The 121,770-nt window shown below is 50.3% G+C and overlaps 2 protein-coding genes across 2 annotated transcripts; one reads left to right on the forward strand and one right to left on the reverse strand.

The window, feature by feature from the left end:
• Window positions 1-2,590: 2,590 nt before the first annotated feature.
• Window positions 2,591-117,099, forward strand: CACNA2D4 (calcium voltage-gated channel auxiliary subunit alpha2delta 4; the record flags this gene model as incomplete). Its single annotated transcript, XM_081083634.1, has 38 exons — window positions 2,591-2,703; window positions 5,290-5,371; window positions 7,156-7,272; window positions 9,717-9,776; window positions 11,342-11,504; window positions 11,843-11,974; window positions 16,981-17,041; window positions 17,658-17,808; window positions 19,262-19,336; window positions 21,073-21,162; window positions 21,268-21,381; window positions 21,776-21,854; window positions 23,345-23,478; window positions 25,084-25,161; window positions 25,907-25,987; window positions 26,748-26,822; window positions 35,610-35,696; window positions 36,235-36,306; window positions 47,533-47,594; window positions 48,659-48,726; window positions 50,898-50,943; window positions 51,044-51,141; window positions 52,624-52,717; window positions 65,349-65,444; window positions 67,495-67,622; window positions 71,271-71,351; window positions 100,330-100,391; window positions 101,515-101,559; window positions 101,795-101,857; window positions 109,838-109,908; window positions 110,288-110,363; window positions 110,828-110,880; window positions 111,153-111,208; window positions 111,521-111,541; window positions 113,971-114,088; window positions 115,773-115,915; window positions 116,170-116,264; window positions 116,995-117,099. 38 exons carry the CDS (start codon window positions 2,591-2,593, stop codon window positions 117,097-117,099), a joined length of 3,345 nt encoding a protein of 1,114 aa, XP_080939760.1.
• LRTM2 (leucine rich repeats and transmembrane domains 2) lies at window positions 74,788-83,738 on the reverse strand. The gene is made up of 4 exons (XM_081083644.1): window positions 83,552-83,738; window positions 82,925-83,062; window positions 79,871-80,461; window positions 74,788-77,140 (listed from the first exon to the last, which is right to left on the reverse strand). The coding sequence occupies exons 2-4, from the start codon at window positions 82,989-82,991 to the stop codon at window positions 76,686-76,688; spliced, it is 1,113 nt and encodes a 370-aa protein (XP_080939770.1). The 5' UTR covers window positions 82,992-83,062; window positions 83,552-83,738; the 3' UTR covers window positions 74,788-76,685.
• Window positions 117,100-121,770: the final 4,671 nt, after the last annotated feature.

Raw genomic sequence — 121,770 nt, forward strand, 5'->3', positions numbered from 1 at the left:
ACAATGAGCATGTAGAGCTTCCTAGGCAGCTCCTGTGCTCAACACATTAGGGTAAGTCAGTGACTTCGACGAGCAGGCGCTACAACGAGGCACAGGGGCCAGATTCTGTAGGGTCGGGAGCTTGCATTATTTGGAGGCAATCATCTATAAAAGAAAAAGAATACAAGTTACAAATACAAAAATAGATATAAATGAGAATGTTTAGAATGAAAAAAATCACTCTAAAATACAAATTTTAAGAAGATAAATACCACAAAAATCACAAAACCTAGAAAATTACATATTCTTATTAATTGCCTCGCACAGCTCTACAATACTTTTTCTAAATTTGGTATGACTTGTAATTCTGAAAAATATACAAAATCCATCTGAAATGGAGGCCATCGTAGGAAGACTTCAAACAGACTTGAAACCCCCGCCACGTGTACTGGGCCACCTACTAGTAACTGTGTGACAAGGTGCCTCTAGCGCGACAACATGGGCCTCCCCCTGAGTGTGTAGTTCTGTCACCAGCACACTCGCTCCTTCAGACAGCTCTCTGTGTCGGTGGCAACTGTGCGTGCCACTCTGCTGGAACCAGCAGATTTTGCCGGGACCCGAGGCCCCCGACAGACTAAGAAGCACTCTGTCACGTGGGATGCTTTACTGTGACATCACCTACAGTGCTCGTGTGGTACTGGTACCAATTTGGACCCACAAACACAAGAATTTTTATCAAAGTCCAGCTTGTGTAATTCCCACTGGGAGAGAAGACAATGTTTGTCATGTTCATAACTACACACATTCACTATCAGCTGCTTTCCTCACAGGAGAGAGCTGTTTTGCCAGCCTTGAGAGAACCAAGTCCTCTCCTGGCAATTTTATATATTTTCACTCTTCTGTTTTTTTAATTTATAGACTTGAGAGAGAGGAGGGAGAATGTGAGAGAAAGAAACATTGATGTATTGCTCCACTTATTTATGCATTCATCGGTTGGTTCTTGTATGTGCCCTGACCGGGGATCAAACCAGCAACCTTGGCATCTCAGACAACGCTCCAACCAACTTAGCTACCCAGCCAGGACCTGGCAATGTTACTTGTTTGATCTTTGGAAGGCTCTTCCTGACTAGCTTCTGGCTCAGTGTATTTCAAACCTTATTTTTCCTCCTCTCCCACGTGCTTCCAGCAGGGGGCACTGTAAGACATTCACACCTGATGAACTCATGCTGCACTTGTGTGTCCTGTTGCAGGGCCAGTCAGCACTGTGGGGGAGAACAGTGTTCCTATCCAGTATGACAGGAGGTTACTTGTCTATGCAAGGAAGTAACTGTGAGCTACATAAGTAAATCCCACTAAGTCCAAATTAAATGCTTCCCCAACTCATCTTCCTCTTAGCTGGATCCCCAAAATGCACACAGCCACCCAACTGAGGGGAAATCAGACAGAGAAGCGCTGGGATGGAAAGAGACAGAGGTCTTAACCAGCTGTGGTCAATGTTCCTTTTGCGTAGACCAGTGGTTCTCAACCTTGGCTGCACATGAGAATCACCTGGGAATTTTTTTAAATACTGATTTCTGGGCCTCATCCTCCGGAAATTCTGTTTCTTTGTTACTAATGTTGTGGCCCCACCCCATAACAAAGAAACAGAATTTCCGGAGGATGAGGCCCAGAAATCAGGATTTTAAAAAGATTCCCAGGTGATTCTCATGTGCAGCCAAGGTTGAGAACCACTGGCGTAGACTACGAATATGTTGCTGCGCAGGGAGGGGCCCTGACGCTTCATCAGCTTCTTGGCAAATATGCCCCTAGACCGGAACCAGGAGCAGGTGCCTGCAATGTGTGTGGGGGGGGTTGGGGGGGAAGGGGGTAGAAGGGGCATAGGATGCTGGCATTGCCTCTGAACCAGCCAAAGGCAGCAGGCCTGGAGCCATGAGCCAGAGTTAGACTCAACCCTGTGCCCACGCCTCCTTGACCTCACAGCACTGAAAACAGGGTGGGGGGTGACACCGACCTGCCAGGACCGCTCTGCAGTTTAAAGGGAGGATGGGACAGCTCTTTAAATCAGAGCTCTGGGCAAACGCCAGCTGTTGCCCTGGGCCAGTGTCACAGTGCCCCCCTCCCCTTGGGTCCAGAAGGACGGCCTTTTTAACACAGGAGTATGGGCTCTGACCTCTCATGGAATGGGCAAGTGCTGTCTTCTGAAATCAGAGTAATCCTGCCGAGGTCACTCCGGCCAATACCCCCTCTCCTGCCCCGCCCCCCTACCCCGCTGTCAGCCGGGGGATTAGAGGAGAGGCCAGAGGATTAAGGGGTTCATCTGTCACAGCCTCCCTGCCACAGTCAGCCCCTCTCCTGGAAGCCTGCTGGTCAGGCAAGGCGAGGCTCCTCTGTAGCTGTTCTCTGCGGGACAGAGAGAAGCCCCTCTCCCACGAGCATTGCAGACAAGACCAGACTGAAAGCTGGGAACCCCAGGCTTGCCAGGACCCAAAAAAGCAGAAGGCTTGGGGCGTCCCAAGGATCTGGCCAACAGGCAGAGCCCATCCTGTCCACAGCAGGAGCACAGCCGGGACCTCCCAGGCCCCACCCAGGCCCCCGCCCCACCGGCAGCAGGATGCCCCACTGCCTGCGGCCCTCGCTGCAGAAGCCTGCAGTCATCCTGTGTCTGCTGCTGTCCAGCACCTCTCTGTCCCCCACGCGGGGGCAGGCCATGATTCCTCTGGAAACGTAAGCATCCAATTCAGCCCCTCCTCCATAAAACCCTTTTCTCTTCCTCCTTTCCTACCCCCACCCCCCCTCCCCGGGCAGACCTCAATCCTCTGTGCCTCCCACCTCCAGTCTCCCTCCGGCTCACCCCTGGGGGCACGCCCCCTTTCTGGCTGTGAAGACCTTTTCTCCACCCTCCTCTCTTCCATTTGGGAGTCCTGCCTGCCCCTCCCCAACCACCTGCCCCTTGTAAGCTGACCTGATGGCCAGGCTCACACTCGTGGGGTGACAATCCGAGTAGGGAGCACCTGCAGGCGCGCTCCTTCCAGGATAATGGCTGCCATTAGGGGCCTGGGAGTGGGAGCTGTGCTGATTTACATTATTGCCGCTCCCCAAGGATTTGTCAGGAAGTTGTTTTAACTTTCTGGAAGGGTAAGCAGTTCTAAATCAACCAAATGGCTCGTGCAACCAGGAACCAGGTCAAATTGGACTTTGGTGGTCTCGGTCTTCCCTTCCTAGCCTTTCTGCCTCCCTCCAGGCCCCGGCTCTACACCCTGTCATGAAGACCTGGTGTCAGTCATTTACACTTTGGTATACATTTAAATTACTATGCAACCCCTCTGGGAGTGTGTATGTTTAGTCCTTGGCTCTGGTGTACCTATTAAATACATTTTCAATAAATGAGGGGGAGCAAGGTGCTCTCTACACTGCACCTGCCCACTCCCTTGGCGCCTGGTCTCCACCCAGGACCTTGACCCCCTCTTCTTTCCCACCCCAAAGCCCCTCTCTCTCCTATGAAGCCACACCATCCCTCCACTCAGCCCTCAGCCTCCAAAGCTTGCCCCTGCTTCTCGTGCCCTCCCAAATCTGTTCTCACCCAAGTCATCAAAGACCCTCACTGCCCAATGCAGTAGACATTTCTGGACTTCTCTCTTTGGACTCCGGACACTGGCTTCCCCCTCTTCCTTGAATCTCCATGCCTCAGCTTTCCTAACGCTGTGCACACCTGGGCCTCCTTGGGCATCTGTTACCTCCGTCTTTCCCAGGTGCTCCTGCCCCTGAGATTGGTGCTGGTATTCCCCAGGGTTTGTCAGCCACTCAGATCTTTTCATGCTAAACACTCTCTCCTTGAGAGAGCCCATCTACGCTCAGAAGTTCAACCCCCATTCATGTACTAATGACTCTTAGCCCTGCCTCTATCTGTTAGGCTCATGTATCCATTGCCTGCGGGCAGCTTTTCCTGGACATCATGTGAGGTTTTAAATTCAAGTTTGTGTCTTTCAAGATACAAAGTGATTGGTACTTTCTGGAGCTGGACAATGCACAACCTGCCCAACATCACTCTGCAACATAGCTCTGCAGCAGAAACCTCCCATTCTGCGTACCCCAGGCTACATTCATCACCTTCCACCCTCCCCGACTTGCTTCCATGATCCTTCTGATACTCATTTTATTTAATAACACCTCATCAGCTCAACCGCCCAAGCTAGAAACCTAGAAGTCACTTTTGTCTCCCCAAAGCTCTTCTGTACTCTAATCCCAAATTCTCCCCAGCTTCTAACACTGAATTCAGATCCCACCTCCCCCAGGAAGCCATCCCTGACCACCTCGGCCCCTCCCCAAGTCTCACTGGTGTCCCTTCAAACAAGTAGTATGCTACCTGTATATGAAGGGGCAGCCCTCTAATGGAAGGTCTTACAAAGGTGAAGACTGTAATGTGGCTCCAGGACTCTGCACAATGCCCGGGACGCAGGACATGAGTAGATACTGGTTGAGTGGCTGAATACATGCTGATCTCGAAATGAGCATGTGGCCAACTCCATTTGCTCCATCTGGAGAGGCTCAGACTCAGCCTGTGCCTGCCCCCAAGCCCCTCTAGCCTGTGCAGATGGTGAGATCTCCATATCCTTCTGGGGACGGACAAAAGGTCAGGGTTTCTCCAGAGGCTGCCTGCATCAGGGTCAGGTGTGGCCTCTCCTGCCCTCACTGCCTGGCCCACCCTCTGCAGAAGCAGCTGGGAGCCTTTTCCTCTGCCCCTGCACGGCACGCTCCCTCTGAAGTTTCAGCAGGATGCAGCAGCCTGCAGCGACCTTGAGCAGGGGACACTGGAGGGGAGTGACTCACTGAGAAGCTGCAGCTGTGCCCAGGCAGTTCCTGTGTCTTTCCTCAGGGTCCTCCCTGCCTTTTCCGGACCTGTCCACAGCCTCTTCCCCTCCTCTGTTCTCCATTCCCACCCACAAACCACAGCCCCTGGGGGCCTGAGGTCAGGCTTCAGTTCTGCCTCATTTGCCCCTGCCCCTCATCCTTCAGACAAGGGCATTCAGCCCGCTCTGGGCCCCTGTGGGTCCTCAGTCTCCTGCCCTGCCATATGTGTCCTTCTGGGTGTGTGTCATTGTGTATGTGTTTGTGTGTACATGTGTGTTAGTGTGCAAGTCTCTGTGTATCATGTGTGTCTATGTATTTGTGCATGTGTGCATCAGTGGTGTCTATGCATGTAGACACTTGTTTTGTCTATGCATGTGTGTGTGCATATGCATCTATGTGTGTGTCTCTGTGTGTGTGTGTGTGTGTGTGTGTGTATACACATGTACTTTCATGGCCCGGCAGAGTGAAGCTGTGGGCAGACACCTTTGGCAGGAACCTGTATGACACTGTGACCACATACTCAGGCTCTTTCTTGCTGCAGAAGGTGAGTAACACCTCCCAGGAAGCTCACAGGGCCTGCGGGCGGTCAGCCAGGGAGCCCTGCCAGGGAGCAGAGACCCAGAATCCCTGCATGTTCGGGCTGTGAGGGGCCTTAGCGATCATCTAATACAATCCCCTCGTCTTCAGACATGGAAGCTGAGACCCGAGTCACTGAGCAGGTCAGTGGGGTGGCCAGGAGCACAGTGTCAGCTCAGATCCCTGGGAAGCAGAGGTCAAGGTGGATCCTGACAGAGGAGAGGGATTTACTGAGGGAGGAGCTGTGAGGAACAGAGGGGTGCGGGGGCAGAAACAGCAGGCTGGGGGCCAGGCCTGGCTCCTGTGAAAGGGGCGGGGCAGAAGGAGGAGGGGTGAGTCCTGCAGGCACTGCTTGGGCAGCATGAGCGGGCCTGTGGCCTCTGGCTCGGCGAGCTCCAGCACCTCAGGTTCTCAGGGGTCCCGCCATGTCTGGGGGCTGCAGAGCCACAGGGGCCCCAGCACAGGTCTGGGCCGCGCCTGGCTCCTGGGCAGGACGCAGGGGCCGATGAAGAGGACGGGGCACCAGCAAGCCCCACTCCCTTGGTTAATTGCTTTGTGTGCAGATTGACAACTCGCCTGTCCTCTTATGAGATTATAAACAACTTCATTTCCCTCTGATATTTATAACTCCCAGAGCAGTTTTAATAATAGCTTGCCGTTCTCTATTATTACCATTTGCTGAGAGCTTTATATTCAGGGTCTAACTTCACTACAATTCATGAGGTGACTATGACATTTGCCATTTTCTAAATGATGTTAAAAGCAGCTCTCAGGCTTTTATGCCAGCATGTAGCATGTGACCACCATGCAGCTCCTTCCTGTCTCCCCTTCCCACAGCCCACAGGAGGGAGCAGGCAGAGCCAGGGTGCCCCGCCCCCATTCAGGGACCCCCACAGGCCACTATAACAACGACAGCTCAATCCCACTTCCCACTCACTGCCCTACCACACTCCTACTCTGCAAAGCACCATTTCATTCCGTGTTCTCACTTGTGCCCTCTAACCCTGGTGAGAAACATAGAGCAATCCTATGTGACTGGGGTAAAAACATTCCCTAAGTCTATGCATTCTAGAACATTCTCTAAACCATGCTAATGTCACATCTTGCAGATGAGGAAACTGACTGAGTAACTTGCCTCAGGTCACGTGGTTAATAGGTTGCTGACCTGAGCCTTTAGACATTGCTGACACACACACACACACACACACACACACACACACACACACACTCATGAAAAGATGGTCTCCTTTGGGCCCAGAGAGTGAATTTGAATCCAGCTCTCTGAACAGTTTGTCAGGCAGCGTCAATACCCATCACTGCTGAGCTTGGTCTGGACAGGATGCACATCATGGGCATTGGGAGGGGGGGTGGGGGGGCTGGGAGAGAAGAACTGATGCTCAGGGCAGCCGCAGTCCACGTGAGCCGCCCCAGGGAGGTGGCAGGCATGGCTGTACAGAAGTCTCAGAGACCTGGCTATGTGACCTTGGTCAAGTTCATTGACCCCTCTGAGCCCCAGTCTCCTCCCTCTTAAGGACATTAACTGAATGTGCCCAGAGCCCCTGGAACAGAGAGGACATGTGATAAGAGGCAACCATTGTCGGTCGTGGGGAGGTTATGTGAGGAGGAGGGGGCCTGTCCTGCCTCCAGCTGAGTAAGCAGAGCCTCACGGTGAATGCGCTGGCCGAGGGGACGGAGGTACCAAACCGCCTGGTGCCGATGCAGGTGTCATCTCTCCCATGTTCTCCTCCACAGAAATACAAGGATGTGGAGCCCAATCTGAGGATCCAGGAGGTGGATGGCTTGGAGCTGGTGAAGAAGTTCTCAGAGGACATGGAGACCATGCTACGCAGGAAAGTGGAGGCTGTGAAGGTGCTCAGGCCCTGTGATCTGGGGGGAGGGGGACTCTGTCCAGCCCGTCACACTGAAATGACCCTCAAAATGATGCCATGGCCCTGCACCCTCTCACCCATATCATCCTTTTCCTACCTCACGAGCATCGGCCCAGCATCCCCAGGAGCCTGAAGGTCCTTGTAAAGGAGGGAACAATGGAAAGCAAAGGGAGAGGGAGGGCTGGGATTGGAGCTCTGCCTTAGAGAGCAGCGTCCAGTGCAATAGGACCAACCTGCAGTGTTGGGGGACTCTGCATCATGACGTTATATTCAGTGACTGGTGCAGAGCAGAAGCAAAATGAGGGCTGAGGAGCCACTGGCTGGCTGGCTGGATGGATGGATGGGTGGGTGGATGGGTGGTAATTGGGTGGAGGATGGATGGATGGATGGATGGATGGATGTGTGGGTGGGTGGGTGGTAATTGGGTGGAGGATGGATGGATGGGTGGTGATAATTCGGCGGAGGATGGATGGGAGCATAGAGGGATGGAGAGCATACAAAGTAAAGTTCCCTGCCTCCCTTTTCTCCTTCACTGCACTGCCCCTCATCCTTTCCACTCCTGCCATACAGACCCACCCTTCGTGGGTCCCAAGTGCTCTGAGGGCTGCCCAGACAGCATAGTTAGGGCCTCTGCTCAGGTGATTCCACTATGGCGTATCCAGCATGCGCCACATCCTCTATCCGAAGGACCATCTGGGAGGCATCCTGTGTAAAACCGCTGGGGCCTTCTCTCCCACATTACAAGTTGCAGCCTCTTTTCTCCAGGCTTAGGGGCAGGCATCTCAGCATCAGGAACCACTGAGAAGACACGTGGGGCCTGGAGATCCCGTCCTGGTGGAAGCAGGGGGCACTGACCCACACAACCAGCACAGCAGGACCACCCACTGCCTTCAGTGCTGGGATGCAGGAGCGCACCACTGCGGGGCTGGTCCCCCTGGGCTCCCTGCGGCTCCAGATGTGCTGTGTCCTTCTCCCAGCTTCAGCCTCGGAAAACCAATCAAACCAGTGCTTGCTCTACAGACCTTCTCCAAGCACCAGGCGCTGCTCCCTGCTGGGGGTCCCGTGGGGAGAACTCAGCCACGGGCCCTTCTATGGGAGTGTCCATGGGGACACTTGCTGCAAAGCAGCGCTACAGTAACCTTGGCCCTGTGGAATTTCTTCATCACATCCTAGGATTTGGGGGTTGGGAGTAGGGAAGTTGGAGACTCTTCTACCTGATTTACAGTTCTATGGAGACCAGAGAGGCCTAGTGCCTGGCCTCGACAAAGCCAGAATAGGAGCTCAGCTCTTCTCCTCTTTCCCCCCACATTTATTGAGGTTTACTTGACAAAAGCAAAACAAAACAAAACAAAAAACCTGTGTATATTTATATTCAGCAGCTGAAAGGTGTAAAAACCCAAATGTCCATCAACTGATAAATGGATAAACAAAATAAGAGATATCCATACAATGGAATGTTGTTCAGCCATGAAGAGGGATGACTTTCTGATATGTGTTAAAACACAGATGAATCTTAAAAACATCTCTGTGGAAGACTCAAGATATAAAGGCCACACACTGTGATTCCATTCGTGTGAAATATGCAGAATAGGAAAACCCATTGGCGGAAAGCAGATTGTGGTTGCCAGGAGCCAGGAAAAGGGGAAGGAGTGACTGCTTGGTGGTCACAGGGTTTCCATTTGGGGGTGATGAGAAGTTCCGCAACTAGACAGTGGTGGTTGCACAATATTAGGAATGTACCTAATGCCACTGAATTGCACACTTTAACATGACTAAATGGTAAATACATACATATATACACACACATTTAAACAGGCTATTTAGAGCAGTTTTAGGTTCATAGCAAATTTGTAAAGAAAGTACAGAGAATTCTTATATAACCTCTGCACCCACCAACATACAGACACCCCAACTATCAGCAGCCCCCACCAGAGTGGCACATTGGTTGCAATAGATGAACCTACATGGCACATCATAATCACGCAAAGTCCATAGTTTACATTAGGGTTCACTCCTGGTGTTGTACATTCTGTGGGTTTTGACAAATGCACAGTGACATGTATCTACCATTATAGACCATGCAGAATAGGCACACGGCCCTAAAACCCTCTGTTTTACACCTATTCATCCCTCCCCCCATCACCAACCCCTGATGACCACTGACCTTTCTACTGTCTCCATTTTTGCCTTTTCCAGATGTCACTGGTTGGACTCATGCAGTAGGTAGTCTTTTCAGACTGGCTTCTTTCACTTGGAAATGCGCACTTATCTTGTGGCTATTGTGCTGCTGTGAACATTCACACACCAGCTGTTGTTTGAGTCCCTGCTTTCAGTTCTCTTTGAGTATATTCTCGGGAGTGGAACTGAGGCCTCACTGGTCTCCTTTTGCCCATTCATTCTCCCCTCTGTGTTCCCATCCCTCAGAATCTGGTAGAGGCGGCTGAGGAAGCTGACCTGGACCATGAATTCAATGAATCGCTGGTGGTGAGTCCTCCTGCTCCTGGAGCTGCTGCTGAGAGGGTATTATGGCCAGTCTCCCGCTCCAGGATGGACAGTGTCCCCTGAGTGCAGGATGGGGAGGAGTGGGGGGAGCCGGGGGTCCCGCACTACCTTTTAATGTGCTCAGGATTTGTATGATCCTATAATGAGATTCTGAAATGCTCTGGAGTCTTTTGAGAAGGGATTTGTGGGCCAGGTAGGAGAGACAGCTACCAAAACCTGGGGTGGGGGTGCAAAATGGCAATCACTCTTCCACAGACTTTACCACCCAGTGCTGTGTGCTAGCCTCTGCCCAAATGAACTCAAGAAGTCCACAGACCTTGCCCTGGCCGGTTTGGCACACTGGATAGAGTGTCGGCCTGGGGACTGAGGGGTCCCAGGTTCGATTCCGGTCAGGGGCATGTACCTTGGTTGCGGGCACATCCCCAGTGGGGGGTGTGCAAGAGGCAGCTGGTCGATGCTTCTCTCTCATCGATGTTTCTAACTCTCTATCCCTCTCCCTTCCTCTCTGTAAAAAATCAATAAAATATATATATATAAAAAGAAGTCCACAGACCAAAAATCTGTAGCATACGGCCCACAGTCTGCTCATGCACCTGGTACCATGTTCCCACAGCGCAGAAGGGAAGGGGTTCAGAAAGCCCCCAGACAGAGCATCCTCAGCACCAGCCCAGGCTGAGGGGGATTTGAGCAGCTGAGGGCATGATGAGGCTGTTTCCAAGCTGAGGGAAAAGAAGTAAAAATACACAAGATTGAGAAAATTGCCAGTGGTCAGCTCTGTATGTCCAGGGGACAGTGAAGCAGAAAGTGACCATGGTAAATGTAGGACTCTGGCCTTTATTCAGCCCACAAGGCACATATTAAAGTCTTTGACCTGGGGAGGGCTGCAGCGGATTTGTGGCAGCACCGCTGTGGCATGGGCAGGATATGGGCAGGACATGGGCAGGACAGGGGCAGGACATGAGGATGCTCTTCAGGTCTGAACCACGTGGTGTGGAGACAGTGGGGAAGAGGGTCTGGTTATGGCTGCAAGGTGGTAATCCAAGTGGATCCAGCGCTGTGTGTAAGAGCACAGAGCAGACTGCTGGCTCCCTGGGGTCATGGGGACACAGGCTGCAGGCTGTTAAAGAGAGAACCCCCACCTCTTGGGGCCCTGCCTGGGCCCTCAGGAGTGTCCGGCACTGAAGAAGCTGGTGGTGCTGACAAGGCTGCCTTTACCTCTCCTGGAATCTGTCTGCTTGTCTCTGTCACCATCTCTGGCTGTGTCCACACATGATAAATAAAGTGGAGAACTGAGCAATAATCCAGAAAATCTATGTCAAGCCCTACTTGAATCAACCACCTGCTCCAATTATCTGGATATGTATTTGCCCCAAATCCGAATCCTGTGGGTCATTGCCTGCATCCCCCAGTTGGAGCTTGTGTGGACGCGGTCAGTCCGCCTGAGGTCTCTCACATCTGAGTCCTCTGATTGCACTGTTTCTCTTTCTCTCGCACTCGGCGGGTCTTTGTCCACCGGCTCCTGTCTGGCCCATTCTCCTCTGCCCTAGTTTGACTATTACAACTCAGTCCTGATCAACGAGAGGGATGCGAGTGGTGAGTACGTGGAGCTGGGGGCTGAGTTTGTCCTGGAGCCCAACGCGCACTTCAGCAACCTGAGGGTGAACACGTCCCTCAGCAGTGTGCAGCTGCCCACCAACGTGTACAACAAAGGTAGTTCCCGCCCCATGGCCCCGCACGGTTGTTGGGGTGGTACTGGTGGAGGTTAATGATTTGGCCCCATTTTCCCGAGAAGCCCTTCTCCAACCTCCCTGACTCAGCGTGGGGAAGCATTTCACAGGAGCCTGGACTGGAGAAAGCTCGGGGCTCCTGGCTTAGAGGGTGTGTGGCTCTCCCAGTGAGATGTAGAGGGAAGTGTGAACTGCATCACTGCCGTGTGTGTGTGTGTGTGTGTGTGTGTGTGTGTGTGTGTGTGTTCCCAGGTGAAGAATTGGTCACTGTTGCTCCTGATTGAGTGTCCCTGCAGTTTCTTCTACAATCTCGCCCTTTAGACCCAGATATTTTAAATGGAGTCTACATGTCCGAAGCCTTGAACCCTGTTTTTGTGGAGAACTTCCAGAGAGACCCGACACTGACCTGGCAATATTTTGGCAGCTCAACTGGATTCTTTAGGATCTACCCAGGTGAGGACATGGGAGGCATCGCCCAGATCCTCTCAGCGTCTTCTCTGGGAATAAGACCACAAGGGTGTTGCGGATGGACGCTGGCACTCAGACCCCTGGTGAATGGGGTTGGCCCTGGCATCCAAAGGGACCTCCAACCCACATTTTGACACTCTTCGCGCCATAATATGCACATTTCCAACAAAGAGCTGTTGGATTAATTAATTAAATACTATGGTAACCAGCCAGTCCATGCCCGCATTGAACGCTTTGCATCTCCCTGTGGAAGATGCAAAGGGGGATAAGACAATTCTTGACCTTAAGGTGTTCACATCTCAATTGGAGAAATGGGGCTTACCCACTTAACATGTTCAACCGCAATGTAGAGACGTCTTGGGTCACTATGTAATCAGTGGCCGACCTAACAGACAATGGGGAAAGCTCCCTTGTCTACCACTAGAAATAGAAAACAAAATCTACCATAACATTTGCAAGAGTTCTGTTTTTTAACTTCCTATTTATAAAAAAAGTCACCTCCGAATTTTACTCCAACCTACTTTTATGTTTTAGCACACTGTTCAAAGTCTTAACGTTGCCCTGTGTTCCTGAGACAGATCCTTCAAATGCTCAAAGACAACTCACAGATCTCTCAAGTCTTCTCCAGGATAGAATTCCTGTAAATATTCTTGCTACATCAGGTCTTCCCGATAAGTCAATTTGTGTGCAAACAACACAATCCAGTGGCTTCTTTGTAAGCCATCGGTCTTAGCAGAGAGGGTGTTTCTCACACCCTCACCCACATTTATAGGTGCATATCAGCCCTCAAGTGGACAATATGGGGTTGGTTATAATCCTTGATCACAGTACACTATCCCCATGGGTCCTTGTAGGCCCATGTTATCTATTTTAAATTTTATTTATAACATAATAATGCTTGTATATACATCGCCAACACAAAAATTAAATTACCAATAATTTCTATTTACATATTTGCTCCTCTATTTTGCCCCCTCTCCCCTCCACTTACCCACCATTACCCCCCAAGAAATAGCTATCCTGAATTATGAGCCTATCATTTTATTTGGATTTTTGGCATTCTGTTTGTTTAGTTATTTAGTTTTATCTTATGTTTATACACACACATCTGCTTAAGCAATATATTGTTTTGTTTTGTTTTGCTTGTTTTCGATTTCAGTCAAGGGCACGTACCTCAATTCCCTGCCCCCAGGAAGCAACCAGTTGATGTGTCTCTCTCAATGGATGTTTCTCTCTCTCCTCCCCTCCCTGCCCCGCCCCCCCCACCCCCCCTGCTGCCCCACTCTCTCTAAAAATTAATGAGGAAAAAAAATCCTTGGGTGAGGATTAACAACAATAATTTCTTAAAAAAACAAAGATATAGGGACTTTATCTTTTTATTATAAATTTCTAATTGAATTACTTTGTAGACAGAGAACATGATATATGTGGTACTGATTTTGTGAAATTAGTTGAGGTTTCATTTAATAGCCTAGTATGTCATCAAGTTTTATAAATATTCCATGTGTGTTTGAGAAGAATATGTGTGCTCTAATTGTGGCATGAAAAGCTCTGAATATGTCATTAGCTCAAACTTGTTAATTGTATTATTTACATTTTCTGTATCTTTGCTGGTTTTATGTCTACTTGACCTTGGTTAGCCTTTACTACACTTTTTTTTTAGGTCTATTTTGTCTGGTATTCATAAGAAATACCAATATGCCCTTCATTACTCTGACATATATTTTGTCATCATTTCCTCCAATCTTGTTCTAGTCATATCCCTTGAAAATAGTCTATAGCTTCTAAACTTTTATCCAAACTGGCAACCTCTTTTACTAGTTGGCAAGTTCAGCACATTTACATTTATTGTATTGATATATTTAAACATGCTTATCTTATTTTTTAAATTATTTTATTTTTAAATGTTCTATTTGTCCCTTCATTTTTTGTTTCCCTTTCTCCTCTTATAACCTTTTTAAATAAGTAACTTTAAAAAAGTCCCCTGTTATTTCTCTTTTTATTTCAGTTTAGAGTTTTTTTCAGTTCCTCTGTTTTTATTCTTTCAATAATTACCCCTTACCAGTCATATTTAATAAGATATTAAAATTAAATAATATTTTTACCTTTTCTCAAGTCTAAAAAACCTTTAGAGCTTCTCCACTTACATATCCTTCTCCCACCTTGATTTCCATTCCCTTGTCATCTAATATATTCTTTTTTATCCCAAGTTAGATACTATTTTGCTATTTGATGCAAACATTGCTTGTTTGGTAAGAGCTACTTGTTTACCTTTTTTTTTGCCCTCCACTCCTTCACGCACCTCAGGCTGTTCCTCCTTCTTCAGGTGAATCCTCCACAAGTTCCCTTATCATGCGCTCCTCTCCGTGGTAAGCTGTTTCAGCTTGTGTTCATCTACACATGCTTTATTTTCTTCTCATTCTTTTTATTTTATTTTAAATTCATTCTTTTTTATTTTTGCAAGTTACACAAATCATTTCCTGTTGTCATCCTATTTCCGCAGAAAAGACCAAATCCTATTTCCCTTTCACATCCTGAGAAATCGCGCCCAGTAAAGAACAACAGCTCCGGGGAACTCAGTCCCCAGGTGGAATTCCAAAAGCAACACCACAGCCTTCTATGCTCACGCTTGAGTGACAGTTCTGCTGGATGCACTTCCGAGTTAGCAATTACTCTCTCTCAGCACCTTCCAACTCTTCCCGCTGCCTTCTGGCTTCCACTGCTGTTGAGAAACTCTGCTGTTGGCTTAACTGCTGTTCCTTTGAAAGTGAATGTTCTCATTTCCTGGCTGCTTTAAGGCCTTTATTTATTTACTTGCCTTTGGAGCTCTGCAATTTCACTACAATGTGTCTAGAAAGGAATGTCTTTTCATTTATCCCTCTGGGATATACCATGCTTCCTGGATCTCTGGACTCGCATTTTTCTCAGTCCTGGAACATTGGCATCATTGTCTTTGCATCATGGTGTTTCCTTTGCCCTCCTTTTTCTCCTTCTGCGTCTCCAGTCAGACATAGTTAGGGTGCCCCCCAAAAATGTATACACACACTTTGAATAATTATAAAGGCAGTGATAAAAAATGCATTTCATTTTCAAAGTTGAGCTTTCAGCTGTTAAAGTGCATACATTTTTTGAGACACCCGGTATTAGACCTTCTTATTCTGGCTTCCACAGGATTCTGGAAAAATCCTTCAAATGCCTGAATTTTCTCTTTACCTGTGAATGATCCACATGCTGCTTTTTTTTTTTTTTAACTTAAACATCTTTTTTCAGTTACAAAAGCCCATACTTTGAAGGCTGTTTGTTTGTTCCTAACCATTTTCTTGTTGTGTATTCTTCCTTGTGATTCCTCCAACATAGCTATCCTGTCATTTGTATTTGGCAGTTCCAACACCTGTAAGCCTTGGGAGGATACACCTGGTGGTTCTTGCTTCTGCTGCCTCTCACTCCTGGGGCCGTTTCCCGTGTATTTGGTAATCTTTGATTGTGGGGCCATGCCCCTTGTAATCTGTGGGAATCCTGCAGGCCTGACTGGGAAAAGCTTCCCTTCAAGAGGATCACTTCTGCTTCTGCTTGGAGTTGAGGGTACCCCCACCCAAGACCACCAAAACCCTGGTGCAGAACCAAGAACACCCCGTTACTATTATAAGGTCAAACTCCCCACAACCATGCTGCTCTAGGAATATGGCCTTCATTTCCCCACTGCTCACTGCCGCTGCAGGTCCACATCAGAGCCATGCTACCCAGGCTCCCATGACACCAGCTCGGCCCGTGGTTCTGTCCTGCTTCCCTCCAGGCCGTGGCTCCTGACTGTTCTGGCCCCTGCCCCCACCCTTGGAACTCTGCTCCCATTTGTTTGCTTTTGGGAGTAAGATCCCTGAAAACCTCTTCTCCTTTTGATGGACCAGCAATGCCTCAAGTATGTATCTCATCTGAAGTCTAACTGCTGTGGAACAGGAGTCCCTTATTGCTTCTAGACAGTCATGATACGGCCATGATATTTTTCTAGCCCAAAACAACATCATACAATTGCACCGCTTATTTTTAATTTCCATACTGTGAGCCCACTCTTTCCAATCTTTACAGTATTTTCAAATAGAGATACCATCGTGGAGCATGCCAATGTTATCTTTGCTTTGTGTGCATTCATCCAAGTTTTTGATTCAATGAATAGGACAAAATCCACCCCAGCACCCTGCTGGTGGGTTAAGGCAAGATCTTTCATACTCATTCATTTGTTCTTTCATCCATATGACAAACATTTATTGAGCATCCAGCCTGAGAGGTGCTATGTCAAACACTGTCAGGTACAGGCAGTCCTGTACCACTCCACCAAAACAAAGCGAGCTTCTCAATAAAGCCAGTCCTAATCTTTTTGCTGGTGGAGGGCCTTGCCTTCAATTTGAAAACAAAACAAACAAAACCCACAGCATCTTTGAAGTACCATAAAGCCACGAGCAATAAAATGGGGTGTGCCTGTACTTGGATTCCCTGACCTCAAGGAGCTTATAGTCCTGTAGCCAATCATTTCTCCCAGCCAGCTAACAGGCAGGACCATGGCACTACAGGCAACCTGACTAGAGGCAGAGGGGCTAGAAGTCAGAGCACCTGGCTCTCCCTCACTCTGTCCATGCTTTTGCTGGATGGTGATGGATGTTAAAAGTCATGCCTTCTGGAAGCTTCCCCTTCCACAAATTGATGTGAGGTTTAGCTCACAAGTGAGTTCCACACACAACATATAGGGGTCCTACTGTGAAACTCACCTCAACTCTGGGTCTGGGCAGTGTGGGTGGTGAGTGTCCCTCCATCGAGCTGGCCTCCCTCCCTGCCTGGTGCCTCCGTTTGCAGGGTGCTCTAGTGGCCCCTCACCCTGTTGTCCAGGTCCATGGCTGGCCCTTCCCTGGGGATCATGGCATTCTTGGATGTCAGCACCCAGCTGGGGCTCGGGAGCAGCCTCACTGAGCCAGTGAACGAGCCAGCCTTTGTTTCCCCAGGCATCAAATGGACACCTGACGAGAATGGAGTCATCACCTTTGACTGCCGAAACCGTGGCTGGTGAGCGCTCCCAGGGGAAAGGTGTCTGTGCTGGCTCCCTCTTCTAACCTTTGGGTTTTCCCTAGTTCTTCTCCAGCCCCTGCCTCCAGGCCAGGGTCTCAGGTGGGACACAAGAGTAGGAAGAAACCTCCCTTCTCACCACGGCTGCCCTTGCTGCAGGGCCGATCACATTTGTCTTTCCTGCCCCCAGCCCCTTGCAGGACAGTGAGCTGCTCCAAACCTACCCTCTGCCAGGCTCTCCTTCCCCCAACTCCCCTCCCCGCCGTGGCAGATTTGTAACAGAATCTGAGGGTGGAATCCAGTTCATCCTGCTGCCCATCCCTCAGGGACCCTGGCAGGTCTAAAACAAAGAAGACACGGTTACCACAAGAACTTGACCTTTCTCCCACCTGATAGGCTCGTTAGATGGGCACATGCCCAGCTGTCGCCCCCTAAATGGCTTCAGAACTATGCGAAGTGGTCATGGAACATGATACAACCTAGTCTCAATGGGGCAACTATCTGAACTTTGGATAAACTTGAGCCAGAATCCAAACAGAAATAATGACACTAGGTTGGGTGGTTGCTCTGGCTTTGATTTTCCCATCGTTGACCTGTCCTTTTCTTTCTGCTAAAGGTACATACAAGCCGCTACTTCTCCCAAGGACGTTGTGATTGTGGTGGACACAAGCGGCAGCATGAAGGGGCTGCGGATGGCTATCGCCAAGCACACCATCTCCACCATCCTGGACACACTGGGAGAGAATGACTTTGTTAACATCATTGCTGTAAGTGTCCTTCCTGCCTAGAATAGTTCTCCCTTATCTAGAGAAACTTTCCTCTGCCTGCACTGGAATGACCTATACCTACAACACACGAAGCTTCAGAGTGATCGCTCTGAAGCTGGGCCTAACCCAGGTCCAAGGACGGACTGCAAGAGGTCCGCAGAGTCTTTGAAGTTATGTGTATGTCCATTTTTCTGAGTCCACAGAGTTTATTAATTCAGACGAGTCTGGGATAGAACAAAGATGAGAAGCTCCGACCCTGAGTAGATGCCTAACTTATCCCACCACGTGCTCTTGACTGGCGCCCATCGCTGAGCAGCCTCTCCCTTCTGCAATAGGAAGAGTGATCCCTGGGCACCTGCTCTCCAACAATCCCAGTTCTCCCAGGCCCTTCACCCCAAATCCAGATGTATTGGGAGAAAGGAGAAAGTACATGGGGGGCGCCTAGACAGGGACCAACAAACCCTGGTCCTGCTTTCAGAACAGCTCTTCCCGAGGCTGGCCCTGCCCGCCCCAGGAAGGTGATGGTGGGAGAGGTGCAGCAGGAAGAAAGGGGACTGGTCAGGAGAATGCTTTCAATGAAAGAGTGGGCCAGCGCAGCCCGCCGCAGAGGCAGAGCTGACAGCCACCGGGGTGCCATTTTGAAGGCTACCTGATCTAAAACTTCCCTCCACTAGCCGCCACATTGCTGAAAAAGCGTATCTTTAGTGCAATTTACTTCTCTGTTAAAGAAACACCATAGCAAATGGCCTAACTGCAAACCAGTCCTCCTGGGATTCTGCAAATGGCGCCTCCTCCCTGAGCTGCTCTCAAGGCCCACATCACTTACCCACCCACATCTCCTGGGCCCCATGCTCCCACCTCTCCACCTCCCCATCCCTGCCGCTGACCTGCAGCAGAGACAGGACAGCTGGAGAGCAGTTCCCACCACTTCACAAAAATGGGGTGTGTTCCTGCTCCTCTCGCAGAGCCTGTTAGCAGCTGAAAGACTCTCTTCCTCAATGCAGGGCAGGGACAAAAAGAGCAAAGTTTTTCATCCTGGACCCAGGCACTGGGGGGGGTGGGGGGGGGGAGGGAGCGGGGGGGTCTGCACTTGGAGGCTGTGGGATTCCCATGGAAGGCACTTCATCTGGTCTTGGCGGCAGAGACCAGAAGGATTCTCTCAGTAACCTGCAGTTCCCTGTGTGCCCCAGGAGATGGGCAGGACTCTGCTACCCAAGAAAATGAGTCAAGACCAGAATTTGAGGGAGAGTGAAGGCCCTGCTGTTCTCTGTACTCCCTCCTCTCCACTCATAAAAATTGCCAAAAGCATAGGGTACCCAAGATAATGTGCACAGGTGCCCTGGTGACCCCAGCCTGGACCACTCTGTGAGTTGCCTGAGCTTCATCACTGGGCCCAGACTTTCCGAATGGACCTTGTCTGTTCTCTCCTCCCCTCCTCCCTCTGCAACTGCAGTACAATGACTACATCCATTACATCGAGCCTTGTTTCAAAGGGATCCTTGTTCAGGCGGATCGAGACAACCGCGAGGTGAGTGTCCACGTCAGGCAAGGGCCGGATGCCTCTTAGCCCCTGTTCTGCCTAGAAGGGTGGGAGCCATCTGTGCAGCTGCCTGGCAGCCCTTTTACTCCTCCCATGGCATTTGGAAAGGGGCAAAGCAGGTCTGCAGTTACCCACACAAATACACCCAGGAAATTGCCCCCATGAATCCGCTGCCTGTCTATCTCAGCAGTGAACAAAGAGACCTCCCATGTGAGGAAAATCTCACTTCTTCAGGCCTGGTTTCTTATTCTGTGGACTAGGGGCCCGGTGCATGAAATTCGTGCACTGGGTGTGGGGCGGGGTGGGGGGGGGAGAGTGTCCCTCAGCCCAGCCTGCCCCCTCTCACATACTGGGAGCTCTCAGGCGTTGACCCCCATCACCCTCCAATTGCAGGATCGGCCCCTTGCCCAGGCCTGATGCCTCGGCCAGAGGAGTTGACCCTCATCACCCTCCGATCACCAATCACCGGATCAGCCCCTTGACCAGGCCTGAGGCCTCTGGCAGGGGCATTAGGCCTGGGCAGGGGACCCCCAGCTCCCCGCGGTTGCAGGCTCTGCCCCTGCCCAGGCCTAACGCCTCTGGCCAAGGCATTAGGCCTGGGCAGGGGACTCCCAGCTCCCCGCGATCTCCCGCTCTGCCCCTGCCCAGGCCTAACGCCTCTGGCCTAGGCGTCCGGTCCGGGAAGCGGGGACCCGCAGTGGCAGCGGCCCCGCGATCGTGGGCTCCGCTTTAGGCCCAGGCAAGGGACCCCTAGCTCCCGGAACTGCCAGCTTCCACCGTGCCCAGCTCCCATCGCTGGCTCCACCCCTACTTCCAGCTATCACTGGCCAGGGCGGCAAAGGCGCCTGATTCTCCGATCATGGCTGGGGGGCAGGGCAAAGGCGGCCCCAGGGCCGCCTTTGCCCTGCCCCCCAGCTCTTAGCTCCCCCCTGGGTTTCAGATCACTGTCAGTGGCAGGGGGCTTCTTCCTGCTTTCCCTTTCGCCTCCCTGCATTGTGCCTACATATGCAAATTAGCCGCCATCTTTGTTGGCAGTTAACTGCCATCTCAGTTGACAGTTAATTTGCATATAGCCCTGATTAGCCAATGAAAAGGGTAGCGCCGTATGCCAATTACCATTTTTCTCTTTTATTAGTGTCGATTATCCAGGACTCGGTTTTTCCCCTTTGCCTCCCCCTCGGCCTTTCCACTATGTCAGTTTTCATGAGGAGCTTCCCAAAAGGAGGGAAAATTCATATCCATTGTGTTGAGTCCTTTCTGAAGGCCTAGGAGGAAAGGATGTGGAAACTTTGTTTAAAGGGAGTCTAGTGTCACAGACCCTTCCCTCTGTGGCTGGGGAACTTGGGGTTGGCTTCCTCTTGAATCCCAGCCTTGAGTTGGAGCCCCAGGCAGCCTCCATGGTTTCTCCTGTGAAATGTTCACCGTTGGGCTAAGAGCCGGGATGCTGAGCACCTGGGAGCCTGGGCATTGGCCTGGCCTGGCCTTGCTGGGGTTGAATTTACACTGGCATCTCCTTCCAGCAGGGGGGAAAGATTTGCACCCAGCCACTCACAAATCTCTCAGTTTATCTTGGGGGCATTGGAGAAACATCTGCTGTGGGGGTCAGCTAGACCCTGGAGAGATGGGCAAATAGCTGTAAACAGCCTCTGAAATTAAGACCAAAGATGAAGGTTCCCTGGCCCACTCCATCCACTGACACTCCTCTGGTTTCTTATCCACTACAGCATTTCAAACAGCTGGTGAGCGAGCTGGTGGTTAAAGGTGTGGGGGTCGTGGACCAAGCCCTGAGGGAAGCCTTCCAGATCCTGAAGCGGGTATTGCACCTGGGGAAGCTGAGGGGGCGTGGAGGGGTGGGAGACAGGCTGAGGCGGGGGAAGGCAGTTCCCCGCTGCAGTTATGGAGCCCCCTCCCCTGCACAGTTCCAAGAGGCCAGGCAAGGAAGCCTCTGCAACCAGGCCATCATGCTGCTCACCGACGGGGCCGTGGAGGACTATGAGCCAGTGTTTGAGAAGTACAACCAGCTGGACCACAAGGTTACTCCCTGGTGGTGGTCAAGGGGTGAAGGGAGGGGTGCCAAGGGGCGTGGTCTCCTACTGCCATGATGGCCCAGAAAAGCCAGGCCTGCCCTGAGTTCAAATAGTCTACCCATTAGCCCATCAGTAAACTCAAATGCTCCAAAGCTGTGGTGACTCTAGGCACAGAGGACTCGTGCAAGAGGGGTCAGGTGAGAGACGGTGGGGGTGAGATGTGAAAAATGTCCTGGCAAGTCCCGGTGCTGCCTGGGCCTGGGGCCCTTTCTGACTCAAAGGAGCGGCACCGGAGAAGTCGGCAAAGTGCTTGACAGACATCGAAGGCTCGCATGCATTATGTTAGCATTGCTCCGGCCAGGAGTTCGGCTGCTGAGTCCATCTGTGTCTTGTGGATTAGGTTCGAGTTTTCACTTACCTGATTGGGAGAGAAGTCACTTTTGCTGACCGCATGAAGTGGATCGCGTGCAACAACAAAGGTAGGTGGCAGGCGGGCGGAGTGCAGGTGGAACAGCATTGCCCCGTCACCGGGGTGCTGAGCGGTGGCTCCTGCATGGGGCCTTGCAGAGGAGCGGTGTCTTGTGGAGATGACAGCATCTGCCCCTCCTTCTCACTTGGAGAAAGCAAGACAAAAAGCAAATTGCTCCATACAGCCTTGATTACTCCTGCAGGGACTCTAAGTCGTAAAGCCACTTGAAATGAAACTTAGAGGTCATCTATCCAATGTTTGCAGGAGAGAGAGAGAGAGCTGTCTTGCCTCATGGAAACCACAATATAGACAGTGAGGCAGAGGCAGGACTGACGTTATAATGTAAGTTCTCTCTTGGGTCCAGCCTCCATTCTTCTTGCTGCAAATTAAGCCCATTTACACTGATTCTACCCCCAAACAAAAAGCAGGTGGTCATCATTTTTGTGAGCAAACAGTCCTCATCTATCTCTGGCCAGAACCTAAGACCTGGGCCTCAGGTTTGGACCTGGGTTTGGTTCAACCACAATTTATTGAGCCCATACTGTGTACCTGGCAAACTTTCCAAATTGTGGTCAGTTTGGACTCAGTCTTGCTCTTGCAACTATCCAGCTGGGGAGAGAAAGCAGTGAACCATCAATGATAGCATCGTCTTGAATGCCCTGTGAGGACGGAGGGGCACAGGTTGTGCTGGGAGCTGGGGGACAGCAGCAGAGGCACTTCCCCCATGTGGAGGTGACAGGAAGGCTGTCACATAAAGAACTGGTAGGAGTTGGCTAGACCTAGAGAGCAGGGAAGGGGGGCCCAGACAGAGAGAATAGCATGTTCAAAGGGTGAGACAAGAGGCATGTTGGGATCTGAGAGCTGCTCCACTTTACCGGAGTGTGGAGTGAATGTTTTGTGGGCGGTGACAAGCAATGAGACCAGAGAGGTAAATACATGCTAAATCATTCATGGCCTTGTAAGCCATTTGCTCTTTTAATATCACTGTGGCTACCGGGAAGAGGCTATGGCTCCCTCTCCATAGCTGAGGAGGGACAGTAGTCAGAGAAGGGAGGAGGCGGGTTGTGACAGCTGTCATAACCTGGGGTCTCTGAAAGCAGGCCCTGGGACAGAGCTGTGTGTGTGTGTGGGGGGGGGGGGAGTTTGGGGGAGTGGAGGGGGGTGCTGTAAGAAGTGAGGAGGGCAGCCCTGCAAGAGGGAGAAGCAGACCCTGCTGAGGCCCTGCTGCTTCTGTGGCAGCGCTAGAGCTGGGGCGGGGGTGGGGGGACATGCTCCCAGTTCCCCAAGTGGAGACAGGGCTGGGCCCAAGAGTTCCCATCATCAGCACTGGCCCCCACCACCCCCTGGAAGAGGTACAGCCTTGGGAAAAGCAGTTCCCTGTGGCCCAGAGCAGCTCCCAGTGAGGGGCCAGCCAGCAGCCGGGGAGGGTGTGGGCGCTGCAGAGGGGTTCCACGTGGAGCAGCCAGCCTCCCACACCACATGGCCCCTCCTCTCCTCCAGGCTACTACACGCAGATCTCCACCCTGGCAGACGCCCAGGAGAATGTGATGGAGTACCTGCACGTGCTCAGCCGCCCCATGGTCATCAACCACGACCACGACATCATCTGGACCGAAGCTTACATGGACAGCAAGGTGGGCCCTGACCCCACCCCAGAGTGAGGGACCCCAGGGCATGTACGGTGACTTCTTGGATGAGAAATGGGCGGGGGGGGGGGGGTGGCGGGCCGGGGCAGATCGCATCCTTGGGAAACATGAAGGGAGTGAGCGCTTCACCCACTAGCAGACCTTCACCTGTATGCTGCCCCAGAGGCCCAGAAACCCAGGGAGGAGGCCTGTCCAGGGTTGCCCTTCATGGACAGAGCTCCTCTGCTCCAAACTTCTTCCTCCCTCCTTCCTGTTGTCCTCACCTCCTTCACCATCCTTTCTCCCTCCTGTTACAGGAAAAAGGAGTCCAACCAGTAATTCAAGATCTTATAGCTTCATCAGTGTCCCCTTCCCAGCCCTGCACTCACAAAGAGGCTGCCTGTGGGCAGCAATGACTTACAGGAAGGAAGGTCAATGTCAGATGAGATGTTGGGGGAATAAGGACTTTCTGGCACCTCTCAAATCACATCACAAGACACCTGCTTCAATGTTGATGCACCAGGCTAGGATTAAGAGGGACCTGAAAATAGTTGCTTAAATAAAAGTGTATTTCTCCCTCATGTAAAGTAAAAGACGTCTAGAGGTGGCTGGCCCAGAGCCTATGAGGAACTCCCTGGTCACCAGGGACCCAGACCCCTTCCTGCTCTTGTCCCCTTGGTCTTCCCTACGGACCCCTCATTCTCAGTGGATCGTGCAACTCCAGTCAACAGAGACACTCACTTTTAGGAAATCTTACTTCCAAACTCTAAACTGAAAAATCAGAGGAGGAAGGGGTGGAGGGCTTGATGGTTCAAAGTTCTTCATTCCCCAAGGTCTACTGTGGACCTCCATGGCCAGGCAGTCTCCTTTAATTGGCCCTGAGGAAGGTCAGGCTTATCAGACACGCCTGCACACACCACTCCCCAGGGCCTGTCTTTGACGTAAAGTGGGGCACCCGTGGGGAGCCCCTTCTGAGGGAACTGGAGGAGCCAGCACAGAAGATGAGGAGGCGGGCAGGAGGGCCATCTCAGAGGCTGGGAATGATGTGGTCCTGAGTGGAGAAGAGGCTGTGGGTTCATCCCGTGTGTGTGTGCGTGGGGGGGGGGGGTGGTGACAGGAGGCTACTAAACCCACACCATGGCCTGCTCTCGCACTGTGGCCCTTGTGTTTGCCTGTGGCTCTGTGCCAGTGTCCCTCTCCCTCTTAACTGGCCTGGGCTGTAGTTTGTGCCAACCTTGGGTCTATAGCAGAGATTTTTGGGAGAGTTCCTGCTGTGCTGAACCTCGTTGTTTCTGGATGTGCCTGGGATGGGCCTGTTCCTTGGACCCACGCTCATCCGAGACAAGGGGGCCTAGTGAGCCTGCTTGGGAGCTGGGCCGTGGGCTCTGGGCTTCTGTGTAACTCGCCCTGGCTAAGTGACGTCCGCCTGGTCCTTCTCCCCAGCCCACCGCTCTCCCTCCAGCGTTTCTGCCAGCTCTCCCTTTGCAGAGAAGGGAAACCTCATCTGGGATTGCTTCCTCCGTTGGAAGGTGACACGACAGTTGACGCTGGTGGCGGTGGGTCCTCGCACTGTGGACTCTGAGCCCTCTGTCTTCTGCTCTTTCCTCCCTGCAGCTCTTCGCCTCGCAGGCACAGAGCCTGGTGCTCCTCACCACCGTGGCCATGCCAGTCTTCAGCAGAAAGAATGAAACGGTGAGTGGCCGCTGCCTGAGGAGTGGCTGCATCTTTAGACCAATGGTTCTCGGCGTGGCGGCAGCAGGGCCCCGTGGGAGAGCTGTGAATGCAGATTCCAGGCCTGTGCCCACTGAGCTACATCAGAGCCTCTTGGTCGGGAGGGGCGGGTGAGGGCTGGGGTTTGGTCCGACTTCCTAAAACTCCTTGGTGATTCTGCCCAGCCAACCTGGGGCTGTCCCACTGCTCTGCCCTTGGGACCACTGCTTGAGGGATGTAGGACTAATGGGGTCGCCTGCCAGCAAAACCACACTTAACCTACCAGTTTGGGCAGACTGTAACTTGTTTGTAAAGGCCTCTGGTGAGAACATTTCTAGAGCCTTCCACCCTCCGCCTGGTCAGGAAATGTGTCCTTACAGGCACTGTGTGTTTCAGACCACTCGTACATTAGGATCCCTGAGATCTGGACCCTTCAGCTTCTGCTATGAAGGTGAACATTTCATTCAACTTTATTTCATTTAAATATTACAACTTAAATATTAATGTTGGACATTAATCTTCCCAGCGGCTGAGATTACTCCTTGGACCTCTCTACTAGGTTCTTGGTTTTATTCCAGGGAGCTCAGCCTAAACTCTAACTGCAGAGGAAGGACCGCATCAGGCCCAAGTGGCTTCCTCTCCCGGGCTCTGGGAAGACTGGGGTCCAGTTTGGCCCTGGGTTCGGGGAAGCCAGATCTCCCGCTGACCCCGGTGTGTTTCCTTCCAGCGGTCCCACGGCATTCTGCTGGGGGTGGCGGGCTCTGATGTGGCCCTGAGAGAGCTGATGAAGCTGGCGCCCCGGTACAAGGTGAGCCTGGGCAGGTCCCTGAGTGGGGGTCCCAGGCTCCCCAGGAGCTGTCCCACCAGGCTCAGGAGCCTCTCTGCTGACAGGACAGCCAAGCCTAGAGCTGGGATGGGGCCCTGCCTACGGCCCCCAGAGAAGTGCAGGCATTGAGCGAGGGAACAGTGGCTTAGACTCCTGGGACCCTGTGTTACCACCAGATCGGACTTGCTCTGTGGCCTTTAGCAAGTGCGTTCCCTTGCTGGTGCCTCAGTTTCTCAATCTGCTCCTCCATGTTATCCAGTCCTGTTTGGGGAACGAATGAGAGTATCATCAAAGCACCTAGAGCAGGGGTGGGGAACCTTTTTTCTGCCAAGGGCCATTTGAATCTTTATAACATCATTCCCAGGCCCTACAAAATTATCAGCTTAAAAATTAGCCTGCTATATTTGGTCAAACATTTAATTAATTCATCCCTAATGCCTTGGTAGGGCCAGAACCAATGATTTCATGGACCAGACATTTCCCACCCCTGATCTAGAGCATATGGTGAGAAAGAGGCCAGGTAATGATATACATTATTATAGATGCTAAAAACCATAGAATTGGGGGGGGGGGTGTTAATATTAATGGCTGGAAGCATAGCACTGGCTCAGTTATATTCCCATCTGAAAACCTCACTGCTGTACACTGCCATCTTTAGCATCCTGTAGCCCTGAACCCCTTCTCAGCTGCAGTGCTCCAACCCCAACAACAGCTCTGATGTCCCTCGACCCTGTCTTTGTAGCTCGGAGTACATGGATATGCCTTTTTGAACACTAACAACGGCTACATCCTCTCACATCCTGACCTCCGACCCCTGGTAGGTACAGTTCTTATTTATCTTAGGATCTTAGCCCTGTGGGATTTGGGTGCTTCATAAAACAGTTAAAACAATGAGCACATGCTGGGCTCCATCCAGGAACTGAATGGGTAACATGTGGGGGAAAAAATATTAAGTCATGGTCCTGTTTCGAACTGTTCATAATCTATTTTAGCAGAAGAGACAGGCAAAGATACATATCTAATCGATGAAGAGTCCAGTGAGCATGTGATGAAGTGTGCAGCTGTCCCTGCAGGACACGGCCAGCCATGCTCCTGTCACTGCCGCAGTAGCTCCATGCTCCCTCTTGGAGTCCGACAGTGGTATCAGTAGATCTTAAGGGGTGTGAATGTTGAGTTAACAATAAAAATGTCAGAGGAGCTGACTTCTGAGAGTGGGGAGCAGGAGAGCCGAGGCTCCCAGAGTTTGTCTTGGGATGTGTTCCTGAGTGCTCCTGCCTGTTTCCTAGCTCCCTCCATCCTGATACAGGGACTGGGGGTATTTTCACCTGCATTCAACTGAACAACAGGTGGCCAAGAGAGGAACTTCCATAATTTCATGTAAAACTTCTGCCTTCAGGGCCAGGGGCTCCCTACTGCTCTACTTCTGGTCATGGCACTTGGCCACTGTCCATGGCAATAATGGCCACATCTCTCAGTGTGATTGTTGAGGGCATTGAGGGGAAGAGTGTTAAAGTCCTAGAGGAATCTTAACCCTTTCTCCTCTGCCAGTCTTACGCTGAAGTGGGGTGACAGCTAAGGACAGGAACTAGCAGAACACCTTCCTGAGAACTTACCCAGGTGCCATTTGCAGAGATCAGTCTAAGGCACATTCCATTCCATTTGGTTCAGATAGTTACTGAGTATCCATAAGGCAACTGACTGAGTTATTTAAGGCAAACTCTAGGGGTTCAGAGTAGAAAGAGATCAGGGCACACTGAAACCCCCTATGTCTTCCCATTTCAGACTCTGTTTGGCAAGCATATGAATCCATTATGGGCCACTAAGAGGCAGCCCCAGTGCTAATAAATAACTCACTAGGGAAATAATAAATGTGTTGATCCTGGAGCTAACGTGTAGAATGAAGGGCACTGGTCAGAAATCCATCTGTTATCACCTGTGTAATCTAGATAAATATAATACTTCAAACAATCAATTCATATAGTAGACCTATTGTGTGCCTAATCTGATAATACTCTGAGAAGGCTTTAAACAGACATTTATAGTCTAATTAAAAGAATAGACTATACACAAACAGACTTACACAAATGAAACAATTAGAGAACAACACCAGGTAGAACATCATTGCATAACAAAAAATATGGTAAAGCCAACTTCATGAGATCCCTAACGAAGGCACTATGGATTTATGATAGGTATTAAGGAAAGCAGTAATTTGGTTTTTTTAAAGAAAAATAATAGAGAGTATGCTTAGTAATACATCGAAAGAGGGTCAAGAGCCCAATGTATGGTTAATTAACAAAGTGAAATTCTGGTCCTAATCTGAGGAGCTAAAGATGCTCTCTCAGGTATCATCAGGAATTAGGAAGTGGCAATGAATGAAGAATGTTGCAGCTTACTCAAAAGAAGCAGATCCAGTGTTGAAGGTGGCAGGACAGTGGTGTTTGTCATGAGTGTAGACATCCATAGGCCAAGAATGGAACATCATCCACGCAGGGACAAGGAGGAAAAGAGGAGAATAAAAAGGAGATGCTGTTGTGCCCGTTTTACTAAAGATCTCCTGCACAGGCAAGAAATAAAGATGAGGCTTTCTTGGGGGGAAAAACTGGCAGAAGCAACATGCACAGTGATAGGGGATTTCAACATTTAAGCATCTGCAGGGGGGTCTCATTCTGCTAAAAGTAAACCCTCTTGCCCTGGCTGAGGGGCTAAGTTGGTTGGAGCATCATCCCATATACCAAAAAGGCTGTGGATTCGATTTCTAGTCAAAGCACATACCTAGGTTGTGGGTTTGATCTCTGGTTGTGGTGTGTATGGGGGGCAGTCAATTGATGTTGATGTTTTTGGCTCTCTCTCTCTCCCTCCCTCCCTCCCTCTCTCTAAAGTCAATAAACATATCCTCAGATGAGGATAAATATATATATATGTGTAAACCTCTGATTAATTCTTAACTTATCCTAATGAGAAAATTTTCCCCTTTCTTTTTATTTTTAATTTAAATCATTTTTAAAATTTTTAATTACCGTTGACATACAATATTACATTAGTTTCAGGTGTATACCCCAGTGATTAGACATTTTATAACTTAGAAGTGATCATCCTGATAAATCTCACACCCATCTGACACCAAGCATAGTTATTAGAATACTAGAGGCCAGGTGCATAAAAATTTGTGCACTCGGGGGGGGGATGGGGTGGTCCCTCAGCCTGGCCTGTGCCCTTTCGCAGTCTGGGACCCCTCAGGGGATGACCACCTGCTGGCTTAGGCCTGCTCCCCGGGGGATTGGGCCTAAGATGGCAATCAGACATCCCTCTGGAAGCCCAGCAGCCCTCGGGGGATGTCCACTTGCCAGCGGGGAGCAGACCTAAGCTGCAGTTGGACATTCTTAGCACTGCTGAGGAGGCAGGAGAGGCTCCCACCATCACCACTGTACTGGCAGCCATCAGCCTGGCTTGTGGCTAAGCAGAGCTCCCTCATGTAGAAGCACACTGACAACCAGAGGCCAGCTCCTGCATTGAGCGTCTTCCCCCTGGTGGTCAGTGTGTGTCATAGTGACCAGTCATTCCCAGTCCTTCTGCTGTTAGGGTCAGTTTGCATATTACCCTTTTACTATATAGGATAGAAGCCTGGTGCACGGGTGGGGGCAGGCTGGTTTGCCTTGAAGGGTGATCCAGATCAGGGTGGGGGTCCCGCTTGGGTGCCTGGCCAGCCTGGGTGAGGGACTGATGGCTGTCTGCAGCTGGTCACACCCCCTTCAGGGTGGGGGTCCCAAATGGGGTGCCTGGCCAGCCTGGATGAGGGGCTGATGGCTGTTTTCAGGCTGGCCACACACCCCTCAGGGTGGGGGTCCCCACTGTGGTGCCTGACCAGTCTGGGTGAGGGGCTGAGGGCCGTTTTCAGGCTGGCCAGGACTGAAGCTCCCAGCCTCTCCTTTTTTTCTTTTCTTTTTTTTTCTGGGATTTATTTAGCTTCTATAATTGAAACATTGTTGCTTTCGGGCTCAGAGCCAGGCCATGGCAGGCGGGGAACCTTGGCTTCCTCCATCACTGGAGCAAGCAAGCCTCCTGCTCGCTTCAGCTGTGTGGCTGCCGGCCACCATCTTTGTTGGCAGTTAATTTGCATGTCGCCCTCATTAGCCAATGGGAAGCATAGCGGAGGTACGGTTAATTACCCCTTTTTGTCTTTTATTAGATAGGATTATTGACTATTCCCTAAGCTATACTTTATACCCCCTTCATGATTCTGTAAACACCAATCTTCTTAATCCCTTCATCTTTTCACCCATCCCTAAAACCCCCACCCATCTGGCAACTGTCAAAATGTTCTCTGTATCTATGAGTCTATTTTTTTCTGCTTCATTTATTTTGTTTTTTTAGATTAATTTGTTGATAGATATGTATATATTGCTATTTTATTGTTCATATTTTTTAATCTTTTTTTCTTCCTTCCTAAAGAAGACCCTTTAACATTTCATGTAATACTGCTTTGATGGTGATGAACTCCTTTAGCTTTTTCTTTCTTTTTTTAATATATTTTTTTTTATTTCAGAGAGGAAGGGAGAGAGAGATAGAAACATCCATGATGATTGGATCAGCTGCCTCCTGCACGCTCCCTACTGGGGATTGAGCCCGTAACCCGGGCATGTGCCCTGAAAGGGAATCTAACCATGACCTCCTGGTTTATAGGTCGATGCTCAACCACTGAGCCATGCCAGCTGGACAGTGATGAACTCCTTTAGCTTTTTCTTTTCTGGGAAGCTCTTTATATGTCCTTCAATGCTAAATGATAGCTTTGCTGGCTAGAGTAATCTTGGTTGTAGGTCATTGCTTTTCATCACTTTTTTTATTGTTTTATTGCTTAAAGTATTAAAAAGAGTATTATATATGTCTCCTTTTTTTTTTCTCCCCTTGACCTTCCCCTAGCCTCCCATACCCCCCAGTGTCTTGTGTCCATTGGTTATGCTTATATGCATGTATACAAGTCCTTCGGTTGATCTCTTACCCATCCCCGCAACCCTCCCTGGCCTTCCCGCTGTAGTTTGACAGTCTGTTCGATGTTGCTCTGCCTCTGTATCTATTTTTGCTCATCAGTTTATAATGGTCTTTATTATCCATAAATGAGTGAGATCATGTGGTATTTTTCTTTCATTGACTGGCTTATTTCACTTAGCATAATGCTCTCCAGTTCCATCCATGCTGTTGCAAATGGTAAGAATTCCTTCTTTTTTACAGCAGCATAGTATTCCATTGTGTAGACGTACCACAGTTTGCTAATCCACTCATCTGTTGATGGGTACTTAGGCTGTTTCCAAATCTTACCTATTGCAAATTGTGCTGCTATGAACATAGGAGTGCATATATCCTTTCTGATTGGTGTTTCTGTTTTCTTGGGATATATTCCTAGCAGTGGGATCACTGGGTCAAATGAGAGTTCCATTTTTAACTTTTTGAGGAAACTCCATACTGTCTTCCATAGTGGCTACACCAGTCTGCATTCCCACCAGCAGTGCACAAGTGTTCCTTTTTCTCCGCATCCTCACCAGCACTTGTCGTTTGTTGATTTGTTGATGATAGCCATTCTGACAGGTGTGAGATGGTACCTCATTGTTGTTCTGATTTGCATTTCTCGGATGATTAGTGACTTTGAGCATGTTTTCATATGTCTCTTGGCTTTCTGATTGTCCTCTTTTGAAAAGTGTCTATTTAGGTCCTTTACCCATTTTTTGATTGGATTGTTTATCTTCCTTTTGTTAAGTTGTATGAGTTCCCTATAAATGTTGGAGATTAAACCCTTATCGGTGATAACATTGGAAAATATGTTCTTCCATGCAGTGGTTGTTTTGTTGATGGTTTCTTTTGCTTTGCAGAAGCTTTTTATTTTGATCTAGTCCCATTTGTTTATTTTCTTTTTAGTTTCTAATTCCCTAGGAGATGTATCAGTGAAGAAATTGATTTGGCATATGTCTGAGATTTTGTTGCCTTTGGATTCCTCTAGTATTTTTATGGTTTCCCATCTTACATTTAAGTCCTTTATCCATTTTGAGTTTATTTTTGTGTATGGTGTAAGTTGGTGGTCCAGTTTCATTTTTTTGCGTGTATCTGTCCAATTTTCCCAACACCATTTATTGAAGAGACTGTTTTGACTCCATTGTATGTTCTTGTCTCCTTTGTCAAATATTAATTGAGCATCTTTTCATCACTTTGAGTATTTCTTGCCAATTCCTTCTGGCCTGCAAAGTTTCTCTTGAGAAGTCAGCTGACAGTCTTATGGGAACTCTCTTGTAGGTAACTAAGTAACTACCTTTCTCTTGCTGCTTTTAAGGTTCTCTCTTTGTCTTTAACCTTTTGCATTTTAATCTGATGTGTCTTGGTGTGGGCTTCTTTGGGTTCATCTTGTTTGGGACTCTCTGCACTTCCTGAACTCGTATGTTTATTTCCTTCATCAAGTTAGTGAAGTTTTCTGTTATTATTTTTTTCAAATAGATTTTCAATTTCTTGCTCTCTCTCATCTCCTCCCAGCACTCCCATGATGCAAATGTTGGTGTACTTAAACTTGTTCCAAAGATTCCTTGCACTGTCTTCATTTCTAAAAATTTGTAGGAGGATGAGGGCATGTGCTGGGGGGTGTAAATGACCGGGGAGAGGTCAGTGGGAGAAAAAGGAGACATATGTAATACTTTAAACAATACAAAATTTAAAAAAATAAATAAATGACCTTAAAAAGAAAGAAAGAAGTTCAGGTCATAAAATAAGGAAAGAAAAAAATTCTTTTTCTTTTTGCTGTTCTGATTGGGTGTTTTTTGCTTCCTTATATTCAAAATTGCTGATTTGATTCTTAGCTTCATCTACTCTACTATTGGTTCCCTATAAATTATTCTTCATTTCAAGTAGTATATCCATTTCTGACTGGTTCTTTTTTATGGTTTCCATGTTCTGTTTAAGGCTTCCCTGTCCTTTTTTATTCTGTTGAAGTTTTCTCTAAGTTCAACTACTCTTACCCTAAGTTCATTGAGCATTCTTATAATAGTGTTTGAACTCTGCATCTAGTAAATTGCTTATCTCCATTTTGTTTAGTTCTTTTTCTGTAGTTTTATACTGTTCTTTCATTGAGGATATGTTTCTTTGTCTCCTCCTTTTGACTCCTTCCTTGTGTTAGTTTCTATGTATTAGGTAGAGCTGCTATATTTCCCCAGCTTGGTAGAGTGGCCTTATGCAGTAGGTGTTCTGTAGGGTCTAGTGGCACAACTTTCCCAATCACTGAAGCTGGGCACCCCCAACATCTCATATGGGCTATGTGCACCCTCCTGTTGTAGTTGAGCCTTGATTGCTGTTGGCATGTCATTGGGAGGGATTTACCCTCAGCCTAATCGGCTGCAAGGACTGGCTGAGACCATTGTCCACCGTGGAGGATCAGCTGTGCAGGGACCCACCCCACAGAGTAGGACTTACTTCATCAGGGTTCTGGTGCCCACTGAGTCCATCTCTCAAGTGTGTCATGCTTCAACATGATCTAGAGCTGTCCACTGGGTACACTGACTCTGGGGCCTCCCTGGAGGTGCAGGCCAACTCCTCCTGCCTGTGTTCTGCCTGGGGCAACCCAGCATGAGCTACAAAGTAATCTGCAGGTGGCTGCTATTTGTGCTGGGCTTGAGGTAATTAGGAGAGGCCAAGCTTTGAACCAAGGCTGGCTACTGCTAGTGCCAAGCCTGAGGCCACTTAGCAAGAGGTACAGGGCACACTAAGGACAGATGCTGCTTGTTTGAGAGATTTTAGGAAAGTCTAAAGCAGACCATTTGTATGAAAAAGTCACTGGAAGCAACTTGGATGGACCTGCAAGTTTGGTGGGGCAGGGTCTCAGAAAATCACCAGAGCAGGATGAACAGTGATAACCAGTTTGATGGAGACTCAGATATGGTACCCACCTGCTGGCTTTGTGAGGGGAGGGCTCATCAAAGGAACAATGGCCTCTGTCAGCAATTCTGTCTTAGAGAAAACTGCCCCAATGCTCTCACCTTGATGCCAGACTATTCAGTTCCTCCCTGGTGCCTTTTGAGCTGCTATCCCAGCTAAGGAGCTCAGATGGAATAAGTCAGTAAGTCTGTGTGCGCACCCCCCCCCCCACCCCCCGCCCCTTTATGAGGAATGCCTGGGACTCCAGCAGCCCTCAGCCTCAATTCCAGCTTGTTTTTACAGTCAGAAGTTATGGGGACTTCTCTTCCCAGCACTGAAACCCTGGGTTTGGGTTCCTGGTGTGGGACTGGGACCCCTTGCTCCTCAGGGGGTACCTCCTGATTTTTATCTGTCACATGTGGGTGTGGGGACCAGCCAATTCTGTGTCTCTGCCCCTCCTATCAGTCTCGATGTGGTTTCTCCTTTAGTTACCTAGTTGTAGGACTTCCATTCAGGTGGTTCTGAATGATGATTATTCTGTAGTTTAGTGGTAATTTTGATGTGGTTGTGGGAGGATGGGAGTATTGCAATTACTTATGCTGCCATCTTGACTGGAAGTGTATTCTCTTCCTTTATTTGACCTATTACTAAACTAAACATGGGAAGTAGTACACACCTAATAGCATATAATTTCTTGGGGAGAGAGAGAAAGAGAGAGAAGAGTCATGGCCAGAAAATAATAATAACATTCAAAGAGTGTTGATTAATGGCTCTGTGTGTCAAGCTGGAAAGAGGTCTTTATTGAACACTGCAGAATCTGTCTGTCCTTGGCTCTGACCACTCAAAAATTATATCAACAAAAGAGAACACAGAAAGATTCCACAAATTCTGGATGGTATGGCTAATACATTAAGCGAGAAAATTAGTATTCAGAAAGTATTTTACTAAAACAATGGGCTGAAACTAACAAAAAGAAATATATTAGGGATGCCTGGAAATACTGCAAATACTCAATGCTCAAGTGTAAGATTGTAAAGATGTAATTTAACAGTGTGTCTCATGAGGAAGGCCCAGGGGATTTAATGGAGTGAAAACTCTATTTGTGCTGTCAGGCTCTCATGGCTGTCCTGGAAGTCCAGCAGAAGCAGAGGCATCAGTCAGAGCAGTGTGATATTTGGGCCACACACCACACTGGTCTGACCCACCTGAAATACTGACTTTTGTTCTAGGCACTCCATTCTGGGAGTGACACTGACATAGTAGAACATATTTAGAGGGAGTTGAGGCATTTGAAAATTAGGAATGTGTGGCCTGGAGAAATGAAGTCTTAGGATGACAAGCATCTTCAGAAATCTCAAAGGTTGTCAAAGGGAAGAGAGTCTGTGTAGCTCCAGGGAAAGAACTAAGACCAGTGGGTAAAAGTTACAGAGAGGCAGATTTCAGCTCTGTGTGAGAGCTGTCCACAACCATGACAAGCTGACTCAAAAAGAGGGAGCTCCTCCCATGGGAAATATGCACTCAGAGGCCATGAGACCATCTATCACAAATGTTGACAGGGAAGCTCTGCATTGGGTTACAAGTTGGCCCAGATAACCTTAAGGAATCACTGAGATTCTTTGATCTTATAAATATAACCATAAGGCTTTGTTGAAGAGATGAAACTTGAGCAGGGCCTTAGGTTAACCTCATGTTTTTCTTTCTGACTTGCCCATTCTAGTACAGCGAGGGGAAGAAACTAAAACCCAAACCTAACTACAACAGCGTGGATCTCTCTGAAGTGGAATGGGAGGACCGAGCTGAAATCGTGAGTGGGGAAAGTGGGAAAAGGAGAAGTTGGTTGGGCTCTATGGCCAATACATGAGCCAACTGCATGGCTGGAAGCTCTGAGGCCACTATACTTCTTGATGGAGCCTTTTCAAGCCCAAACCAGAAATCATTACTATAATGGGCAATTCTTTAAACAACTATAAAAATATCTTTCTGAATCACAAGGATTACTAAGGCTGAATAAGCTCATGTCTACAAGCTACAGAGTTGGAGTTGGAGTGATGTTTTAGTCTGGCTTTGGTATCAGTAGCTCACCCTAGAGGAAATTATGTCTCAGTAATATGACACTATGTTCCTGCATATACCAGTCCACTTTGGAACATTAACTTAGTGAATTTCCAGAATTATAAGATAAATGGTACCTAGAAGCTAGTCTCTAGTCCCCCTCAGTATTCTGCTCAGAGGAAAAGGGGAAGAACCAAAAGTGTTCCTAAGGATCACCTCCAATCTGGTCAGTAAAGCTCCACATTGCAGGGTGAGTCAAGGAACTAATTCCACTATCTTTCCTCTTAAAGCTGAGAACAGCCATGATCAATGGGGAAACAGGTTCTCTCTCTATGGATGTGAAGATTCCACTGGACAAAGGGGTAAGGTGCTAGAGAGAAAGAGCCAGGCTCTGGTCCCAAGAGGCAGCATTGCCATTAATTGAGGTTTGGGATGGTGACAAGGAACTTAGACTTAGATAAATTAGAGCTTAAGACTTGAGAGCTTGCTGTACCTAGAGGACTTGATTAGCAAGCATATCCAAGGCATTGGCCCCAGAGAAGCATCTGGCCAAGGAACTGTCACTCACATCAAGGCTGGACTCTTAGGTGACTACTGAGCAAGGCAGTTGGTAGCCCAAATTTTTACAACTCTTCTTTCTTCCTTATGCTGCCTGTTACTTAGCCCTTTTGCTGTTTGTGATGGAAAGAAGAAAAGTGACAGTTAATTTTGCAAATTGTTAGCAGCTCCTGTAAAACATGTTATATGGGAAGAGGTTAAAAATAATTGCTATTCTCCATAGCTGATTTTTATCCACTGTAACCACAGATGCTCCAGCATCGGTACCCTCCCTGACACTGTTACTGTCTTCACAGACCCGCACATCATTTATAAAAAGATCATTTCACCTTCTCACTTAAAAGGTTCCAATGCATTTTCAGTGAATTTTCATTGTCCCTTGACATATTTACAAATGTCACCTCCTCCCTCACAACCACTCCCACCTCCTCCTCCTGTTGCCCATCTGTCTCAGCTAAAAGAACACAGGCATTTGTCTGCAACAATTAGACCCAAGTTCTTCTACAAACACAGACCTCCATGGAAGCCAAATAAGAAAGCACTGGGAAGGAAAAGCAATTCATTGTATTCCTTTGAGATGCACAGACTAACTCTCACTGGGACCAATATCTGACTTCCGTGGCAGCTGCCTTTTTCATAGGTTCTGGGCAGGCAAGGGCCTCCTTTCGGCAGACTGGGCAGCACCAGTGGTGTGCTACCATCAATTGCAGCAGCTGCGTCTTCTGATCCAAAAAAAAACAGATGTTTCTTCAATGAGCCTCCACCTTGATCCCAACCATACTCCCACTCACATGCAGAAGGGCACAAGGGCGCTCTCACCGGCCCAACCCTGCCAGGGCATTAAGTAGGACTTGTTTTTATGCTACAGTGAAAACGTTAACATGCCCATGGTACACGGCAGCTTTAGGACAGATCTGAGTGTGACTATACTATGTGGAATATAGACCAGCTTATGAAATGGGTGTGGTTTATCCACTGTCCTTTCTTTCTCAAGCTGTCTTCCCACTTCTCAAATCCACCAAGGGAGAGTCCTAACCAGATGCAGGCAGCCTGAGTTTCTCCAAAACCCCATGCCCTCCCTTTGAAATGTGTCCATTGCTGCTAATAAATCATCCAAGTGACATTTGCAACTTAACAAAGTATTCTTGACATAAAGAAGTAGGGTGATGATGATCATGGTCACAACTATGATGGAGATTTCGTAACATGGATGAGTTTGTGCCTTACTGCTACTATTATTATTAACCAGAGGCCCGGTGCACAAAAATTTGTGTACTCGGGGGCAGGGGGTCCCTCAGCCTGGCCTGTGCCCTCTCGCAGTCTGGGACCCCTTGAGGGTGACCACTTTCTGGCTTAGGCCTGCTCCTCAGGGGATTGGGCCTAAACTGGCAATCAGACATCCCTCAGGCAGCCCAGCAGCCCTCGGGGGATGCCCACTTGCCAGCAGGGAGCAGACCTAAGCTGCAGTTGGGCATCGTTAGCGCTGCTGAGGAGGCAGGAGAGGCTCCCACCACCACTGCTGTACTGGCAGCCATCAGCCTGGCTTGTGGCTGAGCAGAGCTCCCCACTGTGAGAGCACACTGACCACCAGAGGGCAGCTCCTGCATTGAGCATCTGCCCCCTGGTGGTCAGTGTGTGTCATAGTGACCGGTCATTCCCAGTCTTTCTGCTGTTAGGGTCAGTTTGCATATTACCCTTTTACTATATAGGATTGAGGCCTGGTGCACGGGTGGGGGACGGCTGGTTTGCCCTGAAGGGTGTCCCAGATCAGGGTGGAAGTCCTGCTTGGCTGCCTGGCCAGCCTGGATGAGGGGCTGATGGCTGTTTGCAGCTGGTCACACCCCCTTCAGGGTGGGGTCCCCACTGCGGTGCCTGGCCAGTCTGGGTGAGGGGCTGAGGGCCATTTTCAGGCTGGCATGAGACTGAAGCTCCCAGCTTCCTTTTTTTTTATTCTGGGATTTATTTACCTTCTATGGCTGTCACTGGAGCTGAGAGCTGGCTCCAGCTCTGAGGCTGTGGCTGGCTGAAAGCAGGTATCTGGGTTTGTTTAGCTTCTATAATTGAAACTCTGTTGCCATCACTGGCGCTCTAAGCTCTGAGCCTGCTGGCGGCTGAAAGCAGGCTTCTGGTTTTGTTTAGCTTTTATAATTGCAACATTGTTGCATCTGGAGCTCAGAGCTGGGCTGCGGCAGGTGGGGAACCTTGGCTTCCTTCCTCACTGGAGTAAGCAAGCCTCCTGTTCGCTTCAGCTGTGTGGCTGCCAGCCACCATCTTGGCTGGCAGTTAATTTGCATATCTCGCTGATTAGCCAATGGGAAGGGTAGCAAAGTTACGGTTAATTACCATGTTTCTCTATTATTAGATAGGATAATAAAATAATAGTAATAATGGCAGCTAACATTTATTAGAAACTGTACTAAGCACTTAATGTGTTCACTCAGTACTCACAACCTTATGAGAACAGAACCTCATAAGGTACTATCCTATCCCCATGTTACAGTTGAGGAGATTCAGAGGTTAAAGACTTGCCCAGGGTCCAATTCTAGACACCACACTCTGGAGCACTACTGTATAAAGCCTTACTGTAGGACTGGCCCTGAATTCTCAGCTCACTCTCCCACCTTAAAGATTTCTCAAGACTCTCTTTAGAATAGCATTGCTATTCTACCTTTACAATTCATTATCTTCTCCTCTCCCTCTACCTCATCATAGCAAAACTCTCCTCTTTAATCTTTCCTTTCTCTACGCTCATGCCAGAAGCTACTGCACCTGCACTGTGTGTGTGTGGGGGGGGGGGGGGGGGGCGGGGAGGGAGGGCGCATTTTGCTGGTATAAGGCCACCATGGTGGAGTCCAGCCTCTCACTGCTCTGGTTTACAATGATGCCATGCTTCCCAGTGGTGCTCCACTTGGTTCACTACCAACGGCTCTGTCTCTCCTGCATGTCCTCTCTTAGTCAGAGTCACAGGCAGTTGCATTGTTTTCTTGCCTGCCAGTCAGTCTATCCCAGTCCTCTCTCAGCTCAGGGGCGCATCTCACCTGGCAAGCATGATCCTCAGTAGCAGCACTCCTCAGGTCTAGTCCAAGGGAAACTTTCTTAAAACACGTGGGGACATCTCTTTTCACTCAAGCCATCCTCCTGGCAGGTGATACCTTGTTTTGCCATTTTCCCAGGGGATTTTTCATGCATCCTATTTCCCACAGATTCTTCAGACCTTTCTAAATCTCCCCTAAACTTCAGTCAGGTGACCATGGTGACATGACCAAGGACAATAGTAGCAACCCAGCATGGTTTAGAGCAGGATTCACAAACCCAAAAACCTATGGGGCCAGATAGGTCATGTTCAGAAATGTGAGTGAGAGAAGCAACAAGCCTCAATCCTGGGGGTGCTGGGAACTACGGAAAGCTGGAGGGTACATGTGACACACACACACACACACACACACACACACACACACACACACACTTTAATTTCCCAGCAAAGAGAGGCAATCTATTGAAAGAAGAGATTGCTATGACATCTCTTTACTTTCATCCTCCAAACCTCTCCAGCTCTCTCTTTCTGTTAAGAGGATTCAGGAATACCCCACCTCCTCCTTCTCTTTTCCTTTAGCTTTAGTCTTAAAAGATAACTTCAAAGTTCTGATTTTGGTCATGAGGGAGTAGCTTGCATTTAGACTAACCTTCCAGCAGAGGACAATTATAAATCTGGAAAATATATTAAAAAATAAACATGCAAAGGCACATGGAAGTGACTAAAAGCAGGCAGAAACTAAGGCTGAAGAGGATTCCAGCTGTCGCCTATGGGAGTGGGGACAATTTGGAGTCAGAGTCACACTGAGGTGAAGAAGCTTAGCAACCACCACAGGATTTCCTTTACGAGCACAGAAGAGCTACACTTTAGGAGTGAAGACCATGTGTCAAGACCCAGGGATTCACCCTAAACCTAAAGACAAAGTTGAAACACACCCACCCTAAAATAAATGTAAATCCAAGCCTCCACAAGCGCAAGGAGACTTGCCAATGATTTATCTACTGATAAAATAAAAACCAACACGCTTCAGAGGAAGACAATGTGCCTACAACCTATTTTTTACAACAGCAAGTATACAATAAAAATCATTACACATGTGAAGAAACAGGAAAATGTGACACATAGTTAAGAGGAAAAAAAGCAGTCTTAAAACTGACCCAGAGATGACCCAGCTGTTAGAATTAGAAGAACTTTAAAGCAGATATGATAAATTTGCACAAGGAATTTTAAAACGATGGTCATAATGAGTGAATAGTTAGAGAATCTCAGCAGAGAAATGATAGAATTTGATTAAAGAGCAGAACCAGCCGAAACCGGTTTGGCTCAGTGGATAGAGCGTCGGCCTGCGGACTGAAAGGTCCCAGGTTCAATTCTGGTCAAGGGCATGTACCTGGGTTGCGGGCATAACCCCAGTAGGAGATGTGCAGGAGGCAGCTGATCGATGTTTCTCTCTCATCAATGTTTCTAACTCTCTATCTCTCTCCCTTCCTCTCTGTAAAAAATCAATAAAATATATTTTTTTTAAAAAAAAGAGCAGAACCACTATAACTGAAATGGTGTTAAACCTTATGAAATTGTGGGAGCTGGTGAAGAAGTCTACAGAAGGCTGTCGTGCGACCTTAAAGTCATCATAGGACAGCAGGGACCACAGTTTGGAAGGAAAACTGGAAGCTATATGGGAAAAGCAAGAACAAACTGGAACCCATGAAGAGAAACAGGAACTTAGGAGGAAAAACTAAAATCCACCCACAGTGAAGTCAGTGACCTGCAGAAGGAGCTAGTGCCCTTCACATGGGGCTACACACTCACAGGGCTCAGGTCTCAGAGAAACAGAAGGAGATCCAGTGGCAGCTGAGGAAGCTTGGCTGCTTACCCAGGCCAAGAAGGTAAGCCAACAGCTCAGAGCAAGCTACAAGTGCCTGATACTTTCCTTTAGTGTGTAAACTGGTTGCTGCTTCATGTCTGCCCAAAAATCTCTTGCAAACTTCTCTTTTGGCCAACTCAAACTTGGAATCATATAGGGAAGTGAATTTGGAAATGTAGTTCCAGCTTCATTAATTTGACACAGCATGAAACGACCACAAGAACCAAATACAGTTTTTAGAACCAAATAGTACAGTATCTGAAATGAAATTTTTACTGGATAGGAATTCTGGTCAAGATGGTAGAGTAGATAAATGCTGTGCTCACCTCCCTCTATGACCACTTCAGAGTTACAACTACTTACAGAGCAACCGTCATTGAGAACTACCTAAAGGCTAGCTGAACAGAGTCCTACAACCAAGGATATAAAGAAAAGGCCATGTTGAGACTGGTAGGAGGGGTGGAGACACAGAAGAGGCTGTTCCCACATCCATGTGTGGTGGTACAGAATCAGGAAGGATATCTCAGTGCAGAGGTGCCCCATGAGGAGCCAGGGGTCCCATCTCCACACTGGACTCCCCAGCCCATGATTCTAGTACTGGGAATAGAAGTCACCACAATTCCTGGCTATAAAAAACAGTGGTGATTGCAACTGGGTGAGACAAGGGCTGCTGGAGTCCAGGCACTGCAGGTCTTAAAGGGCCCATGCTCGGATTTACTCAAACTCACCCGCTGGGGCAGCAGCTCAAAAAACAACAGGGACAAAGGGGAGGACCTGAATTGTCTGGCTTCAGGGTTAGGACTCAAAGGCAGCTGGTAGGTGCCATTATTCCTTTGCTGAGCCTTCCCTCAACATAACCTGCAGGGACAGGCAGACATCAAGCCTGAGTCTCCAACAACCTGTTTAATACTGTACTTCCATGCTGGTGATTCTGAGATCCTGTGATACCCAACCTGCAGGACCACTCAAGCCTCTCTGAGCAGCTTTTCCATACAAACAGCCTGTCTCGGCTCATGCTGTGGGTTTTCCTAAAATCTCTAAGGCCCACAAACTACAAATAAGCAGCATTTGACCTTGGCAGGCCCCATACCTGCTGCTGAACAGTCCAAGCCTGGCACCAGTGACAGCCTCTCCCAGGCACCTCTAAGCCCAGTGCAAGCAGCAACAATTTGCAGATCACTTTATAACTCATACCAACAGGCCCTGGGCTGGGCATAGGTAGCAGCTGACCTTGGCTTGCACCAGATCTCTTCCCAAGAGGCCCCAAAACCAACACACCTGGTGGTGTGCTTAAGAACACAACAGAGCACCACCCAGACCCTCCACAAATGACATACCAAAGGGTGGACTCAGCAGGCACCAGAGCCCTAATAAAGTGAATCCTGTTCAGTGGGGTCAGCCCCTACACAATAGCTTTTCAGCTATAATCACAGCCATTCCTCACAGCCAATCAGCCTGAGAGTCAATCCCTCCCACTGATGTGCCAATAGCAATAAAGGCCCAACTACAACAGGAGGGCACACACAACACACACAAGGGACAGGCCTGGGACACCCAGCTCAGGTGGCCAGGAGACTGCACCATAGGGACCCACAGGACACCTTCTACATAAATTACTCTGCCAAGACCAGGAGACATAGCAGATCTACCCAATACAGAGAAACAAACATGAGTCAATCAAAACGAGAAGACAAAGAAACATGTCCCAAATGAAAGAACAGAACAAAACTCCAGCAAAAGAACTAAACAACAGGAGACAAGTAATTTACCAAATGCAGAGTTCAAAACACTGGTTATAAGGATGTGCAATTAACTTAGGGGAAGAGTAGATGAACTTGGTGAGACCTTGAACAAAGAGATAGGAAACATAAAAAAGAACCAGTCAGAAATGAAATGTACAGTAACTAAAATGAAGGATACTCTAGAGGGAATCAATAGTAAATTAGATGAATCAGTGGATCAAATCAACAATTTTGAAGACGAGGTAATGGAAAACACCCAATCAAAACAGAAAAAAGAAACCACAAAATAAGGATAGTTTAAAGAGCCTCAGGGGTAAAATCAAGTATACCAACATTCACATCAAAGTGATACCAGAAGGAGAAGAGTGAGAGCAAAGGACTGAAAACCTATTTGAAGAAATTATGATGGGAAACTTTCCTAACCTGGCAAAGGGAATAGACATACAAGTCCAGGAAGTGCAGAGAGTCCTAAATAAAATGGGACCCAGATAAGAAGGGAGCTCTCATAGGTTTGTCAGCTAATTTCTCAACAGAAACTTTGCAGGCCAGAAAGGAATGGCACAAAATATTCAAAGTGGTGAAAAACAAGAACCTACAACCAAGATCACTTTACCCAGCAAGGCTATCATTAGAATAGAAAGACAGCTAAAAAGCTTCCCAGACCAAAAAAAAAAAAAGCTAAACCAGTATTATAAGAAATGTTAAAGGGACTTCATTAAAAAGAAAAGATCAAATATATGAATAATAAAGTGGCAATAATTACATATCTATCAATAATTATTTTAAATGAAAATGGATTAAATGCTCCAATCAAAAGACATAGGATGGCTGAATGGCTAAGAAAACAAGAACCATACATAATGCTGTCTACAAGAGACTCACTTCAGATTGAAAGACACACAGACTAAAAGTGAAGGGCTGGAAAAGATATTTCATGCAAATGAAAATGAAACAAAAGCTGTGTTAGCAATACTTACATCAGACAAAGTAGACTTTAAAATAAAGGCTGTAACAAGAGACAAAGAAAAACCCAGCAATTCCACTTCTGGGTATTTACTGAAGAAGTCCAAAACACTAATTTGAAAAGATATATGCATCCCTATGCTCATTGCAGAATTATTTACAACTAGTAGCCTGGTGCACAAAATTTCTGCACATTAAAAGGGAATTAATTAGAGGAAATATTTTAATATTGCTTTTTGCCCTTTCTCTATAATAGAAGTGTGAGAGATAAAAGGAAATTAGTAAAATGTATATGGAAATAATATATACATTTATTAATAAATAAACAGTAACAAAATGATATAACAACAACAGAGGCATGATATAAAAACAACAAAAACATGATATGAAAACAAAAAAAGCATGATGTAAAAACAACAGTGATGCAAACAATGACTGATAAAGTGATTAAACTTATTCTAATATCTCCCTGTACACCACATTAAGAGTGAAAACACTTTCAGAGTGCTTCACTAATTTCTCTTGTGATGAAGTATTTAGAACTTCAACTTGAACGTCACATGCTCTTTGAACTTGAGAGAAAGCAACATATAACTGACCATGTGTGAAAACGGGTTCAGGTAGGAATATGCCTACTCTGTCTAGAGTTTGTCCTTGTGATTTATTAATGTCATCACAAATGCTGGCATCACGGGAAACTGTCATTGAATCGATTTAAATGGGAGGCCAGTGTCAGATGGGGACAAACCAATTCTTGGAATCAGAACAACCTCTCCCTCTGCAGATCCTGTTAATACTTCAGCTTTGATAATGTTAGGTTGTAATCTTTTGATAATAAATCTGGTACCATTACAAAGACCCCATTTACTATTAAGATTTCTCAATAACATGATGATTGCAACCACTTTCCATTTTAATTTATGACACGGCATTCCCGAAGGAGTAATACTATTAAGAAATTCAATGGGAAAATTTTCCTTTTCAGCATCATCTGTGGAATCATCACTCAAATATGTGTGAAAATCTCCATCGAGTATATCCGAAATTTCTTCATTTAATTTTTGAACGTGCTCATTTTTTGGACAAAGAATTGCACATTTAGATATATTTTTAATATTATCTAAAGATATAGTATTTCTAAAGGTAGCTTCAATAATAGATCCATTACAAATCATTTCACAGGAGATTTCAATAATAACCATTCCTAAATGAAATCTGCTATCAAGTTTGCCATCTCCAAGTTTTACTAACCATTCACTATAAGCAGAATCCTCTGATCTCATATTTGTTGTAAGAGACAACTTTCTGAAACATCCCCAAACATTGCAGTACTTTAAACTTGTTTGTACTATAGCCAATCGCATAGCATGCGGTACAATACTGAGACATTGTAGAAAATCCCCTCCAAGAAGGAGAACTTTCCCACCAAATACAACGTTCAAATTTCTCTTAGTAATCTGTCTATGGCATTTATAGCATGACTGGATGCCATGGTGCATTCATCAATAATGAGAAATTGGGCCTTTTTAATAGTTTTAGCAACTTCACTCTTTATATCCAGTCTAGAAATTGAAGTTTCATTTAGTGGAATGGGTAATTTATATTGGGAATGAAAGGTGCTCCCCCTGAAAAGTAAATTTGCAGCAATTCCTGTAAATGCTGTGGGTAAAACAGTGCTACCACGACCTCTAATATAACGTATTAAAACTTTATAAAGATATGCCTCCATTCTCTGAGGGCCGGTTCCTGCCTCAAACCTCGCTCTCCCGGGAAACAGCTCGGGGAGGGCACAGCCCTTGGACCCAGGACTCAGTGCATCCACGCTCCAAGGGCGAGGGCGGGTTCCTGCCTGAAACCTGGCCACCCTCGAGGGAAACAGCTCAAGGAGGGTGCAGCTGTTTCCAAGACAACCCCTGCAGGACTGACTTCCTTCTGGTTGGTCGAGCCTCAGTTGTGATGTTACACCCAGGGTTTTTATATAAATAGATAGCCAATATGTGGAAGTAGCTTAAGTGTCCATCAAGTGGATACATATATACAATGGAATATTACTCATCCATAAAAAATAATTAAATAACATTTGTGACAACATGAACAGACCTAGAGGGTACTATGCTAAATGAAATAAGTCAGACAGAGAAAGACGAATATTGTATGATTTCACTTACATGTGAAACCTAAAAAAAAAAAAAAAAAAAAAATGAGCGAACAAACAAAACAGAAATAAACTCATAAATACAGAAAACAAATTGATGGTTGCCAGGTCGGAGGGGCATAGGGAGAAAGAGAGAGAAACATCAATGTGAGAGAGACACATCAATTGGTTGCCTCCCCTACCCATCCCAACTGGGGCCTAGGATCAGACCTGCAACCCCAGTATGTGCCCTTAACAGGTAATCAAGCCCGTGACTCTTTGGTGCTCCAGCCAATGCTCTAACCACAACAGAGCTCCCTTCCAACATCTTGCTCCAGTTTCCAAGGTACAAGAAAAGCCAGAAAGAAGTGAGAGAAATAACAGTTCCTGAGCCAACTGGAACATGTGGCTTTCCCAAAGACAGAAACTTGAGTCTGTGGACCAGACACTCCATGGAACTTCAGAGCCCAGCACAAGCCCTGCTGTTCCCTGGACCGACTCCCATCTATTAAAAACATACAACCTCAGAGCAACCATAGGCAAGAGAAGCTATTGTTAACCCCTATTTACAAATGTGAATTCTGATGCTTAGAAAAATGAAGTACTTTACCTCAGAGCACACAACTTAAATCCAGATCTGTCTGATTCATAGCCTCTGTATACACTACCTCATGCTCTAATTTATGCAAATGCAAGTGAAACCTGAGAGAAGCAGCTTTGAAAGGATAAAGGAGTTGTAAAGAGTGACATGGGCTGGGAGAGGTTTAGTGGAGAGAATGGTGACCCCACTCCCGAGGCTGTATTCAAGAAAGGGAAGGGTTGTGGGTAGGTGGACAGAAGCTTTTAGCACCACCTAGATTTCCTCCCACTGTATAAATATTCCACTCTGGTCCCATATGAAGCCTAGAATCAGTCTACACCCACACTGTCCAATACAATAGTCACTACCACATTGGTGATCTCAATTTAAATTTTCCTTAACTGAAGTTTGAAGATTCATTTCCTTATTTGCACATACCAAGGTTCAGTAGCATTCATTCCATGGCCACTTTATGGGACAGCACAGGCCTAGCCCTTGGTCCTTCAGTCAGGCCACCCCCAAAGGCTGCTGGGCCTGCGATGATGAGTCTGCCTGTGGTGTCCAGAGATGAGGCATGCTGGTGCTGGTTAGGGAAGAGGTAAGAAGTGAGAGAAATGGCACAGAGCTGGTGAAACCCCAAGGGCTTTAGGTAAGGAGGTGGGTGGCATGGCCAGCCACTCCTCTCCAGCAAACATCTTTGTTTTCTCTTTCAGAAGAGAGTTCTTTTCCTGACCAATGACTACTTCTTCACAGACATCAGTGACACACCTTTCAGGTGAGGACGCATGTTTTGTTTGTGGAGTGGAAGGATGAATAGAACATGAATATCAACAACACAGGGAAGAACTTTCAGGGAGGGGGATGTATTTACTCATAGTTGGCAGTTTTGTGGCAACAGAAAAAGACCCAGGTCTATATCCAGGAAACTTAAGAGATCTAGTCCTGCTTTTCCGGTGTAGCCTCTTGTGCAGAGTCTGGAACCAAACTGCCTGAGTTTAAATCCCAGCTTTATCGCTTACAGGCTGTGTGTCCTTTGTCAAGTTACTTTACCTCTCTGTGCTTTAGATTCCTCATCTGTAAAATGAGGGTTGTAATACTAGGTACTTCTTGGCGGTATTGTGAACATTGAATGGCATAATCTACTTAAAGATATAATGCATGCAGTTGTAAGAAATTGTTAGATAAAAGATCAAATTTAAAGAACTCCTAGGTTTCCTCCAGCAGTATAAATATTTAACTCCAGGTAATATACAAATTAGGAAACAAATAGCCTTTATCTCTGAATTATCTCATTTCTCAATAAAGCATGGCTCCCAGCCCTGACTGCTCATTAGAATTCCTGAGGAATTTTATAAAATTGCCAATGTCCAGGCCCCAACCAAACCAATTTACTCAGAATTCCTAGGATGGGGCCCAGACGCTAGTGTCTTTTGAAGCTCTCTCGGTGATTCAGATATTTGGCCAAGGTTCAAAAGCAATGTTCTGCCAGGAGAGAGAGGAAGGCATCGTGGGATCCACCAGTTAGGAAAGGACTCTTCTATGTGGGGAGCCCTGTGAGACCTAGAGACTTTTCCACATTTCAGCGGGTTCCTGAGAGGCTCAGGGTGTAACTTGATTAAAATGGGCGCTGAGGAGAATCTTTGGCCTGTAGGATTTCCTGGTCCTTTTCAGGAAGAAAGGCTGATGTAAAAATAGAAGTGCTGCCTCAGTCCTGAGGGAAGCAAGGGGCTTGGATGTGGACAGTTCATACACTTAGAGCTGGTGAAGGGCAGGACATGGACCGGACGTTGACTTGTACTTGCTGTTGATGAGGACGCGGGTTCTCTGCTCTCCCCACAGCCTGGGAGTGGTGCTGTCCCAGGGCCACGGAGAACACATCCTCCTGGGGAACACATCTGTGGAAGAAGGTGGGTCGGCGCCACGTACAGATGACAGTTTGGAGGGAAAGTGGATGCTCCTGGGATACTGAGCAGGACCAACGGGAGCCAGAGCTGGCCTGACAGGCTCCAGGTCCTGGTCTTGAGGGCAGACTATCAGAGCCGGGCTACAGGGAGGACAGCCTGCATGTCTGGGCACCCTGGGTGTGCAGCATCTGCCAGTCAGCCATCAAAACCGACAGAGCCTCAGGTGTGCCAACTTCGCACTGCCAGGTCCTGGCAGGCGTTGCTGGGCCGGAGGGCCGGGCCTCCAGGGGATGTGTTTCTCTGAACAAAGCCCAATTTAACCTGTCGGAAGACTGCGGAAGGCATGAGAAAGGAGGCTGGGGAGAGTGAGGAAGCAAATCTGTAGCCATTTGCTTGGGCTGCTGTACAAAGTGCCACAAACTGGGTGGCCCTGACAACAGAAAGTGTTCCCTCACAGTTCTGCCGGCCAGGCTGCCTCCAACGCCCCTTCCAGCTCCTGCTGGCCCCCATGTCCTTGGCTTGCACTGCAGCTCTCCCATGTCCCCTTCATCGTCACATGGCTTCTCCCCTGGTGTGTCTCTGTTTTCCCTTCCTATGAGGACACCAGGCACCTCATTGTAACTTGAATACATCTGCCAAGACCTATTGCCATATCAGATCACCTTCACAGGTATTGGGGGTTAAGACCTCAACATATCATTTTGAAGGACACAATGCAACCCATAAAGGGAGCTCATGGGAAGTGAGCCTGAGAAGGATGGCGGGAAATGGCGGGGAGGATGGCAGAGAAAGGCCCACCCTCTCTGACGCAACCTGCTCATGACTGGCAGCTGCCTGGGCACCTTGAGAGAACAAAACCCACATCCAGGGCTCAGGGCGTCCTTGAGAGATGTGGTCACAACCCTATTCAAAGCCCGTATTCTGTCCATTCCCCTTTACCATCCCTTGAATGTACCGGTCTTTCCTCTCTGCCACGGCCACTGTCCCCTCTCTCCCAGGTAGCCATAGCCGCCTTCAGCGGGTCTCCTACCTCTTCCTTTCTTTGAACTTCTTTCTGCCAGAGGGAACTTTCTAGAAATGGATTGTGTTGCTGGTAAAGGACCTTCACCGGCCTTCTGCTTTTTCTCATTTCCCCACACACTAGGCTTCAAGTCTTCCCATCACTGCACTCTCCCCGGAAATGCTCTCCTCTCCAGCCCCGCCCTCTGACCCCAGCTAACTCGGACCCTCTCCTCAGGCCCAGTGTACACCTCGCTTTCCCAGGAGCCCCCCAGGACCCCTGTCCACACCCAGGCTGGGTTATGTGCCCAGCTGTGTGCCCCCACGTCCCCTGAATTCACCCTTTCACAGCCTGTGAACACTCCTTCCTTTTTCCGCCGGCCCCAAAACAAACTTCCCTGCCCGCAGTGTCTTCCTCCTCCCTGTGCTCTTCTTCCTCTCCCAGATATCCCCTCTCATTGCTGCAGGGATGGGTGCCCGCCGTCACCCACTGCCGTGGGTAGGACCAGCCAGTGATCCAGGGGCTTAAAATCAACTGGGCTTCCTGTGGGGACAGGAGTGTCACCCTTGGACTGTTTGCCTGCGTCTATGTCAGCCTAGAACCTCTTTTAGTGAAGCCGCGCATGCCCCCTTGGCGTTGCCATCATCCTTGCATTCAATTTGCCGAACCTCAATTTGAGCACCTATTTATTTTTGAGCACTGAGGGTGCTCAGTAGGGTGCTTTTCATCCATTCATTCATTCATTCATTCAATCAACAAATGTATGGAGCCCATGTCAGTGTAGGTGCTGTGCTGGGCTGGGCACAAGGCTACAGAGATTACACAGAACAGACATGGCCCACCTCTGGGATCACCTTTTGACTGGCCATTTAGCTCAGTCGGGTACAATGAAGATGAAATCACTGGTTTCAAAGTTTTAGCCCCTTCAAGGGAGAACTAATAGTTAGGATTTGGACATGAGGTAATGGGGAGAAAGAACATTTCAGGGAGTGGGGAGCAACATGGACAAAGGCATGGTCTGTGTAAACCCAGCCCAGCCCTACTCTGAGCTGAGAAAAGGAAGAGTAAACCCAGCCCTTCCCTGAAGAAGCTTCCCAGCAGTTGATTCTAAACAGTTCTGGTGCACGCCCTCACATGGGGCGAGCGTCCTACTGAGTGTGAGTTCTGGTTGCAGGCCTGCACGACCTGCTGCACCCAGACCTGACCCTGGCCAGCGACTGGTAAGTGGGGAAGGCAGTGCACTTGAGGAGGAGAAGGCGGGAGGGAGGGAGGAAGAGGGGCAGGATTTTCTGAGGTAACTTTGACTCCTCTGGATTCCAGGATCTACTGTATCACGGATATTGACCCCGACCACCGGAAGCTCAGCCAGCGGGAGGCTATGGTCCGCTTTCTGACAGGGGAGGACCCAGACCTGGAGTGTGCGTGTTGCCCGCCCATGAGGGCTTCCCTCTGGGACCCTGCAGCTCAGGACTTTGCAGGAAGGGAGGCCTGGGGCTAGGGGAGGGCTGCCAGGTAGCTCTATCCGGGGAACTCACTGATGGCCTAGGAGGACAGGGAGACTTCCCAAGACAAAGCAGAGACAGCCTGATGATGAAGTGCTCCTGGAACGGGGCACATGAGCACATCCCCATGTCAGGGATTGGGATCTCTGCAAACCTCCTTCACCTGAGCACTGTAAGGCTCCGAAGGGACACTCCCACAGTATAAAGGCATCCGCCTAGCCCTCAGATCTGTCTCCCTACCACCTAGCAGTGGGCCTGGGCCAGCAGCTGACACTCCGTCCTCGTCTCTGCAGAGGAGAGCATTTGATCAGACAGCCTCTCACAGCCTGTGTCTGTGAGTGTTTTCTAACACCTGGTTCTCAGGCTAACCTTAAGTTCCCCTCCACTAACCCAACTGTGAAAGTACACACCCTCAACATGGTACTTCTTCTTTCTCTTTGGAAGAAGGAGCAGGTCATTTTGTCACATGTCACCAGCAAGAAAAGACTCCACTTTCTATGAGTCCTAGCATTCATTCCATGAACAATCTGTACTGAGCATGTCCTCTGTGCCAGGCCTGGAGCAGGCGCTGAAGCTAGAGATGCCCGAACCAGGCGAGGCCCTTGCTCTCAGGGAGCTCATACTCTTATGGGGAAACCACGCTATGAAGAAGCAAGCCTGTGTGTGTAGGTGTAGGTTGTTACAGATTGTGCTGTACAGGAAAAGATGGGGACTGCTGCCAACAAGGGGTCAGGGAGGGCCACCTCTGTCAGCCAGTGTCACTTACCACCCAAGTGGTTCATGGGTACAGGGTGATGGTGGTGATGAAAATGTTGTGGAGTTAGATGTGATGACTGCACATCGTTGTGAGTGTACAACGTGCCACTGAATTGCATGCTTTAAATTGGTTGAGTTTGTGTGCATGAATTTCGCCACCATAAAAGGAAATACCCTAAAGAGAGTGAGGGAAAAGAAAGCCCCCACGAAAGAGCATCCTGGCCAAGGGAAGAGCCTACGTGGAGGCTCTCAGCAAATCCAAATTCACAGAACTGCCAAGGCCAGCAAGTGTGAGGGCGATGGCCAAGAAGCAGAGGGATGGGGGTTGAGATGGAGGGCGGGCTGCGCACCAACAAAGTCTGATGTCGCTGAGGGATTCTATAATTTCACAGAACATTAGAACTGGAAGGAGCCTTAGTGGTCATTCGATTCTACTCACATGTTGCCTGGGGTTGAGGAAATGAAGGCTGGGAGAGGTGCAGCGTCTTCCTCAAATCCACGTAGGTAATTTACACGCTCCGGACGCATGTTTCTGAGGCACATCTTGTTCCGTGAAGGCCAGGGTTTTCAAAAGGGCAGGTGAGCTGTGCTTATAATCATGGGGGAAATAAGCACATTGGTCTCCTTTGATTTTGCGTCCAGGTGACGAGGAGCTGGTGCGGGAGGTACTGTTTGATGCCGTGGTGACAGCCCCCATGGAAGCCTACTGGACAGCGCTGGCTCTCAATGCCTCTGAGTATGTACAGGCTGGGGCTGAGGGCTCCCAGGAGGGAAAGAGGTCCTGGCCCCTGCGTTGCCTTGGCTGAGTCAGGGTGCCCCACCCCTCCACCCCCCACGAGCTGGCTGGCAGCTTAGGAGATCATCCAAGTCCTTTGGCCTACGATGAACTGTGATGAGGGTGGGAAGACAGGGAGACAGGGAGAGTGAGAGCAACATTCACACAGTCCCAGGTTATGTGGGGGCTTTACAGAGCTTCCGCACACCGCACACCCCTCGGGAGAAACACACTGAACAGGTCCCCGGTCACAGAACCAACCCCCCAGCCCACACTGCAGAAGCCCCATTCTGAGAACCCCTGTCTCAGGGTTGGGCTCTCACTGTGAAAACCCACCACCAAAGTGCCCTGAGGGAGCAGGTCAGCAGATCAGTGCCTCATCTCCAGAAGCTGAGGTCAAGACACCATGAAGTACAAATTTCACCTCCGTGTGTCCCAGCGCCTTAGATTTCCTCACTCTCTCTGCTGACTTTTACCTGGTGCTATTGTGCTTAGCAGACAGATAGAAAGAAGAGATGAACAGTTTGAGTGTGTGTTTGGGGGGGGTGGGGTGGTATGTGTATGTGCATTTGCACGCACATATGTGTTCACGTGTATGTAAGAGCACGTGAGTGTTGGGAGGGGGTAAGATAAGAGGTTAAAAATAGAGTGGGGCCCTGGCAGGGTGGCTCAGTTAGTTGGAACAATGACCTGTAAACCAAAAGGTTGCAGGTTTGATTACCTGTCAGGGCACCTACCTAGGTTGTGGGGTTCGATCCCCTGGTCCAGGGCATAAGGGAGGCAGCCAATCAATGTATCTCTCATACATCCATGTTTCACTCTCTCTATCTCTTTCTCTCTCTCTCTCTCTCCCTCCTGCCTCTCTCTCTAAAAAGCAATGAAAACATATCCTCGGGTGGGCCATACCTTGTTCCTGAATAGGAATGAAAATGTCCAATCTCCCTGGACTCTCGATAAATTAATACTACCCTAATGTAAACACTAACATAATTTTATAGGAACAATCACTTACTTAGAAAAGCAAGATGCATTTTTTACATACCAATAACAAACTATTGAAAAGATAAATTAAGAGACAATCCCATTTATAGTTGCATCAAAAAGAACAAAATACTTAGGAACAAATTTAACCAAAGAGGTAAAAGGCCTGCACTCAGAAAACTAAATAGTGCTCATGGATTGGAAGAACTAATATCTTTAAACTGTCCATATTACCCAAAACAACCTACAGATTCAATGCAGTTCCTATCAGAATACCAATGATATTTTTCACGAAACTAGAACAAATAACACTAAAGTTTATTATGGAACCACAAAAGACCCTGAATAGATTGAGCAATACTGAGAAAGAAGAACAAAGTTGGAGGTATCACACTACCCAATATCAAACTATACTACAAGGTTATAGTAATCAAAACATCATGGTACTGGCATAAAAACAGACTCGTAAATTAATGGAACAGAATAGAGAGTCTAGAAATAAATTCACACATATATAGTTAATTAGTCTATGATAAAGGAAGCATGAATATACTAGTACAATGGTATAAAGACAGTCTCTTCAATAAATGATGTTGGGAAATCAGGACAGATACATTACAAAAAAATTAAACGAGGCCACTTTCTTACACCATATAAAAAAAATAAGCTCAAAGTGGATTAAATACTTAAATGTAAGACTTGAAATCATAAAACTCCTAGAAGAAAACATAGGCAATATTCTGACATGACTCTTAGTAATATTTTTTAATATGTTTCCTAGGCCAAAGACAAAACAAAAATAAATGAATGGGACTTACATTAAACTAAAAGGCTTTTGCAGTACAAAGGAAAACACTAAAAAAAGAGACAGCCTACTGAATGAAAGCAGATATTTGCAAATGAAATATCTAATAAGGAGTTGATATCCAAAATGTATAACAAACTCATACAGCTCAACATAAAAAAAAATAAAGACCCAAACAATCCAATTAAAACATAGGCAAAGGCCCTAACCGGTTTGGCTCAGTGAATAGAGCATCGGCCTGTGGGCTGCAAGATCCCAGGTTCAATTCTGGTCAAGGGCATGTACCTCAGTTGCGGGCACATCCCCAGTAGGAGGTGTGCAGGAGGCAGCTGAAACAAACATCGATGTTTCTAACTCTCTATCCCTCTCCCTTCCTCTCTGTAAAAAATCAACAAAATATATTTTTAAAAAACCACACATAGTCAAAAGACATGAATTTCTCCAAAGAGGACATACAGATGGCCAACTGCACATGAAAAGATGCTCAACATCACTAATCATCAGAGAAATGCAAATCAAAACTATAATGAATACTACCGCACACCTGTCAAAATGGCTGTTATCAATAAATCAACAAACAACAAGTGTTGTCAAGGATATGGATAAAAGGGAACCCTGGTGCACTATTGGCAAGATTGCAAACTGGTGCAGCAATCAATATGGAACTTCCTCAAAAAATTAAAAATAGAACTATCATATGATCCAACAATTCCACTTCTGGATATTTATCCAAAGAAATTGAAAACACTAATTCTAAAAGATGTATACATCCATATATTTATTGCAGCATTTTTTAAAACAATCTGAATGATATTTTATCTTGCATGATTATACAGTATGAATAATTAGCTCACAATCCAAGATAGCTTTATAAGTTTTGTTCTTCAAAATGGTGTTAGTGTTATAGGGCAAAAAAAAATTACATTTAATTTAACAAGATCAAGAATGATATATTTGACTTGGAGAGTGGGACCCTGCAGATAACACAGTGGCTCCAAGCAAGCCTTTCCTCCACCTCTCCCAGCAAAGGAAATCAAGAGCTAAAAATACCCAGAACACTCAAATGGCACCTAACACACTTTTATGTAAAGGTCAAGCTTGTAAATTATTCATCCATGATGCTCAAAAGTGAAAGAACTGAATAGAAAGCTAAAATCTGGAGAATCCTCATTTCCTCCTCTTTGTGGAATACAGTTTTTCTTCAAGTGGGACTGGTACAATCCCTTCACACTCCTTTACTTCCTGGGACAGGGGTGTTTTACAATATTAAGTCTGATTACATCAATGTCTTGAGACAAGTGCTCCATCATGCTTTCAACAGTTGTTGTTGGTGCATAAAAATCCACCAAGAAATACCCTCCTCTGTTGTGCCACTGGCTGTGGACAGAGATCCGACAGGGAAGTGCCCACTCCCCCAGATTCTCCAAGTTCCTCACTATCATCCCCCGTCCATCAGGGCTTCTATCGTCCACTTCAACGCAGCAGCAGTCTCGGGCCACTATTGCAGCATTATTTATAACTAGAGGCCCATTGCATGAAATTCATGCACTGGTAGGGTCCCTAGCAGTTGGTGGCTGCTCCCTCCCTTCCCCCTGCCGGCCCCACCCCCTGGTTGAACTCCCAGATGAACTCCCAATTGAGGGGACAATTTGCATACTACACTTTTATTATATAGGATAGTCGAGATATGGAAGCAATCTAAGTGTCCATTTATAGACTAATGGATAAAAAGGATGTGGTACATATATACAATGGAATATTATTCAGCCATAAAAAAGAATGAAAACTTGCCATTTGTGACAACATAGATGGACCTAGAAGATATTATCAAGTGAAATAAGTCAGACAGAAAAAAAACAAATATCATATGATTTCACTTATATGTAGGCCCTAAAAAATAAACAAAATGAAAATAAACTAATAGATACAGAGAACAAACTGATGGTTGGCAGATAGGAGGGCAAATAGAGGGATGGGCAAAAGAAGTCAAAGGAATTAAGTACAAATTGCCAGTTATGAAAATAGTCATGGGGATGTAAAGCACAGCATAGAAAATATAGTCAGTAGCATTGTTAATAACTATACATGGTGCCAGATGAGTACTAGACTTATATGATTCATGTGGTATGTGAATGCCAAATCACCATGTTGTATACCTGAAGCTAACATAGTATACCAAATATACTTGAAAAATAAATTTAAAATAATCATTTGAGCGAGGAAAATGAGAAATATTTCTATATACTCTTATGGAATGATCTTAGCAATGGAGAAAAGCCTGTATAATACCCCCACTGTTTACCTAAAACAGGGAAATGCAAATATATTTTCATAGTTATATACATTTATATACATATTTGTATGTATGCACATATATATTTTTTTAATTGAACAAAAAACAAGTCAAGAAAAAATATTACTTATAGGAAAAGTGAAAGGACAGGGGGATAGAGACAGAGACAGACTGTTCTGAATATGCCTTATTTTTCATATTTGACTTTGGAACTGTGTGAATGCTTTATATCATTATAAAACAAAATTAAATTTTAAAATATAAGCTATAAAAATTGAAAGCAACGAAAATAAATTTAACTGTGAATCAAATTCCTGAAATGCCGGGTGTCAGCCACTGTGGGATTGTGGAGCAGGTGAATCAGGATGCCAGACCAAGGCAGGGCGCCAGTCGCTGTCATCGGGGCTAGCCTCTGGTGGTTACTGAAAATTCTTTGTTCACGCGTGCCACAGTCCCACCCACTGCTCACACCCTGTGCTGGTGCCAGATGCCGGCTCAGATTGCTTGGTGTCATCAGCGAGTGCGAGCAGCAGCTACTGGCCCCAATCACCTCTCTGGCTTCTCCACCTTCCCCTGCTCCTGAGGGGTGATCAGGGCAGGCAGCTTCTCTCTCACCCACTGCTGGCAACAGCCCCACTCACTTGCATCTGCTGTCAGCGGGGCCAGTGCCATCAGCGCGTAGGAGTGGTGGCAGCAGGAGCAGGGCTGCTGGCAGACAGGGGACAGGGACCACAGTTTGAGGGGTTAGGTGGGGGCGCTGAAGATGGGCAGAGATCCACCCCTGTGCCCACTGCAGCCTCTCAGCCCACAGTTCCTTTCAAGGTGCATGAATTTGTGCACTGGGCCCCTAGTATTACATATATTGTGGAAGAAGCAGCAAAGGATTCACAGCATGGAAAAGGAGATGTATTAAGTGATTCAGGACCAGGGTCTATACCAGTGGTTCTCAACCTGTGGGTCACGACCCCTTTGGGGGTTGAACTACCCTTTCACAGGAGTCGCCTAAATATATCCTGCATATCAGATATTTACATTATGATTCATAACAGTAGCAAAATTACAGTTATGAAGTAGCAACAAAAATAATTTTATGGTTGGGGGTTCACCACAACATGAGGAACTGTATTAAAGGGTCGCGGCATTAGGAAGGTTGAGAACCACTGGTCTATACTATATGTATAAAATAAAAGTCTATTAAATTATATATGTTATATTTAACTATTATCATTACATACAATAGAACTTATATCCTCAAATGTATGTCTTTAAAAAAATTCCTGAAATACCCATACATAGGTGAGTTCTTTCGAGGGACTTGAAAACATAGAGCTGTAAACACTAAATAAATAAAATCTTAAACTGTGTTCAAACACCATATTGCTAGAAACAATATTGACACTGTTAGTCACAAACTATATTAATTGATAAAGCAATATATAATGTTAATGTAATTAGGAACCAATATTTTCAGCAAAAGAGGAAAGACACACACCTTTTTTAAATCAAGGAAGTTAATGTGTTCATGTTGACCAATGTCACCCCAATAAAATTTAATAAAATAAAAGAAGTTAAGTTTAGAAGTGATGCTAAATATGAACTGAAAATGTCAGTGGGCTCATGATGTATTTTCTCTGAAAGAAACAAAAGGAGTATCCTAGCTCTGTCCACTGAAAGGACCAACCTCAGTGAACTATTCAGATCTACAGTATATTGTGACCTTTCAATGTCCACATTAAAACATCCTCATTAAAATTAGTGCCTGGTCCTTGGAGCAAAGTCAGGGCAGGAGCGGGAAATGTACAGAGTTAGCCAGGAGCACCTCCCCCTACCAGGAAGCAAGAAGTTACTGGAGGCTAATGAGGCTGTGCCAGTGGACCCAGCACCACCCTGAAGAGGCTGTCACTGGCCAAAGCGGGGACAATTTGAGCAGCAAAAGTCATAACAATGCAATGGATTAAAACACATTAAATATGTTTAAATTCCTGTGCTCATAATTAAACTAATTGGTCATCACTGGAAAATGTAAGGAAACCAACTCATTATTCTAAAAACTGGTAAATAAATAAGGACTCAATTATTTATCCTGCCTTTCCTGTACAAATTATACCTCAGGATAATCAAATACTGAGGAGGAATATCCCTATTTTACAACCTCTAGTCAATCAGATAGCGTCTGTCTTGATGAAGAATACACCACCTGCCAAAACTTAAACCAGAATCCAATCAGGCCCCAAGGTCCAATTGCTAGCTTATAAGAAATACAAGGAGCCGAGGCCGGTTTGGCTCAGTGCATAGAGCGTCGGCCTGCGGACTGAAGGGTCCCAGGTTCGATTCCGGTCAAGGGCATGTACCTGGGTTGCGGGCACGTCCCCAGTGGGAGATGTGCGGGAGGCGGCTGATCGATGTTTCTCTCTCATCGATGTTTCTAACTCTCTATCTCTCTCCCTTCCTCTCTGTAAAAAATCAATAGAATATATTTTTTTTAAAAAATAAGTGTATTTAAAAAAAAAGAAAGAAAGAAATACAAGGAATAAGGAAGCATGCTAAATAACACTGCAGATCACAATCAGCCAAATCCAGAATGCAAAGAATGCTACTGGACAAATGACCTAGTCCAGCAAATTCATTGCAAGGAAAAGGAAAGAGGAAGAGAGAAGAGAGAAGAGGAAACGTTTAGAGCAGTGGTTCTCACCCTTCCTAATGCCGCGACCCTTTAATACAGCTCCTCGTGTTGTGGTGGCCCCCAACCATAAAATTATGTTCGTTGCTACTTCATAACTGTAATTCTGCTACTGTTATGAATCGTAATATAAATATCTGATATGCAGGATGTATTTTCATTGTTACAAATTGAACATAATTAAAGTATAGTGATTAATCACAAAAACAATATGTAATTATATATGTGTTTTCCGATGGTCTTAGGTGACCCCTGTGAAAGGGTCTTTCGGCCCCCAAAGGGGTCGCAGCCCACAGGTTGGCAACCCACAGGTTGAGAACCACTGGTTTAAAGAAACTAAAAAGGACTGCTTATAGGTACGGGGTTTCTCTAGGGGTGATGAAAATGTTCTAAAATTGACTGTGATGAGGGTTCCACAAATCTGAATGCTAAAGAATATTCAAGTTTACACTTTAAATGGATGAATTGTATGGTGTGTGAATTATAGTTTAATAAATAACTAAATATTTATATTGAGAGAGAGGGGGAGAGAGATGGAGAGAGAGAGGAGACATAACAACCATGGACCCTAGTCACATTCTGACTTAAACAATTTCTTAAAGATGCATGAGGCTATTGGATTGTAATTAATGGCATTAAAGAATTATGAGGAGCCTTGACCAGTTTGGCTCAGTGGATAGAGCGTCGGCCTGCGGACTGAAGGGTCCCAGGTTCGGTTCCGGTTAAGGGCATGTGCCTTGGTAGCAGGAACATCCCCAGTCGGGGGTGTGCAGGAGGCAGCTGATCGATGTTTCTCTCTCATCGATGTTTCTGACTCTTTGTCCCTCTCCCTTCCTCTCTGTGAAAAATCAATGAAATATATTTTTTTAAAAAAAGAATTATGAGGAGGTTTTAGGTGTAATAATGGCATTGAGGATTTTTATTCCTTATATTTTAATGATAGAAATTATTTACCAATGAAATTATTTCTTGGATTTGCTTCAAAATGATCTAGTTGAGGGGCTTGGGAGGCTGTACAAGAAACAAGACTGACACGGTTTGGTAGTCGTTGAAGCTGAGTTATGGTGCAGAAGTCTCATCAGACTGTTCTCTCTACTTTTGAATAGACAAATGCATTGAGAAGCTTTTTAAAGATATTCAGGTGCTTAGGCCTCACACCCAGAGATTCCAGTCTCAACAATACTGGAGGGGATAGGGCACATGTGCACCTCCAGACCCTTTCCTCAGAGTTTTTCCCGTGGAGACCAAGTGTTTTAATCCAGCACCAGGTATTATCAGGTGACAGTGTACGGTGCAGTCTTCATCAAAGGATTCCATTAGGGAAACCCCAACAGCCACACAGCTGAGCTTTGATTAAAAAAAAAAAAAATGCTTCCCCTTGTCAATGCTTTAGGTATTGTCTACCTGATACACTCACCAAAAACACTAACCCAGGCACAGAGAGAAGTTGGGTAATAGTCTGCAATAAATTGGGCTAGGAGCAAAAATATTAATAAAGTTAGAAGTTATTAAATAAAGCCACATATGACATGCCCACAGCTAATAGCATATTTAAAGGTAAAAAAGGTTAAAACTTAAAAGCTTTTCTTCTAAGATCAGACACAAGACAAAGATACTCACTCTCCCCACTTTCATTCGACATAGTAGTGGCAGTCCTACCAAACAATTAGGCAAGAAAAAGAAAAGAAAAGGCATTCAAATTGGAAAGGAGGAAGTAAAACTTACTCCATTTGCAGATGACATGATATTATATTTAGAAAGCCCTAAAGACTCCACACACAAAAACTGATAGAACTAATAACAAAAATTCAGTAAAGTTTCAGGATATAATATCAACATACAAAACTCAAATTTTTGGTACACTAATAAACTATGAGAAAGAGAAGTTCAGAAAACAATTTCTGCCTGGATGTGGTGGCTCAGTGGATTGAGCATCGTCCCCTGGACCAAAAGGTTCCCAGTTCGATTCCCGGTCAGGTTATATGCCTGGGTTGCAGGCTCGATCCCCAGTCGGGGGCATTTAAGAGGCAGCCCATCAATGATTCTCTCTCATCACTGATGTTCTATTTCTCTCTCCCTCTCCCTTCCTCTCTGAAATCAATAAAAATATACTTTTTAAAAAAGAAAACAATTCCATTCATAACTGCATCAAAAAATAAAATACTTAAGAAAAAAATTAACCAGGGAAAGACCTGTACACTGAAAACTATAAAATATTAAAGAAAGAAATTAAAGACACAAATAAATGGAAAGATATTCCTTGCCCACAGATTGGAAGAATTTATATTGTTAAAATGTCCATACCAGTCAGAGCAATCTAATGATTCCATGCAATATCTATCAAAATTCCAAGGGCATTTTTCACAGAAATGCATAGAATAAACAATCCTAAAATTTATATGAAACAACAAAAGACCTCAAATAGCCAAAGCAATCTTAAGAAAGAACAAAGCCAGAGACATCCCACTTCCTGATTTCAAATTATATTACAAAGCTATAGTAATCAAAACAGTATGATATTGGCATATAAACAAACACACAAATCAATGGAACAGAATAGAGAGCCCAGAAATGAGCCCATGCATATACGGTCAATTAATTTATGACAAAGGAGCCAAGAATATATAATGGGAAAGGATGGTCTGTCTTTCAGCAAATGGTGTTGGGAAAACTAGACAGCCACATGCAAAAGAATGAAATCCATTCACTATTTTACATCAATCACAAAAATCAACTCACAATGTATTAAACAGCTGTGGCCAGTGTGGCTTAGTTGGTTGAGTGCAGAGAGGTCACAAGTACAGGAGGCAGCAAATAGATGTTTCTCTCTCTCCCTCTCCTTTCCTCTCTCTTATTCAAATCAATAAAAGCACATTGCTTTAAAAACGCATTAAATATTTTGAACATAATATTTGAAACTGCAAAGCTCCTAGAGGAAAGGATAGGGGGTAAATTCCTTGACATCAAGCAAAGGAAACAAAAGCAAAAATAAACAAGTGGAACTACATGCAACTAAAAAGCTTCTGCACAGCAAAGGAAACATCACAAAATAAAAAGGTAACCCACTAAATGGAAGAACAAATCATCTAATCTAATAAAAGAAAAACATGCAAATTGACCATACCTCTGCTACGCCCACAAGCCACACCCACAAGCCAATCAGGAGCGAATATGCAAATTAACCCAACTAAGATGGCGGCGGCCACAGAGGTGGAGCAAGCAGGAGGCTTGGGTTGCCCCCGGCAATGGAGGAAGCCAAGCTTTCCGCTTGCCCTGCCGGCCCTGAGCTCCGCTCAAGGCTACAAAGTTTCAATTATAGAAGATAAATAAATCCCAGATACCTGCTTCTAGCCCGCAGCCGTGGCCAGCCTAAAAACGGCCATCAGCCCCTCACCCAGGCTGGCCAAACCCCCATGGGGTAAGGGTCCCCACTGGGGGGGCTTAACCAGCCTGCAAACAGCCATTAGGCCCTCACCCAGGCTGGCCAGGCACCCCAGTGGGGACCCCCACCCTGAAAGGGGTGTGGCCAGCCTGAAAACGGCCCTCAGTCCCTCACCCAGGCTGGCCAGGCACCCAAGCGGGACTTCCACCCTGATCCGGGACACCCTTCAGGGCAAACCAGCTGGCTCCCACCCATGCACCAGGCCTCTATCCTATATAGTAAAAGGGTAATATGCAAATTGACCCTAACAGCAGAATGACTGCAAATGACTGGTCACTATGACACACACTGACCACCAGGGGGCAGACGCTCAATGCAGGAGCTGCCCTCTGATGGTCAGTGCGCTCCCACAGGGGGACCTCTGCTCAGCCACAAGCCAGGCTGATGGCTGCCAGTACAGCGGTGGTGGTGGGAGCCTCTCCTGCCTCCTCAGCAGCGCTAAGAATGTCCAACTGAAGCTTAGGTCTGCTCCCTGCTGGCAAGTGGACATCCCCTGAGGGCTGCCGGGCTGCCAGAGGGATGTCTGATTGCCAGTTTAGGCCTAATCCCCTGGGGAGCAGGCCTAAGCCAGCAAGTGGTCACCCCCGAGGGGTCCCAGACTGCGAGAGGGCACAGGCCAGGCTGAGGGGCACCCCGGCCCGAGTGCACAAATTTTTGTGCACTGGGCCTCTAGTATATCTGATAAAGGATTAATATGCAAAATAAAGAACTCACACACAACTAAATAGCAAAAAAAATAAATTTTTTTTTGCTCTTTTTAAAAGGGCAGAAGATCTGAATAGACATCTTTCCAAAGTTGTACAAATGGCCAGTAGGTACATGAAAGATGCTCAACATCACTATTCATCAAGGAGAAGTCAACCAAAACCACATGAGATATCACCTGTTAGAATGTCACCAAAAAGACAAAAGACAACAACAAAGGCATTGTTGATGGTGTAGACCCTGAGAAAAGATACCTACAAGAAGGGCTCGTGGTGGTTAACTGGGCTCAAATTTTTAAAAAAACACCAGACTAGCAGCTAAGTGAAATACGCCAGATACGTGCAATCTTTTGGAAAAAGGGGGGGGGGGGCGCGGGGAGGGACTAAAACAGAGCAGAAAAGTGGTTGCTGAGCAGTGGGGAAACAGGGAGAGGCTGGTAAAGTATACCGATTTTCAGTTTTCAGGTGAACAATGTCTGAGGATCTGGTGTGATCCATGGTGACTACAGTGGTGACACTGTGTTGTATAACTGAAATTTGCTAAGAGGGTAGAATTGAATGCTCTCACACACACAGAATAGATAAATGTGTGAGGTGATGGATGTGTTAGTTAACTGAGTGGGAGGGTCCTTTCACAATGCAGACATACAGCAAACCCAGACAATGTATGCTTAAAATGCCTTACAATTTTATGTCAATTATACCTCAGTAAGCTGAAATTAAATGAAGAAAGAGGTGATGACTGCCCCCTGGTGCATCGTCATAACGATATGGCTTTTGAGACGATGAAAAAAATTAGTTCCACTCCAGCTGGCTAACGGATTTTTTTCCAATCTGTTGGCAAGGTCATGAAGTCCAGCAGGATCACTTAGGTGAGGTAGTCAGAGTCCACTCCTCCTCCTTTTACATTTCATAATAAGGTGACTATGTGGAAAGGGCTTTGGAACTGTCAGGTGCTGTGTCTGCGTTGGTCAGGAGAAGTTACTATCCCTTTGGTCCCAGGACAAAAATCCCTCTTCCTGAGCTCCCTCTGGCCTCCAGAGCCAACTCCCCCAAAGGCTGAGTGGATGAATCAGGGGCTAGATCTGAAGAAGCAGAGGACAAGGGGACCCCATTATTAAAGGGGATGCAGGCCCTGGCTGGTGTCGCTCGGTGGTTAGAGTGTCAGCCCACACATGGAAGGGTCAGGCATTCGATTCTAAGTCAAGAGAATGTACCCGTGTTGTAGCTTCAACCCTGCCCTGGTTGGGGTGCCAATCAATGTGTCTCTCTCACATTGATCTCTCTCTCTCTCTCTCTCTCTCTCTCTCTCTCTCTCTCTCTCTCTCTTTCTCTCTTTCTCCCCCTCCCCACCCCCCACCCTTCCACTATTTCTAAAAATCAATAGAAAAAAATCCTCAGGTGAGGATTTTTTAAAATTTTATAAATAAATAAATAAATAAATAAATAAATAAATAAATAAAGGGGCTGCTGCCCAGGGGAGCCCCATCCCCAGCCAGAAGGGCCAGGGGCTGCTGCCTTACCCTTTCCAATGGCCTGTCAGAGACCCATCTGAGCAATACCTCAGATGGACTGGACTGATAGGAACTGTGGGTTCACCCTGAGGCCTCGTCCTTGCTCCCCGTGCCCTCCTCCTGGACCTGCCATCGTGCTGCGTGTGGTGCCACCTGCTCTGTCTGCCTCACAGGGAGTCGGAGCGCGTGGCGGACATGGCCTTCCTGGGCACCCGGGCCGGCCTCCTCAGAAGCAGCTTGTTCGTGGGCTCTGAGAAGGTCTCCAACAAGTGAGTGTGCCGGGGCGGGAGTGGGGTCCCTGTAGGGTGCTCCTGGGCGTGTGTGCTGGCAGGGCATGTGTGAACCCCTGAAGTGCGAGGAGGGTGGAAGGTTGGGGCTTACGGAGTGAGAAGTCAGAAAAGTAACCCTTCCCCGCAGGCTCAGACTCATCCTGAAAGTGCCCCCGGAGAGAAGGGAGGCCAGGCCAGTTGGGCAAGAGAGCCCCTGAGACTGTGAAGTCGGGAGGGTTAGCCAGAGGTTCACTTCCGCAGAAGGAAACCCAGAAATTGTTTTCCCCCTGGGGCAGGTCTCCGTGTGACAAGCTAACTCTTCTGGCTGCATCCCCTTCTTTCTTGACACTTTCCCCATCGCCTAAGCCAGCAGGTCTGAACTGCAGGCAATTTGCACCCGCCCGACCCCAGGGCCATTGGGTAATGTCTAGAGACCTTTGGGTTGCAGTAGCTGGAGGAGTGTTGTCACTGGCATCTAGTGGTGGAGGCCAGGGATTCTGCTAACCCTCCTGCAGAGCGCAGGGAAGCCCTGCTCCAAGCAAAGCCCAGCTTTGCTGCCAGGGACCAGCCAGCCCACTGTCCTCCCTGTCGAGTGCTGCAAAGGGGGAGTGGGAGCCCAGGGAGGGGTCTGGAAGGGAGGGGGCTGAGCAGAGCCACCTGAGCTCTGCAAACCACCAGGCTCAAGCAGGAAGGGGGGCCTCCAGGCATCCGGAGGAGAAGAACCCAGGGGCTCCTGAGCAGACTTGACCCTGTCCTCACCTCCCACCCACTGGCTGTTCCTCTCGCTAAACCCAAGCGCACTCAGCTATGGCGCGCCATCTTGAGCCTCCTCCCACACTCTGTGTCAGGTCCATGCTTGCTGGAAAGCTGAGGCTTTCTAGGAAAACAAATGAAGTTGCTCTCCCCTCTCCCTACCTCCCCTTACTCCCTCAGAAGTGGAGACAGAGGGAAGCATGCTGCTTCTACCCTTTCCCATGGCTGTCAGAGACGTAGCAGATAACTCAGATGAAGGACTGATAGGTAAACTGTGGGCTCACTCTGAGGCCTCAAACAGCGTGGGAAGCTTTCCTCCCCAAGCTTACTCCCCTCTCACACTTCCTCATCCCTTAAACTTTACCCCAATCGAAAATCACACGGGTCTTTGGCCAAGGTTGGACAAGTGAACCCTGTCGATAGTGTGAAGGGAGGAAGCATCCTGGCACTCCCTGCGCCTCCCTCTAGTCTCCCGGGAACGGGAACGGCAGGGGGAGACCTCACACAGAGAGGCCTTCCTGAGTGAGGAGCCAGCCACCATGACCGGCCTCACGTGCACTGCACAACCCCAGGGGCTCCCCGCACCCACGCCGTGATGTGACTGGCAGCTAGGAATTGGGCAACAAGGCAGGTCTGCTTCTGGAACATCTGAGCCAGGCAGTCTTAAGGTCCACCTCAGCTCTCCACCTCACGGGTTAGCCACAGTGACGTTTTTACGCCCCACGGCTTCTCCCTGCCTCCCACTCTGCTTCTGGACCAATGCTCCCTTCTGCTGGCTGGTGTGTGCTCAGGGAATGCTAAGCCATAATTAGCAAGATAAAGCTGCTCAAAAAGAGAAACCTCATAATGCATTCTAAAACCTAGAGGCAAGAGCTTTTGAAGTAACCATTTGGGGGGAATTTATGCTCCCGTATTAGCTCAGCGATGAGGTGACTATACAATTTCCATTCAGAAACGCTAATTAGTCAGACAAAAAGAAATTAGACTATATCCGAAAGAAATAAACCCTGCAGGCAAAGCAGTTAAAATAAAAAAATGGAAAGTATTCTTTCAAAATACAGGCGTCATACCTCTTCTAGCTCCTAATGTGCCATCAGATACAGCACATTTGACTCTGGAAGAGGCAAGAATTGCTGAGGACATCTTCTGGGACGCCACCAGTTAGGAGCTCATATTTTCTACCATGAAAACACAGGGGAGCTGCTCTCTTGGCCCAGCCAAGATAACTGTGTGTGAAAGGAAAGGGATAAACATGTTCCCAGGTATGAAGGCAGGAACCAAATCTCTCTCCTTGCAGGAAGTTCCTGACCCCTGAGGACAAGGCCAGCGTGTTCACCATGGACCACTTCCCCCTGTGGTACCGCCAGGCCGCTGAGCAGCCTGCTGGCAGCTTTGTCTTCAATCTCCGTACCCCAGAGGAGCCAGGTAATCCACACCCCATGCTCCCGGGCCGGGGGGACCAGGGCATCCCTCTCCCTCCTCTGATATAAAGCAGAATGCCCAGACTACCGGGTTCCTTCTTGTTTTCCTCCTGGTGCACAGTAGCGACTTGAGGAAGCTCGCTGGGCCTTGCCACACAGCTGGTCCCTGCGCTGTGTACAGGACGGGTCGTCACATTCTCTGGCCAGCAGTCAAAGATGGCGGTTAAAAATCTAGCATGGAACAGAGGAAAGAGGTTTGACCAAAAATCTAGAGGAGATGAATTTTAGCCCAAATTCCAAATAGAAGGGTATTGGATGAGTTTCTCTCTAAGATTCTTCTGTTTTACTAAACATCTGAGTATCTTTGAAAATTCCTTAAACCTCCAGGTGAAAGTAGCACTTTACTTGCTGACGCCACTGCCCCCCAAGGCTCTTCCCAAACAGGGAAAGCAGCCTGGGCTCCGCTCCCTGGGGTCTCCCATGGCATCAACACTGAGCTCCTGGCCGGCTCCTCAGAGACACCCCATAAAAAGGGGCGCCTTTCCCTGGTAGGTCACTGGGGGCTTGAAGGGTCGGAGCCAGGACAGCCAAGGTTGGGCCCCATGGGCCAAGCCAGCAACCCCCGCTAGTCCAAGGACCAGGAAGGAGCTCAGAGCTGCAGGCACCCAACTCCACCCAGCCCCACTCTGAAAAATGGCTGCAAAAGGAAAAATGAAGTGACTTTAACAGAGCACCAAGAAAATAGTAGGATGTTTCAACAGAAAGGGACCTTGGAAGGCGCACAGCCTCACACTCTTGGTTTCCACGTGAAGAGACTGTGGCCTACAGAGGCAGAAGGATTGGCCCCGGGCTCCAAGAGTGTGGGCAGAGCTAGCGCTCCACTGGGCCACCTCTGGGGCAGCCTAAGCCCAGCGGTGGAGCAAGAGGGCCTAGGAAGATCCACCCCCACCCCCCCCCACCCGCACCCCCAACCCCGGGGGCCAGAGTGAGCCCATGAGGAGGGGGAACAGAAGGAGGAAGAGGGCAGAGATCGGAGACATCTGAAAGGAAGGGGCGGGCTGGCAGTCAGTTGAATGAAGACTTGCATTTCCGCTTCAAGATGTCCCCCACCAAACCTTCCAGCCACCACTTCCATTTCTGGCGGAGAAATGCTGAGGAGGCCCAGGTGCCCTCAGGCTTCCCTGGGGCTGTGCCCTCTGGGCGGCATCTTCACCTTGTGCTTCAGCCCACCCTCCGTCCTATGCCTGCTCCTCCCACCTGATGCATCACTGCTGTGCTTTACAAACTGCTTCTCCACATGGAGCACTCTTATCTGTACAGCCCTCTGCGGTGAATGCTGTTAGCTCCTCCTGCCCAGGCCCCTCCCCCACACACACCCCTCCGCTCACACAGGGAGAAGCTGAGGCTCAGAAAGGTTCTGTGTCTTGCCGGGATCACACAGCGAGGGAGCCACAGAGCCAAAACCAAGGTCTGCCCCGAATTCAGGGCCTCGCACTGAGTGGAAGGCAGGAAGGGAAGCGTCAGGGAGTGCGGTCACTCCTGGTGAAAGCTCAGAGGGAGGTGCTCAAAGCCGAGGTGAAGTCCCTCCTCACACTGTCCGCTCAGAGCCGGAGTGAGCAGCTCTTCCTCTCTGGCACCAGCTCCAGCAGCGCCGAGGGCTCCCAAGGAGGGGCTCCCACCCGAGGAGGTTCTCTGGCCCTGCCCCCAGCCCAGGATGATGCTCCCTCCTGCCCGCATTGTCACTGGGACTTGCCTGCTGGTTGCTGGGGAGCTTTTTGTGGCGGGGAGGTAGGAGGTGGGTGGGTGGGAACTGAGCTGAAAGAAGAGAGGGAAGCTGGCAACCCAAAAAGAGGGAAGGCTGAGTTGGGAGGCAGGAACTCACTCCTTTTTCACACCCTCGCTCATGCATATGCTTAGAGACACATAGACACCTCTGCACACTCCCATTCTCCCCGAAGACAACAACAACAAATTTATTTTAAGGGGAAGGGGGAGTCTCAAGGAGGCAAAGGAGTCAGCCGCGGTGAGTGGAGGCTTCCCTCTGCCTCTCTGGGCTGACTCCCTTGCCCTTGGCCTGGGCCTAGGGGGCTGAGCTCTGCCCACAGCTCTGTCTTTTGTCAGCGCCCCGAGAAACCCACCAGCACAGAGCAGTCTCCCCGGTGCCCAGGCAGCTCTAGCCCGTTACTGGTCCTTCCACAGCCCACCTCTTCCTGGGCCAGCCCCAGGCCTGGCCCCCCCTGCTCAGTCACCCCAGGTGCTAGGTGACCCAGGAGCTGAAATTCCTGATGTCCCCAATGACTGTGTTATTAGGGCCCCCACACCTTCACTTGGGTGTTTCCCATAAGCCTATGGAGCACACGTACAGGAGAAGGTCTGTCTGGGAAAGCAGCCTGTGGGCCCAGAGAACCACAGGGGGTCAGCCACAGCAGCGCCTTCCAGACATTCCTAGAAGCAAGGTGAGGAAGCCAACTTCTCTATGTGGCCCCTGTGGCTTTATCATGGCAAATTCCTACAAACAAGGACAACCTCACCATTGTAAGCTCCTAGAATCTGAGTAATTTTACATTTCTGTGGGTTATTTGATTACAGCAAGGTGGGATGGGTAATCTTAGCTAAATAGCAGGTGAGACAATCCAGTGTTCATTTAAGTACCATTTCAACTGTAATAACAATCACCACACAACAAGGTCCTCATGGCCCGTTTGTTTCAACATGTCTCACAATGACGCTCTAATTAGAGAGCACGTGGTAAAATTTCCCCTTCCTTGGGATGTTTAATAATGGAACTTGACCCATAGATAAGAGCACTTTTGAAAGCTAAGCCAGGTCCATGGACGGATGAAAAATAAGAAGCCCAAGGTCATGCACCAGCCTGCACCTGCTCAGAGCCAGACAGCTCTGTTTTAGTGGAGAGCTGAAGCTGCCACCTGCATTCTGCACCTCTGGGGGCCTGGCTCCTAAAAGAGGTGGGAGAGCAACTCAAGAAAAGCCCTTGCCCTGCAGGAGCCTGGCAGAGTCCTAGAAGTGCAGTGGCCGGCCGCACAGCCAGTGAAGGGCATGGCTGATGATGGTGTGGTGGTGGGCAGGCCACCACGGCCAGGATTTATGGAGTGCCTTGGACCTCAGCCTCAGCCAGCCTTCTGTGCCCAATGCAGCCCTGGTGTCTGGCTTCCTGGAAGGTCTGTCAAGGTCACTCTGACTCGTGTGACGGACGAAGGACAATTTCAGGATCTGCAACCACCAAGTCCTGGAATGCATCCTTCCTTCTGCTAGATAGAGTCATTTGATGCAACACAACTCTTCTGGGTGGAACGCGTGTCAAGAGGACGGTTGCAACAGGCTCCCTGAGTTCAAATGAGACTGCTCCTTAGTGACACTGACAGCACTGCATTGTCTCCGCGGCCAGGCCCACGACGTATGACCTGGCAGGTTCAGGTCTGCACAGAAAGGGGGCAGCGTCTGGGCCTCAGGAGGCGCTCTGCCCTGGCCAGTGGTTGGTGGTAACAGCCTTCACAGCAACAGCTTTCTCAAATACCCCCTCAGCTTTTCAAGGAATGTCCTCGCCTGCTATTTATACTTGTCTTCTTGGTCTCCCCAACCCCTGCTCTTCCCCGGCTGCTGAGAAAGTGACTTGCCATTTTTGTTTCCCCAGAAGGTCCGGGTGAGCCTGGAGCCGTGACAGTGAGCACAGCTGTAACCGTGACAGTGGACGAGAAGACAGCCATTGCTGCAGGTAGGCGCTGCCCTTTGTGCCGCCGAGGCCGGGAAGGTGTGAGTCGATGTCACGGATAAGGCACACGGTAGTAGCAGGAGGACCCCTGCCTATCGGCTGTGAGTTTCCCCGGTGACATGTGGAACTGAGGGTAGTGGAGTCTTCCCAGGCCATTTTACTTATCAAACAGTACCACCTGGAATCTTAAAGAATTTATGAAGTGAGTAAAATGAAGCCCAGAGAGGTTAAGAGATCTGCTGAAGGTCACACAGGACGGAGACTGCAACCCAGACCTACTTCCCACCCCTCGGCATGCTGCTTCCCTCTTCTACCACCTCAGGTCTAGTGTCCCTCTGAAGAGAAACGGGGCTGTGACTCAAATCCTAAAGTAAGATCTCGCTGTGTGCTCGGCATGTGCCCAGCCCCTGGGAATCTGCTTCCCATGCGCACTCCCGTTCAGCCCTCAGGGTATCCGGTGAAGCCAGACTTTGGGCTCCATTTTACAGATCAGGAAACTGAGACACAGAAAAGTTATTTGCCCAAAGTCTCACAGCGAATAAATAATGAAGCTAGAATTTGAACTCAGATCACCTCTCTTTAAGGCCCAGGTTCACTATCCTGTGTTGCAATTTGCCTCAAATGTGATGAATGGCTCTCCCAAGCGCCCTTGACTTCGCAGTTTCTTGGTGCCTAAAAAAGCCCCGAGTACCTGTCTCGTTATCCGACAACCACCATGTCCTGGAACGCAGCCTGTGTTCAGCTTCCACGTCTTACCTTCAGCTGGGTTCTGAAAAATTGCATGATCAATGGCCACTCGAGCATCAGCCATCATGCCTCCTTGAATCAGGCACCTGTCCTGCTTCCCCGGGGACCCCTTAGCCACGAGAAAGCACTCAGCAGCTGCAGTGGGGTGAGGCAGGCAGGACCTGTGCCCCTTCTCCCCACAGGCTGAATTCAGGGCAAAGGGGACGGAGGAGTAGGCTGGGGTCAGGCAGCGAAGGTCCAACCCTGTCTTCCTGGCTAAGGAGGGCACAGGTCAGGCTCCTGGCTGCTTTCCACCCTGGGACAAGGGGTGGGGGAGAGTGACTTGGCCTGATGTAGTTCAGCACCCACGTTAGGAACACTTGCATATGGACCATCTTTAGGATACGCCAGCCCAGGGTTTGAAAGACACCAGGCTGTCTCAGGCACCTCTTTTTTCTTAGTCCAAAGCTAATTCTAAATCCATTTCTAGGCCAAATTTTTACCCCAAACTTGTCTCCCTAAAGCAGTGGTTCTCAGCCTTCTGGCCCTTTAAATACAGTTCCTCATGTTGTGACCCAACCATAAAATTATTTTCGTTGCTACTTCGTAACTGTAATGTTGCTACTGTTATGAATCGTAATGTAAATATCTGACATGCAGGATGGTCTTAGGCGACCCCTGTGAAAGGGTCATTCAACCGCCAAAGGGGTCGCGACCCACAGGTTGAGAACCGCTGCCCTGAAGACTGTTCTGTGGTCCCAGTTGAGTCTGTGCCTGTCCTGCTCCCTCCATATCCTGGGCCTTCTCCGCTCCTGCACACCTGGGAGCTGAGGAAAGAGAAGGGACACAGGGTCAGGCTGCTGGCTGGGCTCTCCTGCACTCTCCAATTATTTGAAATCATTTTTAACACAGAGCTGATTTGGAGCTGCGAGGGGTTGTCATAGAAACTGTGTCCTGGTGCCTCTGGCTTAACACACTGCAGGCAGTCGCTCTGACGCTCTGGGTGCCTAGATGTGACAGGGAAAGGATGAGGCTCTGGAGACCTTCAATTAGCTGGGGCTCTTCTCTTTTAATTTCCTCTCTCTGGCCTATGGCTCCGCCTCCCTGATCTTGGCCCAGTGGGGACCTCTAGCTCCAGGCAGGGTAGGCAGCTTGTTTGCTGACCTGGCAGTTTCATCCCTTGGAAACTGGTGGCAGTGTGTGATGTGAGCTCCAGGAAGGATGAACATGTGTGGTTCTGTGCCCTGGGAGAAGGGCACTCAGACCAGCCAAAGAGGCCAGCCACGCGCCAGGCAAAGGTGTGTCTAGTGCCATAGGTTCGTACAGAGGGCAGATGAATGAGGAGGGATTCTTTTCATCTCTAAGCAGGTGATTTAGCAACAGTTGTTGCAAAATTTCTATAAACCTAACTTTTTAGTCAGGATCTATTTTCAATTCTCCAAGCCCTAGTTAGGGAATATTGACAAACATAATGCCGGTGGGCACCATACTCTGCAAGTGTGTTTGTCTACCACACGTTCTGCAAGTCACACGTGCCCCTGACAGCCTGTGTGCTGGGCCTGCTGCCTGGAGCTGCACAGGGCTCCTCTCCTTAGGGCCCTGCCCACAGGTGAGTGGGCCTAACCAGAGACCTGTGCGCACTCAGGATGGGACTTGGATAATGCATCTACGCGTTGCCCAGACTTGCGCCACACTTGTGAGGGGCCCTGTCCTCACTGCTGCTGTGGGGCCCAGGGCTGCTACAAGCATTATGGCTCCAGGAAGGAGGGAAACGCCCCACAGTTATCACCACCTGGAAAGGGGAACCGCCCGGTTCTACCAGGAGCCCTGCTGAGCTCCAAAAATGGGTTCCCTGATGGTTCGCTTCTCCCTGGGGTTTGCTCCTGGCTCAGTGGAATAGCATCCAAAGGGAGGCTGGGAGGGAGAACATTCCACCTTGGTCTCTGAAGACTAATGAACCATGCAGTCCAGGCCCATTCAGCCAGAGGCCAGTCCAGGCCTAGAGGAGGGCTACTCGGGCTTGGGATGGACGAGCAACCCCAGAGGCCTCGCTCTCTCCCTCATCTCCTTTCCTGGTCCCCCCCATCCCAGGCCCCCAGTCCATAATCCTGATTCCCTGCCTGCTGAGCCCTGTGGAGAGATCATATTTGTAAGCCCAGAGTATCATCTGCCTGCCCCTGAAGTCAGTCTTGAAAGTGCAAGATGGTATTAGGTGAAACGGGCTCCTCCTTCGTGTCAGCAAACCTCACCAACTCACGGAAGCTGATAAAACCCAGTCAGCAAGAAGTCCTCTAACTGCTCACCTTCCATCACACAGTGGGGTCCTCTGGGCAGATGTATGCCTTCCTGCCACACGGGACCATCTGCCCTGGACTGTCAGGGTGGGTTCACTCAAGCCAGAGTAGATGAGCACCCACTGGGCATGGAGCAGTGATGGGTCTCACTCCATAAGCCATGCGGCTGCCCAGTGAAACCAGCCTGAGGCTCATGCACCCTCCTGTCAGGCCAGCACATGGCCGAGCTTGCTGCATTTGGCCCCCACTCCTCCCGGTGGCACCCCAAGGCGAGGCCATGGGAGGCTCCCACTGTCTGACAGCGCTCTGGACATCAGGGTGGCATCTGGCAGCATTTTGTGCAGCTGCTTGGGGGTGGGGGGCAGGAAGCCACTCTCCCAGCACTCACATCCCCTCCCCACCCAAAGAAACCAGGAAGTACATAGGAAAATACAGTCTTTATTGGTCTTCTGAAACAACAAACCAGAAATATAATTTGCCTTTAAAAATCTCTGTCTCAAGGTGAAGATACCACTATTGACAATGTCCACCCCTCCCCCATTCCCTTTAGGAAATCCCCACATCTGGTTTCAGCTGGCAAACCAAGAGAAGGAAGACTGTGCCCCACACCGGGGAGGGCATTTAGCAGCCTTGCCGGGGCGCCCTCGGCACCCCTGTGCTGGAGAAAGCCTTTCCAAAGGCAAGTTTGCCTCTCCTCCAAGCCCTCTCCCCGACTATGCTCTTCTATGAGATACAAGCATTGAGGGGTGCAAGCTGAGCTGGGCCTGCCCTGTCCTTCCTCAAACCCCGGCCTCGTGTTCTGGCAACCTCTTCCTGGGCCACCACTGAGCGACCTGAACCCTACCCAGCCCTCTTCTCTGCCATTCCCACAACTCTGCAAGCAGGCGTCTCTGCCCCTTTGGTGTAGGTTCAAGCAAGGAACAAACAGGAGCCCTGGCCCTTGCTCTGGTTTGGAGCCCAGTCCAGGTGCAATGGAGAACTCTGGGGAGCCAGACTGAGCAGACCAACCCGTGGGAGAGGGAGCCCCATCACGGGAGCCTCTGAGCAGAGTGCGGCAGTCTCTGTGTGGGAGATGTGAGCAGGCAGCGAGCTTCACGGAGGCCACCTGCTTTCCCAAGATGTCACCAGGCACAGAGCATGGCCCAGTCCCCACCCGAGGTCATGGGCCCAGAAGTGCTGAAGAAGGAGGGAGGGGTGCAGAGCAGTGGTTCTCCAGCTGTAGGCTGCGGGCTGCAGGCTGCAGGAGGGGAGTCGGTGGGTGTCCCCACGGGGCTGGCAGTGATGATGCACTTTGCCCCCCTGGGCGCTCAGGAGGCTGCCATCCACAGGCACTGCAGCCTCAAGGCCTCTGGGCTGCTTCCCTGGAAAACCCAGCAGGACAGGTGAGAGGGTTACCATGGTGACGGGCAGGCTCATTCACTTGGCCCACTTTAGAGGATCTCAAAGGCATCTGTGCTGTCAGTTTGGGTTTCTCTCCTTGTTGACTTGAGAAGATGGTGATGAGCAAGCGGAAGTTTCAGTGCTGAGGGCTAGACATCCAAGGGGAAGCACGCTCTGCTCCCCGAGTTCTCCTGACTCTGTCTCCATGTGACTGTGTGTGCACGTGTGTGGGATTTTTTCAGTTGATGTGATTTCGCTGGTGATGCTATGAGTTAGTGTGAGAGTAAATTAGTGAATCCAGGAGCAACGCGGTCAGCATGGTCTCTAGCAGATACAGGGGCATAATGGCTTCCGCCGAGGGAGTGTGTTGCAATCACAGCGTGGTGTTTCTAAGTGCTAGATCCCGATGGCAGGGCTGCTGGGCTTGCACATTAGTACCAGCTTCTGAAAGCTGGACCCAACTTTCACACTGAGGGGTGGTTAAGAATATCTTCCTGGCTTAAAAGAGAGTCACAGAAATGAACCCCTTGCCCTCATATTGCTTCCTCCCCAGCCCCTAAATGCAGATGAGAGAGGTTGAGCAAGAGGTAGGGAGAGTCACCTAGCTGTGGATTACACCCAGGGCAGGAAGGGGAATGGGAGTGCTCAATCAGAAGCCTCCACTTGCACACATATTCCTTCTTCTCTACGGCCAGAGGCTCAAGGAGAACCAAAGATTTGGTGGCCCCGGGAGGAGCATCAGCTGGAGCCTTCAGCATAATGGCAGCTTCCCCAGAGACTGGAAGTCCCCGCTGTGGCTGGTTTGCTGGAGGGCTGGGCTGGGACAGGGGGAAGGAGTGGAGCTGGGGACTGTGGCAGAAAGAAGGCCAGCTCTTCCAGAAGCAGTCTCCACGCGCTCTCCTTGCCCTTCCTACCTGAGCCAGGTAGGGCAGGGCTGTCATGCCACAGAGGAGATCTGCTTCTGGTCTTCATGCTCACCCTCTGGGTCCCCCATGAGTGGTTGGCGCTTCTTGAGCTCCCGGTGGTATTTAGCCATGAGGGAGGCATAGATGCAGCCGTAGGCAGCAGCCACCACCATCATGATGCAGACGATGCCACAGACCACCCCGGCGATGATCACGGTGCCGATGGCCCGGCGCACGCTCACAGGCCGGTACCTCTGCTTCTGGGGGCAGGCTGTACTGGACTCCGGCTCGGGCTCAGCCCCTGGCTTGGGCTTGGCAGGTTCTGGGCTGGCCTTGGTGCAGGGTGGCCCAGGACTATCCAGCCCGGCCGAGCTATTCTCGCCCTCCAACTGGGAGCAGTAGTTGAACATCTCCATGGGGACCACGCGCATGTCCTTTCCTCTCAGCTCCTTGGGTAGGGTGCAGGCAAGTTGGTCCAGGCGCCCGCCTGCATTGGGTGAGAAAAAAGGAGGAGCTGACCAGGCATCCAGACGCTGGACTCCCTCTTCCCATCCCCAGGTCCCAGAAACGGAAGGCCCAGAAGTTCTACTTTCTATGAGCAATGTGGTCAGTCCTGGGGTCATGTGGATAGGAGAGGAAGGGAAGAGGAAGCTAGCATCTATTGAGCCAAGTACCATGGTGGGTGAGGCACATATATCGCATCATTTGATCCATGCAGAAGCCATGTAAAATGGGTATTGTCATGATTCCCATTTTATGGAGAAGCACACAACCATTTCAGTCATCTTACTTGCTCCAGAGTCCATCTGACCCACCAGGCAAGACAATGCTGATAGGTGGGGGTGCTCAGGAAAGAGCTGTCAGTGCAAAGAGAGGGCCAAGAGCCCTGCCAGACTGCAGTTTCCCTCCTCTCCCTGAACCTGCCTGCCACCCACCTGCTGTGAGCCCAGGGCACTGTGCTCAACATGACATCCTATCTCTCTGGGCCTCTTTCCTCACAAAAAGGACAAAAGCCAAAAGTCACTGCCAAAGCCGCCACTCTTCCATGCAGGACCTTTTGGTTGCCTAGGAGTACCTCCTTGGAGTACAGAGAAAAAGGAGTTGGGCGAGAATGTTTCTCTTTTCCCCTTTAGAGCAATCTAATGGCCCATCAGCACACCAACCTCAGCATCTCTGAGTGCAGAGGCATCTTGGGAGGAAATCCTGAAGACCTATGAGAACAAAGGTGCTAATGGGGTGGGGGAGGAAGGAGGGGGGGCAGCGATGGGTGCACAGGTTCACCATGACAATGGTGAAGCTGCTCCACCATGGGGAGGTGGAGAAGCAGAACACAGAGAGGGCGAGAGAGAGGGCAGCTAAGGAGAACGAGTTGCCTGAATATGCCCTGTTAGCCAGAGTCAGATCCAGTGAAATCTAGATGCAGGCAACAGTGCCTGTGCAAGGACTTGGCTGCTGCCACCCGCCACTGCCAGCTCCCTCTCCCAGCCCAGCTGCTGTGCACAATAGGCATCAATCTTTCCCCAGGATGCTGATGAAAACAACCCAGGATTTTTTTTTGAGGGAGTGCAACGTTGACAACAACTCTACTATTGAAAATTTCTGAAAATATACATTCCCATTCCTTGCCAGTTTGTGCTGAGAGTTTAGTTCCTGATGACTGTGTGAAAGGGCAAGAATGTTCCCTAGGGACAGCACATTGGTCTGGGTCTGAAGACACTTGGCCTCTAGTCCCCACCCCCATCCCCGATGCTGACTGCCTGGGTGGCCTTAGCAAGTCTTCCATCCAGGGAATGTATCCAGGGCAGCCTTTCTACGGGCAGGAGCTGGGTGCTGACAGGGGCAACCTCATCTTCCTGCTCCAAAGACCTGAGGGTGAATCCAGCCTGTCATCTTGTACAATATGATGTATTTAATTGCTTATGAGTCTTACCTTTCTTGGCTATAAAATAAGGCCATCTCAATTAGATATGAGGATTAAAATAGATAATGTACATGAAATGATGCTTGTAAACTAAGTACTATGCAAGGATTATTTCCCCAATCACCAAAATGGGAACTGTTATCATAGTGACTAACATGTTATGGCACTTTACAGCATGTAAAATGCTTTTAATAATTAACATATGAGAATGTCATGCAAATAATTGAGATTGTGGCTGCGTATGGAATGAAGAAGTGAGACTTTGATGAAAAATGTTAGCATTCCTTTCACAAAGATTTTTTATGTTGATTCATTCATTCAGCAAATATTCATTGAGCTTCTACTTTGTGCTGGGCACCAAATTGTATCTTATTAAGTCCATTTCATATAATGACTCTACTAGCAAATGAACAAAAATACATACGTTTTATTGAGGACGTACTTTGTTTTCCAGACACTTTGCATGTATTACCTATTTAATCCTCACAGCAATTCTATGAGATAGACACGTTATTCACCCCCCATTTTACAGATGAGTGCGCTGACACAGGAATTAATCACTTTCTCAAGATCATACAGCTTGTCAGTGGCAGAGCCACAAATCAAGCCCAGATCTGGCACCTTTAGCCACTGTGCTTGATTCTTTGCCCTCCTGTCCCATCCCATGTCATCATTTCATAGGTCATTGTAGAACTTAATCAGTAATGAAAGTGGGAAGGGAAAGAAAGTAAAACCATTTGGCTTCTTATTAAAGCTTTGCTAACAAAAGTTCTTGGAAGAGAGAGTTGAGATCATCATCAAAACAAAAATTTGGTTTTATCTGTGGATTTACATTACATTCCACCATCCAGAAATGATGGATATTTAAGAGGTTGCTGTATTCAGAAAAGCAAGGGTGGTTTTCTTTCTCCTTCTACCATACTAGGGAATCCCAGAGCCATATCTAGTGGGATGCAGAGAAAAAGTATACTGTGTCTTTAAGTTCCCTCATGAAACCTGTGAAAGTAAGATCAAGTTACCATGAGTCGATCTAAAAGAAAAAGAGAAGAGAAAGGCAGGGAGTGGGGAGAGGGCACAGAGAAGAAGGGGGGCAGTGGGGGAGGAGGGAGAGCAGCACCCCAGCCTCCCTGCCCTGCTGATCTTTTGGAGCTGCAGGCCGCTGGGACTTTCAGTGTGGCTGGTGAAGAGGCGGGGCCACCCCTTCTGCCCTGACCTTAGCCCAGCCTCCAGGAAATGCGTTGGATCAGGGGTGACCCTCCCAATTCCTCACACCCAGGCAGGGCTGGCTGTGCTCACCTCGGTAAGAGAACCACTCCATCCAATGCTTGAAATCACGCAAGTTACAGTCACACTCCCAGGGGTTGTCCCCAACCTGCAGTAGCCGCAGACTTGCTAGGGGTTCAAATGTCAGCCGATCCAGGCTCTGCAGGCGGTTGGAGCGCAGCGACAGGGAGCGCAGGGCAGGGAGTCCGTCAAAAAGGCCAGGCGGCAGCTGGGCCAGGCCGTTGATGGACAGGTCTAGGTGGCGGAGCAGGGGCGAGTGCTGCAGCAGGTCCCTGTCCAGGGTCCTGATGCTGTTATTGCGCAGCTGCAGCTCAGTCAGATTGGTCAGGTCCTCGAAAATGGAGCCGGGCAGCTGGTCCAGGAAGTTGTTGGATAGGTCCAACCGCTGCAGACTGGACAGATTGGCGAATGCCCAGCTTGGTAGGGCACTCAGCTTATTGTTCAAGAGCAAGAGAGTTCGGGTGGCAGCAGGCAAATCTGGGGGCACCACGGTGAGGCCTAGGCCACTGCAATCCACCTCCAGGCTGCGGGTGTCACACTTACAGGAGAAAGGGCAGGTGGGGAGGGCCTCCACAGCATACAGGGCGATCCAGCAGGTGATCCCTGGTGGGGAAGCAGGGAGGTGGGCGGACGGGGAGAAAGAAAGTGTCAGGTGGGAGTTACCTCCTCCTGCCTCTATTCCCTCCTAACTAGTTCATACCACAATGGCCCAAGGCACAACCAGTGCACAAACACTTACTGGCCACATACAAAGATAATTTAAAAATCCCAAATACTTCCATGTTAATGGACTTCGCATGGTGTCAGCAGGGCTCCTTGCCCACAGCACATCTGGCCAAAGAATCCCTGCCATGCAGTATGACCCTGCAGAATGACAGGCCTGAGTCCAGAGAACAAGCAACGCTGGTCCACAAAGATGCCTCAGCTCATGTGGCCTCCCATGGCTGATCTCCTGGGAGCTGGGGCCCACTGACACCACAGATGTTGACAAAATGAAGAGCATAAGGATGCTTGAGAAACCTGCCCCCAGGTTCCTCTCCCAGAGTCACTGCCAGGAGAACGTTCTCTTTCCAAAAGAAAATGGCCACACTGCTGCTTCCTTCCCTCTCCGCACCGCACCCCCAACCTGCACCTGCACTAGGCTGAGACATGCCACACAGAAGGGAGGGCACAAAGGGGCCCTCCGAGCCTGCCCCAAAACCTCCAGTGTGTCAGATCTGCATGAGCCCACATCCAAGACGAGGCCCGCAACTTAGCGTGAGAACCAGCCAGGAGTCCAGCACACCCAGGGTTCACTCCAGAGATGGCCGTGCAAATGACAAGGATACAATGTGCAGTTCCAGTTCACACTGAAGAGTACGTGTGCCCAAGCCACTGAAAATCATGGGGCCTAGGACAAGCTCCATATTTATTCTCATTCTGAAGGCACCCGTGCCCAGAGCCTGAACTCCTGTCCCTAAGGGCTGCAGGGCAGCATTTCTGCAAAAAGGGTCCATTAACATAATTCCTTGCATGGTCCCATGTTTTGCCCAGGACCAAATGGGCACAGGGCCGGGCCTGTGGAAAGGCTGGGGGCCTCCGAGAACAATCACAACAGGGTAGGTCATTCCATTGTCCAGCAACCCTTTCTAAGAGTGACGGAAAAACCCTTAACTGTCGTCCTGAATAGTCAGAGAAGTCTGCTCATTATAAAAGGGAAAAGGGCTGAGCTCAAACTAGCTCAACCAAACTAAGGCAGCCCCAAGAAGCCCAGAGGAAAGGCCCAGCTGGAGAGGCGCTGGAGATGCCCAGACCCAGGCCACGGCCCAGCTGGCCCCAGCTAGAGAAGCAGCAGCCACCTGAGCAGCGTGCCTGCATGGGGTGGTCTTGAGTCTGTGTCTGGTAGGTGTCTGGTTGTCTGGTTTTCCAAAGGGCAGACGTGGAAGGAACAGGATGGGGCTGTGTCCCTCCCCTGCCTGGGGGATCAATGACAGCTGAGAGACACACTGCAAGGCTGACACCTGAGCCTAAATGTTCCCTAGGGGAAGTGAGCACAGGCATGGCCATGGGAGCCAACTGGAGACCCTTCCTGGCCACATGGGGGCCCCTGCTGCTACCTCTCACCTTGTCACCCCTCTGAGCCCATCTGCTGCCAGGTCAGCCCCCCGCCAACCCCCGGACACTGCCCCACCATGCCATGTAAAAATCTCCTTCCTCAGGCTTCACTTTCCCAACCCATTCAGCTTCCCTCTCAAAAGGTTCCACATACTCAGCAGCCACTGTTTCCCCACCCCCAAGAAATTCAGAGTGGCATGAACGTCCTGGTGACAAGAGAACGGGATCCTGTATTGCGAGGTGTTGAGTGATTCCAGAATGAGGCTGAAAGGGGAGCTGATGGCTCGGGGATCAGCCACGCGTGTGTAGTGAATAATTCAGGCTGCTGTGTGAGGCAGCTGCATGACAAGCTGCCGTGCGAGAGGAGAAGTCTGGCAGTGTATGTCCTCAGGGCCTTCTCTTACCTCTCACCATGGGCAACCCGGTCCTCGCCAACCATGTCCCTTTACCGCACCTGAAGAGAATTCTCGGGGCTTCTTGCACTCTGACAACTTTGTAAGCTTCCTTATGGGAAACAGGGCCTGATTCCTTATACACAGGACCGGTCCCTAATGCCCTTTCCAGCACCACATTCCAAGAGCCCACTAGTCCCCCATTTCAGAGTTGGGAAGACTGAGGCATAAGAGGGTCTCCACGGTCACCCAGCAGGCGAGACAAGAGGGAGGCTCACATTAGAGCATCGGGGCCACAGGAGCTGGAAACTCTGGGCATGGGGTGGACTTCCTGGTTCCGGACCAGACTGATGTGGGGAGACAGGACTCCAGCTCCTTATCCAACCACTGAGGCTCTCAGCAGCGACTCTTTCTTTATCCCTCACAGATGCCAAAAGCATGGCAGGTTGCACAAGGTGATTCCTGGGTTTCCAGAGCCAAGCCTTGGGCCTCCCGGAAAGAGATAGACCTCCAGGCAGTCCAAACGCATCACTACAGGCCATGCTAGCCCTGCGCCCAGCCCCCACCCCTCCGTACTCACAGGAGACCTGCCTCCACGGCAGGGCCAGTCTGGTTCTCTGCTTGGAGCCACTGCCGGGGGGCAGCATGGTGACACGGCAGCTCTTGCAGCCCTGCACGGCTGGGACAGAGGATCCCTTGTAGGCACTACCTGTCAGTCCTGAGAGAGAGAAAGAGGACGCGCTGAGCAGAGCAGGCACTTGAGGCCCAGGCCCATCCAGCCCAGGGGTTAGGGAGAGGGCCCGGTGTCTCTTTACACTGCGAGTCATTCCCTCTCCTGTTCCAGCTCTGATCCCTGGGTGGGGGAAGGAGAGGCCTGAGGGGCAGAGAAACCAGGAAAACGTCAACCTCCCGGGGTGATCAGGGGTGGTGTCGGGGCTCAGGCGACCCAGGGGCCCTCAGTCTTAGATGCAGTGCTGAGCTCTGGGCTGTGGGGCTCAGGAACTGCCCAGGTTCTCCCCAGTGTCCCCTCCTCCAGCCTCTTCTTGCTGCCTCTCTGGTGTGCTGGTCTCTAAAATGTTTTCAGAGCCATACGGCCTCCTCGGTCTGGGCCTTTCTGTGACACGAGTGTGGAAACTAAGGGACATCTCTGCCGGGTGCAGAGGGAGGCCACAGGCAACACCGGTCACGGTCCCACTGCCACTCTTACCATGGCCCCCGAGGAGGCAGAGAGCGGGCCCCCGGCGCACCCCGCCGCTGCGTCAGCGTGCGGCCCAGGTCCCACTCTTGCTGCTGCGGGGGGGCCCTGCTTCCCCTCCACCTTCGCCTGAGAGGTGAGTCGCAGTGTGTGTCTTCCTCGCCGGCTATAATAAGACTCAGCAGCTCAGGGGTTCGTGCTGCTGCAGCAGCTGCTCCAGCAGGAGACAGGGACACAGAGACAGGGGCACGGAGACAGGGACATGGAGGAGAGGGTGAGATTGCGAACCAGAAGGAGCAGGGAGCAGGCTTCCCTTCCAAAGAGGATAGAAGAGGGTACTTGCCCTTTCTAGGGTCTCAAGGACCTGCCCTGCCCCCACCCAGTGACGCATAAAGCGGACACAGGCCCTCCTCTGGTCCCCACTTCCTGCCGGGTATGGCAAGGGCCCTGAGGCAGAGCCTGGGCCTCCATGCCCCCAGCCCCATCAGGTGGGCACAGGACGGTGGTGGTTGCCACAACAGCACACGCAGAGTGAGGTGGGAAATGGGGTGGAGGGTGACTGCTAACAGCCCCACCTCTTGCTGCTCCCAAAGGCACAGCCCTGTCACCTATTGCCCTGGGTGCTCCTAGAGTTCGATCTTTCTTGGTTGCCAAGTTCATCCCTGGGTGATAGCTGGTTGCAATCCCCCCCCCCACGTCCCCCACCCCCACAGGCCTAGTTAATTCTGGGAGCCCGAGAAGTCAGTGGCAGAGCTAAGCAGACAGCTGAGGAGGTGGAGAGAGCTGCTGAGAAGCTAGCACGTTCAGCTCTGAAATCTTGGGTGAAGCAGAGTTTCCCTCAGGCATCTAGGGTCCTGCTGCAGCTCTTGGTGTCTCGTTGAGCCTCTCCCCCACCCCCTGGGTTACAGCTGCCTCCTGGAGAGTGGCAGAACCCCCTTAGAACACAGCGACCCCCACGGAGCCTTCAGCTGTGCTCCCAGCAAGGGCAGCCCTCTCAGGGGGGGAGGGGCCCCTCCTGCTCTTGCCTTTGTCTTTCCTCCCCCCTCTGCCACATCAGGAAGACTCGGGGTGTGAAGGCCTCACAGGGGCTGGCAGATTGCGTCTCAACAACTGGACAGTCCCAAGCTCCTGGGCTGAGGCGTGGGGTAGATGCTCAGGGCAGGGCCGGTGTTGTCCCCGGCAGGATCCTGGTTCGCATGCCCAGGTCAGGCAGGGCTCTGTTCAAACCCTTGCCAGGTCATTCCTTCGCTGCATAACCTTAAACCAACAGCAAAACTCTCTGGGCCTCAGTAATCTTAGCTCTAAAAGTGATGACAGTAGTACTCAATGGGTGGAATTTCCGTGAGGATCAATCTACTTAAGGGAGGAGAGTTAACAATTACTCTATTTAACACAAAAATTACCTTAGAAGGTAATTCAGGTGAATATTGAGCCCCTGACTGATGTGAAGAAACCCCAGCAGCCTGCAGCAGGCCTATGAGACATCTCCTTCCTGAACCACCAACCTCACACGTGGCCCTGCTGCTCTACTCTGAGCACGTGCTGCAGCCTGAGCTTGCGCCAGGCTGTGGCATCACGTGGTGCGCACTGCAGGGCGTGCTCACCCACACGGTGTCCGCACCCCTCCACCCCAGACAGCAGGGCCACCCTCTCTCTGCCCCTCAGGCCCCGACCCTTAGAACAATCTCTTACTCCAGCAAGATCCCTCATAGCACCCACACATACTAGGCAGGCCAACGGCCCCTCAAGGCAAGAAGACAATGACCAACTTGCCCAAGGTCACACATTAGGTCAGGAATGGAGTTGCAGCTTCTGAGCCTGGCTGCTCATCCACTGCCTGGTGCCTGTCACCTGGCATGGCCCCTGTGGGGAGACACTTAAGTGTGCTCAGAGGGGGGTGCCCAGGCTCCCAGACACATGCTTGGAGCTCCCAGCACGTGGTACAAACACACACCCACAGGAAGCCGTGCAGTTAGGCATGTGCACGCACACACACACACACACACACACACACACACGTGCGCGCCCTGCCGGCAGCCCGTCTGCACTCCTCCTCACATGCAGCATGCGGGCAGCGGAGTGAGATGCCTGGCGGCTCCTGAGATCCCCCAGCAGGCAGGTGTACAGGGACACCTCCGGCCTAGAAGTAAGGTAAAGCAAGCCCTACGCCACAATGTGTTCTCTGCTCAGACCAACACAGGGATGGGGACCCAATCCAACCTTCTGCCCCCACTCTCTCCCGCTTCCTGCAGGGCAGCAGGTGGTGGAGAACCCCCTTGCCCAAGCCCAGGCCCGATTTCCACCAGAGCCCCTCTCCTCCCTCTTTCTTTTGTTGTTGTTGTTTGTTAGGGTTTTTTATGTGAATCTTCACCCAAGGATGTTTTTCCCATTGGCTTTTAGAGAGAATGGAAGGGATGGGGAGAGACAGAGAGAAGCATCCATCTGAGAGAGACACATTGATTGGTTGCCTCCCCGGAGGGGCTGGAGATTAAGCCGGCAACCGAGGTAAAGCCCTTGACTGGAATTGAACACATAACCCTTCAGTCCATGGCTGACTCTCTAACCACTGAGTCAAACCAGCTAGGGCTCCTCTTCCAAGTAGACGCCCTTTCCTACAGACTCCTCATCTACCCATCCCTGGTCTGTGTCCTCCCAGAAAGGAGCCCAGCAAGCAGCACTCGGTGGAGGCGGTGGCCTCGAGTGCAGGTCCTGCTGCCCCATCCCCAGAATGCTGTCCCCATACGAAGCAAGGCAGGCAGGTCTCCACAATGTGGACCCACAGGCGGTGTGTTGCAAGGCGGCAGGACACTGCTGACCCTTGTACTCTAGAGAACTGTGGCGGGAATGTTCCCTGGGGACCTGACTCTGCCCCCTTGGGCACCAGAGAAGTGACCCTTCAGGAAATATGGGCTTGAGCCCAGCACTTTTCAGCTTCTTGGCCCTCTGCCCATCGGCACACCTCCAACCAAAGGACTCCTTCCTGCCTCCAAAAGTCCCCCCTGCCTCACTAGGAAGGGGGTGGCCTACATTAGGAAGCTGGGGGAGCAGCGGCTGCAGCAAGCATGGCCAGCTGCTGGGTAAATTAATGCCATCCAGGAGGGCAGTCCCCACCCAGGGTGGAGAATGAGGGTGGAAAGAGTCAGGGGGTCCTGCCAGAAAGATCTCCTGCCTCCAAGTCCCACCGCCTTGGAGCTCTGGGTGCTGGACTTGCTCCCAGTCTTCATAGGACTTTCTGTCCCAGTCCCAAGACAAAGAGACCAGGGTCCTCCTTGACTGGGCTTTTCTGGGAGAACTTGGACTGGATGACAGGGTTCATGAGCTACAAGCAGTCAAATGGGGAAGTCCCTGAGAACACAGGGCTGTGTGCTCCAACCCTTTGCCGCTCACAGTGTGGTCCATGGACCGGCAGCATGGGCTGACCTAGGAACTTCTTAGAAATGCAGAATCTCAGGCCCCACCCCAGGCCTGAATCAGCATTTTAATGTGTTGGCTGGTGTGGCTCAGTGGCTAGAGTGTTGGCCCATGCACCAAAGAGTAGAGGGTGCAATTCTCAGTCAAGGGCACTTACCTGGGTTGCAGGTTTGATCCCCTACCCCAGCTGGGGTGTGTGGGGGAAGCAACCAATCAATGTGTTTCACCTCTCTCTCTCTCTCTCTCTCTCTCTCTCTCTCTCTCTCTCTCTCTCTCCCTCTCTCCATCCCTCCTACCCTCCCTCCCTTCCACTCTCTCTAAAGATCAATAGAAAAAATATCCTCGGGTGAGGATTTTTAAAAAATCAGAATCAGCATTTTCACAAGATCCAGACAATTTGTATGTATATCTAAGTTTGAGAAGACTGGGCTCGATCACATCTCTCCCAGCCAATCCTGCACCTCCCAGGAGGTCATGCTGGTCAGTCTCTGGAAGCCAGTCACCAGGCAGGAAGTGGCAGGGACCTGGGCAGAGAGGTGAGGGTATTCACATTAGCACCTCCTTCCAGAAGCCTCTGGATGGGGAGAAGCTATCACCATAGCTGCAAACGCCTATGTTCTTAATCCTCATAACAACTCCCTGAGGTTACTGGTACTATTAACACCATGTTATAGAGGGGGAAACTGAGGCACGGGAAGTTAGGTAACTTCCCTCAGGTTAGGTAATGGAAGAATACAGCTTTGGGCCCGAGTGGTCGGTGGCAAAGCTCCTAATTCAGCTGCCTTTACAGGTCTAGGTCTGTTCGGCCCTGATCTGCCCACACACCGAGGTTCCCGACGTAGGAAGGAAAGGGCAAGGCAGGGCAGATGCAACCTTCCGCTTGTGCAGAATCTCACAGTAACAGCGTCTTCTCATTTGCTCTCTCACTGGAGCTGAGGGGTCCTTACCCCTCCTACTGATGGGGACACGAGCTCTGTGCCCTGCTGTACTGAGATGCCACCGGGCCTCCCCCAGCTGCCTTCTGTCCGGAAATATCGCAGATGCAGCAGGGATAGCCCCATGGGCCAAGATCTGGTCAAGGGAGTGGAGGGGGCTTTCTAGAAACCCTTCCGGTGGAGGGTTGAGTGCTGAGGTGAGGAGGGTGAGCTGGGAGCTCAGGAAGCCAGGGCTGGGAAGGTAGCGATGGAACAGGAAGCAGCAGTGAGAGCAGAAGGTTCCTTGTGCTCCTGCCGAGCTGAGTGTGGCGTCCCCTGGAGACGGGGGTGGGATCTGCCTCCCCAGGGCTCACCTCACCTCAGCCCCATGGTGAGGAGCAGCCTGCCTGCTCTCATTCCCTGCAGATGCTGGGCTTAGGACTGGGAGCCTGACCTCTCCGTGCCTGGGCCCCAGCCATCTCTCCCCCAGGTGGAGGTTAATCCTCCAAGTGGAGTGGGCTCAGACTCCAGCTGGCAACCACCAAGAAACCCACCATAGGTCTGGCATCCGTGCCCTTCCTCTGATGCTTCTGCCTGTCCATCCCCCCAAGTCAAGTGTCCAAACCACACAGCCGACAAATGCCCATTGTGCCTGGACCTGGGGTTCCTGGCCCCTGAGACGGCGCGCTGGCCCTGCTGTGTGCACGCTGCCTGGTCTCTCCCTTCGGTCAAGGCTCCTAGACTCAGGTTAAGGGTCCCCCTCAGCACCAGACTCACGGAACTAGAAGCAAAAGGGGCCTTTGCCGCCTCCTCTGCACCTCCTTTGTTCTGCAGAGAGGTGAAGGCCACCGGCTAGTGAGAGGCAGGGCCGGGGTTGGAGCCACTTCACAGGGTCCTCCCCACCCCAGGAGGGCGGAGAGCCCTGGGTGGTGGGATGCCCCAGGCTGAGCCCTGTGTGGCAGGGGCCGTACAGAGCTGGGCTCTCCTCCTGCTGCCTCCAGCCTGGCGGTCAGGCCCTTTCAGGAAACATTCTCAATCTTTCCCTGCCGGTCATCCCCAAACGCATGCTGCCAGCAGCACGGAAGCAGGCTTTCCGTCTCTATATTTGTACTTGGAACAGACAAACCCTCCTGGTTCATTTTCAAATGCACTCCCCCTTCTCACCCCTGGCTTCCTGCACCTGCTTTCCTGGTGCAACGTTCCCAATCCCAGACAGACCCTCGGGGAAGCGGAACAGAAAAACCCCTCGTCACTCCTCATGAATGAGCTACGTGCTCACTGAGGCCCTGGATTTGGGCTCTGGGCCGGGCTGGCAGGGCCAGAGGAGGCCTGATCTGGGAGTTAGGAGGGAGGCCCTGAGAGGGGAGAGACTGCCTCTGCTTACACTCCTTCTCCTCTCCCCACCCCAGAGGTCCCCAGATACCCCAACGTTACATAAATCCCTGCCCCCTCAGCATGCTGCCCACCCAGCCCAAAGCAGCCTCCCACCCAGGCTTTGGTACCTAGGAAATGGGACAGAGTTTGCCTATCTGAGCCCCAGACACATCTTCCAGTCAAATCCCAAAGAAACCAGATCGGTTTCTTTAAAAACCTTCCTCTTTCTCCTGCCACCCCCGGCTGGCTTTCCTGGTCTCCCTCTTTGGCAGCGCCAGGGATTGTGCCGATGGGGAGGTGGGGTGGGAAGTGCAGGAAGCTGCTGTGGGTTTCCCTTCAGGCTGGACTTCCCCCGCCCATCTCCACGCGCTCAGCTGCCCTCCCCTCCCCCAGCTGGTGTAGTTATCTAAGCTGCAGAGTGTCAATCTGAGTCACAGCGAGGTGATGCCCAACATGCCATGACAGCCAGGAGCCAGCCTCCCCACCATCACCCCTGAAACACAGACTGCACAGCTCAGGGGCAGACAAAGCAGCCGACCTGGAACTGAGTGGGAGGTCGGGACTCCTAGTCAGGCCCCCTATCTCTGCATCATCAAAATGGGCCTCGGGGCTGCGGAGAGCGGCTGCCCTGATCCCACTCAGGGACCCATGCCCCACTGGGTCGGGAAGCCAGGTTGGCATGCCTGGCTGCAGACCACCGACCCCCCTAAGCTAGGTCCACAGCCCCCACTAAGCCTCAGGACTGCTAGGAGCCAGGCCTGGGGTTTGCCAAGGAAGAGCTGCAAGGCTCTTCTCCCCCATCCACTCCCAGCCACGCCCCCACCAGGTGGCTTCCCCACAGCTCTATGGACCCATGTCCAGCGAGGGAAGGGCTCCTCCACAGCTTTGTCCAAGGACAGCTGCCCGAAGGCCCCAGCCCCACACTGAGGGCGTCCTGAAAAGAGGCTGGGACCAGGAGGTCAATTCCTGTGCCCCAGACAGCTCAGCGCTCCAGCCTGCCACCCCCATGCTGAGCCACCGCTCTCTGTCCCAGCCCTGTCGCCAGCACCTCCTTCCCACAGAACCCAACTTCCTCAGGCCGTCTGCTGAGCCAGGCGTGCAGACGGCACAGGGCTCTTTGCTGTCTGTCCCCTTGCCGCAGGGACTGGTTTCTATGCCACACAGGCCTGTCATCTGGCACTGGCACTGCCCTCCTCACCCCTGCCCTTCCCTAGCTTCCCCCTCCCCAGCAGAATCCTAGCTCATGTCCTCAACACTGTGAGGTCAGTTCCCTGTGTCCTGTCTCTGTGGCCTGCCCAGATGCCCAAGCCTGAGCACTGCCCCTGCCCCAGCAACTGCCCCCAGGCAGGAGGCGGCAGCAGCTCTCCATGTGTGCAGGGCAGAGACCCAGCAAAGACAGGACCCAAGTCCCCATGCCCCAGCCACCCTGTACCCACGAATCCTTTATTTCTTCCCACCAGCGCACAGCACTCACCTTTCTCCACCCTGACCTCAAGCTCCTTAAACCAAGTAGCTGTGAGCCGTTCAATGAGCCCCTCCTGGGATTCCTGGAGAAATCCAGACAGCACAGCCAAGTGGAGCGCAGTGGGCACCGAGTCTCCAATCCACCGCGAGCGGGGACCTGGCACGCAGCAAACAGCCTGGGGAGGAGGAATGCCTGCCGCCGCTGCTGCCAAGGGGACGGGGCTGCTGGGTCAATAACAAACTGAGAGGGGAAGAGGGAGGGACAGAGGTAGACAGATCGAGAGGGGAAGCCAAGGGAGAGGAGGAGAGAGCACGCGCGAGCACAGAGACGGAGCAATGGAGTGACAGCTGGGGGTACATCTGTGATGACAGCGACAGTAGCACACACAGGCTAAGGCGCGCGCACACGGGCGCACACACACCACAGGCGCTCGCGGCGGCGGGGAGGGCAGCGCTCACCCTTGAAACGCTCACATTTCAGTGGAAAAAAAAGGCCTGTGGATTAATCGCTCCCAACTCCAGGGAGGAGAAAGCTGTTTTCCCGTGTACCTCCATCTTCCTTCCCCGCGCTGTCCCCACTCTCCCCACCCCTGGCCGCGCCCCTTCTCAGCCTCTCCCCCTCTCTCCCTTCCCCTTTGGGGAAAGGGTGTGGTCAGGACCCAGCGGCAGAGAGGTCCCTGGGAAGCTAGGTCTGTCTCAGGTCAGAGACAGGTGGGGCGGCATCTCCCATCCTGCCTGTGGAGAAGGAAAACCCCTTCTCTAGGTCCAGGGGGCATTTATTTCAGGCAGGGAAATTGGAGGGCTCAGCAGGGGGCAACTGCCTGCTGTCCTCAGGAGGAGCCAGGAGCCTCCCAGCCAGGGTCACATCCCCGGCTGGGATCACCGAGCCTCAGCAACCACAGAGCCAGGCTATTCAGTGGAGCAAAATGTCAGACCTGCTGGCAGGGGTGGCAGGTGTCTGTGTGCCCTGGGGGAGGGAAGTGTGGTGTTCAGAGCTCAGCGGCCTCTTTACTAACCAGGTTGGAGAAGCTGATATTCCAAGAGATGGCCAGTGTCCCATCCAAAGGCAAAGGAAGCTGAGCCAGGGAGGAGCCTGGCCTGGGAACTGACCCCTAAATGACCCTTCCCTGCAGTTCTTAACACTGGCCTGACAAGCAGATGGCAGACAGTGTGGCATGTTGGCAGTGCCGGGGTATGCTAGTGTGCCTCTTCCATTCTGCGTGCTTTCCTGGGGGACTCGCCATCCGAACTGAGGGTGGGGTTGAGAAACGCCCCTTAACTCAGGACACTCCTGATAGGGCACTTCTGCTCTTCTGGGCACACAGCAGTGGGGGCCAGGCTGCTGTTGCAGGAGGAGAGAGCATCTTTTACCTCCTGAGAAGTCCCCTCTCACCTACTTGGATGTCATATGCCTTAAAGCTAAACGCCCGCATCTACCCCTAAACAGCTTCCCAATTCACAGCCCCAGAAAGTGTTTCCTTCCCTGAGGCTGGAATGAGCTCCTGAAAAATACAACCTGAGCATGACCTCCTCTGTGAAGTGTCCCTGCTTAGTCCACAGCCTTGACCTTCTCCTCTGATCGATGGCCTTTCTTTGGGCCACCCTGTCATTACCACAGAAAAAGTATGGCAGCTTTCTGCGATTGGTTTGCCCACTTCCCCATGCTGTGAGCCTCTGCCTCACCCAGCCCAGAGCTGATGGGGGATGGGAGGGAAGAGCCCAAGCCCGCGTCCCAGAGGACGGGCACAGAGTCAAACTCCGCTGCTCAGTAACTAGCTCAGGGGTTTTCAACCTTTTTCATGGCACACATTAACTACTAAAACAAACTAATTACTAAAATTCTGAGGCACACCAAAAAATATGGCTTTCATCGATCTGACCCAAAAAATAGGTATAATTTTGATTCATTCATACTGGACAGCTACTGTTGTGTTGGCTGCTGTCATTTTTTATTTGACAATCTAAGGGAAAATAGGTCAGTGCCCCTGACTACACAGCCAGGTATTGCATGTTTTACATATCTTTGTGGCACACTAGTGTGCCTCTTGTGCCTCTTGTGGAACACTGGTTAAAAGTAGCTGAACTGGCTAATAACTGGTTAATTAATTGACAGCCCTGGGCCTCAGTTTCCTGCCTATAGAATGGGAGCAGAGTGATTGAGATGTCTGGTTTCCCTTCTGGCAATGGTGCTCTATCATCCAAGATTTCACGGAGCAGCTGCAGACTTCCCAGCCTGTGTCAGGAGAGGTGGCCCCTCCTCACCCCAATGTCTGCAGGCTCAGTTATCTAGGCAGAGGAGAAGGGAGGACAAAATAGATATGAGAGCTAGTGGGTAAAAGCTGAGTTTCTGACTCCTTGGGTGTCGGGCCCCTGACAGGGATCATTTGGAGGCGGGGGGGGGGGGGGGGTGCATGAGTGTGTGTGTGCACAGCTGTTTTGTTTTGCTTTCTGTGATGACAAAGCAGACTGAGGTGACAGCCAGGATAAAGAGCAAAGAGGTTCATCTTGATAAGCCTTCTGCCGTCTGTGGCCTTATTGAGGCTCTTTGTTAGGTTGTCTGCCAGCCAAGGGGATCTTAACGAAATGCTGCTTTGGAACAGAGCAGGAGATTGTGGAGAAGCAGATGAGAGAAAGGAGGGAGAAGGGCAGGCTGGGCTAAGGCGAGGAGAAAGTAGTCTGATTTCTCCTCTATCAGGGGATCAAGGTCAGGGTCTAAAACAAGGGCCCACATAGAGAGGCATGAGGTGGGGGTGGTCTCTCTCTCTCTTTTTATTAATCTTTATTGTTGAGAGTATTACAGAAGTCCTCCTTCTTTCTCCCATTGTCCCTCCACCAGTTCCTGCCCCACCCCGGGTCTTTACCACCCATAGGTAATGCATATATGCATATAAGATCCTTGGTTAATCTCTTCCCACACCCCCCTCACCCCTTCTTTCTGAGATTCATCCATCTGTTCCACGTTTCCATGCCTCTGATTCTATTTTATTCATCCATTTATTCTGTTCAATAGATTTCTTATTCATTTATTTTTATTTTTAGATTCAATTGTTGATAGATATGTATTTATTGCCATTTTATTGTTCATATTTTTTATCTCTTTTTTTTCTTCTTCTTCCTCTTCTTAAAGAATACCCTTCAACATTTCATGTAATACTGGTTTGATGGTGATGAACTCCTTTAGCTTTTTCTTATCTGTAAAGCTGACTCTCAATTCTAAATGATAACTTTGCTGGGTAGAGTAATCTTGGTTGTTGGTCCTTGCTATTCATCACTGAATGTTTCCTGCCACTCCCTTCTGGCCTGCATCATTTCTGTTGAGAAATCAGCTGACAGTCATATGGGCACTCCCTTGTTGGTAACTAACTGCTTTTCTCTTGCTGCTTTTAAGATCTTTGTCTTTAGCTCCTGGCATTTTAATTATGATGTGTCTTGATGTAGGCCTCTTTGGGTTCCTCTTGTTTGGGACTCTCTGTGCTTCCTGGACTTATAAGTCTATTTCTTTCACCAGGTAGGGGAAGTTTTCTGTCATTATTTCTTTAAATAAGTTTTTAATATCTTGCTCTCTCTCTTCTTCTTCTGGCACCCCCCATAATGCAAATGTTAGTGCACTTAAAATTGTTCTAGAGGCTCCTTATATTATCTTCATATTCTTGAATTCTTATTTCTTTTTGCTCTTCTGATTGGGTGTTTTTTGCTTTCTCATATTCCAAATCATTGATTTGATTCTCAGAATCCTCTGCTGTTGAATCCCTGTAAATTATTTTTTTAGTTAGTGTATGCTTAATTTCTGAATCGTCCTTTTTCATGTCTTTGACATTCTCACTAAGATCCTTAAAAGTCTCACTAAGTCCCTTGAAGCTCTCTTGAATCCCTTGAAGCTCTGATTAAGTCCCTTGAATCTCTCAGGAAGATCCTTGATTAACCTTATCACCATGTATTTGAACTCTGTATTCAATAGTTTGCTTGCTTCCATTTCTTTCATTGGTGACATGTTTCTTTTTCTCCTAATTTTGGCTGCTTCCCTGTGTTTGTTTCTATGTATTAGGTAGAGCTGTTATGTCTCCTGGAATTGCTAAAATGGCCTAGTGTAGTAGGTGTCCTGTAGGGCCCAGTGGCTCAGCCTCCCCATTAACCTGAGCTGGACACTCTAGGTGCGCCCCTGTGTGGTCTGTGTGCATAGTCTTATTGTAGTTGAGTCTTTTTTAAAAAAAAATTTTGTTTTATTGCTTAAAGTTTTACAAAGAGTATTACATATGTCTCCTTTTGTAGTTCAGTCTTGATTGCTATTGGCATCACTGGGAGGAATTGATCTCCAAGCCAATTGGCTGTGAGGACCAGCTGCAACTACAGTGGAAGAGCAGCTGTACAGGACATCCCTATGGAGCAGGACTTGCTTCAGTGGGGCTTTGGTGCTCACTGAGTCTGTCCTTGAGTGTGTTGCTTCTGGATGTGTAGAGTTGTAATCCGCTATGGTCTGAAGCTGTCCACCAGGTGCACTGGCTCTGAGGCCTCTTGAGAGTGCAAAGTCAGCCACTGCCTGGGGCCACCTGGTAGGAGCTACAGAGAGATCTAAAGATGGCTGCCACTTGTATTGGGCTAAGAAATGCTCAGGTGAGGCCCAGCTGTGCAGCAAGGCAGGCTGGTGGTAGTGCCAGGTCATGAGCCTTTTATTGATAAGTTTGGGGCATGCTGATACCAGATGCTGCTTGTTTGAGAGATTTTAGGAAAGTCTGAAGCATGAATCAAGACAGGCCATTCATATGGCAAAGCCATTGCAAACAGCTTGTGTGGGGCTGCAAATTGGATGGGGCAGGTTCTCGGGGAATCACCAGGGTGAAACGAACAATGTGGGCCATGCTGGTGAAAACTCAGATATGGCTGCCAGTTAGTTCTATGATGGAGGAGGTCCCAGCACAGGAAGAATAACCCTTGTGAGCACCCCTGTCTGGGAGAAAGCCATCCCTGAGTTCCTGCCACATGCCAGACAGTCCAGTTCCTCCATATATCCCTGGATTCCTTCAAAGCCACCAGGCACTGGAGCTCAGAGGAAGTGGGCCTTTTAAGAGGAACACCTGGGTCTCCAGCAGCCTCCATGTCACTCAGCCACAATGCTGGTTTTTACAGCTCGAAGTTATGAGGACTTCTCTTCCCAGCTCTGGAACCCTGGGCTGGGGGTCTGGTGTGGGGCTGGGACTACCTGCTTCTCATGGTAGGCCTTGGAGATATCCCTCCCAATTAAAGAAACACCACACATGGGTGTCGGAACAGCCCGTTCTAGAAATTCCATAGGTCTCAATGTGCTTTCTTCTTTACTTCTCTAGTTGTAGGACTTCCATTCAGCCAGATTTCAGGTGGTTCTGAATGATAGTTGTTCTGTATTTTAGCTGTAATTTTGATGTGGTTGTGGAAGGCTGCGTGTACCAGCATTTAACTACGCCACCATCTTGGTTCTTTTGGGGGTGGTCTCTTAATAATCCATGAGGGTTGGGGGGAAGCCGCCCTAAAAGGCTAAGTGCCACTCATTCCCTGTGCCCCTTTGCTTGGATTTCTCTCTTCACCATGAGTTAGTTCTGAGCCTGCCTGCGAACAGTGTCATGAGGTATTACTTCCTGCACACAGTAGGCTTATTAGGAAGTGCTGGGAGGAGGGCAGCCAGCCTAGTGCTCCCCCAGGTGAAGGTGCACTGAGGCTCTGACAATAGCCAACCACCCAAGGTAGCAATCAAATGGACCATAACAAGAACCCAAGCTGCCCTGGTGAGTCTCCCAAGGGAGAAGGCTGGGCTTTCTTAGTGTCTGGGGTGGAAAAGCAGGATTCCTTCTGGAGTTGAACAGAAGATTTGAAATGATTAAAGCCAAGGGCACAGCTGTTGGGCATGGCAGGACACAGTCGATTTGTTGTTAAGAATGTGCCCATGCTCATCCTTCACAACAGCTCAGTCTCTAGGACCTCAAGCCCAGCATCTGTGAGAGGTCAGGGCTCGGCATGGCAAGATCTTGAACCCCAGAGGAAAGGGACAAGAGATCTTGTAGAATTTGCTTCCCATTCAAGTGGCTGACACATAAAATTCACAAGTATTTCTTTATATCACCCCATTGTGTACTAGGTACTATTTATTCTAGGTGCTAGGGATCAGATCTCAACCCCCTTGCCTGCTACTAAACATTCTAATGGTGTGAGACTGACAATAAATGAGAATATAAATAAACCATGTTGCTTAGACAATAAAGAGTAGCCCTGGCTGGGTGGCTCAGTTGATTGGAGAGTCATGCCATACACCAAAAGATTGCATGTTCCACTCCTGGTCGAGGCACATATCTAGGTTTCGGATTTGATTCCCCAGTTGGGGCATGTAAGGGAGGCAACTGATCAATGTTTCTCTTTCACATCAATGTTTTCTTTCTCTCTCCCTCTCTCTCCTCCTCCTCTCTCAAATCAGTAAACATATCCTTGAGTGAAAATTTAAAAAAAGAAATAAAGAAAAAGAAAAAGAGTGATGAGGTAGAGACTGAATGGCGAAGGGGAAGAATGCTGTATCCTGGGAGGTCAGGGAAGGCCTCTCTAAGACATGATGTTTGGGCTGAGATCTGATGAAAGAAGGAACCAGCCATGTAAAGGGGAAGAGCATTCCAAGGAGACAGAACAGCTGATACAATGCCCCGAGTGGGACAAGCTTAGCATGTTTCAGGGAGAAGTGATTCCCATTGAAATCAGAGACATCAGCAGGGCCAGCTTCTTAAGAGTCTTGTAGGCAATATCAGAGGAGTTTAGATATTGTTTAAAGAGCAGTGGGAAGGCATTGGAAGGTTTTAAGCAAGGGAGTGACATGATTTGACCTTCAGAAAGAGCTCTCTCGTGACTTTGTGAAGAACAGATCATGAAGGAAGGGAAACCACTTAGGGGTTAATTACATTAATCCAAGTGAGAGAGATGATGGTTTGGCCCAGACTGGTAGCAGGGGATGGGGAGAGAAATGGACAGACAGACTAAGGAAGTTCTGGAATAAGATCTACAGAACTCAGATGGGATGGGGAAACATGGTAACAATCAGGTGGAGAATGTGCCCTCCAAATGGGGAAATCTCAAGGAGGGTCAAGTTTTAGGAGGAAACCCCAGGCATGCAAAGTTTGAAGTGACTCCAGGGGAGATGTCAGGAGGCTGTTGGAATGTCCTAGATTCTGCAAAGGATACCCAGATGTGCAGGACCCAGAGCCTACTTTGGAGGAGCTTATTGTCCAGCTGTGAGATGAAACCTAGTGGGGGAGAATCTGCCCTGTGCCCCACTCCTGCCTTTTCTACCCAAGAGCCTCAAAGACCTGTTTCATTAGGGAAAAATTAACCCCACCCTCTGAGACTCCCTCTGTTAGAATCATGGAATTTCTTCCAGCTCAGAAATGTCATGATTCTATGAGACCTGGCACCGACCAATGGGTAGAGAGGCAATCTCGTTCTAGGAATAGTCTGAGAGTTCTTTGACCACAAGGGCCAAGGGCCAGGGTAAATAAGCTTTCCTAAATTCCCAAGATCCTGTTATTCTAAGTATTAGGCACTACCCTCTGAGAATTTTTAAAGGAGGTTCCTCTTTTTTCACTCAGCCTTTTTCTTCAGGTGAAAGAAAATCTATCTAAATGAGTAAGTATCAAGAGTGGTCTTAAAAGGAAGAATAAGGGGGGGAGTGCTTGAGGTCCACCTGCAGCCTCAAAGGAGAGAGAGATGTGAGAGGGAGGAGGGGCATGGCAACCAGGGCTGCTGATCACACCTGCTGTGTCTGTCCCTCTCATGAACCAGGAAGTGGGTCTTCCGTCCCCTTCATTTCTATGCCTTTCAACCACCTGGGCCTTAAAGCAACAAAGCAGCCCCCATATAATTCGAATGTTCCCACATCATAGGACCTGTTCCAGCAGGCTGGCCAGAGCTCCAGCCTCAGAATTGCCATGGGAGTTGCAGGGAGGGGAGGGGCTCACAGGGCTTGGTGCCTTCATCTGTAAACGCAGAGCCCTGGAATCACACTGTCCAATATGATGGCCACCAGCTATGTAGCTATTTCAATTTAAATTAATTAAAATTAAATAAAAAATTTAAGACTCAGGTCCTCAATCACGGTAGCCACATTTCAAGGGCTCAAAAGCCACATGTGACAAGTGGCTACTGTGTGGAACAATTCAAATCTAGCACAGCTTCATCATCTCCAAAAGTGCAGCCAGACAGTGATGGTTTACCACAGTGGTTCCCAGGATATGGTCCCTGGGCAGCAGCGACAGCCCTGGGAGCACTTTAGAAATGCAAATGCTCAGGCCCCACCCGAATGAGAGACTCTGGGGATGGGTTTTAACAAACCTTCCAGGTGATTCTGATGCTGAAGCCAGAAAATCAAGGCTCCAGTGCAACCCAGGGCTGGGATCTGGCCCCCGACCCTTCCCTGCTCTCTCCCTTTCACCCCATCACATTTCTCCAGGATTATTTCATATTGAAAAAAACAAAAGGATACGATTCTGTATCTGTGCTATATTGGAAGTCCAGTCCACTTCAGAAGAGCCCCCTGAGTCTCCGGGGGTCAGAATGGTTGTAATGTAAAATCGCTCCAATGAATGTCACTGGGGTGACTGCAGAATGTCTCATGAAAACAGCCTATGGCTAGGAACCCAGGTGTGTTCCCATTTTACAGATGAGGGAACCAAAGCCTCTCACTCTTCCTGACCACCAGGACTGAGTCAGGCCTAGGGAATATCCAGGTTAAGAGCCTCAGAGACAGACGTGTCCTGGTTCTGTACCTAGGGGCCAGGAGATTGAGTGAGCGTGTACTCTCTGTAAGCCTGTTTCCTCCACTGTGAAGCCTGAATAATAATAGAACTGGTCTGCCGTGCGGATGAAACAAGCTCACGGACATAAGCGTCCCTGGCACTCAACACGTTTTCGATATTATTATACCAGGCAGTAGGAAGTCGGCCTAGTTTTCAAATTCTTTTTCAATATAAGCTGCTTTTCTTCTATTCTGTGGCCCCGAATTTCTCTTAGGATGTGAGCACCAGCTTGTGTTCCCTACACCTATTTGGGAACCAAAGAGGCATGGTGGCCCTTGTAAGTGGCATCATCAAAAGAGTAGTTTTTGCAGATTGGACAGTCTCTAGCTTTCTGGGTACAAGAGAGGTTGTTAGGTCAGGCTGGGAACTAGGAGGCCCGGTGAGCTACCCAACCCACAGTGGCCCAGAGTTCCACCACTTTGGGTCACATGACCTGAGCCAATGGCTCAGTCTCTCAGCCTCTACCTTTCCATCTGTGGGAAAGGGGGAATGGTCTGCCCAGTGCACCTGCCCTGAGTCCCCAAGATCCGAGGATGAATTCCACCCTCACCGTTTTCTAGAACCCAGGCCTCATCTTTCTCTTAGACCGTTTTCTGGCATCGTCCTCTGCGGAGAAACAGAAGCCACCAGTCTCTTCCTTTCTCCCTCCCCCACACCCAGGAACCTCAGTCCGCATGCTGCTGTCTGACTCAGCTCTCTCCACCCCTTCTCTGCCCTGGTAATCCCTTTCCCCTCAGTTCCTACGGATGCACCCCCTCTCTCTAACTGTAATCTATTTTTCCTCTCACTGCCTCTTCCCTCCTACCACCCCCTCCCCCCAAAACAGCAGTGGGCATCCAAATGAGGCTGGACTTCCTGCAGCGCACGTTCTGGGCAGCCACGCAGCAGGTGGGTGTGATGCAGGTCAGTTCAGGGTCAGAGGGCTCCCCAACATTTCCTCGCTGATGAGGGGCTGGCACTGTCAGACCCACTCCCCCGGCTGCCCCACTGCCTCTCAGCCCGCCTGCTAGGCCTCTGCCAGCCCTCCTGGATCTCTCCTCTGCCTTCCTTAGCTCCTGGAGCTCTGCCTGCGGCCTCAGTCTCTGGTCCCAGCCTTCCCCACCCAGTGCTCTCTCTCTGCTTAGGCCTGGGGCAAAGGGCAGGACACCACATCCCCTGAACTGTCGGTCACTAGTCTCTGCTGCTCAGATCCCCCACACAGCAAAGTAAGGAAACTGCCCTCCTCAGTGCCCCCCGCCCCCCACCAAGATCCAAGCCCAGTCTCTGGCCCACCCACTCTGAGCTGGGCCTTTCCACAGCCCCTCCCACCCAACCCTTCCTCTCCTGCCTCTGCTCCCAGAGCCCTCAGACCTGGCTCCCCCTGGGCTGCACAGGGCTCCTCTCTATCCTCCACAAGCTCCTCCAGCCCCGAATCTGCCCCTGGCACTGAGCCTCCTCTGCTCCATGGCCCCCCTTCACTTGTTGCTGTGTCTCCACTTTGAGCAAGTGTAGGGACCAGAGAATGAAGGTGGAAGGAATGGGAGGGGGAAGGAGCACCAGCCCAGTAGCCTGGGATCAGCCACCACATCGAGCAGGATGACAAAGAGCAGTAGGCGGCCACCCATGAGGCCTCCAGCAATAAGGCTCCCTTCTCCTCAGCCACAGCTGCAGGGCCATGGCTCCCTCTGGGAAGGTGACCCAGCCGCAAGGATCCTGCTTCAGTGCCCTGCCCACTACCGCACACGGCCATACACACACACACACACACACACACACACACACACACACACCAAATACATACATGCACACATACACACACCACACATATACCACACATGGACACACACCAAACATAGATACCATAGACACACTTGTGCATGTACCACTACTATACCATAAACACACATCCACCAGTCCCCACACATCAGCACACAACACAGATGTACAACGCACATAGCACTCCCACACTCAGGGCCAAATACCTACCCCACACACAAGGGCATATCCGACTGACAATTTCTCTTCCTTCCAGTGCAGTGCGGGGGATGGGCCGTGCCCAAAGAGCTGCCAGGACAGTGTAAGTTCTTCCCAGTGTGAAGAGGGGGGAGTGGGAGCCATGGGCCCCGCACCCCAGTCCTCTGGATGAGCCAGCTCCCTTCCTCCCCAGTGCCCTTCTTTCCTGCAGTGCTGGGCTCCACGAGGGGACCTTCTCACTAGTCATGGCCGCCTGCCTTCCCAAATGCCAGGCCAGGCAGAGGACCCAGGGGGCCGGGGCAGGGCCAGAGCTCACCTCCCTCTGGGTTTCTCCTCAGGACCTGGACTGCTTCCTCGTGGACAACAACGGCTTCATTCTGATCTCAGAGCGACCCCAGGAGGTAAGATGCTGGGAAGTGGGGTAGGAGTAAGCCAAGTCCTCCAGTAGCCATGTCTTCAGAGAAAGGGCTGATGGCCCCAGGAAGCAATCCTGCCTTAGAGCCCATTAGAGTGAAAGGTCTGCAGAAAATGGGATCGCCTCTTGAACCCAAAGTTAACATAGCAAGATTACAAAATTCAGGCTCCTTTCAACTCAGATGGTCATAGAAAATATTCTTGATTTTGTAACGATTCAGGCCTTCTCCAGGAGTTGGTTGGAAATTGTCCACATAATGAGGAGAGGCTCAGCCCAGCTACCTTGGGCCTGTGGCTGTCATTGAGGGCATGGCCTCAGAGGGGCCTCCTCCCAGAGTCCTACGCTCTCTCCCAATGCTCATTACTCAGCCCTTTGTCGCATTCCCCTCCCCGCTGCTATAACAATTACAGGCTAGGGCTTATAAACAGGGAACTTGTTGCTCACAGAACTGGAGGCAGAAATCCAAGGTCAGGAGCCAGGATGATTGAATGAGGGCCCTCGTCTGGGTCGTGAACTTCTCATCGCATCCTCATGTGGAAGAAGGGACAAGGGAGCTCTCTGGCTCTCCTTCGTAGGGCACTGAAACCATTTCTGAGGGCTCTGCCCTCATGGCCTACTCGCCTCCCAAAGGTTCCACCTTTGACCATCACCTGGGAGGTTAGGTTTCAACATGTGAATTTGGGGGAGACATTCAGACCATAGACCCTCCCCTTGTACCTTCCTGGGGCCCAGAGGGCCAGACCGTCCCCATGTTGTGCTGTCTTCCTGCCTGGACCTCCCTCGTGGACAGTTCTATTCCAGCCCCGCGCCCGGTTTGCTAGCAGGGAAACAGGAATGGCGGTGACCCTTCTCGCGTCGCAGCCCGGCTCACACGTATAACCTCCCCCGGCCTGTGATGGCTCCTCGGACCCCGCTCGTGCTCACAAAGGCGAAAGGAGAAGATACAGTCATAATTTCGTTTTGCCAAGCCCAAAACTGGGCCCCAATATTAATTACGTAACCAGGAATCAAACTAAAAGGAAGCCTATTCAAACCTGAGCCCAGCCTGAATAGCTTCCCATGAAATATTTCCTTGAAACAAGCCAGAAGCATTGAAAAATCCTCCAAGCTGAACCTCAATGGAAGGGAAATAGTATTGGGTCCAGAGTGAGCTTCGCCCCTAACTAGCTATGTGACTGGGTGAAGTGGCTTCCATTAGCCATGCCTCAGTTTCCTCCTCTCTAAGATGAGGGGGCTGCACCACACGACGTCTAAGCCCCAGACTCTCGGTGCCTGGGCTATCGGCAGAGCTGGGGAGGCAGCGGGGGTGCCGAGGCCGTGGCCATGGCTGTGTCTGTGCTCTGGCCTCAGAGTCCAAAGAAGTCGTGAGAACATGGCAGGAGCCAGGGCATAGGAAGGAGATGTGAGAAAGAGGGCATCTGAGGAAGGGGCACCAGTGGGTGATGGAATCCAACTCCTTGAGGAGAGATTTTGAATGGCCCGCTCCTGCGGAGCCTGCCTCGGCAGCAGGAGTGAAGAAGCAGATGGTTATGTCCATTTTCCTCTTTCAGGAGTTGAGGGCCGGCTGACATCATGGCGTCTCTTGCCAGACGCGAACTGCCAACCATCCCTTGCGCTGTCTTTCCTCCTGTCCCTTTCATGCCCCCTCTTGGCCTTGCCACTCTTCTGTATTTCTCAATTGCTCTGAGGGGAATGGGTGATGACAGAAATGAAACCAGTGGTTGGAAAGAGGCTTTGGGCCTAGCGTAGTGCTCTCAATCATTCATGCCCTGACCCCTGCGCCCTGGGGAACTGAGAGGGCACCCCTGCAGGTCCCCGTGGTGTTGGCTTTCAAGCGCCAGCGTTTCAGAGAGAGCGCAGAAGGCTGGACACTTGGGGAGGGGCAGCCACGCCTGAGAGGCCGGGCTCTGGAGCAGTTGAAAGCCATGGCTCCTGTGGGGCCAGAGAGTGCGGGTTAGGCGTTTTAGCCCAGAGCGCCACACTGCCCAGCGCCGCCTGCAGACAGCAAGCAAGGGATGAGCATGGCTTTGTTCCAATAAAGCTTAATTACAGATACCGAAATTTGAATTTCACATAATCTTCATGTCTCATGAAGAATTATTAATCTTTTGACTTTTTTCCCAACCATTTGAAAATAGAAACACATTCTTAGCTCAAGAGCCAGATTTGGCCTGCGGGCCGTCATTTGCTGACCGGCCTGAGAGGCAGCAGGACAGACTTGCAGGGAGTGGGGCCCGCGGCGGGCACTCCCAAGGGGCCCTTGGTGTAGCTCACGGTTGTCCTGTTGTACACTCGCTCACATGTCTTCTCAAACCATGACATCAGTGGGCACAACTGTGGATAATATGTGGTAGCAAACAGCTATTTAGACGCTTCTATTTTACTATAAAGGATGTGCTTACTTAGCTTATTTACTCCTGTCTTCTCAACTATTGTATTATTTTATAACATTATCCTTTGTATAACGAAGCAGAGCACAAGTGAGATCTTCATTAATAGGGTGTGACCTCTCGGGACTCCTCCAGAGCCCCAGCTCCCACTGTGCCTGGTCACCCTGGCTTCCCACAGCCCATGCTCCCCTCCTCCTCTCCCAACACTGGGAGGCCCCAGGAAAGGAGAGGTGGGGGACGGGGCGGCAGTGGGGGGGCGGGGGAGGAGTCAGGGGAGGATGGCTCTGGTGATGTTATTAGTTTCATTTTATACCAGAGGAAAACAGGCTCTGCAAGGTTTGGGAGGAAAGTCAAGCTGGAGAGCCTGGGTCCTGGAGGAAATGGAGGATTTGCTGGGCGAGGCGAGTGAGCCCAGGGAGAGCGGCCTTCTCCGAAGAGTGTGGTGGACTGCAGGCCCAGGGCCGCTGAGCAGTCCTGCTGCCCGGTCCTACCCTCCCTCACTCTGTTCATGCTCAGGGCAGTTTATTCACTGAGTCAAACTGGTGTGAGTCTCACAGAATTAGGGCCAATGCTCTAGGACCCTGAACTCCAGGCCAGGAATTCAAGCTCCTGGGTAAGTCCAAGGCTAGTGCCCAGGCTCTGGAAGCAGCAGCATCACGACAGGGCTCCTCTTTCCTCACTCTGGACCCTCTGCCCCGTGGCCTGTGCAGTGTCGGTGATAAGAGGGCACGAGGGAAATAGCACCCAAGCCGGAGACACCAATGATATAAGCAGCACCTGGCAGGTATCCAGGCTCAGCCATCTATCCACCCATTTTTGGTTTTGTGGGTTTTTTATTAAATTCAATCATTCAATAACTCTGTAGCAGTTACCTATTGCTGCATAACAAATTATCCCAAAATGTAATGACTTAAAACCACAAGACTTACCATCTCCCAGTTTCAGGGGAAAGCATCTGGGTATGGCTAGGTGGGGTGAGTCTGGCCCAGGGTCTCTCATGGGGCTTAATTAAGGGATCAGCCAGGGCTGCTCCATTCAAGTCATTTCAAGCCTCAACCAGAGGAGGCTCAGCTTCCAAACTCGCTCACATGGTTGCTGGCCAGATTGGTTGCCAGGTGGGCTTCTCCAGGGGACAGCTCTCAACACGGCAGCTGGCTTCTTCGGAGCAAGAGAGCCAAGACGAGCAGAGAGAAGAGAGCAAGACAGAGGTCAAAATCTTGGGAACCTAATTTCAGAAGGGACATCTGGTCACTTAGACCTTATTCCATTCACTAGGTGCAAGTTACTAGGTCCAGCTCCAGCCTATACTGGACCTAGTATAGGGGATGGGCTTACACAGGGCATGACTCGAAGAGGCTAGAACCATTGTGACCATTTCAGGATCATTCCACCACCACACACTCCTACCCACCCACCCAAACCTGCCCCTCCCTAAGCACAGCCAGGGGCCACCAAGGGCCATAAGCCTGGGCCCTCCCAACTCAACCCTACCCCTCCCCCCTTTTATCCGTAGGCCTCACAGTGTGGTGGAGGACCAGCAGCATCAGCAGCATCTGGGAGTTTGGTAGAAACACATGTTCCCAGGCCCCACTGCAGGCCTAGGGAATCAGCAGCTCTGGGGATGGCCCACCCAGTGACTCCAGTGTGTGGTGGAGCCTGAGGCCCCTACCTCGGCCTTCACGCCCGTTGCTGTGGATCTGGGTGTACTTCTGGGCTGGGCTCTGTGCCGAAAGGTCCAGGCCTGTCACTGTACCAGGTGCAGGATTCTTCCCAAAGTCCTCCCCAGCCCTTCCTCATGGGCCTCCTCCCCAGCAAACATCAGTGTAGAAGCCCCAGGGCCCCCCTGCGCCTGCCGGAGGGAGGGGTGCTCGGCTCTCTCCTGGTCCTGGCCTTGTTCCAGCTTGAGGGTTAGATAGTTGGCCCCATTGCGCCTCTCTTCCAGCTTAGGACTCCGTCTTATAATAAACAGCCACAAAGGACGGATCCCAGCAGAGCTACAATCAGACACCCCATTGTGGTGTCTCCTTAAGGCTTAAGTCTCCCAGAAGCCATAGCACCTCCTCCCTCCCTGGCTGCAGCCCACAGAGCCAGTGCCTGCAAGGCCCTCAGACCAGGGCAACCCTTCTGTCCGCACAGGGCCTCTGACAGGCCTGTGCTGGGCCTCGCTGTTTTGCTTGCTCCCTTCCTCCTTCCCTACCTCCCCAGGCCCTCCTTCCTCCCGCCCACGTGGCAGGGGAGGCTTCAAGTCCCATTCTGCGGGTGCAGGGTGAAGTGGGCACAGGAGAAACCTCGACTTCCCTGCTCTGCATGTGCTCCTGCACTTGCCTCTCCAGCCCCCTCCCCACTCCTCACCGCCTGCCTCAGCATGTCTCTGGCTTCCCCGGGCTCAACTTTCTGGGGGCCAGGGCACCCTCATTTGGGCAACTTGAGCTGGTCACCTGACCCGAGACAGCTGATGGCAGCAGAGCCCCCCAGGAGTGCAGAGCCCTGATCCCCACACTCTTCCCAGCCCACTGTGGGCCCAAGGCACCTGCCAAGAGACGGGGCAGCTCAGGGGCTCGGGGGAGGCCATACAGCAGGAATGAAAGGATTGGTCCCCACGGGGAGCCGTGCGCAGTGGCTTCACTCTGGTAATTCATGTTCTCCTCACATCCCTCAGAGGATGGACTTGTCACTTTTAGAGAAGAAGGAAGTGAGGCTGTCCTAGGTGAGGAGGCCGTATGGCATTGCTCCATTCCAATACCTGAGTGAATCTTTGCTCTAATTCACCCTCTGGTCCCTTCTCTCTGGGGACAGCAGACTCACACGTGCATGCACATCAGCCCATGCCGAGGGGATGTTGCTGGCCAGGGGGATGCTCATCAGTTCTGGGTCCTTGGCTGCCACCTGCCCCGTCTGCTTCCTGCTCCAGGCTCCTGGGTGTGCCTCACAGGACCTCACCTCACTCCCACCTCAGTACAGACTGGAAACTCGGGAAGCCCCAGGCCCTTGGCTCAGCAGCCCAGTGGACGGTTGCTTGTGTGGGGGTGTCCTCAATGAAAGTGGAGCCTGCCCTGTGTCAGCACACCTAGCTGGCAGGTAGAGCCAGCTCCCAGAGCCCCTTCAGAGTGCCGTGGCTGTAAAGAAGCCATAGTCCCCCTGTCGTGCTGTGCTGGGTGCCCCCCTACCTTCAGTCTGAGGGCCCTAAATTGACAGGGCACCCAAAATTGAGTGGTTGGACTTGGCTTTGCTGATTCAGAAAATTCTATCAACTTACCTATTTGAGTCACTGATTCCCTCTGAGTTCAAATGAAACTGTATCGGCCAGGAATTGCATTCTACTGTGAGGAATGGAGCCCCCACTACAGTGACTTAAGCAACGTAAGGCTTATTCTCTCATATAAGGAATGGCTGAAGGCAGCCCCGGCCTGGTGTGGTGGGTCACCAGGTGCCCCGTCCTCAGGACCGCCCGGATACAGGAGCTCCTGCCTGCGTGTCCACTTTCCAGACAAGGGGGAGTGCAGCAGCCCTGGACGTGGTGCCCTTCCTGCAGAGTCATCTCCCTTTTAACAGATTCCTGGAAGGCCCACCAGGACTTTGCTCACATTTCATTGGCCAGCCCCAGCCGCAGGGGAGTCTGGGAAATGTAGTCTTTTAGTTGAGGATGTTACTCCCTACCAAAGAAGGGGAGGCTGGATAGTCTCTGCCAGAGTGGCATATCCTCCAAGTCAAGTTGCTTATTAACAGAGGAGGATACATTGCTTTCCGTGTCTAGCAGCTTGTCTTACTCTCATGGACCTCCCTTCTCAGAATCAAGTGCCTAAACAACAGGGTTTGGGGTAAATAAGCCTAGAATTACGGAGGAGAAGAGGAGCCTCAATTCCACCTCACTGCATGCACTTTCCCGGGGAGCAGAATACTCACACCACTCCTTCCTTCCCTGTCTGTTCCCTCGCACCTTCCTTCCACAGATATGCACTGAGTAGTACCATGAGCAGGACACTGTGTTCTGTGGGGGCAGAGGAGGATCTCTGCCCCGAGGATGGCGCTGGGTGGTGATGCAGCAGCACACACGCAGTAACTGGAACAGCAGAGAGAATGCCCCGCCTGAGCAGGAGCCCTCGGCCCAAAGGAACTGCAGGTGGCTTCAGGGCTGCACCTGGAGGCACAGGCAGGATTGGCGGCCTCTCACCTCCCTGCTTGCCATCCTGTCCCTGGAATGCCCTCAGCTCCACGCTCTCCCCTTGCTGTCCGCTGCCCTCTGCAGAGAAGCCTCTCAGGCCTCCCAGGCAGAGCACATGGGCCTTCCGGGCACAGAGAGAGCAGAGCTGACCCGCCTGCTCCGTTTCCCCTGGGAGCTTCTGTGGTGAGCCTGTCAGGGTCTCAGTCAGAGGAAGGAGGATTCGTTCTGCTGGGAAAGTGAGAAGCGGACTCCTGAGAGGAGGATGAGAAGGAGCGCTCCTTGGAGTGAGGCCTGGGGAAGGGTAACCAAGGCAGGGAGAAGGGTCCTCGTGTCTCTTTGTCAGACTGGTCGCCACTTGCCCAGCACTTTCTGTGGGCGAGATACTTGGCACACATTATCCCCAATCTTCCTAACGGGCCTGCCCATGGCCACACTGCAGGCAGGGGCAGAGCCAGGATTTGAATCAAAATCCAACCCCTCGGTCCTAGCGCCCTGCGCCCTGCTGAGGACCAGCCGCAGCAAAGGCAGGCAATGGGAGGGGTGCAGCAGCGAGGCTGGGGCACGGGCGGCACAGCAGGCGTGAAGGTGAGCTGACCTTGTTGGCTTGGAGGATGCCCAGCACACAGGTGCTCACCTCGTGTTGGTTGGTTGGGTGATGAAGGAGGGATGGTGAGAGAGGTGAGCAGAATACTCAAAGAGAGTGATCAAATCCCAGCAGGGGCTGGGGCCTGGGGAGCCCAGTTACGAGGGCAAAGTGGCTGCAGAGAGGACACAGGTTTAGGTTAAGTCGCTATTCATGGAGTCGGGATGGTGAGTGACAGATCCACAGGAAACACTGATTAATTGGAAAAGAGGGGAGGGCAGGAGAGAGGGAAATCAAAGGCAGCTCTGAAGTTCTCAGACCTGGTTTAGCTGGGTGATAAGGATGCCCTTGAACCTCCTGTGACCATGACCCACAGAAGCACATTTTGCTTCTGACCCATCACACACACACACACACACACACACACACACACACACACACACACACACACGTGTGCGCAATCAAGTTTCACAAAACCCTGTTTAACCTGCTGCAGGTGATTCCCACTGATTTGTTCAAAGGAATTCTTTACCTTAAAAAAATGTGATTGCAAACCCCAGATTGATTTCATAGACAATTAATAGATTACAACTTAGAGTTTTAAAAGCACTGCGATGAGACTATGGCAAGGGCGGGGGGGGGGGGGGGGGGGGCGGGGCCCAGGGGTGCAAATTAAAGGGCGGGGGCGTGGCATGGATCCCCCTGTGATTACATTGAAGGGCAACTGCAGGGAAAACCCACACAGGCAGCTAAAGTCTGGAGCTCAGAAATGAAAGTCCTCACCATCTCTCTCTCTCTCTCTCTCTCTCTCCCCTCCCCCCTCCCTCCCAGATGGGAAGATTTCTAGGGGAGGTGGACGGTGCTCTCCTGACCCAGCTGCTCAGCATGGGGGTGTTCAGCCAGTAAGTGGGACCCGCTTCTCCCCCATCTGACAAAAAAGGCAGGATCTGAGGCTAAATGGGCCAGACAGAGCCGGTGGTCCTGACCTCAGAACCCATCGTGAGAGCCCCCACGTGCTCCAAAAGCAACTGTTCTGAAGCCCGGGACTTGAGAAGAGGCGGGGAGTGGCATGAGGACTGTGGGCTCCTAGAAGGAAAACCAAATTTACTGTTTTCTTTAAAACAAGTACAGAACTGTAATTTTTGGCATGGCTTGCTTCTGATCTGCCATCCTAACTCCTCAACTGTCGGGCATCTGGGTGAACGAAACTGCAGCGACTCCCTGGGGCGGAGCAGGGGCGGGCAGGGTCCGGACTCACCAGCTCCTGTCTCTGGCTTTCAGGGTGACCATGTACGACTACCAGGCCATGTGCACACCCCCCAGCCACCACCACAGCGCCGCCCAGCCCCTGGTCAGCGTGAGTGTCACCCCAGACCTCCCCTCCGCCAGGTGGCAAGCCCTCCACCTAAAATGAGGTTACCTGGTCCCTGGTCTCCCCCAGCCTCAGGCATCTGGCCCAGGGCCCCTCTTGACTCTGACCAAGAAGTCCTCCCCCACTTCTGCCTCACCCGCCCCGCCCGCCCCCCCCCCCCCCGCCCCCCAGCCCTGCAGGGATTGTCTGCGGGCCTCTGCGAGTAGTGTGGTCACACAGGCCATCAGGGACCCTGAAGCGTCACCAAGAGGCTCATCAGGACGAGGCCCTGCCTGGCCTTCTTGATGGGCTTGTCGAACCCGCTGCCGGCCCTGCACAGGAGTCTCTTGGATAGCCAGCTTCCCAGGCTTCCCAGCTGGGAAGGGGTGGGTGGTGGCAGCAGGACGGATGTCTGGGGGTGTGGTCTGTCCCCCAGCCCAGGGTTAACTGGTTGTCTCCCTTCTTCCCAGCCTATCTCAGCCCTCCTGACTGCGACCAGATGGCTGGTGAATGAGCTCTTGCTGTGAGTGGGGGTGGGTGGGGGGTGAGTGGGGGGCAGCTGTGGACTTCATGCAGGTGTGTCTTCTGAGGGATCCAGAGGAGGGGGAAGGTCTGGGGAGGAACTGTCCTATGTGTATGGGGCCTCCTCTCTGCTGCTGCCAGGGGCACCTTTCTCCTCATTCGGGGACCCTCGGGCAGGGAAGAGGATGTCCAGGAGAACAGGGCTGGGCCGGGGAGCAGCGGGGAGTGCCAGCGCCCCGGCCACTCAGTCGGATTTGGTGCCGTGTCTGACAGGTTCCTGCTGGAGTGGAGTGCATGGGGCTCCCGGAGAGCTGGCCACGGGGCCCAGGGTGAGCACCTGTGACTGCATGACCTTGTGTTTGCTACCAGTGCCATTTCAGTCAGCTAACTGGAAACCTCCCCCTCTGGGGGGTGACAGAGGGGAAGGGGCTCTGGGCAGCTCACTGTTCATATCTCATCCTGCTTGGCCTTCTCTTGTCACCTTCCCCTCCTGGCTCCCCACCTCTGTGTGACATCACGCCATCTCCGGACACCACTGCTCCATGTGACATCACTCATCCCATGTGACATCACCACCTTGTGACATCCTGACCTCGTGTGACATTATGCCCACCCTGTGCTGGGCCTCATGTCCTGGGCAGCCAAAGCTGTCTTCCATCACTGTAAGTAGCACCCACTGTGGAGCCGGGTCGGGAGAGCGGGAGGCAGCTTGGGGCTGCAAAAGGCCTCCTCAGCTCTCCCTTAAAGGGGTGCATTCATTCGGGGCACCCCGACTCGGCATCTCCCCCAGGGTAAAGCCCCGTGGCTTAGCGGGGGTGCAGCCCAGACCTCATCCCACACAAGTACAGTCTGACCCGGGCGAGATGGAGCCCAGCCGTCTCCTCGGGAGGACGTTGAGTTCCCAGAGGAAAGGGGGATGCGGTCCAGTGGCTGCGGCCACATGCAGGTGAGCGGCCACCAGGTCACCCTGCGGCACGAACAGCGCGGCCTCCAGCTCAGGGTTGCGGGGTGGCCGGCAGAGGCCTCATCTGATCACGGGGACACTCCTGGGATAATGCAATTCCCAAAGGTCTGACCACAAATCAAAGCCATGTCCTGTCAGCCAGTTGGGACTCTGACCACATTCCCAGGAGGGTGAGGCTACCTGGTCTTTACCTGCAAAGGGACATGGGCTGCTTCCACTCCCTGGGTGGCCCGGGCTCCTGTTCCACGCAACACCGTCGCACCTGAGCAGGTTTTGCTCCACCCCCGCTTGCTATAGAGCCTTTCCCTGGTGTTCTGCGACTTCTCCACCGTTGGGGCCGCACCCCTTCTTTTGCTTCCTGATGGAAAACCCACTCGCACTGCTGCCCCTGCCTGGCCTGCTTCACCCCCCCTCTGCCTGCCTCACCACTGGCCTGCTGGTGTGACCGCCGACCCTCAGCTCACGTGGCCACCCCCTGCCATGTTTCCAGGCTCCTTTTGGAAATCACACCCGGCAGTCTTCACAGGACCGCCCGGGACATTCAGTCCCGGGGTGTTTGTGACAGGAACCAGGAACCATGTGTCACCGCCCATCTAGAAACAGGTCCCTCCTCCCGGCGGCTCGGGAACAGGCGGGCAGAGCGCCCCTCTGTCCTCTGCCAGCATCTGCGCCTACGAGGCTGAGCGTGAGCTCCCTCATCCTGCTTGTCCAGAACTTCCCATCTCAGGCCGCTGTCCTGGGCTCCTTCCTCCCCCCAAGCAGGCCTGGCCCGGCCGGTCAGCCGTGTCCTCTGGGCCTGGAGTCCAAGGGCCTGGGCAGAGGGCAGCTGTGTGCCCTTGGGGAAGCCACTCGCCTATTGTTGTTGGCATGCGGCTCTTGTTATCCCTGCGAAGACCTACCACACAAGGTGGCTCAGCTGACAGCGGAGACAGGCCAGCCTGAGCCAGCCCCCTGGGTGCGAGGCCCGTGCAACGGGGCCTGGAAGGAGAGGAGCCAGGCCCTGAGCCTCTGCAGGCTGCAGCCAGAGCACCCCCTCTCGAACCCCAGGGGCCGGAGAGCGGCGCTGCTCAGCAGCACCCTTAGAGGCCAGCGTGGCCCTGGCTGACCCTCAGCAGGGCTGTGCGGGGACACTTCTGGGTCTGGGGATTGAGGAGACCTGTCACTCCCTGTTAACCTTTGTGTGACCCTGCCATAGGTCATGTCTACACAATGGGGGAATGCGGCCTGTCCTGCCTATTTCACAGAGAGCTCTGAGAACAAAAGGAAAGGCGTGGAAAGTGGCGTGCAGAAAGAGGGGTACTGTAGCACCGAAACGACACTGCTATTTTGAACGAAAACCATGTCCCTCCGCCTGGGAGCTGGCCTTGTTTGCTTTTTGCTCACCTTGGGAGCGAGCATGGCCGTCCAGAGCAGGACGCCAGGGACCTACTCTCCCGTGTGCTGAGTCCTTTCTGAATGACTCAAGTGCACCACAGACCCGCACTGAGGGCCTCTGCCCAGCCATCCCCCAGCCCCGCGGCCGGCACCGGCCCTCACTGCTCTGCTCTCACCAGCAGCAGGGACGGAGGGCACACCTGGGGCTTGCCCAGGCCCTGCACTCGCAGAGCGCCTCAGCTGGCTGAGGAGATGTCACCTGTCCATACTGAATTGGAAGGGTGGTGGGGTGAAGGGCTGAAGTCTCCCCGAGCCACCCCTGGGCACTCTGACCAGCTCTGCTTTCCTCTCAGACTCTGCACATCAACAATGAAGGAGCCTTTAAGAAGGTGCTCTCCCGCTCCCAGCCCAGCTGACAGTAGGGATGCAGGCTTCCATAGGCAGGAAGAGGCTTTCACCAGGTCATGAGGCTAGTGTGTCAGTCACACACAACTGAACCCGAGGCGCCCTGAGGCCCAGCCTGCTGCCCTGTCCACTGTGATCCACTCCACTGCTTTGATTCTGTTCCTTTGCCTTCCCCCTTTCTCCCGGCCTACCCCTCCTTTACGTGTTCTGAGAGCTTTCTGACAAAGGAGCCACCTGCAAATGGACTAGGGCCTGGAGGTGTTGAAGCTGAGATCCCTCCAGGAATGACTCTGCAGGCCCTTCCAATTTGATGATGCACTTTCTCCCATCGCACCTGTCTCCCCACAGCCCACAAGCACAGGAAGCAGGACATGCTGCAGCCCTGCGACACGGAGTACCCTGTGTTTGTGCACCAGAGGGCCATCCAGGAGGTCAACGGGATCATCGATTGTGGGGCCTGCCAGAAGTAAGACCTGAGGCAGCTCTTCCTGCCCCGGCCTCGGAGCAGGGCCTGGTCACTCACAGGAAGGGGAGGGGCAGGAGGGAGGGGGCCGCAGGGGGAGGGGGAGGCGCATCTGTAAATGGGGAGGAAGGCGAGGGTGCTCTAAGTGAAAGGGCATGCTCCGGGGTCTTTGTTTCCCAGGCCCCTTAGTGAAGGAAACAGGCTGAGGCAGAGGGTGTGTGGGAGGAGGCCAGTTGGGGGCCAAGGAATGGCGGTCCCGAGGCCAGGTCCTTATGAGCAAGTCACCTCCACGCCAGGCCCCAAAGCCATCCCAGATAGAAATGATCCCACGATTCAATGTCCATCTCACTCACACCTGCATCGAGGCTCAGTGTCAGGGCCACATGAGCTGAACTCCATTGAGAGATCTTGGAAGGCAAGGGTAGATTTGAGGAAAGGACAAGCCAGCTCCCCCTTAGAAATCTGTCTGTGCAGAGAAAGGGGAAAGCATAAGGATGTTCTTAGGAGCGCGTGGGCCCAGTCTAGACTCAGCCTTCCCCCATGGAGAGTCCATTAGATCCAACTCGCTCTGCCAGCCTGGCCCAGAGAGGCCTGAATGAAAGTTCCCTCCTGCTGACCCCACCCCTGGCCTCAGGGGCCATGCTCCCTGGAACTTCTCTCCTGGCCCAGGAGGCTGAGATCCCTCCAAGATGTCCCCTTGGTCAGCCTTGCCATTCACCAAGGGCTTCCCAGGATGTCCTTGAGAGACCCCAGACTTCGAGCGAATTCTTTCATAGTGTAGCGCCTCAGACTTCTGCGTCAGACAGGTTTCCATCTCTCACCCTTGTGTAATGCCAGTGGGGTTTTAACTTTAGCACAGCAGTTCTCTTGGACTATTATTATTTGTGCACTTAGCTCAAAGGCTTGTTGTAAGGATGAAGTAAATGCTATGGTGCAAAGCCAAGACTTTAGGGTAGACAGACTTGAGTTTAAAAAGTGGCTCTGCTACTTCCTAGCTGTGTATCCTTGGGCAAGTTACTTAGCCAATTCTAGCCTCCATGTTCGCATCTACAAAAGGGAAATAATAACTTCATGTAGTGTGGTAAAGGTTATGTACGTGTGTGTGTGTGTGTGTGTGTGTGTGTGTGTGTGTGTGTACAAAACCCGGAGGACATGGTCAGTAAGGGGCAGCTGTTATGTAATACACCAGGCCCTTTGCATAATAGGCTCTCCATAACCCTTTACTCACTCCCTCTTCACAGGACTCCTGGGCAGCATGCAGGGGCACGGTGCCACCTCGTGGCCAAGACTGAGCACTGCATCTTCCCCATATGGCCTGCCCCCACCACATTAAAGCAAGGAGAGCCACACATCCCTATTTGCTTGGTGCAGTCCTGATTTATACCTGTTGTCCTGTATATATTAATAATAACTTTAACTCTCATATATGTTCCAGTTAGGACTTCCTCGCCTTCTCCAATCTGCTAGGAAAGGAGCATTTGCAAAGGCTTGTGGGTAAAATAAGCCAATAGGACTGAGTCAGTTGCCCAGGGCTGTTCCTGTAGCTGCCCTGATCTGACCTGCCTCATGGCTCCATTTCTTCCCCTGCCACCCTAACTCTACACTAGAAGTTTGGGGGTTTTCCCCCCTAGAAGCCCTATGTCAAGCCTTCCATGGATTCCAGGGCCCGCCTCTCTCTTTGCTGCAGGATATTTGTGATGCAACAGATTCCCAATAGTAACCTTCTCCTCCTGGTGACAGACCCCACCTGTGACTGTAGCATCTTCCCACCAGTCCTTCAGGAGGCTACGGAAGTCAAATATATCCTTCTGATCTGCCACAATGTGCAAGGTGAGGGAGGGGTGTCGGTGCAGGAGAGATTGAGGGGCTTAGATTTTGAGGCTGAGGCCAGTCTCCCTCACCACCACCATCCCACTCTCCCACGCAGAGCATCATTACTGGTTCTCCAACCCTTCCCCCAGGCCCCTGGTACTGCCTCCTGACCCTGGAAGCCACTTGTAAGGCAGTTGGTCCTACCAGGGGCAGGCTCTTCCAGAACTGAGTCTCCAGAATCAGGTCTTGTCATGAGGCGTTTGCCTTGACAGTGACTCCTGCACATAATGCCTCTATCAAGTGTGACAGAATGCGCTCCCAGAAGCTCCGCCGGCGACCGGATTCCTGTCATGCCTTCCACCCAGAGGTGGGCTGGAGGGGGTTCAGGGGTGGGGCTTAGACTTTATCCCCAAATCCTCAGCGCTGTGGCTGTGCCTGCACATGGAAGACATGAGTGCATCTGGGCACAGGATGCAGCTGCACGTGGACACCTTCAGACACGTGCAGCAAATACTCAGTCAACCAGGATCCGAGGGGCCTTCTACAAGCAGAGCCACACAGTTTCCAGGGTTTAGGCCCTCAGTGAATCAGAACACAGCATCCCCATATTGTCTTCATTGCTGCTGCACTTAGCTGCAAATGACCTAAGCAAACAGGACATCATTATGTGCAAAACACTAATGGTGACCGACATGTATTGAGCACCCTCCCTGTGGCAGGCCCTGAGCTGGGTGCTTATACTCGGTATCGTCTTGGCTGGAAATGGCTGCCACAAATAATCCACATCAAAGATGCTCCCAGAGTCAATGGCTTCCCTGAAGTCATTCTAAGAGGATGACCCCGCAGCCACTCCAAGAGGGGGCAAGCAGAGAATTCATGAGCCCAGTTCTGGGGCTGAGTGTACAGCCTCTACTTCCTCCTAAAAGGTAGGGGGTCTGAGAGAGGGGACAGTGCTTCCTCCACTTTCGGAAACCCCCCCCCCCCTTACCCCAGGCTTTTGGATCCTATTAGTCCAGAGACCCCTACCCTACTTCCTACCTCCTCTGGCTGGTACGTCATCGTGAATGCTGCCCTTTCATCTCTGCTCTGCGTTCCAGGAGAATGCCCAGGACTGTGGTGGCTCCTCGGAAACCTGCGCCTCGCTCCCCCTGCTCCTGCTGCCTCTGTGTGCCTGGCTGCTGCCACCCCAGCTGCTGCGATGACACCCACCCAGTCTGACCTCTGTTTTGACAAGGTAGTCCTTCCAGAGACATTTTAAGGAGTCAGCAACTGACAGGGAACCCAGCTCACTACAGCTGGGTTAACACCCAGGTCAATGCTTATCTCAATGACCCTGCCTCCTGAAATTGCTGGGTGGAACCAGAAACCACTTCCTCAAGACCTTCCAGGATGCCTGCAACCACCCAGCCCACCTCGAGGGGCATTCTCCCATCCTTCCTATCTCCTCTTCAGGAGCCTAGCATGAGCTCAACTTGGACCAAGACAAAAGGATTTCATTCCATCTATTCTCCAGAAGTCCAGACCCAGCCAAAAATAGGGTCAGCTGTTCTAATGAACCTGGCTGGTCTTCAGTAGAACAAAGGACTTAAAGATACTGAGAAAGAGAGGCAGAATGAGACCAACAATAGCAACAACCGAAATGAGACAAGGGCAAGAACAATCCCCACAGGAAACATAGCTGCCTCAAAGTGAGATGCACGGTGGGGGCAGCTCAATTTCCTTTTGCTGCTCAAAAAATTCTAACTCTGTTTGAGACAGAGAGGGGAGGGGAAAGAAGGGGAGGGGAGGGGAGGGGAGAGGAGGGGAGGGGAAGGGAGGGGAGGGGGGGAAGGGAGGAGAGGGGAGGGAATAGTAATGGAAAAGACCCCAAATCCTTTTATCCAACATAGCTACACGTGATGTCTGCAAACTATTGCTATTAAAAAAACTTCTGCCGAAACCGGTTTGGCTCAGTGGATAGAGCGTCGGCCTGCGGACTGAAGGGTCCCGGGTTCGATTCTGGTCAAGGGCATGTACCTTGGTTGCGGGCATATCCCCAATGGGAGATGTGCAAGAGGCAGCTGATCGATGTTTCTCTCTCATCGATGTTTCTAACTCTCTATCTCTCTCCCTTCCTCTCTGTAAAAAATCAATAAAATACATTTTTAAAAAAAAGTCTTAAAAAAAACTTCTAAAAACATCTTTGCAGTCCCGCCAGTGTGGCTCAGTGGTTGAGTGTCAACCTATGAACCAGGAGGTCATGATTCAATTCCCAGTCTGGGCACATGCCTCGGTTGCAGGCTCGATCCCCAGTAGAGGCAGCCAATCAATTATTCTCTCATCGTTGATGTTTCTATCTCTCTCCCTCTCCCTTCCCCTCTGAAATCAATGAAAACATATATTTTTAAAAATGTTTGCAAAGCCCTGAGGTAAAGGAACTTCTGCATCCAAGAAAAGCATGAGATGCCCGGCAGCCATGTTGGAAGATACTGGGGTTCAGCAGAGGCGGCAGGAGTGGCTGTAGTGGAACAAGATCCCAAGAGCGAGCAGTGGCATGGGGAGGGTCTCCAGAGGGCTGGCTCCACACTCCCCTGGAGGTCCAGGCCCCCTGGTCCACAAAGAGACGACCTGGCTCTGTTCCTGGGTTAGAACTTTGGGGAACATTTCAATTTGCCAGGCAGAGCCCACGGTAAGGGAGCTATGCTTGGGAATTCACTCTCCACATACACATTCCTCCAGTATCTTGAGGCCCTGGAATTCCTGCAGCCCGCCCTCTCAGACCTGGCTCCTAAGAGACAGCAATCTCCATTAAAGGCAGAACTGGGCGGGAATTCTGGAGTGGCCTCAGATCTTTCCGTTTAACCAACCTCCAATGAGGAGGTCTAGCCACACCCCATAGTCACAGGCAACGACAGTGCACAGGGCCTTGGGGGGCCCTTCTCAGCCCTCCACTCTTCAAAGTACAAGTTTCCTACCAGTAATTGGCCCCCTTCTCCCCCAACTCAATAAAACACATTCATTATATTTGTAAAATGCCTTATGCTATCCATTATACAACATTACTTTCATTACCACTTAGGTCTCACAACAATCCTGTGAGGTGAGCATTAACAGCCTGTTTACAGTTGAAGAAATCGAACCTCAGAGAAGATAAGGGATTCACTTAGCTAGTTTAAGTGGCAGAATAATGGTAGGAATAGCTAAGGTTCATATGTGCCAGATAAAAGCAGTTATTAACCCATTCAACCCTTGCAACATCCCTCTGAAGTAGGTACTAGTATTAGCCCCACATCATAGACCAGGAAACTGAAACACAGAGTTGAAAACTGACTCCAAATTATTAGAAGAATGTTGTGAGGTTTGAATGCCATATTCGTAATAATGTGCCTAGCTACTATTACCTTGTTTCATGGAGGGACAGAGAAATTACAGTCTGGATGCCAGGGACAGTAGGTAAAGGTCACAGTTGCCTACCTGGTGCGGGTGGGTGAGAAGCAGCAAGGAGCCCTTTTTCCAACCCAGTGGCTATCATGGCTCAGAGCTTCCCCATTACCATGTCGCAATGACCTCATTGTGATCAGCATGGCAGCATGAGCACTTCCGAGCCACAGGCCATGGCCACCCACATGCCTTTCTTCAGCATTGGTCCTGGCCTCCAGCAGCATCTGACCTCAACTACCGCCTCCCAGACACAGACTACCAGTCTCTCTATAGGAAAATCCAGTGTTGTCTTTTGAAAGGCTTATCTTCCCCACCCAACCAGAACAAACATTTTTAGGCAAATCTAACAACTATTTTAGCCATATAATTTTAAAACCAAGCTTAGGAAGTGCTGTGGCAGATCCTGGCCTCATTTTGTCCACTTAAACCCCATGCCGTGCCTGGCCTGCAGTGGACTTTAAGATCTGGAAATCTCTTTCAGAACCAATGATCAAAAGACCATTTCTGATCAACTAGTTTGCTCCTTACCTGGAAGAACAGAACATTCTCCTGAGTTTGCCTTTCTTCAGAGGTCAGAACTACTGTTCCTCCTTCTACTGTTAACAAAATCACTGAAGGACAGCAGGTGGCAACCAGGCTCAAGCTCAAGAGCCACCATCTTTATTTCAGAGGGACAAAGTTCAAACCAAAGTAATTTAATAAATGACAAGAGTCTGGGGTACAGAATCTTTTTTTTTTTTTAAGATTTAACTTTGTGTGTTAATCCTCACCTGAGGATATTTTTCCATTGATTTTTTAGGGAGAGTTGGAAGAGAGAGGGAAAGACAAAGAAATATCGATGTGAGAGAAACACATCAATTGGTTGCCTCCTGCACATGCCCTGACCAGGGCCCAGGCCAGGGAGAAGCCTGCAACCAAGGTACATGCCCCTGACCAGAATCGAACCCAGGGCCATTTGGCACACAGGCTGATGCTCTATCACTGAGCAAAACCGGCTAGGGCTGGGGTACAGAATCTTGAAACCCTTTCCCTATAAATGCTGCACATCTTTGGGGGACCCAGAATTCAAGGCTGCTATGAGAGCCTCCTTCCTCAGTACAGAAATATATTAACTTCTAAATTCACTTAATAATTTTGTGTATTTTAACAGAAGTGCTTTCAGGTAAAATGCTTCTATAGTCATTTAATGTGAAGTTTTGGTTCAGGAGAGCAAAGGAGTGGACATATCTTAAAGTCAGAAAAGTAAATATGAGGAGTCACAGACCACAAAAGGGAGAAATTAGAGCAAGAGTTTGGCAGAAACGCCAGCCCATCACAATGGAAAATTAGAGAAATGTTGATCCGTGAGAGCACGTCACAGAAAGATGCAAAGGATGTTAGAAACCCCATTTTAACAGGTGAGAAAACAGGGCTGGGGAAATGACTTCTCGCCTGTCACCTGGCAAATGGCAGAGCTGCACTCTGAACCTACAGCTGTTTCTAGGTCAGTGTAGCTAGCAGGGGTGGTGGGTGAGCAGTAATGAGAGACTTTCGTGTTCATGCAGCTGGATCCCCTGCTTCCTTGGGTCCCTGAGCCCCCTCCATGCCATCACAAGCAGAAGAGCCAGACTGACTTTGTTTCACCAAATTAAATAGTTGAAGCAGGAAATGTTTGCATATTAGGATACAGGGAGTGGCAGTCCCTAGTTCATGCCCATGAGAATACAGAATGTGCTGTAACTGAAGCAAAATACTCAAGATGATATTATTTCTGGGGTAATTTTAAAGCAACAATGCCCAAAGGTTTCTCTAGACTACCCAGAGCCCTAGCAATCTATAGTCAAAATTCAAACTTACCCTTATCTATTTCCTTTACAATATCCAGAGGATATTGAGGAGTATATACTAGTAGACAGCTTGGAAAAGGCTAGGAAAAAATGAATTATTTGTAGGCTTCACCTTATTTTTCAAGAGCAGAATGCAATCCAGTGTTCTCTATGCAGATAATAGGGAAAACCTTTAACATTTATCTATACCTTAAAATGAAAACTCAGAGTGGACATATTATCCCAATACTGGAAATTCTCCTGCAAAACTAAAAATACCTAAGACAAAAGTTAAAAGTCTTCTTTGTTACATACTAGTAAAAGGGTTAAAAATCCTCAAAACTTTTAAGTCAATATACATAAAACTGTCTAATCTGAATTTTCTTCTTAAAGAACACCGGCAGTCAGCCTTAGCTTTTCTGATTTAGTTTTTGCACCAATGTAATGTGAGCTGATCAGTTCAGAGGGTTGTAGTTGGGTTATGTGAGATAGCAAGAGTCCTTTGGATAACGTGTTCATTATATATTCGTTTCATAAACTTTAATAATTAAGGAGTTAGCCCTCTCCTCTATTCTAAACCTGGTCAAAGGTCAGAGTTCATTTCCCAGTCAGGACACATGCCCAGGTTGCAGGCTCAATCCCCTGTAG

This window comes from Myotis nattereri (genome assembly GCF_964212035.1).
Source record: "Myotis nattereri genome assembly, chromosome: 2".
Taxonomy (NCBI): domain Eukaryota; kingdom Metazoa; phylum Chordata; class Mammalia; order Chiroptera; family Vespertilionidae; genus Myotis; species Myotis nattereri.

Coding starts and splice junctions, on each gene's coding strand:
- LRTM2 (XM_081083644.1), bottom strand. CDS start 82,991: ATGCTGCCCCCCGGCAGTGGCTCCAAGCAGAGAACCAGACTGGCCCTG. Junction 80,462..82,924: donor GCCGTGGAGGCAGGTCTCCT/GTGAGTACGGAG, acceptor CTTCCCCACCAG/GGATCACCTGCTGGATCGCC. Junction 77,141..79,870: donor GGAGTGGTTCTCTTACCGAG/GTGAGCACAGCC, acceptor CACCCAATGCAG/GCGGGCGCCTGGACCAACTT.